This window comes from Anguilla anguilla, chromosome 8 (assembly GCF_013347855.1).
Source record: "Anguilla anguilla isolate fAngAng1 chromosome 8, fAngAng1.pri, whole genome shotgun sequence".
In the NCBI taxonomy this organism is placed as follows: Eukaryota; Metazoa; Chordata; class Actinopteri; order Anguilliformes; family Anguillidae; genus Anguilla; species Anguilla anguilla.
The window spans coordinates 3730689-3856487 of NC_049208.1; the positions used below are offsets into that span (position 1 = coordinate 3730689).

At 47.5% G+C, this 125799-nt stretch overlaps 11 protein-coding genes across 17 annotated transcripts in view; 1 reads left to right on the forward strand and 10 right to left on the reverse strand.

Moving 5' to 3' along the window:
• LOC118233982 (zona pellucida sperm-binding protein 3-like) overlaps nucleotides 1–1872 on the reverse strand; it is a 4134-nt gene extending 2262 nt beyond the window's left edge. Inside the window, exons 1-4 of the mRNA XM_035430202.1 lie at nucleotides 1769–1872; nucleotides 1374–1439; nucleotides 1052–1242; nucleotides 530–621 (exon numbers count right to left, since the gene is read on the reverse strand). Coding sequence (XP_035286093.1) covers nucleotides 530–621; nucleotides 1052–1242; nucleotides 1374–1437 — 347 coding nt within the window. The 5' untranslated portion in view covers nucleotides 1438–1439; nucleotides 1769–1872. The remainder of the gene's footprint in view (nucleotides 1–529; nucleotides 622–1051; nucleotides 1243–1373; nucleotides 1440–1768) is intronic.
• Nucleotides 1873–3576: 1704 nt separating this feature from the next.
• Nucleotides 3577–9541, reverse strand: zp3f.2 (zona pellucida glycoprotein 3f, tandem duplicate 2). 3 transcript variants are annotated; one of them, XM_035430201.1, is made up of 11 exons: nucleotides 9376–9541; nucleotides 8743–8921; nucleotides 8555–8658; nucleotides 8303–8394; nucleotides 7885–8065; nucleotides 7422–7527; nucleotides 6832–6920; nucleotides 6047–6144; nucleotides 5339–5446; nucleotides 4591–4627; nucleotides 3577–3748 (listed from the first exon to the last, which is right to left on the reverse strand). In XM_035430201.1, the coding sequence occupies exons 2-10, from the start codon at nucleotides 8791–8793 to the stop codon at nucleotides 4611–4613; spliced, it is 846 nt and encodes a 281-aa protein (XP_035286092.1). In that variant the 5' UTR covers nucleotides 8794–8921; nucleotides 9376–9541; the 3' UTR covers nucleotides 3577–3748; nucleotides 4591–4610. The 3 variants fall into 3 exon arrangements, with proteins under 3 accessions (XP_035286092.1, XP_035286090.1, XP_035286091.1); XM_035430199.1 differs by lacking the exon at nucleotides 9376–9541 and adding an exon at nucleotides 9195–9320; XM_035430200.1 differs by lacking the exons at nucleotides 3577–3748; nucleotides 4591–4627; nucleotides 5339–5446; nucleotides 9376–9541 and adding exons at nucleotides 5450–5487; nucleotides 9195–9320.
• Nucleotides 9483–12283, forward strand: nedd8l (NEDD8 ubiquitin like modifier, like). Of its 2 annotated transcripts, none has more exons than XM_035430221.1 (4): nucleotides 9483–9530; nucleotides 10400–10447; nucleotides 10683–10765; nucleotides 11095–12283. In XM_035430221.1, exons 1-4 carry the CDS (start codon nucleotides 9498–9500, stop codon nucleotides 11180–11182), a joined length of 252 nt encoding a protein of 83 aa, XP_035286112.1. In that variant the 5' UTR covers nucleotides 9483–9497; the 3' UTR covers nucleotides 11183–12283. The 2 variants fall into 2 exon arrangements, with proteins under 2 accessions (XP_035286112.1, XP_035286113.1); XM_035430222.1 differs by lacking the exon at nucleotides 9483–9530 and adding an exon at nucleotides 9615–9837 and having other exon boundaries at nucleotides 11095–11586.
• Nucleotides 12281–30083, reverse strand: ap1g2 (adaptor related protein complex 1 subunit gamma 2). The gene is made up of 22 exons (XM_035430154.1): nucleotides 29853–30083; nucleotides 28222–28424; nucleotides 26255–26379; nucleotides 24802–24943; nucleotides 24325–24421; nucleotides 23763–23839; nucleotides 22470–22565; nucleotides 21428–21508; nucleotides 21034–21132; nucleotides 20278–20333; nucleotides 19910–20023; nucleotides 18858–18998; nucleotides 18254–18308; nucleotides 17695–17817; nucleotides 17468–17557; nucleotides 16633–16760; nucleotides 16313–16417; nucleotides 15732–15882; nucleotides 14861–15008; nucleotides 14334–14500; nucleotides 13774–13872; nucleotides 12281–13671 (listed from the first exon to the last, which is right to left on the reverse strand). The coding sequence occupies exons 2-22, from the start codon at nucleotides 28420–28422 to the stop codon at nucleotides 13570–13572; spliced, it is 2397 nt and encodes a 798-aa protein (XP_035286045.1). The 5' UTR covers nucleotides 28423–28424; nucleotides 29853–30083; the 3' UTR covers nucleotides 12281–13569.
• A 960-nt stretch (nucleotides 30084–31043) lies between these two features.
• slc7a8b (solute carrier family 7 member 8b) lies at nucleotides 31044–46252 on the reverse strand. The gene is made up of 12 exons (XM_035430192.1): nucleotides 45584–46252; nucleotides 44705–44980; nucleotides 41422–41626; nucleotides 39366–39517; nucleotides 38591–38716; nucleotides 38120–38273; nucleotides 37415–37538; nucleotides 37070–37173; nucleotides 36477–36573; nucleotides 36040–36189; nucleotides 35329–35506; nucleotides 31044–34163 (listed from the first exon to the last, which is right to left on the reverse strand). The coding sequence occupies exons 2-12, from the start codon at nucleotides 44844–44846 to the stop codon at nucleotides 34012–34014; spliced, it is 1584 nt and encodes a 527-aa protein (XP_035286083.1). The 5' UTR covers nucleotides 44847–44980; nucleotides 45584–46252; the 3' UTR covers nucleotides 31044–34011.
• A 2341-nt stretch (nucleotides 46253–48593) lies between these two features.
• On the reverse strand, nucleotides 48594–58155 carry prmt5 (protein arginine methyltransferase 5). The gene is made up of 16 exons (XM_035430158.1): nucleotides 57953–58155; nucleotides 56583–56701; nucleotides 55697–55782; nucleotides 55271–55405; nucleotides 54777–54889; nucleotides 53838–53887; nucleotides 53542–53705; nucleotides 53124–53285; nucleotides 52716–52793; nucleotides 52477–52535; nucleotides 51998–52120; nucleotides 50962–51137; nucleotides 50566–50769; nucleotides 49536–49646; nucleotides 49067–49131; nucleotides 48594–48810 (listed from the first exon to the last, which is right to left on the reverse strand). The coding sequence occupies exons 1-16, from the start codon at nucleotides 58090–58092 to the stop codon at nucleotides 48658–48660; spliced, it is 1938 nt and encodes a 645-aa protein (XP_035286049.1). The 5' UTR covers nucleotides 58093–58155; the 3' UTR covers nucleotides 48594–48657.
• Nucleotides 58156–58749: 594 nt separating this feature from the next.
• Nucleotides 58750–62511, reverse strand: LOC118233977 (zinc finger protein with KRAB and SCAN domains 1-like). The gene is made up of 2 exons (XM_035430196.1): nucleotides 62062–62511; nucleotides 58750–60483 (listed from the first exon to the last, which is right to left on the reverse strand). The coding sequence occupies exons 1-2, from the start codon at nucleotides 62327–62329 to the stop codon at nucleotides 59432–59434; spliced, it is 1320 nt and encodes a 439-aa protein (XP_035286087.1). The 5' UTR covers nucleotides 62330–62511; the 3' UTR covers nucleotides 58750–59431.
• Nucleotides 62512–64934: 2423 nt separating this feature from the next.
• Nucleotides 64935–69247, reverse strand: LOC118233991 (apoptosis-associated speck-like protein containing a CARD). 2 transcript variants are annotated; one of them, XR_004766592.1, is made up of 4 exons: nucleotides 68959–69247; nucleotides 68332–68514; nucleotides 66549–66794; nucleotides 64935–66136 (listed from the first exon to the last, which is right to left on the reverse strand). XR_004766592.1 is itself a non-coding variant. In XM_035430219.1 (3 exons), exons 1-3 carry the CDS (start codon nucleotides 68489–68491, stop codon nucleotides 66087–66089), a joined length of 456 nt encoding a protein of 151 aa, XP_035286110.1. In that variant the 5' UTR covers nucleotides 68492–68560; the 3' UTR covers nucleotides 64935–66086. The 2 variants fall into 2 exon arrangements, 1 of the variants encoding a protein (XP_035286110.1); XM_035430219.1 differs by lacking the exon at nucleotides 68959–69247 and having other exon boundaries at nucleotides 68332–68560.
• A 15649-nt stretch (nucleotides 69248–84896) lies between these two features.
• rem2 (RAS (RAD and GEM)-like GTP binding 2) lies at nucleotides 84897–101313 on the reverse strand. Of its 3 annotated transcripts, none has more exons than XM_035428374.1 (5): nucleotides 100965–101313; nucleotides 97636–97951; nucleotides 96499–96572; nucleotides 88219–88396; nucleotides 84897–85431 (listed from the first exon to the last, which is right to left on the reverse strand). In XM_035428374.1, the coding sequence occupies exons 2-5, from the start codon at nucleotides 97940–97942 to the stop codon at nucleotides 85130–85132; spliced, it is 861 nt and encodes a 286-aa protein (XP_035284265.1). In that variant the 5' UTR covers nucleotides 97943–97951; nucleotides 100965–101313; the 3' UTR covers nucleotides 84897–85129. The 3 variants fall into 3 exon arrangements, with proteins under 3 accessions (XP_035284265.1, XP_035284268.1, XP_035284266.1); XM_035428377.1 differs by lacking the exon at nucleotides 100965–101313 and adding an exon at nucleotides 100742–100958; XM_035428375.1 differs by lacking the exon at nucleotides 100965–101313 and adding an exon at nucleotides 100609–100958.
• Nucleotides 101314–103901: 2588 nt separating this feature from the next.
• Nucleotides 103902–108497, reverse strand: LOC118233473 (transcription factor MafB-like). Its single transcript, XM_035429267.1, has 4 exons — nucleotides 107744–108497; nucleotides 107207–107544; nucleotides 106239–106578; nucleotides 103902–104970 (listed from the first exon to the last, which is right to left on the reverse strand). Exons 1-4 carry the CDS (start codon nucleotides 108395–108397, stop codon nucleotides 104803–104805), a joined length of 1500 nt encoding a protein of 499 aa, XP_035285158.1. The 5' UTR covers nucleotides 108398–108497; the 3' UTR covers nucleotides 103902–104802.
• Nucleotides 108498–113088: 4591 nt separating this feature from the next.
• Nucleotides 113089–121548, reverse strand: si:ch211-119o8.4 (somatostatin receptor type 3). The gene is made up of 4 exons (XM_035429268.1): nucleotides 121337–121548; nucleotides 119907–120323; nucleotides 118787–119464; nucleotides 113089–113143 (listed from the first exon to the last, which is right to left on the reverse strand). The coding sequence occupies exons 2-4, from the start codon at nucleotides 120311–120313 to the stop codon at nucleotides 113089–113091; spliced, it is 1140 nt and encodes a 379-aa protein (XP_035285159.1). The 5' UTR covers nucleotides 120314–120323; nucleotides 121337–121548.
• Between the last annotated feature and the right edge of the window lie 4251 nt (nucleotides 121549–125799).

Sequence of the window (125799 nt, forward strand, 5' to 3'; positions counted from 1 at the left end):
TGTGGCAGCAAATTTAAATCAGAAATATTCCCCCCCCCCCCCCCCCCAGTCCTCATCCCTAGGAGCAGCTTGTGTCAACTACCACCCAACCACAGTGGTATACTGGACAGAGCTTTACTGAATGCCCATGTGCAGAACAGTTACTGAAACTGACAAGACTATTGTACAGCAACAAATTCTTTCCAATGCTTCTGGTTACATCAGTGGTTAAACCAGGGCTGCCCAACCCTGTTCCTGGAGATCTGCACTGTAGGTTCTCTCCAACCCTAACAAAGCACACCTCACTCACCAACTAGAGATCTCATTGAACTGCCAATTAGCAGAATCATGCATGCCAATTTAGGGTTGAAATGAACCTACAGGACAGTGGACCTCCAGGAACAGGGTGGGGCAGTCCAGGGTTAAACCACAGAACCACAAGCTATTGAAGACATGTTACTGGCTGCTATGAAGTGTGTATAGCAAGCAGATAACAGCAATCGTGAAGTATTGGAAGTCAGACCACACACAGCCGACCCCTCATGCTCACCTTGGATAAACACATGTGACCGGATAAGAAGTCTGAATGGCTCCAGCCCAGTAGCTCAGCTCATTGGAGTAGATTACCTGGTCTTCGGTTATCTGGGGAGAGGAGTTCGTGAACAAGTCAGGCATGCTGTGACATCACCGATAAATCCCAAACTACTCAAATTAGCTCTGCTTAAAATTGGAACGATTCAAGTCAGTGGTTAGGAGCACCTGGCTGAAAATTCCAGCGTAAACCATCTTCGGCTGGTTTGAGCCATGTTTCTGAAACTTCTAGCTGGCCGACCAACTGTTCACCACCTGACCAGCCTATAGTCAGCTATTCCACCAGCTTGGCCTCCAGCTAACCAGCTTTTACCAGCCACAGGCCAGCTATAACCCACTTAAGTCTTTGCTGGAATTTTCAGGCGGAGGCCGTGCTAGCACACGGTGGGTTCGTTTCAATCTGGATTTAAACTAACAAAAAGCCAGACAACCCAAAAAAAAAAAAAAAAAAAAAAAAAACACGCTAGACGAAGAACAGTACCATTCGCCTGAAACGGCAATCGTCCAGCTGGGTGCTGAAGACTGTCTCCATCTCTCCCCCCGTCCCGTCAGCAGTCGTTGTGGGCAAGCAGTTACCCAGGAGGATGTAGGGGTCTGGACTCCCAGTCTTCCGCTGCCGTTCCGTCCATTTCACAATTACGGTGTCATTCCAGCTACATTCCACCGAAACTTCTAGTAGTCAGGAGGAAGGAAAAAAAAAAACAAACAAACAAAAAAAAAAAAAAACATACACAGGGTAGAAGAAAGAACGGAAGAGTGGTGGGTGGGGGAAGACTCGCAATAATTGTTGATACAAACGTTACCTGCATGGACAAGAGCATAGCTCGCTACGACCAAAAGGACCACGCCAATCTGCACCGGCGTCATCTCTAGAGTAACAAAGAAGAAAAAAAGCCGTTTTTTTAACGCGATCTGATTGCGGGTAATTGATTTCAGCTGTAACATACAAGTGGGCCAAGAACGGTCCAGTATCGAGTGTTTATCTACACGTAACGTAGACCATCGTTAATTCATTTTTTTATTGAATGTAACGACTTGTAGATTTAACGTAGCCTATAAATCTTCTTTAATGTGCTTGCAAAGACTTACGGTAGTGCAAACACCGCCGGTACGCCTCAAAAGACCGCACACTGTTTTGAATCTAAATGTCCCGTTAAGAGGTGTTCGTGTGCGGTAATTAAAAGTTTCTGTGTCTCACTTGAGTTGATAAACCCGCTCCCAGAAATCCGTCCCAATTTCGCCACCACGTGAAAATGCTCCTGAAGTAGTCGGGAAAACACTGAAGGGATGCCAGCATTATGCCCCGCTAAAGAAATACCAGCCTTTGTAAGCAGTAGGAATGTATAGCGTCAGACGCCTGCGTCATTTTTCAATTACGAATTCGCCTTCGATCTGATAGCTGCCCAACCACGTTCTCAATTGAAGCAGTTACGGGTTTTAAATGGGCTGCCCTGTAGATTTCCATTTCAACCCTAATTCGACTAATTAGCTGCTCAGAGATCTCTAGCTGTTAAATGGGTTGTGCTGTTTTTCAGGGCTTGAGTGAAAACCTAGCCTACACGACAGTGCATCACCAGGAACATGATTTGGGCAGCCCTGCTTAATGAACACAAGGGTGTGGCTGTTGTGTTGTTGGTCTCCGTTTTTTGCTCTTCTTTCTGGGAGTCACTTTGGTTAAAACACAACATTGGCTGATCCATTACATTACATTACATTATAGGCATTTAGCAGACGCTCTTATCCAGAGCGACGTACAACAAGTGCATAGGTTTCATGATGTAGAGGCGCAAAAGAAACACTAGAGTGAAAGGATCCGTTTCAGGATTTTGTGCCAACTTCTGTTCTTAGCTCAGTCATATCTTGAGCTGACATTTGTGTAAACACCAGCTATGCTGCAAGTGTATCTCATCTAGTTGATTCTCATTTTAAGGAACTTAAATGGTTTATAGTAGACAAAAGGGTCATGGAGATTACTATGAGGCTTACATACAAAATTGTAAATGACTCTTTACCAAGTTATTTGGTAAAATATTTTACTTGCACCAGAGACATCCATAAATATACAACTGAAGGCAGTCTCACTGATTTTGTTCCCTGTACATTTAAGAGCCTAATGGGTAAAATACCTTTTAGTACAGAGCTGTGGTTCAGTGGAATAGACTTTCCTCTGCATCCAAATCTTGTGCATCAGAGAATTATTTTAAGTTATCCTTTAAAAGATGGGTTTAAAAACTGTAACCATCATTGTTTTTATAATATAATCTTCCAATCTGATGTCTTTCCTGTGGTGAATGTATTGCCCTCTCATATCCGTTTGTAATGCATTAACTGTGTTGTACTGGATGTTTTGTCATGTTTATGTTTGAATATTAGAGGACCACAATGGAAATAAGCCTGCCGGCTTTCTCGTGTTTATATCCTCGAAAAGTTTTAAAGAATTACAGTCAGTACAGTCTTAAGAAATCTCGTTTTTAAATGGTCAAATTCATTAATTCATCCTAAAGACTTTACTGTGTTTGAGTACAGGAGAGAACCAGTTTAGTTTATAGAGCTGTCAGAAACTAAGGTAATTGGTTGGAACAAAAGCCAGCCCTACACAACCAGCGTTGTACAGCCAAAATGCCCACATTGTTCCAAATTTCACTGTTTTGACCTAGAAGCCAGTTTCACCCCTTGTGCCTGGATCGAAGGTGCTGTGATCTGACTGGTTTGTCGCTCTGGTGTGCGACTGGTGGAAGTACGTGGGAACAGAAACATTATATTGCCGACCGTTTACATATTCAGGTTGTGGGTATAATGTATACACGAGAATTTATAATTTTTTCTCCCCTTCAGAATGTGTAAGTTAACTTTGAAATTCTTAACTGTGTGAAGCACGAACCCCACAATGAGATGTCTGGCACACATTTAATACATTCATACTGTGAAATCTCACATTAAAATCTTTAAACACAAAAAAAGTGAAGGCAACCAAAGGACTCCAGAACAAATTCTTTCCAACACAAAGCCAAAGCATTCGGGTGTTTATTTCGATAAAAAATAGGAAGGCAAAGAATAAATCAACACCAGAGAATTTTGTTTGGCGCCCTCTGCTGGATCAGTGCCACAGGTCAGCCTCGGAGCCACCTGTCCCCATCCAGCCTTGCCCAGAGACACCTGCAGCAGGCACACGCATCACCTGGAACAGGAGACACCGGATGAGCAATGCTGCTGGGATAATGGACTGCATTTTTTATACAGCGCTTTTATCCAAAGCGCTTTACATTTGATGCCTCTCATTCGCCAGAGCAGTTAGGGGTTAGGTGTCTTGCTCAAGGACACTTCGACATGCCCAGGGCGGGGTTTGAACCGGCAACCCTCCGACTGCCAGACAATCGGTCTTACCTCCTGAGCTATATCGCCCAACAGAGCAGTGCTTCTCAGCCTCGATCCTGGGGTACCCCTGTGTACGCTGCTTTCCGCTCCAAACACAATTGCAATCCCAGAATTTTAACAAGTCATTCATTTTTCTTAATTAGGAGCTTTTCGTGATTGTTTACCCTCTTAAACCACATTGTCAGAAATTGCAATGTGTGCCATGGAGAATAAAATCCCCATGTTCATGCTGCACTACATAGAAAACAATTGAATCAACAGGCTTCTAATTGGACAAAGTTTGGACACCAGACCCATGACACTAACAATGTAGAAGATAAAGAATTCAAAGACAAAGCAAATGATAAAGCCAAACTGTATTTTGTCAATACATTTTAGGAAATGAAACACGTGTTCAGCTACATGTTCAGGAGTCTGTTGATTAACCTCAGTCTTTCAATTGGTCCAAAAAGTTTGTTACCCCTTACATAAAAGTGGGTAAATAATCGCTCTAAATATGAAAAAGTACCTAATGAAGAAAAACTAACAGCTTGTTAAAATCTGGGGATTGCCATTGTGGTTGGAGCAAAAACCAGCATACAGAGGGGAGCACCAGAACCAATGATGGGAACCACTCGGGTAATGGCAGAACCCCAGAAAGCTTACCGAACTCTGGCTACATGAAATCATGGCCTCCAGTCCTCTGTAGTCAGAGAGAGAGAGAGAGAGAGAGAGAGAGAGAGAGAGAGAATATTAAAATTCAGTAGCAGTGAGAGAACAAGGTATAAACCCCACAAGAGGTGGAGCCTGTCCTCAACTTGCTTAAGCTAACCAAAGAACTCTCTCCACACAACAAACCAACTTAATTTAATGTTCCACTGGGACTGACAAGTTGTCAACCAATTCTGCACTTCTTGCATTTTCCATCTCTCTTGGACTATACAACACCCCCCCCCCCCCAAGGGGCAACTACAACCAACATAAGAGTTTAAATCTCCAGACCAGTGGTTCCCAAACCTCCCCTCGGGTACCCCCCCATCTGGACCCAGGCATCCGAGGAGTTCCATCGCAAGCACACCCGATACAACCATCGACTGCCTTCATCAGTCACATCAGGTATGGTTGTGATGGAACACAAACACCTGTGTGCATACCTGTGGTCCAGAAGTGGCCACCCGAGGAGAGATTTGGGAAGCGCTGCTCTGGACCACGGAAGCGCAGGAGAGTTGGGAAAGGCTACTCTCAGGTAGAGGCGACAACTGTTCCCGTTGCAGAGCAGTGTTCCGCGCTCAAGGCTTAAACTACTGCCGAGCTGGTTGCAGTTGCTCCAAAAAGTTCAGGGTCTGTTGAGCCGAAAGTGTAAACGGAAGCCAGGATCAGATCCTCAAGGGCTTTTGCCGGAAAGTTGGTTGACCTTGTTCTGGCACGGGACACTTCCCCGATTCGGAGTGCTGGCATCCCCGAGACCCGTCGATGATGGTGAGGGGTCCAAGCGTGGCCGTGTGGGTCACACCCTGCACCCCTGGGAACGAGATGGTCGCTAAAAACGGAATCTCCCCGCCCCTTTTACAAACAAATAACATTAAGGCTAAAAACAATTATCAGCTCATTACAATTATGCTTGGACCAAAAAAAAAAAAAAAAAAAATTCAGGGATTTAATAGAACGTTTGGTAAAGTAATCTGTGTTGAACAGCAAGTTCACCCTGAAGGGTTTGGTGCATTCTGTAGTTCTCCTAAGGAGGTTTAAACTTTGGGCAAGAACTTCGGTTATATGTGACATACGGCAGATTTAAAGGGGTAGTCCAGCTTTTAGGGAAATCTTACCCATAGTTAGACGATCAATACCAATTTCATCCTCGTGCTAAAATATTAGACAAAATCTACGGTCTGCATGCCAACTGTGCTTGTGCTGCCTCTATGAATGGCTGCAGACAGAAGCAACGTGCTCTTGAATAAACCTTAGAATTACACCATAACAGCCCCCCCCCCCCCCCTCACCCCATGACCGAGTTTGAAAACATCCGGTTCACATGAAGCCAATTTCTCACACGGCTACTCTTCTGGCCACGAGATGAACATCGCCACACAGGTGCGTAAGGTACAGAAGTAACAGGAAATACCTGAGTCCGAGCTCCGGCTCCGCCTCTCTTTGGACAGGCAATGAGAATCACAGCAGGAACAGAGGGAACTCTGGGAAGGATCGTCCAAGAGCTCCCACCTTTATAAAAAAAAAAAAAAAAAAAAAGATGACATCAACTATCTCCAACTAGTCCCAAGCAGGCTCACATGCACAAAACATATTTAAATGCTACAGACAGAAAAATCTCACACTCATACAAATCCCAGACAATTTAACACTTTAATAAACTCTACAATCACACAATTATGAAAATAACCATCTTGTTATAAATTTTCTGTAACCTGTAATAACGTTAGTGTCAAAATGGTTGAAGCACTGAAAAAATGAATAACAGTTTTAAACCATTGACTGTTTTTAATTGGCCCTTGAGTCACTCAAGGTTTTTGAATGTCCTGCCAGTTAAGTCGGTGAAGTGCTCAATATCCTCCTTTCAAAGAGGCCCTGTTGGTTCCTCTTCAATTAGCCGGTTAGACAAGGGAGCCGACACATTGGAAACCATAATGCCATTTCACTGAAGATGGCACTAAGCTTACACCTAAGAATTACCCTCTTAAAAAAAATCACTGAGTGCAGGTCTTTTATATAACGCTCTACGTACATACATACAGTATTGGACCCTGGTCTGTTGAGAGACCGTAGTCAGATGCTAATGAAAGTTGGTCGGGATGTTAGCGCCTCGCTAAACGCGACGAGGTAGCATAGAAACACAAAGTAAACAAGTTGCCAGTGCACATCGGCGGCAGCAGCGTGCGTTGCCATAGCTACCCTTCCAGCTCTTTGTTGTACTGGCAAGCCTTCCTCCTCTTGTCCAGTCCCTGTGGGTCCCAGGCAACGATCCTGCAGTGGAGGTACACCTGGGCGTTTGGGGCAGAGTGAGGTAATATGGGGGGGGGGGGGGATGTCACCAATCTTCAAACCCTACATTTCAGCCAGATCTCAAATGTTCCGCAAGCTCCAAGACTGGCCGTCCCCCTCCCTACATGGTAACTTCACCCAGGTACCATGAGCCTCATTCACAAAACTTCTTAAATCATTCTTGCTTTCGTTCCTAAAAATGTTCCTACGAAAAAAACCAATATGGGATTCATGACACATTCACGTGCAGACCTTTGTTTTTTGTGCATATCCCAGGTGTACAGGAGGTATGAATGCTGGCAGTTTGTAAATTTTATGCGCAGTCCCGTTCATGTCATTTGCATAGGAACGGGAATGCTACCGCTCACATCAACTCAGGTGAATGCGCTAGCTAGCTTCTACTGCACCGCGACTCCCGGTTTAGGAGGTCTCTTAAAGGAATGCCATGCGAAGGAAGCAGCCACAAAACAGGAAGTTAGGCACGTCTGTGGCGCACTCACTTCCTGTCCCGCGGCAAAACGGAAGGCCTGCAGAGAAAGATGCAGCTCCGAGCTTCGCTGTCTGGGCAGGAACCTGGAGCTCCCAAACTTGCTGTCCAGCAGACATCTTTAAAAGGGAAGGAGGTGGGAGGAAAGACTGCAGCATTATACATTTCCAGCCCTGGAGGGTTACAGTGTTGTTTCAATAAAGACACAGTGTCATTGATGTGAAGCACCATGATTTCCAAGAGCTCCCCCTTGTGGAGGTTCTTCAGCCTGCTAAACGTGAGCGAGTGAGCGTTACAAGTCCTTCACCTGATCTAGAGAGCACAGGTGGGTCAGTCAGTCGCCTCAGATCAGCGAAATGACAGAGCGAGGATGATACTTCCGACCAATGATCCGATTTTGGCAGAACCTCACTGCCCGCAGAGAGCACCCTTAAACAAGCAAGGGCGTCCCAGCCCAACCCCTAACCCCCCCTCACCCCCCGTTGGCGATGACGGGGTAGACGGGCCCGGAGGGGTCCGGTTCTGGAGTGGTCGCTGCCACACACTCGTCCAGCAGCAGCAGGAGGGGAAGGTGGGCCTGCTGGTCCACTGCAGCCCAGATGGGGATGAGGGAGCCCAGGTAGAAGGTGGAGGACTGGGCCGGCCCACTGAAGTCACCTGCAGGAAAAAAAAAAAACAGGTGCACGCGCGCTCAGGACGCTGACCACCTCTCTCTCTCTCTCGTTAGCATCCCTGCTCACTGCAAACCAGTTTGGGACTCCGCAACAACTGGACATGCGTTTGCTCCCGTTTGGAGAATGATAGCGGTGTGTTGCAACCCGACCGTTTCAACCATGACTTCGGACAAGTCAGGCCCTGGGGCTTTCACCGGTGCTCGTCAGAGACGCTGCTCACCGTTAGCAATCCCCATGTAGAACCGCAGGCTTCCGTGCCCAAACGCAGTCCCAAAGGATGGGTCCATGAATCCTGGGAACATGCCCATAGGTCTGTACACGGCAAAGACACAATATTTCAGGAAGCTAAGGTATTTTGGGACATCAAAAAAAAAAAAAAAAAGAAGCACTTCACAGGTTTGACGGGGATCACCATGGGGACCAACATTCCCAGCACTGAGTAAAAATAATTAACGGACAATCTTGCCCTTACCTTCTGTACTCGCACTCAACAGGAACTGAGAATACAGGCGGTTGCGGCTTGGGTAACGGCTTGTAGGTTAGCCTGGTATTGTAAGTCACCCACTTCGCTGTTATCTTGAGGGAGGGAAAGCGTCCAGTTTATATTGCAGATCCGGTGGTCCTACTCAAGTGCCCTACTAGATTAAAAGAGGCGTCTACCTGCCGCTTTAGACGACATTCGTCGAGTCGGATTCTGAACGCGATCTTCATGCTTCCATCGGGAAGCTCCGTGACGTTGGTTGCAAAGCAGCTTCCGAGGAAGACGCGTGAGAATTCCACATGCTGACCCACCGTCCATGTCACTCCAACGGTGTAGTTACTGCACTCAATATGGACATCTGTTAGGGAGGAAATATAGCATCAGACGAGATTCAAACGAAGGTGAACCTGTTAGATCAGTCTAATCTAATCAAATGTGATTGGAAAAAATAAAATAAAAAATTATCTGACAGCCGTTTATTTTAAACCGTAGAGTAGGAAACGCACAGAGACCAAATACCAGAGTTTCACTTGGTGGCTCTTTAGATCAAAACACGATAGAGTAAACAAAAGTAATAATGTAGTCCTATAATCAAAGCCACGCAATCACGGAAATATTAAATAGTTTATACCGCCATCGTAAGTCGTAGCGATGGCTGTGGCCACAACAGTCAAGGCCAAAACACCTCGCCATAAGCAATTCATTTACACGAAACGAATCTCCTTTGTAGCCTACTGCCCTTTAGACTTAGGTGAAAACTAATTACAGGTCATTAACAGGATGCCACCTGCTGCCCCGTGACGTCCACGCACCTGTACACGCTTCGAAAAATCCCGCGATTCTTCTGTTCAAATGTTATACACGCCATTAGTTTCCAGAGAAAGTTTTAGGACGTTCATTTCGCGGAACAGTTCGATGAATAAATATTCCATCGATGCTTTTTAAGCTAGGTACTGTGCCCAAACAAGTAAGCCCGCATTGGACATTTGATATGGTAACTGTTTAAAAACCAAGCCGTTTCTTTCTCCGGAACCATAGCTCTAACATTGAGAACGCTGGGATTTTTTACACGTTACGCAGGAAGTGAAGTAAAATTGTTGTCATTTTCCCTTTAGAAATAAGCTTGAAAAGGCACACGATTTGTTTTAGTAGGAGGCAAATAAGAACATATCTGTTTTAAGAGAACCTTGTAAGCACTCTTTAATTGTATTAAAAAAAATCTATATTCGGATTTCGAAACCAAACAGACCGTGGAAATGTTGATTAAGGTTAAGGTAAGTATCCAGCGTTATCTTTGCTAGCTGGCTAGCTAACTGTGTTACCTCGGTGAGTGAAGTAACGGTAGCTAACATAATGACGCCAATGAAGAGGTGTATATGTATAGATGCATTACACCTTTGTGACACCGTATGTAGATTACTGAGTGTTCGTTAGCTGAGTAACTAAGTAGTGCTAGTTAGCTGACTTGATATAGGGGAATGGGCATATCCAATAGTCATTCTTTCAGCACGTGAAACTATCTGCATGAAATCTAAGAATGACATAGCTAGCCAAATTGGTCGGTTCAGTGGAACGCATGCCTAAGGTCCAGAGGTGTGCCGATGTGGAGCGGTTTCAGAGGTCCACCGAATCAAACCTTGGTCTCACAGTTAGCCTCAGGTAAACTGGTCCCATCGTTCGAGCTCTGTTGCGACTGGAGACACGGCGGATGAAAGCAGCGGGGCTATATTTGAATCAACCTGACGGCTATGTTCTCATCTGTGAAAGGGAACAGAAGACACCTGGTACCTTTACTCGTTTTGTTCGCTTTAATTGTGTCTCTGTTCTTATTCCCAGACGCTCACCGGCAAAGAAATCGAGATTGATATTGAGCCCACAGACAAGGTATGAAGAGACGTTTGTGTGGATAAACTCGTTCGTCGTTTCTCTGCTAGACTGCGTCTAAATTACACTCATCCCTCTGTATAGTATGAATGTACCGTAGTATCCAATCTCTCAGTGTGTAGCCTATATAACTGCTCTCGTGTTCAGTGTTTGTGTTATGTACTGTACTGTCCATTAGGAGCATAAAAGGTAGTAACCCTCTTTTGATGACTGTTTATGTATCTCTCTCTCTCAGGTGGAAAGGATTAAAGAAAGAGTAGAGGAGAAAGAAGGGATTCCACCTCAGCAACAGAGACTCATCTACAGTGGGAAACAAATGTAATAATTTACTCCATGTTTGCGTGCTTGTTGATACCCGATTAATTGCAAGGTCTAAGACATCCCTGACAAAAATGGGATCCCTTTTGGCTAGATTTGGCTATAGGCTCAAAAAAAACTAAAATGGGAATGCTGTGCACATATGCACGTGCACTCTGCTCGCGCACGTGCACTCTGCTCGCGCACGTGCACTCTGCTCGCGGGCGTACATGCACGTGCACTCAGCTCACGGACGTACATGCACGTGCACTCTGCTCGTGCGTGTACATGCACGTGAACGCTGCTCGTGCGCGTGCTGTACTGAGCTCTTCTCTCTCTCTCTTTCTCAGGAATGATGAGAAGACCGCTGCGGACTACAAGATCCAGGGGGGCTCTGTGCTCCACTTGGTTCTGGCACTAAGGGGCGGGGCCTCATAAACCCGTGGCACCTAGCTCCGCCCCTTCCCTGCTGGTCAGAGTTTCCACCGTACTTTGGGCCCTGGTGTCTGTCTGTGGTGCCAAAATCTTCCATGTGACACCGGTTTCTGATCGCCAAGCTCACGCGTGTAGAGACGTGCGTAGAGTATGTTGAAATTTCCAGAATGTTTTTTTAAATTTTATTTTATGCTTTAGCCCTTTTGTTCCCTGCTGCCCCCAGCAGGGACAGAATCATGGTTCCACAGATCTTTATGTCCCTGGGATAGACAGGGAGAGCACGGCCCCGTGCGTGGGCTATAAAGATCGGTGGACGTTGGTCACGCGTTTCTGAGCACCCGCGAACGCACCGCCATTTGGAGACCGCCGATTGATTGCTTCATCAATAAAATGTGAGGTGTGCTGTTGCTCTGTGTCTGTGTTTTCAGTGTAAGTCATCAGGGTGTGTGTGTGTGTCCAGCATGCCTAAGGAGACTGCTTTTCCTGAAAATCTCAGGAGTGTATAGTTCTCTAAGTTTGCCTTGTATCATTTTAGTGGTAGTTTCCTGTGGACAGTGGTTGCTTCCTGTTGGCAGTGGTTGCTTCCTGTGATCGGTGGTAGTTGCCTGTGGACAGTGGTTGCTTCCTGTGAACGTTGTGTCTCCTCCACTTTGTTAGTCTTCCTTAAAGCAGTCTGCTCTTTTCAATCAACTTTTATTTAAAAAATAAAACAACCCAAACCAACCAAAACAAATCAACACAGCAAGGATTAATTCTCAATACAACATATTTGTTCCCCCCCCCCCCCGCCCCCAAACATTTTGTGCCACAGTATAAGTAGTGTCCCCTCTCGTCACCCTTTCAGTGGTGTATGAGCAGCAGACGCCCCCGTACAGAATGAGAAGTGTACAATATGAGTTTCAGCCAACTGTACAGCTGTGGATTGTGCGTCCTGAGCAGGGAAGGGCTCTACAGTGCTCCCATTTTAGGAGCGATCGCTCCTGAAGTTTGAAGTGTGCTAACTGTGCTAAAAATCATTTAGGGGCACATCTGCTAATCGGGATGCATTGGTGGACTCCCACATTTTTCAACACAAGAGCACACATGCTCCTTTTTTTGGGGGGGGGGGGGGGGGGAAGTTAGCGGAGAGTAGGGTTTGGTGTCGAGAGCCGGTTCTGATTTTCCAAGAACCTGGAATTCGTTTATCGAATCCGTTTAACGAAACCTGAAAATGTATTTTCGCGATGAGTGAAATGCAAAGAATTTTAATCAAGTGCCGAGATCACTCTATTTTACTTTTTTACCGAAATGACAATTGACTTTTTATGGCAGCCTAAATCTGCAGAAAATAAAGATGGTTTTGCGTACAGACACATTCGGATTTCTTTTTCGCACTGGAACAATATCACAAGAATCGGAAGCCAGGATTCGATAATAACAGGATTCGATAAGCAGAATGGGAATGGTAACCGGAATTGAAAAAATCTAAACGTTACCCAACCCTAGCGTAAGAGTCCTTGCTGTGTTCTCTCGGAGGTACATTCAGGTAAAATAATGTGGGTAAGGTTGAACATTGCGCCCCTCCCAATTTAAAAACATTCTCCAGGGAAGCACGTCTTCCTGGCATACTGGCGCAAACACCATTAGCTTTGTGCCTACGCTGTGCATGACATTTTCTGTATTGATTCTCCTGGGTCTGAACCCATGTAGATGCTAACAGAACAACTTTTATACCTCTGAGGGAAGGGACAGATACCTGCTTTGTAGTTCAATGGGGGGGAAAAAGGAGATAAGAACACTGTTGGGGGGGGTTGGGGGGGGGGGGGGGGGGGGGGGGGAGTGTGAGAACAGGAGAAAGTGTTGGTGTTAATCCTGTGGCTCGCTGACCAAAAGGGACCCACCGGTCCCGTCTCAGGTGACAAAGCCGATTCGCACGGACGTGACGCGTGGGGGAGCCCGAAGTTCTGAGAAGACCCGCCCTCTCCTGAACAGTTCTCACACAAAAAACGACACTGTCCCCCAATCGGGTCAGTTTTTTCAGAGCAGTTCAACTGTTCAACGATGACTGACGGCTGAGCTGGCCAATGATAAGAGAAGAGGAAGGGGGGAGGGGAGGGGACTGGAATACTGGGTGCCTGGATTGGCCGGGTGCTGTGAAAAGCTCACTTCCTGTTGGATGTGATTGATGGGGCCGGGTGGTTCAGTGGCATGCGTCCGTGTCGCTGATAGACAGCTGTCGCACATTATTGACGAGCGTCCATTTTGGAGCAGGGGCCCGGCCTGGCGTGTCTGAAGAGTTCGGGGTCACGGGGGGCTAGTCAGTCCAGGTCCGGACGGCGGAATGATTTCATTGGTCGACGGGCAGAATCCACCTCCTCACCAGCGAGGGCGGGTGGGTTGACTGGCAGCTGTCACTCACAGGCCGCAGCGGGGAAGGAGTCGATCTGCACGGTGTCCTGAATGGTGGAGCCCTGGGCAGAGAATGAGACTCGAACCCGCATTCGCAGACTCACCTGGGGAAGAGAGTCACATGGAGCAGGTGTCTTTCTCATGCACACATATATGCAGCGTACAGAAAGGATCGACGGAGAAAGCAAACAAGCACACACACACACCTTGTTGGGGTTGTTGAGAAGGACAGTCTGGGTCACCTGACCCAGTCCATCAGCGAGTATGACATCACCGCTTGGAGCTTTCATTTGCAGCTGCACGCTCTGAGAGGGAGGTCAAAGGTCAGGGGTTACATTATTACATTACAGGCATTTAGCAGACGCTCTTATCCAGAGCGACTTACATTGCATCCGTTCATACAGCTGGATATATACTGAAGCAATGCGAGTACCTTGCTCAGGGGAACAACGGTAGTGGGTTAAGGGCAAGGGGCACAGAACAAACGGAAAGGTAGACAGGCCATAAGAAGGACAAGGAGACAGAAAGGGGAAGAGAAATAATAGTAGAAATATTTATGTTTATATTATATATATGAGAGTTTCTCAGCCTTGGTCCAGGGGGACCCACTGTGTATGCTGGCGCTTTCCCCAAACCATAGTAACAAGCTCTGTATTGTAACGACTTAATTAAGACACTAATTGTTCTTAATTAGAATTTTCACATTGAAAGGACAGCTGAGAGTCTCAGTCAGGCAGGGAGAGACACGCCTGGGAGCCACACCCACCTTGGGCACCGCCGCCTGCAGCGTGAAGTGTGTGATGTCACAGTGGGAGGAGTTAGAGGCGACGAGGGTGACGGTGACGCTGGTGTCCGTCTGTCTGTCACACTGCAGAGTCAGAGTCACTCCGTTCTTCTCGTACACCTTCACACCGGGCGCTGCAGATGCACACACTGACGCATACACACGCACGCAAACGTAGACACGCACACACACACACGCACGCAAACGTAGACACGCACACACACACACACACACACACACACACATGCACACACACACGCACACACGCACACACACATGCACACACACACATGCACACACACACAAACACACACACACACACACATGCACACACATATGCACACACACACACACACACACACACATGCACACACACACAAACACACAGACACACACATACACACACACACACACACAAACACACGGTTATATTGCACAGTGGTCTCGGGGGGGGGGGGGGTGTACACAGGTAGCACTGCTCCAGCAGAGTGGCTCCTCCCCTCTCTTACCTGGGGCCGGATCCAGGCCCCCCAGCAGGTCCAGCAGGTCCCCCCCAACACTGCTGCTCACAGCGCCGAGGCCTGGAGGGGCGGGGGCAGCCAGGCGGGGCTGCAGAGGCTCATCAGACCCCCCCAACAGGTCCAACAGGTCACACACCTGAGAGAGAGAACACCTGTACTTATACACACACACCTGAGAATACACCAGTACTTATATACACACACACACACACCTGAGAGAGAAAACACCTGTACTTATACACACACACCTGAGAATACACCAGTACTTATATACACACACACACACACACCTGAGAGAGAAAACACCTGTATTCATACACACACACACACACTTGAGAATACACCTGTGTTTATACACACAAACACCTGAGAATACACCGGTGTTTATACACACACACACACCTGAGAGAGAACATACGTGTATTTTTTCTTTATTTTTTTTTTCTTTTACTGTGTGCAAATAAACTAAACTAAACTAAACAAAAACTAAACTAAACTGTATTCATATACACACACCTAAGAGAGAGAACACACCTGTGTTTATATACACAAACATACACACCTATGAGGGAATACGCAAATACATACATATGCTCACTCACTCACACAGGTTCAGAATTTTGGCCACCCTTGAAAACGATACACAAAATGACTATCGAAAACAAATAACATGAGCCTTTTTCTGTAATATTTTATAAGGCTGGAGAACACTCAATCAATCAATCAAATCATCAATCAATCAATAAATCAATCACTCAATCTCCATAATGCTAAAATATTAAAGCATTGAACACATGAGCCTGGACAATATGGTGGCCGTCAAGATTAACAGTAACTGCATACTAGGGTCAGAGCTGACCTGGGCTGCAGGTTGTGGAGCCTCTGTCCCCTCCTCCTGCTTGTTTTTGGTTTGCTCCAGCCCTTTCAGGGTTCCTCCCGCCACCATCTCCCCGTTGGTGTGTCCCGGGGAGTTCTTGTCAATCACGGGCATCCTCTCCAGCACGGCAGCCCTGTGGGCACAGCATGCACAGGCTACCACACCGTGACTTAGAGCCAAGATGGCCATCACTTCACCACACCAGGCGTGCCCCTTGACTTAGAGCCAAGATGGCCACCACTTCGCTACACCAGGTGTGCCATTTCGGATCTACACAGCGTACAGTCTACCACACCTTGACTTAGAGCCAACATGACCACCACTTCACCGCACGAGATGTTCCAATTTGGATCTACACAGCGTATAGTCTACCACACCTTGACTTAAAGACATCTCAGCGGACATACATAGTGTTCACGTGATAAACTTACCAGTTGCCGATGATTACCCAAACTCAAACACCAATATATATGTCCTGGTCGCGTGATACTTTACGAGCTGACGAGACTGACCACATGCAGCATAATTCCAACTGTCCCACACCTGCCTCCCTATGACAGTACCTCATGTGGTCGTACTTCCTGAAGAGCGCGTTGTACTCTACTGCCCTCTGCTGGAGCTCCACGTCAATGCAGCTGCCATAGATGCTGACAATGCTCCTGATACGACTGGGGGGGAGAGAAAAAAATCAATAAAGCTTTAAAAAATTGTTGTATTCTGATACCACTTTTAAAGTTATGGAAAGGTGTTGGCTGTATATGTATAAATGAATACTGATTTCAGATCAGTAAGTGCTTTGTGTGAAGCGCTTGGTGTCGGCTGTATCCATGTAAGAACATACTGATCTGAGACCAGTAAGTGCTTTGCTGGATTCAGGTCTTACTCCACGTTCTGCGTGATTCGGGTGCTCAGCTTCATGGTTGCCGTGAGAGCGAAACCTCTGGTCGCCGGGGCGGACATGTGAGACTGTAGCACCGTCTCCAAGGCGTCCAGAACATCATCCTCTGTAACCTAGCAACATCGCATCAGCAAACATCATCACCGTCACCAGACGGTCACCAAGCAACAGCCAAAATTCAGACTAAAAATGAGATGTCATCAAAAATCAATCCTCTCTCTCCATCTCTCGCCCTCCCTCTCTCTCTCTCTCTTTCTCACTCTCTCAATTTCAGCTCATAATGGCATGACAAAACCAATGGTCAGGTTTTTGGTAAAGCACATACATCCAACATATGAAAAGTGATGATGGGAGGGGTGGAGGGAGGACCAAAGAGGGCAGCTCCTCCTGATTGGCTGCTGTCAGCAGCGCCTGTTCCCTCCCACAGCCAGGCAGGCCTACAGGACCCTGGACAGCAGCGGCCTCACACAGGATTGCTCAGCTGAGGCTGACTGCCAATAAACCCCAGTGTTAACCAGTTGCCTGCGCTAAGCCGTTTATAAAAGTGCGACCTCCCGCGTCTTTAGAGAGAGAGAGCGTTTCACCACCCGCCCGCCCACTGGGCCCTTTCAGCCTCCAGAGTGAGAGTGCTGTTTTTTAGTTTTTTTAAAGTTTTGTTTCCCACTGGACGTTTTCTTTGGGTCTTGGAGCACAAGGTCAGTATGTTTTGCCTGTTCCCCTCATACCTCGGAGAGCCCCCCCGTGCCAAGTCACACAAAGAAAAACTAATAAAACCCACCAACATACATGCATATATGCTTCCTCTCTCTCTCTCTCTTACCTGTACAGGTTCTGTCTCCTCACACTCTCCTTCCAGCAGGAGGTCTCCATACTCCCCAATACACCAGCAGGCCACCTGCACCAGAGATTGCTGCAGAAGAACACACACACAACACACTATTATATACTATACACACACCACACACACACTATTACACACTATACACACACCATCATACACTATTACACACCACACAGGCACCGTCATACAGTATACACACACACTACCTGTGAGATGTCAGTCACCAGTGCCCTGTACAGTTTGTGTACAGTGTAGCAGTGCAGCTCTGTTGCCGTGGTAATGAGCTGGATCAAATTGGGCACCGTCTCATCTCTCACATCGCCCCCTGCCTGAGAAAGAAGGTATTACAGCAGTGATGTTACATTCATGTGGAATAATTTAAGACAATCCACATCAAGCACCTCCAGCAAGAGATCTACTGCAAAAATCACACAGAGGCTGGTGCTGTTAAAGAGGGTATTTACCCTGGTACACACAGAGGCTGGTGCTGTTAAAGAGGGTATTTACCCTGGTACACACAGAGGCTGACGGTGTTAAAGGGGGTATTTACCCTGGTACACACAGAGGCTGACGGTGTTAAAGGGGGTATTTACCCTGGTACACACAGAGGCTGACGGTGTTAAAGGGGGTATTTACCCTGGTACACACAGAGGCTGGTGCTGTGAAAGGGAGTATTTACCCTGGTACACACAGAGGCTGGTGCTGCTAAAGAGGGTATTTATCCTAGTACACACAGAGGCTGGTGCTGTGAAAGGGGGTATTTACCGTGGTAAGAACATGCAGGATGGTATCGATGTGCCAGCGCTGAGATGGGGCATACCTAACAGAGGCACAGAGACACAGGTGTTCAGTGATTCAGGTAAATGCAGTGAACATTCCACCGTGAAACACACAGACAGTGAGACATAGAGAGACAGACTGAGACACAGACAGTGAGACACACAGACTCATAGTGTAACAGTCACACGTGTGAACCAAGAGCAACAAGGGGAACTCAAAATGTATATAGAGAAAAAGTGAGCCACAGAGAGACACAGTGAGACACTGGGAGACAGTGAGGAACTGAGTCACAGTGCAGAAAACTCTCGCCCTGACAGACGAACTGACAGACAGACAGACAGGCAGACAGGCAGACAGGCAGACAGGCAGACAGGCAGACAGACAGACAGGCAGACAGGCAGACAGACAGGCAGATAGACAGGCTAGACAGACAGGCAGACAGACAGGCAGACAGGCAGACAGACAGACAGACAGACAGACAGACAGACAGTCAGACAGACAGGCAGACAGGCAGGCAGACAGGCAGACAGACAGGCAGACAGGCAGACAGGCAGACAGGCAGACAGACAGACAGACAGGCAGACAGCACCTCTCTGCGGCGTTGAAGATTCCAGAGGCGGTGTGGGATCGGAGCTCAGGCGGGCAGCAGGAGAGGAAGAGGAGCAGCTCCTTCATCAGGGAGCGGATGTTCACGGCAGAGACCAGAGCCAGAGACAGCTCCAATGCTCGCCTAGGGAGGAAACATAGATAACGTCCTTACAACATCACCACAACGCTCTCACAACATTACCACAACATTCTCTCAACATAAACACAACTTCACAACTTAAACACGACCTAACCACAATGATCTCACAACATCACCACAACACACCTACCTCACAACCTAACCACAACCTGAACCACACGGTCCCCACACCATTCCTCACAAAATTCTCAAAACATAACCACAACATTCTCTCAACATAACCACAACATTCTCTCAACATAAACACAACCTCACAACTTAACCACAACTACGGCGACCACAGGACAAGGTTGGTACGAAATAAGACCAGACACAGCGATCGCAGAGCAAAAGGCTGGCACTAAATAAGACCAGACACAGCGATAGCAGAGCAAAAGGCTGGTACTAAATAAGACCAGACACAGCGATAGCAGAGCAAAAGGCTGGTACTAAATAAGACCAGACACAGCGATCACAGAGCAAAAGGTTGGTACTAAATAAGACCAGACACAGCGATCGCAGAGCAAAAGGCTGGTACTAAATAAGACCAGACACAGCGATCGCAGAGCAAAAGGCTGGTACTAAATAAGACCAGACACAGCGATAGCAGAGCAAAAGGCTGGTACTAAATAAGACCAGACACAGCGATAGCAGAGCAAAAGGCTGGTACTAAATAAGACCAGACACAGCGATCGCAGAGCAAAAGGCTGGCACTAAATAAGACCAGACACAGCGATCGCAGAGCAAAAGGCTGGCACTAAATAAGACCAGACACAGCGATCGCAGAGCAAAAGGCTGGCACTAAATAAGACCAGACACAGCGATCGCAGAGCAAAAGGCTGGCATTAAATAAGACCAGACACAGCGATCGCAGAGCAAAAGGCTGGCACTAAATAAGGTCGATCAGAGCTCACCGTTTGACTGAGGCATCCTGATCTTTCATGCAGTCCACGATAGTCCCACGATGACGCTGCACTGCATTGTGGTCCGTCTGCACAATCTTCTGCAGCGATGTCATGGAGATATAACTGAGGAACACACACAAACACGTTTACACGCATGCACACATTCACATACACATATATACATACATACATAGACACACAGACATACACCAGTACTTCTCATTAATTATCCAAATTTCTGCATCTTCTGCACATGTAATATAAATACCTAATTACACACTGTGTGCTAGACTGGCGTGAGAAGGTGACCGTACAGACAAAACTACCTTTATGACGTGAAAAGTTTGGGATTGAGAGAGAGATACAGACAGACTAACCGAATGTTCCTGTCATTGTTCAACAGGAATCTCCCCAGAATATTCACAGCCAAGACCTGTAAAGAGAGCCACACATACACACACACACACACACACACACACGCAGGCAGGCACACACACACACACACACACACACACGCACGCACACACACATAGACACACACACACACACACACACATACACATGCAGGCAGGCGCACACACACACACACACACACACGCAGGCAGGCACACACACACATGCAGTTACTCCAACTGAAACAACGCTGTCATTATCTGTGTAATATCAGAGTACTGTATATGTGTGCATGACAGTACTAGTGTGTGGGGTTTAGACTGTAAAGACTGCATGAGTGTGAGCGTGTGTGTGTGCGTGTGCGTGTGCGTGTGCGTGCCTGCGTGTGTGTGCGTGTGTGTGTATGTGTGTGTGTGTGTCTGTGTGTGTGTGTGTGTATGTGCGTGTGCGTTAGCGTGAGTAACTGACCCTCAGGCCGCTCTCAGACTTGATGTCCATGATGGTGAGTACAGTCTCATACAGCACGGCACTGCATGCGTATGTGTGTCTGTGTGTCTGTGTGTGTGTGTGTGTGTGTGCGTGTGCGTTAGCGTGTGTAACTGACCCTCAGGCCGCTCTCAGACTTGATGTCCATGATGGTGAGCACAGTCTCATACAGCACGGCACTGCATGCGTATGTGTGTCTGTGTGTCTGTGTGTGTGTGTGTGTGTGTGTGTGTGCGTTAGCGTGAGTAACTGACCCTCAGGCCGCTCTCAGACTTGATGTCCATGATGGTGAGCACAGTCTCGTACAGCACGGCACTGCCCGCAGTCTTACTGCTGTCTGTGTTCGTCGCCACCTACGGTAACAGCCAATCAGCACGCCCGAACAGTACCGGCTACAAGCACCAATAACAACCTGACAACCAACGAAGCAGCAGTACCCACAAACCCGTAACCAATAACGAATATGTGCACACGGCTAAAAATATGACGTAGCGCTGTGATATTCTACGGCTCACAAGGCAGAACACTTAAATTATAAGAGAACATTTAAAATATAACTGCCAGACGTGTGTTTGTTAAAAGAGAAGCCTGGGGGCGGGGCTCAGCGTCGCAGGGCGGAGCTAAACGCAGAAACTCCGGCGCTCGCACCTGTGCCAGAAGGTCGTTCATCGCGTCACTCGCCACGTCGTCGTTTCTTCCCAGAATCCTCAGCAACCTCAGGATGCGCACCTGAGAGAGAGATGAGAAAAGAGAGGGGGGAGAGAGAGAGAGGGAGGGAGAGAGGAACAGAGAGAGAGGGAGGGAGTTAGGGAGGGAGAGAGAGAGAGAGATTGGAAGGGAAAGGGGGGGGAGAGTGACGAGGAAGAGGGAGGGAGAGAGGGACAGAGAGAGAGGGAGGGAGGTAGGGAGGGAGAGAGAGAGAGAGAGAGAGAGAGAGGGGGGAGAGAGAGAGGGAGTGGGGGAAGGAGAGAGAGAGAAGGGAAGGGAGAAAGAGAGAGGGAGAGAGAGAGAGAGAGAGAGAGAGGAAGGGAGAGTGGGAAAAATAGCAGAAGTAAGAGGGAGAGGGAGAAATAAAATGAGAGAGGGAGACAAATGAGTAGATGAGTGACAGTGTAATCAGTACAGTGACCATAAAACCAATAACTCCACTGTACAGTTCACCCCCAGTGAGTGAAATAGATATTTGACTAAGCAGCACCAAACACTAGCAGCGTGATTAATATTAATTAGGGCAGTAACAGAATGTAACAGAAAAAACATGAACAGAGCAGATATTTCATGACAAGATGCTTTTGACCTTTAAATCCTGTCATTTTCTGTTAAAAGCATAAGCTCTAAGGTAGGGCTACCCAACCCTGTTCCTGGAAATCTACTGTCCTGTAGGTTTTCACTCCAACCCTAACAAAGCACACCTCATTCAACAGCTAGGGCAGGGCTGCCCAACCCTGTTCCTGGAGATCTACCATGCAGTAGGTTTTCACTTCAACCCTAACAAAGCACACCTCATTCAACAGCTAGAAATCTCACTGAGCTGCAAATTAGTAGAATCAGCTATGCCAAATTAAAGCTGAAATGAAACCTTAAAGAATGTTAAATCTCCAGACACAGGGCTGAGCCCGCCTCCCTAAGAGCTCATGCTTTTTAATGACAAAAGGCAGGGTTCAAAGGTCAAAGGTGGAGCTCGACTGACCTGCAGGAACGGGTCACTGATCCCGGCAACGTTGTGTTCTGGGGAGTAACCAGACATCACCAGACCCTTCATAACCTGGACCAGCTCTGGAACTGCCTGAGAGAGAAACAGACAAAGAACGAGAGCACAAATTAAAACGTCATTTTGATAGTTGCGTTGCTCATGGTCTAACCATGAACTAAATTAAGTTACTTGCTTGTCCGTGGTTTTTAGCCCTTTTTGCAATTTGCAAACTTGCAAATAATTTAAATGTTCAATAAGCTTTGGGCTGCTGGGTCACTCATCCTGTTATATGGCACGGTCCTAGTGCATGGACAGACTCTATGGTCCTGTATGGAATCCATGCCAGGGCATTGTCGACCGTGACTGGCAGCCCCACAGGGTTGCATGGGCACCAGCGTCACACACAGGATGGGAGGATTACGGTCGGCTGGGTGCCACCGCGTTACAGCGACCCCTGCTGGTTGACCGGGTGCCTGCAAGTCAGGCCGTCGAGCCGAACGCGAAAGGTCTTCCTCTGACTCCCGTCCGTGCGAGCCCGACTGGCAAACCGCGGTGCGGTTAAAAGGTTCAGTTAAGAACATTCCGATCACACGCTCGCGACCTCACGCCTTAAAGGGTCAAAAGCGCGCCAAGTCACCCAATTCAATGGGTGGGGCGACATAGCTCAGGAGGTAAGACCGATTGTCTGGCAGTCGGAGGGTTGCCGTTTCAAACCCCGCCCTGGGCGTGTCGAAGTGTCCTTGAGCAAGACACCTAACCCCTAACTGCTCTGGCGAATGAGAGGCATCAGTTGTAAAGCGCTTTGGATAAAAGCGCTATATAAATGCAGTCCATTTACCATTTACCATCAATTTACCATTTAGAACTGAACCTGAAACCACTTTTGTAACCGACGCGTTAATCTCTTTTTTAAAAATGTTAAACCCGCCATGAAAACCCACCTTAGACTCCCGTTTCTGAACCCCGGGGAGATTAAAGGTATTAAGACTCTGTTCATAACTTTCACATTTTGATACCGGTTAGTGAGCTGAACTGGAGGGACAGAAAATGAGAGGCAGACAGCGAAAGAAGGAAAGAGAAAAGAGAGGGATAGAGGGATAGAGACAGTGAAAGAGGAATTGCGAAAAGAGAGGATTGGACTTTCCTACTTTTGAAAATAGAGAAGTATTACATGCACAGGAGAGACAGACAGACTTTTAAATAGAGAGTGATTGTGCTCTTATTGCAGGTGTGTGTGTGTGTGTGTTGTGTTGTGTGCTGTGTTAGCACAGGAGAGCGTGTATATAGCACCTTGCGAAACTGGACCAGTGTCTCTGGGCTGCGTTCACACAGCTCAGTGATGAGAACCACGGCTCCATGCAGAACTCCTACAGAGGGGGAGAGAGAGAGAGAGAGAGAGAGGGGGGGGGGAGAGAGAGAGAGAGAGAGAGAGAGAGAGGGAGGGGGAGAAAGAGTGGGAAGGGGAATTAATTTAGAGATGATGGCCACAGCACTGACAGAGAGAGTGACAGACTATAAGAAACAGCACTGACAGAGGGACAGACTGTAAGAAACAGTACTGACAGAGGGACAGACTTTTATCAAGAGCACTGACAGAGGAACAGACTGTAAGAAACAGCACTGACAGACAGAGCAACAGACTGTTAGAAACAGCACTGACAGAGCGACAGACTATAAGAAACAGCACTGTCAGAGCGACACACTGTAAGAAACAACACTGACAGAGGGACAGACTGTTATCAACAGTACTGACAGACTGTAATATACAGCACTGACAGACAGTGACAGACTGTAATAAACAGCACTGACAGAGTGACAGACCACAAGAAACAGCACTGACAGACAGACTGACCGTGGTTTTTCTCAGACAGCAGAGAGCGAGCAGATGGGGTGAAGAGCTCGCCCAGTTCTGGAACCTTCCTCACGATATGGACCGCACACAACGCTGCCTGTAACAGTGCAACCACCACCATCATCATCATCACCATCATTATCATCGTCACCATCATCATCACCACCATCATTATCATCATCATCATCACCATCATTATCATCATCATCACCATCATCACCACCATCAATATCATCATCATCAATACCACCACCATCAATATCATCATCATCATTACCATCATCATCATCATCATCATCATCACCATCATCACCATCATTATCATCATCATGAGGTAACAGTAATGACCCTGTAGTGAGTAAGGGTAAGAGTGATAGATAGAGGTCACAGTAGACAATATTGAAAACGTGAACAAAGCAGTTAATGATACTCAGTTGTACAGACAGCATGCGTGAGAGAAAGGGCTCCAGTACTGACCTTCTTCTTGATGTAGGAGTTGGAGGCTCGCAGGAGCCGTTCGATCTCAGGAGCCAGGTCTCTGCACATCTCAGCCGAGCCCATGCAGGCCAGAGTGCACAGAGCCAGAGACTGCACATACTGACTGCTATGAGACAGGTCACTACCAGAGAGAGAGAGAGAGACAGCACGTACTGACTACTGTGAGACAGGTCACTACCAGGGAGAGAGAGAGAGAGACTGCACATACTGACTGCTATGAGACAGGTCACTACCAGGGAGAGAGAGAGAGAGACTGCACGTACTGACTACTGTGAGACAGGTCACTGCCAGGGAGAGAGAGAGAGACAGCACGTACTGACTACTGTGAGACAGGTCACTACCAGGGAGAGAGAGAGAGAGACTGCACATACTGACTGCTATGAGACAGGTCACTACCAGGGAGAGAGAGAGAGAGACAGCACGTACTGACTACTGTGAGACAGGTCACTGCCAGGGAGAGAGAGAGAGACAGCATGTACTGACTGCTGTGAGACAGGTCACTACCAGAGAGAGAGAGAGAGACAGCACGTACTGACTACTGTGAGACAGGTCACTGCCAGGGAGAGAGAGAGAGACAGCACGTACTGACTGCTGTGAGACAGGTCACTGCCAGAGAGAGAGAGAGAGAGACTGCACGTACTGACTACTGTGAGACAGGTCACTGCCAGGGAGAGAGAGAGAGAGAGAGACTGCACGTACTGACTACTGTGAGACAGGTCACTACCAGAGAGAGAGAGAGAGACAGCACATACTGACTACTGTGAGACAGGTCACTACCAGAGAGAGAGAGAGAGACAGCACGTACTGACTACTGTGAGACAGGTCACTACCAGAGAGAGAGAGAGAGACTGCACATACTGACTACTGTGAGACAGGTCACTACCAGGGAGAGAGAGAGAGACTGCACATACTGACTGCTATGAGACAGGTCACTACCAGAGAGAGAGAGAGAGAGAGAGACAGCACGTACTGACTACTGTGAGACAGGTCACTGCCAGGGAGAGAGAGAGAGAGAGAGAGAGAGACTGCACGTACTGACTGCTGTGAGACAGGTCACTGCCAGAAAGAGAAACAGTGATAAAGACAGACAGATTTGACTTCTAACAAGTCTGTAGTTGTTGAACTGTGGACTGTATACATATTTTAAGAATCAAGAAATTCTCATCTGGGCAGCATATTGCTTCCTGTATGCACTAGGTTTCACTGAAAATGTGAGAGATAAAGAGATAAAGTGTGATGTAAAAACTGCCTGTATCATAATAAAGTGAGCATAACATTTCACTTCTCTATAAACTCGGGGGAAGAGTGTAATCTCTCACTTCTCTATAAACTCGGGGGAAGAGTGTAATCTCTCAGTTCTCTACAGACACAGAGGAGAAGTGTAATCCCTCACTTCCCTACAGAGGCCTGCAGAAGGGGGGCAATCACTCACTTTTTAATGGAGTTGGTGATCAGCAGGCTGGCGTCCTGTTTCTCGTCCAGCAGCAACATGGCCCCCAGGTAGCCCACCCGCTTCTCGCTGTACCGCGGACTGGCAATCAGACGCACACACTCCATCTGAGGGAGAGTGAGGGAGAGGGGGGAGAGAGAAAGAGAGGGAGGGAGGGAGAAGAGAGGGAGGGAGGGAGGAGAGAGGGAGAGTGCAAGAGAGGGATGAACAGGGAGCAATGGAAAGACAGTGAGGGGGGAGGGAGGGAGAAAATAAATTAACATTAAAAAAATTTCACTGGTGCTAAATAATGTGATACAGGCACCACAACAGTAGTACAGCTGCTGAAACTACTAAAAGGTCACCAGAACAACGTCACAGTCACCAGAACTATGACACAGTCACCAGAACAACAACACAGTCACCAGAACAACGACACAGTCACCAGAACAACGTCACAGTCACCAGAACTATGACACAGTCACCAGAACAACGACACAGTCACCAGAACAACGACACAGTCACCAGAACAACGTCACAGTCACCAGAATAATGATACAGTCACCACAACAAGGACACAGTCACCACAACAAGGACACAGTTACCACAACGACACAGTCACCAAAAAAACGACACAGTCACCAGAACAATGATACAGTCACCAGAACAATGATAGAGTCACCACAACAATGACACAGTCACCAAAACAACAACACAGTCACCAGAACAATGATACGGTCACCAGAACAACGCCACAGTCAACAGAACTATGACACAGTCACCAGAACAACAACACAGTCACCAGAACAATGATACAGTCACCACAACAAGGACACAGTCACCACAACAACGAAACAGTCACCAAAACAACGGCACAGCCACCAGAACAATGATACAGTCACCAGAACGTCACAGTCACCAGAACTACGACACAGTCACCAGAATAATGATACAGTCACCACAACAACGACACAGTCAATACAACAACGACACAGTCACCAAAACAACAACACAGTCACCAGAACAATGTCACAGTCACCAGAACTATGACACAGTCACCAAAACAACGACACAGTCACCAGAACAACGGCACAGTCACAAGAACAATGATACAGTCACCAGAACAATGACACAGTCACCAAAACAATGACACAGTCACCAGAACAATGATACAGTCACCACAACAATGACACAGTCAGCAGAACAATGATAGAGTCACCACAACAATGACACAGTCACCAAAACAACAACACAGTCACCAGAACAATGTCACAGTCACCAGAACTATGACACAGTCACCAAAACAACGACACAGTCACCAGAACAATGATACAGTCACCAGAACAACGTTGCAGTCACCAGAACAATGACACAGTCACCAGAACAACGACAAAGTCACCAGAACAACGACACAGTCACCAGAACAATGATACAGTCACCAGAACTATGACACAGTCACCAAAACAACGACACAGTCACCAGAACAATGATACAGTCACCAGAACAACGTCGCAGTCACCAGAACAACGACACAGTCACCAGAACAACTTCACAGTCACCAGAACAATGGCACAGTCACCAAAACAACGACACAGTCAGCAGAACAATGATAGAGTCAGAACAACAATGACACAGTCACCAGAACAATGATACAGTCACCACAACAATGACACAGTCACCAGAACAATGACACAGTCACCACAAAAACGACAGTCACCAGAAGAATGTCAGTCACCAGAACAACGACACAGTCACCAGAACAATGATAGTCACGACAAAAACGACAGTCACCAAAACAACAACACAGTCACCAGAACAACGTCACAGTCACCACAACAACGTCACAGTCACCACAACAATGACACAGTCATGATAGCAACAACATGAGCGATGCCAAACCAAGACTTTTGTGCCAGAAAGCCAAAGCACAGGTGAACACAAGTGAGCGACCCGCGGCAGTCTCCACCCACCTGTCCAAAGTGGGCGGGGTAGCCCAGCATGTGCACGTAGAGCAGCTTCGCCAGGTTGTGAGAGCGCCCCCCGTTGTCCGCCTGGCGGAACTGCGCCCGTATGGCGGCGCACTCCCGCTGGATCACCCCCCGCTCCTCACCCTGAGTCCGAGCACTGCGGATCACACGGATCATCTCCTGCAGCCGCACCGACGGAGACATGTCTGAGAGAGAGAGAGAGAGAGTGAGAGAGGGGTGGGGGGGGGGGTGGGGCGACAGGGGGAGAGGGAAAGAGAGAGAAGAGAGACAAGAGAGAGAGGGGGCGACAGGGGGAGAGGGAAAGAGAGAGAAGAGAGACAGAGGGTGAGGGGAGAGAGAGGAGGGACGGGGGAGATGGGGAGACAGGGGGGAGAGGGAAAGAGAGAGGGGGGTGAGGTGAGAAAGACACGAGAGAGAAATGGGGGGGCTTCAAATTCAAATGTGCTTTATTTGCATGACAAGATACAAGACAAATGACGAGACATTATATCCTGCATACATTGCATTGGCAAAATAACTTCTTTTTTTTTGTCACAACAATAAATAAAAAAAAGAGGAACCAAGCAGTTCAAAATTTTTTCTTTTTCTTTTTTATTTGTGCGATATTGTATTTACACTTTTTATATACATCAACGCTATGGCAAAACGAAAGTAGCTATCGTTGTCATATCAATAAATAAAAATTTTCATGAAAATGAACAGAATTTGGAGGAGAGACACAATATGAAAAAATATGATTCTGGGGACGGTGTCTAAAAAACGATGGCAGTGACGTGCTTCGTTTCGTTTTCTCACTGAACAACATTTAACATTAACACAACATAACTTACAGCTAGCATACGCCCGGGAAACACCCTTTGAAATGAATCACATCTAACGTACTTCCAACGGATAAGCATGATTACAGTTCAAGTGAAAAACCGGTTAAGTGAAATGATAATATATTTATCGGACATAAATAAAAAAACGTCGCTATTTCCGGAAAGGCGGTGAGCTCGTGTTACACAGGCTCAACTTCCATATGACAGGTGTAGCGAACAGCACACCTGAGATGTCGCCACTTCCTTACAAATAACTGTGCGCGTTCGTTGCATAAAAAGCACAAACAGAGCCGTGGAATGTCTCCTCCGATCGTTTACTTTAGCTTGACAAACTAACTGGCTAGATTCCTTCGAGCTGTGTACACTGCCCGCGAGTAAAAAGGCTAGTATGGCTAACTTACCTGCGAGAGCCATTCAAGGCAATTTTGCATACACACGCTACGCTGGCTAGCTAACTCACGAGAGGAACTAACTTGTAAAATTAGCGTTGCATAGCCAGTTGTAGATCAGTAATGTTGCCAGCTAGGTACCTAACGTTAGCTACCGCCGTTTCGCTTGAATTATTATACAGCTAATGCACTGGTGCGGATAATGCAGAAAACCGGACCCCGACATTAGCGAGCTTGCTACAGCTGTCTATTGCTAGCATTAACATGGCTAGCTACACCGCCGTTGTCACTAGTGCTACGACAGGGAAAACACGTTCAACAACACCCTGTCAAACGAGGTTCGCGAACACCAAATGCACAACAAGTCCGAAATTTCATCAATATTGCATCGGCTAAGGCTTACCTCGGAATAAAACGTTACGTGAACCAGCGACGTCTCTGTACACAATCGAAGGCACCGTTCTGTGCTTGCGGTCGACACTGTGAGGTGTCACCTAAATCACTGAGATGTTGTAGCTAACGTTAGCGTAGCCACCTAACGTTAGAGGTGAACTACTGACAGTACCACAAGGTGTAGATTCACCCGTTCCGATTGAACACAAACCACGGGACACTACTTCCGGTATCTGACACCTGACGACAGTGAGGCTCCGCCCCTCGTAAGGGAAAGACCTTTTACCTTTATTTCGCTGTCTGGGTCAACAAGTGGTCCTCTACTGTTTTATATATTTTCTTAGGTGTAATGTAATTTTAGATATTGTGTTATATTTTGACAGATTTAGGTACACAGTATCTAAGGATCATTTTCATTTTAGATGTTTCAGCCTCAAATCGCTGTGATGATGAATTGTAAATGAAAAGCTAACTGTCATTCTCCTGATTAGTTTGTGATTGCGGAGTCCCGTTGGCCTGTTTTGCCTATTCAGTGTGGCTGCTGGGTGCGTATCCATCTGTTGCGTGATGGTGTCAGTTGTATAACTGCATTACTTGTGTCTTTCATGTACTTTCTTGTCCATCATAGATCTCACGTTGTGTTACAGAGCAAAAAAATGTCAAACGTGTTTTGGCTGTCCAAGGGGTTCTCTCTGTTTTAGTATTGTGTGCATGTGCAGCCAAATTAATAATAGCCCCTTGGCTGGATGTGTAGCTTGGTGTGCACGCCTTGCGTGTGATCGGGCGCATGTGAAAAGCTTGCTTCGGTGTGACAAGATGCGGGTCTGGGAGACATGTGACATCACAAAGGCTGTTGCCATGGGAGCAGAGTCCAAGGAGGAAATGCCCTTGAATTTGGAAATGATGGGTTGAAACAAGAGACTGCATGCAGTCACATGCAGGCGAATGGAGACAGACAGTAGGACAGAGAGGGATAGAGATGGGGGGGGGGGGAGGATGGGGTTGAGAGAGAGATGTTTAAATAGAAACCCAAAGAGAGAAAACAGACGTACTGATGCTTACGCACTGATGCTCGCACACTGTAATGCTCACATTCATTCACACACACCCAGTCTTTGTTCTCCCCTCTCCCTCAATCTCTTCTTTTTAACTCCATCATTCTCTCCATCTCCCTCAAGGAAACACAAACACAACCAAGGAATTAATTCAGTTCTACAGTCTTTATTTCTTCAAATATACATTTATATTTTCGGTGGAAACTATATTTTTTAAAAATGTGCGTGACATAAAATAATTCCAGTGAAGAATGCTTCAGTGCAAAGTGTGTGTGCGCGTATATACATGGTCATGTGTGCAATGGTGTGTGTGTGTGTGAAACAAAAAAAAACAAAAAAAAAAAAAGTGTGAATGAGCTGGGCTGATTGGTAATACAGTCAGCTTTTACAAGCCAATAAAAAAACATAATAGAAAAATTAAGTAGTATACACATTGACTCCATAAAAACATCCATCTCTGTGAAAGCGATTCTGCGTCAAGTGTTCTGTGAAGAAAATACTTTAAAAGACATTCTCGGTATTGCAGCATTTCATGTTTCACGGAAGTATATACGTGCCAAAATTACCCAGTATATCATACAATGTCCAGAATCACTATCCAGCCACTACTCAAGGGAACAGGGTTTAAAAAAATAAATAAATAAAAATACGGCAAACAGCATTTGGATTTTACTCAAGGCAAGTGTCTGATTGGGTAGGATGACTGCTGCGCAGTTCAGCTCAGAGAAGCATAGCTGAGCGGGACAAGCACGCAGGCCATCCTGTTTCATCTTCACAGTGCAGCGAAAGGTATAGAGCCCTGATCCTCAAATCACGGTCCTCAAGGGGCCAGGAGTTGCCGGGTTTTCCATCCTCCCTTTACCCGGGAGCCAGGTGTGAATACAGTCTGGCCAATCGGTGCTGCTAACTGCTCAGCTCATTACCTGGGAGGAAAGAAAACCAGGGCCGGACTTCGGATTCAAGGGCTAGGTTTCAGCATCCCTGGTATAGAGAGGTAAGAAAGTGCACGGATCGGGTTAGTGAGGTTCAGATGCACTGGCGTACAGAGGAACAGGGTAGTGAGACTCCGGGATGGGAGATGCGCTGTAGATATGGCTTCCACATTATTACCCGACTAGAAGTTTATTTAAAAACATGGAATGGAACACTGGATGCAATTGAACGGAATTAGCTCAGAGGATCTGGAGCAGAGGTGTAAAACTGAATCTCAAGGGGGCCGTCCTGTCTGCGGGTTTTGTGGTTTCCTTGCAATCAGCTGCCAATTTAAGGCCTTGAGAACAAGGCGTTTAGATTCCTTAGCCGATCAATGACTTAAATGAAACGCTAGCGCAGAGAACACCCCAAAAAGCAGCAGACACTGCAGCCCTCCAGGATTGGCGTTTGACACCTGTGATCTGGAGTCTCTACACCAGAAGTGGACAACCCAGGTCCTGGTCCTCCTGGTTTTTGGGGTGTTCTCAGCACAAGTGTTAAATTTAAGTCATTGATTGGCTAAGGAATCCACACACGAGCCTGATTCTACTCATCAAGGTATTGATTGAAGACCATGATTGGTTAATTAGCTGAATCAGGTGTCATATTGCTGGACTAAAATCAGTCTTCACAGTCTTCAATCAATACCTTGATAAGTTGAATCGGGTATCGTAGTGCCGGACTAAAACAATAACCTGCACCCACACCGGATCAGTATGGATACCCCTGTTCTATACAATCTGTGCCAATACACACAGACTTGCATGGATTGCATGTTTCCCAATGCTCCGTTTCTATTGGCTGGCTAAAGTGCCTATATCAAGCGTACAGCATATCACAGTCACATGTTACAGTTTCTGCCCCCAAAGCACATCATCACTGATAAAACAGAAATACGAAACAAAACCACACGCCCCCGCGATTTGCATATTTAAACCGATTGTCAGTTCAAAAATGCACAAAGTCATCAGTGCCCTGACAATCCGACAATACCGAGGGTCAAAGGTCAGGGGTTTGGCCTGAGCTGAGCTTTATGGACAGCTGTAAGTGTGCTGGAAGAATCGGAGTGTGTGAGGAAATGAGTGCTGTATCTTTCTCTCTTTCTCTCCCTCGTTCAGATATCTGGGATGAAGTTACTGCTGCACACACACTCCTCAATTTTCCCAGTGCAGACATCAGTCTCCCTGCAAGACTGTCTGTACGGCTGTCTGTCTGTCAGCTGATCGACTGGTTGGTGTTTTTTGGGTGTTGGGTGGCATCAGATTTTGGTTTTGCATCTTTCGATTCCCTGTCAAAAGTAGGTGCCTGACCTGCGACTCAATACCACTGATCTCCTCAAAAAAAAAAAAAAAAAGAATAAATATTCTGATACAGTCATTACAACAGTGCCACTGACATTATCATTAAGGCAATTTAAAAAAACAAAACAAGCCAGACCTACATTAGATAACATCCAGAAAGATTTCAGCTAAACATCCATACCGTCTCATACCTCTGCCTCCTATAATCTGAACATAAAGTTAGACCCTTGTGTTCACAATGGTTTACAATAAAACAATTACTTTAAAATAACATTTAAAAAAAAGAAAAATAATTATAATAAAAACAGCTGTGAGGGCATTGTACATCTTCCCCTTGGGTGGGGTGGGGTGGGTTGTTTGGAATTTCACATGGTAAAAAAAGAAAAAACAGAGGATCTGAAGCTAAAACACATAATAAATTATATCTAATTTGAGGAGGTAAAAACTATGCTGGCAGTCTGTGACTGGGTTAGATTCTCTTCAGGGTGGGTTGGGACAGGGGTGGGGGTGTGTGGGGCGGGGGAAGGGGGATTAATACCCTGAAGTGGGGCAGGAGACGCAGCGGACATAGGCTCTGCTTCCAGCACACAGCTGGGATATGCTACCTCGGTGATCAGAATAATTTGAGAGTCTTGACCTGTGAGCGTGTGTCCATCGATGCGCCTGCCTGCATTAAGAGAAATTCAGTGCAGTCTCCTCTACCCTGCAGAGGTCTCCTATCATTAAAAGCGCTTTTCCCACATCAGCCAGTAGATGGCAGCAATAAATCAATTATAAGAGTGCATGTGTATATGCATGCGTGTGCGCGTGTGTGTACGTGTGTGTGACATTCTCTCTCAGTTCAGCATCCTGCTGCTCCACCATCCTCCTCTGCAAGAAGGGATCGCTCCTCCTTCTTTCCATCCTTCTCTCCTTCCCTCTCTCCCTCCCTGGCCTTAGACCCCTCCGGATACACCACCACACAGAACTTCTGCCCCACATACGTCATCTTATCTGCAGAGAGAGAGAGAGAGAGAGAGAGAGAGAGAGAGAAGAGGGAGGGAGGAGTGAGGGAGGAAGGGAGAGAGTGTGGGAGAGAAGGAAGGGGGGTGAGGGGGAAAGAGGGAGTGAGATGAATAAGGGAAGAGGAGAGAAAGGAGAGAGAGAGAGAACAGACAGCGTTGTGGTGCAGGCAGAGAGAGAGAGAACAGACAGCGTTGTGGTGCAGACGGACAGAGAGAACAGACAGAGTTGTGGTGCAGACGGACAGAGAGAACAGACAGCGTTGTGGTGCAGACAGAGAAAGAGAGAACAGACAGCGTTGTGGTGCAGACAGAGAGAGCGAACAGACAGCGTTGTGGTGCAGACAGAGAGAGAACAGACAGCGTTGTGGTGCAGACAGACGGAGAGAACAGACAGCGTTGTGGTGCAGACAGACAGAGAGAACAGACAGCGTTGTGGTGCAGACAGACAGAGAGAACAGACAGCGTTGTGGTGCAGACAGACGGAGAGAACAGACAGCGTTGTGGTGCAGACAGAGAGAGAACAGACAGCATTGTGGTGCAGACAGACGGAGAGAACAGACAGCGTTGTGGTGCAGACAGACGGAGAGAACAGACAGCATTGTGGTGCAGACAGACGGAGAGAACAGACAGCGTTGTGGTGCAGACAGAGAGAGAACAGACAGCATTGTGGTGCAGACAGACAGAGAAAACAGACAGCGTTGTGGTGCAGACAGAGAGAGAACAGACAGCGTTGTGGTGCAGACAGACAGAGAGAGAACAGACAGCGTTGTGGTGCAGACAGACAGAGAGAGAACAGACAGCGTTGTGGTGCAGACAGAGAGAGAGAACAGACAGCGTTGTGGTGCAGACAGACAGAGAGAACAGACAGCGTTGTGGTGCAGACAGACAGAGAGAACAGACAGCGTTGTGGTGCAGACAGACAGAGAGAACAGACAGCGTTGTGGTGCAGACAGACAGAGAGAACAGACAGCGTTGTGGTGCAGACAGACGGAGAGAACAGACAGCGTTGTGGTGCAGACAGACGGAGAGAACAGACAGCGTTGTGGTGCAGACAGAGAGAGAACAGACAGCGTTGTGGTGCAGACAGACGGAGAGAACAGACAGCGTTGTGGTGCAGGTGAGAGCGCGTGCCGATGCCGTGGCGGGCCTCGTACCGATGAAGGCGTTGAAGCATTGCGGCTTGTTGTCCCAGCGCACGCCCAGGAAGTAGACGGGCACGCCGGTCAGCATGATGGCCAGGCCGATGCCGCACACCACCGGGTCAGAGTACAGAGAGAAGACCAGCAGGAAGGCCCAGAACAGCAGGTACACCACCGGCCAGAGCAGGCTCACCTGAGAGAGAGAGAGAGGGAGAGAGGGAGGGGTACACCTGAGCACTGCTGCATACCTCAACACTGCTACACACCTGAGCACATCTTGATATGGCTGTACCCCTGAACACAGCCATACACCAGAGCACCTTGACCACACCCGATTACCCCCACGAACCTGCACTGCCACACACCTGAATGAACGCATAAAACTTTACCGCACAGCCCTGAGGAACACCACAAGCTCTACACTTCAGGCGTGTTGCCGTGGAAACGGTGCCTCTGTTCTAATTTCGGCACGCGGCTGCAGAACAATGACGAGGTCACAGAGAGATGACCCCAGAGTGCAGTAATGGACTCCAGCCAGAGAGCCCTTGAGCGTTCTCCTCATAGAAGCACCAATTGCAGACAGGCATTCAAAAGCCCCGCCCCAAGATTGGTTACATTTTTGACGGAATTCGGTGAAAATTCCATCAGCAGCTTCGGACCAATGACATTACAGCGCGTGCACCCGCCCCAGAGACGGTGCGGAGTTACCCCCTGCCTGAGGCTGACCTTGATTGGCCGATGCATTTCGGGCTGTCTGATGCGCAGCACGATCTGCCCGGCGACAGTGACTCCATAGAAGAGGTAGTTGATGAAGCCCACGTAGTTGATGAGGGTGTAAATATCACTGGTGCACAGCATGAGGAGGGTGGACAAGCACTGCACAACAGAAACATCACAGAATTTAAAAGCAGAACCACTACAGGTGCCAGAACATTCACAGAGTTTACAAGCAGGAGCCAGAACTTGCAGTTTACAAGCAGGTGCCAGAACTTTCAGCTCCAGAGCTACAGAGTCCTTGGAAACGGTGTGATACAGAACACACACACGCACACACGCACACACGCACACACGCACACATGCACACATGCACACATGCACACATGCACACATGCGCACGTGCACATGCAAGGGATGGAAAAAGAGGGGGGGGGGGTGAGACTCACTGTGAAGAGCAGGGCTGGGATTGGGGTGCAGCGTTTGACATGGATCATCGCCAAGAGGCTGGGGAGGTGACCCTCTCTGGCACCTGCAAAAAACAACCTGAGAGAGAGAGGGAGCGAGAGGGAGAGAGCGAGGGGGGGGGGGGGTGGGGGGGGGGGGGAGTGAGCATGGGAGAGAATGAGAGGGGAGAGAGAGAGAGAAAGAGAGTGTGAACGAGAGAGAGAGCATGAGAGAGAAGGAGAGGGGAGAGAGATCAATACACCAGTTACATTTATGTTTCTTTGCTCTTCATTCACTCCGTGACAACGTAACTGCACTGTACACATGCCTGTGTGCATTTGCTAAATGGAAGTGAAAACTGAGATTAAATCGACTGAGACGGTGTCGGTGTACATGCTCTTGTGCTCCTAGAGCAGGCAACGTGGCCCAGCAGTTTGTGTATCGCACGTCTTCTGTGACTCTTCTGGTTTAATCTGCCGATAAAGCACCACGACTTTAAGTTAGTGCTGGAAAAGGCAGTGGGACAGAGAGGTTGTCCTGGTCACCTTAGTTTTCGGAAACAGAAAGAGAGGGACAGGCGGAGGAGTGTACTGACCGGGACGAGGTGAACAGGGAGCCGTTGACCCCTCCGAAAGTTGAGAGAGCGACAGAGATGGGCATGATCCACGCCATCACCCCCAGCAACTTCTCCCCAAACGTCTGAGGGGTGGGGAGAGAGAGAGATAGAGAGTTAGAGATTACACACACACACACAAAACACACGACACACTATCCTACTTCACTCCCAGCAACTTCTCCCCAAACGTCGGAGAGGGAGAGATTAAACACACATGACTCAGTCACCTCATGGCCAACACACACTACAGGATTTTCAGTCAAGATTTTCACCTCCTATGGTCTCCCTTGTGGTCCCCCCCCCCCTCCCCTCCCCTCCCCTCACCACAGCGACGGCGTTGGAGGCCAGCAGCTCCTGGGGGCTCATTGCAGTGACGTAGGCGATGTTGGCGAAGACGTACACAAAGGTCACCAGCGGGATGGAGATGAAGATGGCCCGAGGAAGATTACTGAGACACAGCGAGGGATGTTATGCATGCCTTACACACACACACACACACACACACATTATGAATGCATTATAAATGCATTATACGCACATTATAAATGCATTATAAACATATTAGACATGCCTTATACACACACATTATAAATGCAAGATACGCACATTATAAATGCCTCCAGGACTGGAGTTAAACCTGCAGACGCTGCGGCCCTCCAGGACTGGAGTTAAACCTGCAGGCACTGCGGCCCTCCAGGACTGGAGCTAAACCTGCAGACACTGCGGCCCTCCAGGACTGGAGTTAAACCCGCAGACGCTGTGGCCCTCCAGGACTGGAGTTAAACCCGCAGACGCTGTGGCCCTCCAGGACTGGAGTTAAACCTGCAGACGCTGCGGCCCTCCAGGACTGGAGTTAAACCCGCAGACGCTGTGGCCCTCCAGGGACTGGAGTTAAACCTGCAGACACTGCGGCCCTCCAGGGACTGGAGTTAAACCCGCAGACACTGCGGCCCTCCCGGGCAGGACTGGAGCTGGACACCCCTGGTTTAGATCATGTGACGCTAGCGGCTGCGGGCGATTGGTGCTCACACGTGAGGGTCGACCAGCTCCTCGGTGACGTAGTTCAGGAAGTTCCAGCCGCCGTAGGCGAAGGATCCCTGGAGGAAGGCCAGGGCGACCATCCCCACGTCGTACTCCTGGAAACTCTCAAACGCGTGGGCCGGCTCCAGCCAGTAATACTGCCCTGAGAGAGAGAGAGAGGGAGAGAGGGAGAGAGACAGAGAGACAGAGAGAGAGAGAGAGCAGAGAGGGAGGGAGAGAGCAGAGAGGGAGAGTGAGAGAGAGACAGTTTGACATTGTACTGACAGAAACAGAACTTTATTGTTCTTATTATGATTATTAACAATAATAATCAGCATCCTCTTTTTCATCCCCCTTTGTTCGACACTGCTCTTGTTGTCATGTGTTGTCAGGTGTACAGGTGGGGTTAAGGCAGGTGCGAGGGCGGGGACAGGGCAGGTGCGTGGGCGGGGCCAGGGCAGGTGCGTGGGCGGGGCCTACCTTTGCAGACCTGCACAATGCCCATGACGATGATGAGCGCCAGAGCCAGCAGCTTTCCGGCCGTGAAGACGTCCTGCACCCTTGTGGCCCACCGCACACTGGAGCAGTTCACCCAGGTCAACAGCACTGCGAGGGCAAGAGACATTCACACTGTGCTGAGCGAGAGGGGGCGAGAGACATTCACACTGCACTGAGAGAGAGAGGGCGAGAGACATTTACACTGTGCTGAGCGAGAGACATTCACACTGTGCTGAGCGAGAGGGCGAGAGACATTTACACTGTGCTGAGCGAGAGGGCGAGAGACATTTACACTGTACTGGGTGAGAGACATTCACACTGTGCTGAGCGAGAGGCATTTACACTGTACTGAGTGAGAGAGGGCGAGAGACATTTGCACTGTGCTGAGCGAGAGGGCGAGAGACATTTACACTGTACTGGGTGAGAGACATTCACACTGTGCTGAGCGAGAGGCATTTACACTGTACTGAGTGAGAGAGGGCGAGAGACATTTGCACTGTGCTGAGCGAGAGGGCGAGAGACATTTACACTGTACTGGGTGAGAGACATTAACACAGTGCTGAGCGAGAGACATTTACTGTGTGAAATTTGGGTGCTCAGGTGGGCGCTTTCAAACCTGCCCCGTCTCCTCTCTGTCACACCCCCTCTCTCACAGGCTCCGTTCATGGCCCCCCCCCCCCCCCCCCCCCCCCCCCCCCCCCCCCCCCCCCCCCCCGGCCCCCCGCCCCCGCTGCCCGCCCCGCCCTGCCACACTCACGCAGGCAGACAGCAGCCAGCAGGCGGAGCCCGCCGTCGGGAGGGAGGCAGGTGGGGAACAGCGGCTGCAGGACATAGTTGGAGAAGGTCAGCGCGATCACTGCCTGATTGGTCGGGTAGATCACGAGCACGGCGATCCAGAGACGCAAAAACCTGCCAATCACAGAAAAGGGGGGGGGGGGGGGGGGGCAGTCAGTTAGCACAGAACGTGGGGGGGGGGGGGGGTGTGCTGAACACAGACCGAGAAACGGAGAGATGTCAGTGACCATGAAAACAGACGGGGTGGGGCTAGTGACCATAGAAAGACAGGGGGTGGGGCTAGTTATCATAGAAACACAGGGGGATGGGTGAATGACCATAGAAACACAGGGGGTGGGGCTAGTGACCATAGGAACACAGGGGGATGGCGGAGTGACCATTAAAAAACTAGGTGAGGCGCTGGTGAGCACTAGACTGGTTTGCGGTTCTCCTTGGCAAGCGCTGCATTGGAACGGTTACACTAGGATATGTGCGAAAGGAACCATCCTCTCGTATTCTGCTCATGAAGACATGAGACTTTGGGGCTGAACTGTACACTGTTGTAAACCAAAAGGTAAACGTGGAAATAAGCACAGGCCACTGATAAAGATAACAACATAATACTATAATACCTCTTATTATATAGCACCTTTCGAGCATAGAGCCCAAAGTGCTTTCCAGAACAGGTCAAAGAATAAGGTATAAAATTACAACACAGGGGATACGATAAATGCTCATGAAAGAGAAGAACGAATAGCAAACAAAAACAGCAGTATACAAAATGGCACCGATAAAACAGAAAGAATAAAAGAGGGAGGAGGGAGAGGAACAGGCACAGCACGCACTCCGCAGACTGTAAGATAACACAGTTCCCACACACGCAGGCATTCCTGCTCTGTGACATCATTCAGTATCACAGACCGGGGGGGGGGGGGGGGGGGGGTTGTAGTGATGCAGTATGGGGGGGAGCCGTGTTACAGACAGGAGAGGGGCCTTTGTGTGTGCGCGTGTGTGTGCGTGTGTGTGTGTCTGTGTGAATCTGTGGAGCTTGTTTTGTGTTTCTGAGCAGACACACTCTTAAACCCTCATCGCTGACTATGTAACAGTGTATCTGTGTAACAGCCCAATGAGATGTGTAACAGCCCAACGCAATGTGTAACAGCCCAATGAGATGTGTAACAGCGTATCTGTGTAACAGCCCAATGCGATGTGTAACAGTGTATCTGTGTAACAGCCCAATGAGATGTGTAACAGTGTATCTGTGTAACAGCCCAATGAGATGTGTAACAGTGTATCTGTGTAACAGCCCAATGAGATGTGTAACAGTGTCTGTGTAACAGCCCAATGAGATGTGTAACAGTGTATCTGTGTAACAGCCCAATGAGATGTGTAACAGCGTATCTGTGTAACAGCCCAATGCGATGTGTAACAGCGTATCTGTGTAACAGCCCAATGCGATGTGTAACAGTGTATCTGTGTAACAGCCCAATGCGATGTGTAACAGTGTATCTGTGTAACAGCCCAATGCGATGTGTAACAGTGTATCTGTGTAACAGCCCAATGCGATGTGTAACAGTGTATCTGTGTAACAGCCCAATGCGATGTGTAACAGTGTATCTGTGTAACAGCCCAATGCGATGTGTAACAGTGTATCTGTGTAACAGCCCAATGCGATGTGTAACAGTGTATCTGTGTAACAGCCCAATGCGATGTGTAACAGTGTATCTGTGTAACAGCCCAATGAGATGTGTAACAGCGTATCTGTGTAACAGCCCAATGCGATGTGTAACAGCGTATCTGTGTAACAGCCCAATGCGATGTGTAACAGTGTATCTGTGTAACAGCCCAATGCGATGTGTAACAGCGTATCTGTGTAACAGCCCAATGCGATGTGTAACAGTGTATCTGTGTAACAGCCCAATGAGATGTGTAACAGTGTATCTGTGTAACAGCCCAATGCGATGTGTAACAGTGTATCTGTGTAACAGCCCAATGCGATGTGTAACAGTGTATCTGTCGGGGTCCCCGCTCCCTCTCACCCCGCCAGTCCACCGAAGATGTCCTTGACGTAGGAGTAGTCCCCTCCAGATTTGGGGATGGTGACCCCGAGCTCGGCGTAGCACAGCGCCCCGATGGCGGTGATGACCCCCGTGACGATCCACACGATCAGCGCCAGGCCCACCGAGCTGGCGTACTCCAGAACCCCCTTCGGGCTCACGAAGATCCCCGACCCAATGATGTTACCTGTGGGGGGAGAGAGGGGGGGGGTGGAGAGAGGGGGGGGAGAGACAGAGGGAGAGAGAGGGAGGAAGGGCGAGAGGATGAGAGAGAGAGGGAGGGAGTGACACATCAAAGAGAATGGGTCACCTCCCATCCCAGAGTCCAATCAAAATCCCCAGCCTGGCTCTCTCAGCCAATCACTTAGAGGTAGGAGAGAGGGAGACAGAGCAGTAAAGGTCCCATGCATCTAAGAGTCCCGCTCAGATCAGAACTGTGTAAGCAGGCAAGATAAGACCCTCAAATATGTTTCTGTAGTTAACATAAACACAAACAAACACAAACAAACACACAGATGCACACACAAACAAACACAAACAAACACACAGACGCACATATAAACAGGAACAGGCACGTGCACATGTGCAGGTTTTTGCCGTTTGATCGCACTTTGCTTCAGCCCTGTGTGGCGCCGACGGGGGGCGGGAGGGACGAGTCTGCAGTACGCACGCACTTCCTGCCTCCGTGCTTTTCACTTCCTGTTGAGTGAACCACGCTCTGGCAGAGCCTCGCTCATGAAAGTGTTGACACTGCTACCGCAGAAACAGAACAGCAAAGGTTCCACCCGTCTAAGAGTTCAGCTCAGATCACATCTGCGTGAGCAGGCTAGAGAAGACGCATTAAAATGTGTTTCTGTAGACTACAGCCCGCATAAAACCATGGGCAACAAATTAAGTGAATTTTCCACAACAACGAGTTATGAGTTGGTTGACCGGATCCGTCCCCCCTTAAAACTCTGGACTTGAAAATTAGATGTGTTGAGTGTCCGAGAGCACAGCGGCCATTGTCAGACATAACCGCTGTACAAAACTGCTGTTCTCGTCGGTGTTAAATGAGCTTGCCTTGTCAAAGGTGCAGCTCCCTGACGGCCATTGGAATACAGCTCTATATTTTCAAAGAATCACCTCTCCATCCTGGCGATTGCTGTTCCACAACAGTAGCTCACACTGAAAAATAAACTATTCCAGAAACACTCAAAAACCATCTTATCCCCTGATGATTTTTTGCTATGTACTGGCCTTAAGAGTAACGCTGGACTGCACTCAGTAGGAAATCAGCATGAGACCACCTCACAACCTTTCCTCCCATTCAGAAGAGCCTCTCCGCATCCGACTCCACAACCTCAGGCCTCCATTTTGGTTCAAGCTGTGTCCCATAGAAATACCTTGCAGCACAGATGCAAGAGCTAGACCCCACAGCAACTCCTCCGCAAACCCAACCAGAAAATAAAGCTGTCCTCCACTGAACACCTGCACAGCTACTTCCAGTCTTTAGATAGGGCTGGTCTTCACGGCACAAGCACAGGCGCACACTAACTGGACTAAACCTAGCGGTTCTAGCTAAAATAAATTTGAAACGGCAGTTGGGGCTGATGCAGTATGTGCTTCTGCCCAGTGCAGCTGTCGCTGAGCGACCGCATTTGACGCTATGGTAAACATTCCGCGGCGGTTGGCCCGAAGCGGTCGATCTACCCCACGCAGCAGTCGCAGGGCGTGGCCTTCCCGCTGGCTCAGCAGGAACCGGACCGGAGTTTCATCGACCTGGTTCGGAACGCCGGGCCTCGCGCCAGCAGAAGCCTGGAGCCTCGCCAGGACGCAGCGCCGCACCACCGCGGTCGGAGCCAATCACGCGCCAGCCAGGCCCCCGTGGACAAAGCAGCACGCCGGCTAACGCTGACAGACAGTGCCACACACTCCCATGTCACACTGGGCTCCGGGTACATTAAAGTAAACATTCCAAACTACATTTCCCAGCATGCCCGAAATGGAAACGTACACATTTTAGTGTGGCAGCCAGTACCTCAGCATTATTCTACATTTTATTGCTGTAATATCCATGTTTAATAAACAGTGTGCTTTCCCGGTTTGCATTGGGCTTGCGTGCTCCTAGCCTGGTGATGAGGATGTGGGCCACAAATGTAGGTCCCGGGCAAGATTAGGCCGACCAAACCCAAAAGATGGGCAGAGCCACCATTATGCCACCAGTGTCTCACTTATCTGAACCCATCAATGTAGAGGTGTGGAGAGCAAACCCTTGCGATTGGTTCAGAAGAAGTAACTGACAGCTCATTAGAGGTCTAGCCATCATGGCGATTCAAGAAAACTCACTGTTTTTCCTACCACTGCTCTTTTCAAATGCTAACATTAAACCGAGGTCCCAACTCACTGTGGTCATTAAAGACCTTGTGACACATCAAAGAGAATGGGTCACCTCCCTTCCCAGTGTCCAATCAAAATCCCCAGCCTGGCTCTCTCAGCCAATCACTTAGAGGCAGGAGAGAGGGAGGCAGAGCAGTAGACAGTAAATCCGATTATGGTGAGAGAAGCCTGTGGGAGATCATGTGTAGTCTGTGTGGAAGAGCAGCCAACAGGCATCCGGAGATTACATTACGGGCATTTAGCAGACACTCTCATCCACAGCGACTCACACAACTGCGCAGCAGAAGACTTTGCCAGTCTCAGGGGCAGAGTCAGGTGGTACGGTCCAGGGGCATAAAACCCGCAGTTCCCACGTGTGAGAGAGGGAACCACCATGGCTGAGATGGGATTGAACCCTGGTTGGGGAGTAGTTGAGGCATGGAAATTAAGGGGGGAGGGGGGGGTGACTCAGGGGGGAGCAGTCTGTGCTTGCCCTGCCCCCCACCACATCCATGCTCCAGCAGCATACTATGCAATGCCCTGGCCCCTGAAGGGCATTCTGGGCAACTCACGATTCCAAAGCCAAACAAATGATACCACTGATGGACAACCTAGTCTCACGTAACCAAATTCTCACAACCATAATAGCTAGTCTCGGGACCAATTCATGTGATTATATTGGGGGTGACATGTCTCCCTGGCTCCACCCCCAAACCTACATGGCTGGGACCCATCCCTGATCCAGAACTGTAGGGCAGTGGTTAGAGCAGCAGTGTGTGGATTCAGGTGCAAATGTTTTTTTCTTGCAGAAGACACACTTCTGCCAGGGTAGTGTAATTAGACCGGGCACCGTTTCACCTGGATGCGGGTCATGTTACCGTTGCTAGGGAAGAATACGGAAACTTACCAACTATAATGCCACAGGCGCTCACGAGACCGATCTCTTTCTTCAGAGCCACCCCGGAGCTTTCCGTGCCCTTGTTGCAGTCGGACTCGCCATCCCCGTCCACCGCAGTTGCCTTCCCCCTCTGTCTTGGACCGTCCGACATCTGGCTAGTTCAGTCGCGCCAGGTCTTGAGAATGATGACGTCAAGCGCAGTGCCGAGCTAGACGCTGCAAAGTCCCGAGCTGGACCAGCTCTGTGGCCGCTTTGGAGCGGTGGACGGCACGAAGCTGTGACGGTCTGTACAAATTGTGTCAAAAGCAAGCAACGTCGCCCCTAAGCGCATTCTCCGTGTAGTTTCGATTACATCGGTCCATTCATGACCAACTGCAAAATGGACTTCAATGATGTTGGATGTGTTATTCACCAATGAGCACAAAGTTGGCTTGCAGAACGCCTTTGAGTAAAACGAAGTTAGGCAGTTTAATTGGGTTGTTGGCGGTAAAAAAATGTAAACACGTGACCCTTTCCCCAGTCAGGGGTATACCACAGCTGGCCAAGGTGAGATCTCGAAGTGGTTTATCAAGCGGGGTTTCGGAAGGCAGCTATTGGCTGATTGCAGCATAGGCGTTTCACGGATGTTTCCGAAGAAACAAAGGCACCACTAAGGTCAAAACGATGCCTGCACGTTTTAGGAGTAACCTGTATTTAGATTATGGTTATATTATTAGAAACGAATGCAACAGTGCAGTATTAATATTTTAACACAGTGGGCTTGCTGAACCGCGTTCCGCACCGACCGTACCTGAGGTAACAGTGAACAGTTGGTAGCTAAAATATGAGTAACACGAAAAAGCTAAACACTAAAACAGCAATATGTTATCATAGTATGATAAATCTTACCTTGATAAAAAGAACGATGCGCGAGTACACTCATCGCGTGCTCGACGAAACAATAGTTCGACAAAAAATTACAGCAAAAGCAGAAGGCGCTGTTTCCGTTGTTTTAGAAAACGAAAACTAACCGATTTTATCTAGTTTTGTTCCATAGTTATTGCTGAATGAATATAATCGCCCGCAAGGCACTGACAAAGCAAATTTGCTGATGTAGCGCAAGCTAGTCGTGGATTTTTTTAAAATGTGAAAATAACCTACTCAGTGTACTGTCTGTTTTTCTTCGTAATACTCGTTACCACGGTAATGTTGATTTCCCTCAAAAGCGGAAATGAATCAACCGTCGCTGCACTGTTTGCATATCAACAGAATGAGAGCTTTCCATTTACTCTGGACTTCTGTGTGACAGCTTGTTTTGCGGTGTCAAATGTACAACCGGTCAGTCACACACAGACGTGCAGGAATAAACCAGCATCCTTCCCGCGATTATTTCAAATGATCCAGACCAGCTAACGCTGGTATCTACCGTTTATCCACAAACCGTTTAGAACAAAAAAACTACAGTAGTCGGCCTAATAACAAATGTATCCACTCGACGTCTCACCAGTGACGCTGGCGAGATAAATTTAACTGAAGCACCTTGTCTCCCTCTCTTTATTCCTACAGCTACGTATACAAGCGCCTCCCCCTGTCTCGCGCCCCATCCCCCTCTCATTACCCCCCCCCCCAACTCACAGACCGCACTGATGTCAACATGATGTAACAAACGGAAACTAGTCACACTCCCCATACAATGCTCTCTCACACACACTCTCTGTCGTTTCCCTCACACGCAAACTCTCTCACACACTTTCACACTCTCAGACACACACACACACAACAAAGGCTGTGTTCTATTATGTATACTTGCATTCTGTATACTTCTGTGTACTGTAATACAGTGGTTCTCAAACTCTGTCCCGCGGGCCCCTGTGTATGCTTGTTTTCGTTCCAACCACATCCCCAATTTTATCCAGAAAGGGCCAGTGTGGGTGTCCGCTCTTGTTTCAACCAAGAGTAGTATCACACCTGATTCTACTAATCAACCTCTAGAGTCTTTGCTGACCACTTTGATTAGTATAATCAGGCATGTTACTGCTTGATTGAAACATGAAAGCACCTAATCAAGAAAAATTAACAGCTTGTTAAAATTCTGGGATTGCAATTGTGGTTGGAAAAAAAAACCAGCATACACAGGGGCCCCCAGGATCGAGTTTGAGAACCACTGCTGTAATACATTCTTACATGCATACTTGCTCAAAATTTACTTCAGGGTATGTGAGAATAAAACTATGTTAATTTATTATCTTATCAAAACAGCACTCTGTAACCGACTCATGCTGTCTAAACATTCAGTGATCGATGAACACTGTCTGCCGACAGAGTATCCAGTGATCTGTGATTGTCTAACACTAAGCACCTACACTGTCTGATCACCTACGATGCTCTGTGATCCACTAACACTGTCTGAGCACCTACGATGCTTTGTGATTGACTGACAGTGTCTGTCGACTGAGGGTCCACATAGCTTTCTTTGTCAAATGTTTAAGACTGGCTTCCTTTTCAAATGAAAAATCGGAGTGTAGTTTCATTTTAAATTTACCGTTACAAGAGTGACAAAAAAGACTATTATTGATTTTATTTAGCATCTTTTTGAGTGCTGGAGCCTATCCCAACGTGCAGTGGGCAAGAGGCAGGAATACCTTTGACAGGTCACCAGTCCATCGCCGGGCACACACACCATTCACTCACACACTTGTACCTAGAGGCAATTTAGACTTTAATGTAGTATTATAAAGAAGAAAATGGGAATATTCAAATTTAGCAATCTGGCCAAAGCACCATCACGCAGTAATGATGCAGTTTTATATTTAGGAATGACAAAATCAAAAATGTTCTAATCAGAATTATGTACAAGTGTGCAAATGAAGACATATAACTCTTGCGTTTTCATTCTTACACAGTTGCGAATCTGCAGAGTGTCACTTCTACACGTCTCCCTCAACCCACGCACCAATCAACTACAGAAACAAACAACACGCAGTTTGAACTTGACAAAGGCTTTATTCTTTTCAGGGGACAAAGTGAGGGGGAAAAAACAAAAGTTACCATGACAACGGAATGGGCAGATCTCTCCGCATCCCAAACTCCACCTGGGTTCAACTTCTGACCTACTCAGCTCACTCAATCAGGGACTGTCTGTGTGTGTGTGTGTATGTGTGTGTATGTGTCGTATGGAATGAGTGTGAGTTTGTGTGAGTGTGTGTGTGTGTATGTGTCGTATGGAATGAGTGTGAGTTTGTGTGTGTGTGTACAGTGAGTGTGAGTGTGTGTGTGTGTGTGTATGTGTCGTATGGAATGAGTGTGAGTTTGTGTGTGGAGTGCGAGTGTGCATGCGTGTACAGTGAGTGTGTGTGTGTTTGTGTACAGTGAGAGTGAGTGTGTGTGGAGTGAGTGAGTGTGTGTGTACAGTGTGTGTGTGGAGTGTGTGTGTGCACAGTGTGTGTGTACAGTGAGTGTGTGGAGTGAGTGTGTGTGTGTACAGTGTGTGTGTGTGTGTGTGCGCACAGTGTGTGTGTGGAGTGAGTGAGTGTGTGCGCAGTGTGTGTGTGGAGTGTGTGTGTGTGGAGTGTGGAGTGAGAGTGAGTGAGTGTGTGTGTGGAGTGAGTGAGTGTGTGTATGTGTGCGCACAGTGAGTGTGTGGAGTGAGAGTGAGTGTGTGTGTGTGTGTGTGTGTGTGGAGTGAGTGAGTGTGTGCGTGTGCACAGTGTGTGTGTGCAGTGAGTGAGTGTGTGTGTACAGTGTGTATGGAGTGAGTGAGTGTGTGTATGTGTGCGCACAGTGAGTGTGTGGAGTGAGAGTGAGTGTGTGTGTGTGTGTGGAGTGAGTGAGTGTGTGTATGTGTGCGCACAGTGAGTGTGTGGAGTGATAGTGAGTGTGTGTGTGGAGTGAGTGAGTGTGTGCGTGTGCACAGTGTGTGTGTGCAGTGAGTGAGTGTGTGTGTACAGTGTGTGTATGGAGTGAGTGAGTGTGCGCGTGTTGCTCTACAGGCCGATGGTGTAGGACCGGCCGGCTGGGTTGTGGATGGCGGAGCAGACCGGCTCGGTCACGGCCCACTCGTACCACACCTTCTTCCCATTATTACACCTCCAGAACCGCACGCTGACATCATCACCCCGCGACAGGGGGATGGGCTGCTGCAGGCACACAGAGAGAGGGCGAGAGACATTAACAGGGCACTGTGAGAGAGAGGGCGAGAGACATTAACATGGCACTGTGAGAGAGAGGGCGAGAGACATTAACAGGGCACTGTGAGAGAGAGGGCGAGAGACATTAACATGGCACTGTGAGAGAGAGGGCGAGAGACATTAACATGGCACTGAGAGAGAGAGGGTGAGAGACATTAACACAGCAGATATTAAATATAAAAAACTAGGAAGATCACAAACTTACTTTGAGAGGAAACAGAATAGGGAACCAGGAGAACATTCCAGGAGAGTGAGTCTCTGGCTTGATACCTGCAGACATAAGAAAGCACACACACACACACGCACACGCACGCACGCACGCACGCACGCACACGCACACACACACACACACGGACACGCACGCACGCACGCACGCACACGCACACACACACGGACACACACACGCACGCACGCACACACACACACACACACACACGAGTACACACACACACACACACGCACGCATGCGCACACACACACACACACGAGTACACACGCACGGACGAGCACACACGCACGAGTACACACACACACACACACACACACAAAAACTGCATTAACAACACTTTCACTAATAACAGTGGAGCGGCCGCACCCCCGTTAGCAGGCTAATGACCATCATCATCATCATCATCACCACGACGGCACTGACAGAAGCAGGAAAGCAGACTTACTGAGCGTGACGTCTGCGTACAGCGTGGTCTCGAAGTACCCGGCGAACCCGTGGAGCACCGAGTTGCACTGCACTGAGAACCGCAGGCACTGATACCTGTTATTATTCATATCTGACAGAGGAAGACAGAGAGCAGAGTCAGATGATTGCATCCTGTCCCTCAGCCACACACAGCATTACCTGCACTCATTACCTGAGGTGTGTGACGATGAGTGCTACCTGTAGTCATGTGTGTAAAGGTGAGTGTTACCTGTAGTCATGTGTGTAAAGGTGAGTGTTACCTGTAGTCGAATGTGTGTAAAGGTGAGTGTTACCTGTAGTCATGTGTGTAAAGGTGAGTGTTACCTGTAGCCATGTGTGTGAAGGTGAGTGTTACCTGTAGTCGGGTGTGTGTGAAGGTGAGAGTTACCTGTAGTAGGATGTGTGACGGTGAGAGTTACCTGTAGTCATGTGTGTGAAGGTGAGTGCTACCTGTAGTCGAATGTGTGTAAAGGTGAGTGTTACCTGTAGTCATGTGTGTAAAGGTGAGTGTTACCTGTAGCCATGTGTGTGAAGGTGAGAGTTACCTGTAGTCGGGTGTGTGTGAAGGTGAGAGTTACCTGTAGTAGGATGTGTGACGGTGAGTTACCTGTAGTCATGTGTGTGAAGGTGAGTGCTACCTGTAGTCATGTGTGTAAAGGTGAGTGTTACCTGTAGTCATGTGTGTAAAGGTGAGTGTTACCTGTAGCCATGTGTGTGAAGGTGAGAGTTACCTGTAGTCGGGTGTGTGTGAAGGTGAGTTACCTGTAGTAGGATGTGTGAAGGTGAGAGTTACCTGTAGTCATGTGTGTGAAGGTGAGTGCTACCTGTAGTCATGTGTGTAAAGGTGAGTGTTACCTGTAGCCATGTGTGTGAAGGTGAGAGTTACCTGTAGTCAAGTGTGTAAAGGTGAGAGTTACCTGTAGTCAAGTGTGTAAAGGTGAGTGTTACCTGTAGTTGGATGTGTGAAGGTGAGTGTTACCTGTAGCAGGATGTGTAAAGGTGGGAGTTACCTGTAGTGGGATGTGTGAAGGTGAAGCAGGGTTTGGGGTCAGCCAGCTGGTGGAAGTTGTGCAGCCGCACCACATAGGGAGTCTCAAAGTGACACTCCGGGTCCTTGTCCCGTTCCCTGCACCCCCGCACCTCATTATACAACTTAGAGGAAGACAGGGGGGCCAGGAAAGAGGTGTAGGAACAGGGGATGCTCACCCCATCCTCTGAGAGAGAGAGAGAGAGAAAGAGAAAGAGAGAGAGAGACAGAGAGATATATTCTTTGGTCTTCATTTACTCTGTTCATTTACAACCCTTCAGGAAGTACTAAGTAAGCTCCACCCCCTACCCATCAGGAAGTTCTGAATAAGCTCCGCCCCCAACCCTTCAGGAAGTTCTAAATAAGCTCCGCCCCCTACCCTTCATGAAGTGCTGTGCTCCGTCCAGGCACTCTGGGGACAGCTCGTTGTCCCCGAAGGACCCCAGCAGCTCACTGACGATGATGTCGGCCTTCTCCGGCGCCGCCCACTCCCTCATGTCACATGACACCACGGTCACCTGATCGCCCCACTCCTCGAACCGCCAGTTTTCCAAACTGAGAGCAAAGCAGAGGGAGAGTGAGAAAGAGAGCGGAGGAGAATGAGAAACGAGAGAAAGATGGAAAAAGAGGGGCTTGCGTAATGACGGCGTTAGGGGCGGGGCTTACGTAATGACGGCGCTAGGGGCGGGGCTTACGTAATGACGGCGTTGGGGGCGGGGCTTACGTAATGACGGCGTTAGGGGCGGGGCTTACGTAATGACGGTGCTAGGGGCGGGGCTTATGTAATGACGTATTGGGGCGGGGCTTACATAATGACGGCGTTAGGGGCGGGGGCTTACGTAATGATGGCATTAGGGGCGGGGCTTACGTAATGACGGCGTTAGGGGCGGGGCTTACGTAATGACGGCGTTAGGGGCGGGGCTTACGTAATGACGGCGTTAGGGGCGGGGCTTGCGTAATGACGGCGTTAGGGGCGGGGCTTACGTAATGACGGCGCTAGGGGCGGGGCTTACGTAATGAAGGCGTTGGGGGCGGGGCTTACGTAATGACGGCGTTAGGGGCGGGGCTTACGTAATGACGGTGCTAGGGGCGGGGCTTATGTAATGACGTATTGGGGCGGGGCTTACATAATGACGGCGTTAGGGGCGGGGCTTACGTAATGACGGCATTAGGGGCGGGGCTTACGTAATGACGGCGTTAGGGGCGGGGCTTACGTAATGACGGCGTTAGGGGCGGGGCTTACGTAATGACAGCGCTAGGGGCGGGGCTTACGTAATGACGGCGCTAGGGGCGGGGCTTATGTAATGACGTATTAGGGGCGGGGCTTACATAATGACGCGTTAGGGGCGGGGCTTACGTAATGACGGCATTAGGGGCGGGGCTTACGTAATGACGGCGTTAGGGGCGGGGCTTACGTAATGACGGCGTTAGGGTTCTTCTCCACGGCGTACACCCGGAGCTTCCGATCGGCCTGCTTCGCGGCACGCAGGGATGCGTTCACCAGGGGACCCCGCCCGGCCCCCAAAACCATCAGCACCCTGACAGAGGGGGGGGGGGGTGGGGGGGGGGGGGGGGGGGGGGGGGGGGGGGGGGGGGGAGGGGGAGGGGGGGAGAGGGAGGGAGAGAGAGAGAGAGAGAGAGAGAGAGAGAGAGAGAGAGAGAGAGAAAGAGTGTAAAATGTAAATGTAAATGCTATGTAAAAGTAAATCTGGATAAGAGCATCTGCTCAATGCCTGTAGTGTAATGGGGAGGCAGGGAGAGAAAGGAAGGCCTGATACACTTATGTCCCTTTCTAACCATTGAATGCAGGCAAACGTAAAGTGGCAATACAAAATAAAGACATGCGAGTTGCGCGTACGTGTGTGTGGGTAGGCGGACGTAGGAATGTACTCACTGCACGTTGGTGTCCTTCTCCTCCTCTGGCACTCTGTCCAGCAGACACTTGTACACAGCCTGGAAAATGAGCACAGAGCAGTTAATGCACTAATTCTATATCGCTTGCTCGCACGCACACACTGATCACCTTGCACGTCCACGCACATGCGCCCCCCCACCGCCCCCCGCCCCCCCCCCCCCCCCCCCCCCCCCCCCCCGCCGCCTCCTGAAGGTTCTGTGTGTGCTGTCCGCTCTTACCTGCTGGTACTGGGAGTATTTAATGGGGTCTTTCTCAAACACCTCATAGGTCTGAGACTCCAGGTTATCCATGAGAGGCTGAAACAGACACAGGATGAGAACAGAGAAGTACATGCAGTTACACACACTCACATACACTTACACGCACTTACACATGCACCTACACACACTCACAGTTGCACACACTTACACACGCACTTACACACACACACACACACACACTCACATACAGTTACACGCACTTACACATGCACCTAGACACACTCACATACACTTACACGCACTTACACATGCACCTACACACACTCACAGTTACACACACTTACACACGCACTTACACACACACACACAAACACTCACATGCAGTTACAGTTACACACGCGCACACGCACACACACGCACACGTACCTGCAGGGGGGACTGCAGGTAGTCCTCGTAGCCCCTGGCGAAGAGCTCGTAGGAGTTGGGGGCGGGGCGGTTCTGGTTCAGGTACTCCAGGTACTGCAGGTAGGAGCGGAAATCCTTCTCACTGTGCCGGCTCGCACCCGTGAATATGAACTGAGCCTCGAGCTGGGGATGGGGGGAGCGGGAGAAAGAAAGAGTGAAAAGGGAGAGAAACAGTGACTCCCCACAGGGACAGACATGCACTGTAGCTCATTCTCACAGGAGACTCGTTTCCATATCAGGGGGTTGCAGGATTGGGTCCCAGATGAGACCCTGCTGTTGCTGTAACTGTCTAATTTGTGTCACAGTTAAAGCTATCGTTTTTAAACATTTCTAAAAACAGTTCTCTTATTAAAAAGCCGTCGAAAAGTGCGGTCAGTACCTTAAAAAGACGGAATATGATTCGCTGGTGTGCCTTTGACAAGACAGGAAACCCTTTCTTATTGGTCAGGAAAATGCTGGTGGGAAGAATGGCTGCTTTGATTGGTTCCCCGAGCCACTTGTCAATCACAGAGTCAGAGGGCATGTCTGCTCCAACTTCAATGGCTAGGAGAAAAAGGACAAAACTAGTGTGAAATATTCATGTATTAATATGAAACGTTACTAATTATCTGGGTTCTACAGTATACACCCGCACAGATTAATCTTTCCTCCATGCCACACCCCTCACTCTCTTACCCAAGCAGATTCTCTTGTTGTAGTCACACAGTGTTCTGAAGGAATGCCACCTGTGAAGCCAAAAAAGGGGAAAGACTGAAAAAAAACACCACAGATAGAACAGACCCTGGCCAATTATGTGACACACAGTCCACACTTGCACGGTCCAGATATGGTCCCAGACCAGGGGGCCCATCCATGCACTGGAACAGTGCCGTAACAGATACCAGTCCATGGGGCCCATCCACACACTGGAACAGAGCCTTAACAGATACCAGACCATGGGGCCATCTACACATTGGAACAGATTTAATAGGTTTAATAGGATGAGCTACCCAGAAACCCCATTCAGAAAATGAGATCAGAAACTGGAGACCAAACCCAACAGTTATTTTCGCTCTCATTCAGGAAGCTGAGAAGGGACACTCTTCCAATCATCTCCTTATTGGTGTTGTGATGTCATAAGTGTGCGACTGGGTACACTGGCACACTCACATCTCTCAACATGTTCAAACAAAATCTGCAACAGGTCATAGTTGACTGCTGCACCTGCTGACCAGCCCTCTCTTCACTCTCTCTCCCGTTACAACTGTACAAAGAATATCCAGTAAATCACCTTCTCTTGCACATAGTGTTTATTTATTGGTTTATTGATTTTATTTATTGACTTTTGATTTATTTTATTTACCTATGCCGTCTTTTGCCGTTTCTTATGTACTGTCGTGTCATACTGTATGTTGTACTGCACTGTATCTGTACTGTATGCGTCGTTTTGTGCTGACTGTTTTTTTTAAATTTTTTTTTTTTTTTTTACACGTATTTACTGTTGCTGACGCCTCTTGGCCAGGTCATCATTGTAAATGAGAATTGGTTCTCAACTGATTTTACCTGGTTAAATAAAGGTCAAATAAAATAAAAATAAATAAAGACAGGAAGCGGCTGTGATGATGTCACCCTCACCAAGCCCAGGTCTTCTCGTCCGTGCTGCCGTCATCGCTGTGTTTAACCGGCTCATTGTCGATGATGTCATCGCGAGTGTCCTCAGGGGCCAGCAGAGGCACGCGGATCCAGAACTGAACGACAACCAATAATCAATCAATTAATCCGATCGGAAAAGCTAGCTGACCATCAGTGAGAGTGTCAGGATTAAGGAGAGCAGTGTGGATGTGATTATTGATTACCATGCAGGAATGGTGTCCGGTGTGGATGTGATTATTGATTATTGATTACCATGCAGGAGTGGTGTCCAGTGCGGATGTGATTATTGATTACCATGCAGGAGTGGTGTCCAGTATGGATGTGATTATTGATTACCATGCAGGAGTGGTTTCTGGTGTGGATGTGATTATTGATTATTGATTACCATGCAGGAGTGGTGTCTGGTGTGGATGTGATTATTGATTACCATGCAGGAGTGGTGTCCGGTGTGGATGTGATTATTGATTATTGATTACCATGCAGGAGTGGTGTCCGGTGTGGATGTGATTGAGCAGGATTCGGGCCAGGTTGGCGCAGTGGGGGGTCCTGAGGGGGATCATGAAGGCTGGCAGTCCCAGGTACGCGGAGAAATTCAGCTCCTGCACCAGCGCCTGGACAGGGGGAGAGAGGGAGAGGATAAAAAAAGGAGGATGAATGGAACAGACAGGAGAAATAAAAGCGAGATGATGGAGAAGAGAACAGCGTTCAGGTCTTTAACGTTACTCCTGTCCACTCTACACAGAGCCATAAGTTGACACATCACATCAGTATTATTTTCAGTTATTTTTTAAAGATTCTGTATGTAAAGGGCGTACGGACTTTCTCTCTACTCTATCTGTGGGGTATATAAGCGCTGCCCGGTTCTACTCCTGTTCTAAGATGGAGAACCGACCAAGTCTTACCAACTCAGAGTTCTTGCGCTCCGTCTCCACCTCCGAGTCGGTCTCAATCCAGGGAGACAGCTTCCCCACAATCAGGGTGTTCCAGTCTGTGGTGGGGGGAGGACACAAACAGTCATCTCGGCTCTCCCCAAAATACGCAGTGAGCTCAACCACACTATCTATTCATCACCACATGCAACCAGGACGGACACAGAGGGGCAGGCTGCACAGCTGAACGTATGACACAGGCTGCGCATGTCAATGTATGACACAGGCTGCACAGCTGAACGTATGACACAGGCTGCGCAGGTGAATGTATGACACAGGCGGCACAGCTGAACGTATGACACAGGCTGCACAGCTGAACATATGACACACAGCTGAATGTATGACACAGGCTGCATAGCTGGACTTATGACACAGGCGGCACAGGTGAATGTATGACAGGCTGCATAGCTGGACGTATGACACAGCTTGCGTAGCTGAACGTATGACACAGGCTGCGCAGCTGAAAGTATGACACAGGTTGCGCAGCTGAACGTATGACGCAGGCTGCACAGGTGAATGTATGACAGGCTGCATAGCTGGACGTATGACACAGCCTGCGTGGCTGAACGTATGACACAGGCTGCGCGGCTGAACGTATGGCACAGGCTGCGCGGCTGAACGTATGACGCAGGCTGCGCAGCTGAATGTGTTACGCAGGCTGCACAGCTGAACGTATGACACAGGCTGCGCAGCTGAACGTATGACGCAGGCTGCGCAGCTGAATGTGTTACGCAGGCTGCACAGCTGAACGTATGACATGTATATACAGAGCCCTGTAGCTCTGCCCCCTCTGTAGCCCCGCCCCCTTCTCTCCTACAGCCATCAGTAGCCTATAGCCCACCCCCAACCCCCACATCACCTCTCCCGCATAGCAGCAGGTCAGAGCGGGTGTGGGCGCCATGACGACCCCGCGCTGGGTCCAACTCAAACTCTCTCTGGAACCGTGGGTGGAACAGTGGCATACACAGGAAGTCAAACCTGAGAGAGAGAGAGAGAGAGAGAGGGAGAGAGAGAGAGAGAGAGAGGGAGAGAGGGAGAGAGAGAGAGAGAGAGAGAGAGAGCAAGAGAGAGGGGCGCTTTGTAAATAAAATCTAATCATTAGAGAGAGTGAGAGACATTAACTCTGCACTGAGAGAGTGAGAGATTCTTAAAGTGTGTTATTTTATTAGATAGAAAATAAGAAAAACGGATGTTATTTACTTAAATTGTAATAGGGGTTCCCCTATGAGGACAAGCCAAAGAACCCTTTCACAGAACCCCTTTCTTCCCCCCCCAAGAGTCTAATGTTAGGGAAAACTGAAACCAAAGAAGTCTAAACCATTTTTCTCTCTCTCAAAATGAGTACGATACAAGTTTGACCCTGATCAGCCAAGACTCAGAGACCTAGGCCTAAATCTGGAAGGGGCTTGGCATCCCCCAAACAGCGCGAGACCCCCCCGAAAAACACAGGCAGGACGGGTCTGCTTTCTGTTACATTAGGTGAAAAGAAAAATCTTAACTAGAAAAAAAGTTAGCCTTTTGTTTGCGCGATTCAATGAGATATACCAGTTATTAGCCATATACCCTTCTCTAAAGTATGCGGCTATATCGTTCCGACTCGTATTGTACAAAAATGACCACGCGCTCTGGCAGTGCGCAGACTAGCCAGCTAGCTCAGCTGTTGATTTTTACTAACGTTAGCTAGTAGATAGTAGCTAAATTAGAGCGCCAACGTTGGCCGACTGCGCATCTGGCTGTCAGGCTCTGTCTCTAGCCAGACAGTTAGTTCAACAGCCTTGAGTTTGCTCAAATAAATTTGGCACAAAAAAATCAAACGTTTCCCACTTCAATATTGTCAAATGTTTTCGTTAAGTAACCAGACAGCTACCTAGCTGGCGTACCGTTGTGGCTGTTGCCTAAATGAATGCACCAGTCTGCTCACATCGAAAAAACGTCTACAATAATTTTACACTGGCTGGTAGCTATGATCTGATCAGCAGAGATTTTGAATACTGTGCGTCTTTTTGCAAAATGTCTACTGTGCTTAGCTACATAGTTAGTTAGCATGACATTTCGCCAAACAATGCTACTGAACTGCCACCAAACACGTGAGAAATTAAAGTTAGATAGCGACTACCCCCTGAGCCTCACGTGCTGCCAAGCGACTTTGACAATCCATCGCATCAACCTCGCATTCACCAGTCACGAAACCCTTCACAGAAATTAAAGACACTGTTTGGGCTAACTTACCCGAGCCTGGCGACAGCCGCCAGCGTATCCGCCACCTCGGGTACACAATTCAAATCTCTCCCGCAGGAGACCCGGCTCCCTGTACTCGCCGACGCCATCGTGGAGTTGCGCGAAGGAGACGAAATGCCGTTAGAAGACATTGCGGCTCTAAACGGGCCGATCTTCCACAGACAGAATGAATCGGTAAGAACCAAAATGGTAGTTCTGTGGCGATCAGTTTCATGGTTGATGACTCTCGCGAGACTTCTAACTACGGAATCTCATAGGAGGCAACAAAGAAATCGGGCAAATTAGTTGCAGTTTAGATTTCTAAAGATTGATTGAATGAACATTCATTTCTGCCAACCTGCAAATGCGATATTCTCATAGGGCTGCCTGAAGATTTACTTCGGCGCTTTTATAACAGGACCTAATATATCATAGAACTGTAAGAACTTATCGGCTACGATATACCTCTATGCACATAACTGTGTAGCATTTTCTAATAGTTTTGTGATTCTATATTACGTGGTCTATGGTTATGACAGAATGTGACCTACCGAAATATTGATACAACCCAGAAAAAAAGAATGGTACCACCCACAGAACCATAATTTACATTTAATGTTTGACTGTTTTATTCACTTAGAGACTTAATGGTCTGGGAATGCTAAAAATAGGTCCTGCACTGCTGCTCAAATAAGTTGTGGATGCACTTGTTTTCTTTCACTGTCACAGATAAAGTGTCTGCTAAACAAATGTAATGTAATGAAGCGTGAATCCAAGTGTTGTCCCAAAACAATGGTTTGCTGTAACCAACTTTGCCAACCTTCCAACTGGTCCCAGTGTTTGAGTTTGCAGCGATCACTTTACAGAAGCGGATTAGGTTATGGTATTAAACATAAGCATGATGACTCGGGGCAGCTTGGGCAGTTTCAATCAAACCTCTTTCACATCCAGAAGTTGTTCTTTCTATATCCGACTTTAGTAAATAGTGTCGGCGATATCAAAAGGCAAACCCAAACTGGTTTTGTTTTTAATAGAGTTAAAGTATTTAAAATACTTATTTGACCCAGGTTTGATAAATAATGCGTGAAGACAAAAATAGTAATGAGAACCAACAAACCTGTTGAATGTATGGAATCTGTAAATGAATTGGCAGTCATGGATACCCATAGCTTTATTGTTAGCTGGAAACATGCCAGCATGTTTTCCCTCATAAAACCTTACAGTTAGACCAGAGCTTCACTGGCTCAATGAAATTTCCCACAATCCTCTCAATCTACTCTCAACATCACACAGGTGTCATTTATTCACCATAGAACACCCTTTTCCCCAAATTATATTTATGCATCTCCCTCTATTTTTTTTTAATAAACAAATTTCTATGAAGACCAATAAGACCATAGTAACTTTGTCCTTCTACACACAGCAGATTAGTTTCTGATATTTTAGTTAATATGGTGACTATAAAATGTAATGTTTTTGAACTTATTATAGTCACGTACAGCTCATCCCAAACTGTAGTAATTCATTTCTACTATGGACTTTCTGGTGAGCTTTAAGACTACCCAGCTGAGTGAAATTCTTCCCACACTGAGTGCAGTGATATGGTCTCTCGCCTGTGTGAATTCTGTAGTGTGCTCTAAGGTTAGTTCCCGGAGCAAACCTCTTCCCACAATGAGTACAACCGAATGGTTTACTCCCACTGTGAACCCTCTCGTGTCTGAGAAGGTTACACCTCAGACTGAAACCCTTTCCACACTGTGCACAGCTGAATGGTTTCTCTCCTGTGTGGCTCCGCTGATGTCTCTCTAGGTCGATGAACCGACTGAAACTCTTCTCGCACTGTGTGCAGCTGTAAGGTTTCTTCCCTATACCACTTCTCCAGTGGATGCTGGTCTTTTTGCGGCCGTTTGAGCTTGGATCTGCGATTCTGTCAGTAATTCCTATTTGCCAGTCTAAGGGCTGCTGCAGCGGTTGAAAGAGCTGTGAGGTTTGATTATCACTAATTGAGAGTGAAGGCTGTCTGTACTCTGTCTGCTCTGTGCCACCCATCTCAGATCTATTCTCTTCAGTGTATGAACACTGCCCACCTGCTTCCTCTTTCACAAGAACACCATGAACAACATGAACATCTTTCCCCAAGGAGGATAGCATGCTTCCAGAGACTTCCACAATGGCAGGAGCATGCTGTAGTGGTGAGTGAACTGACAGACTCTGTGAGCACTTTTCCATAGTGTCAGAACACACCACATCATTAGTTGCAATGTCATTGTCCCCTTGTGTAAAGGAAGTCCACAGCTGACTGTCTCTCTTGTACATTACATACTCAGAGCCCAGATCGTTGAGTCTTCCTGCGCTGTGTTCACATCCTGTCTGATTAAGTGTCTGGGCTACATGCTCTTCCTCTTGCTCTGCCTTCACCGTAAATCCAAACGCAGGCTGCGTGTCGCTTGTCTGTGGATCAAATTCCTCCTCAAAGTGCTTCTGTTCAAAGGGACGTCTCTCTCCAGCATCATCACCACCAACTACAACTCCTGTGGGAAACACTGGAGCAAATGTTAGTTTTGCTGAAGGTAAAGTTACGAGAAACATGCTACCCAATCCACATCTCCGTACCTTCCAATAGTAACACAAACGCCTTCAACCCGTGAAGCAATACACAGATACAGTACAAATACTGACTCATGCAGTAACAAAAGGTGAAACAAATTTGTCTGAGAAGCACAGTCTTGGATTGAAAAGTGTGTTTTAATCAGTTAAAAGAAGTTTTGGATTCATGCATGCTATTTTTAGATATCAGTTTATCCTACAGAAATGCGCACCATCCAGATCGTCCTGATTGTCACAAGAGTTTTTAATTTGCCATTAACCGCTGATATAAGAAATTCTACACATATGAAAACCTGGTTTATCCCAATTTTCAAATACATTGTAATGGTTAGACATTTTGATCACATTTATTCATTCATTTATTTACATATCTATTTATTTATTACTTTTTTCTCGTAATTTGAAATGTCCGAAAGTGTTTGTAAACCAGGACTGTAACACAAATTCCATGCTCTAAATGTGTACTGTATGTACATTCACTGTAGCATGATTAATATGGAAGGTTAAACGTGCCAAAACGAAATTCAATGTGCAAACGTTATATGGACATGGTTCAAACAGACAAAATTATGAAACAGCACGTGCAGATCGAAAGCAAAAACAGTAGATATAACTCGGTGAGCCATTAACAAAAACAAGACTGACATAGCTATAGCGATCTGGCATCTGGTTACGGCGCGAACGTGATTTTTTTTTGTTTTTTGTTTTTTAAGGCAAACTGATCGTAAGTCAGCCACGCACTCAGCACAGTGACTGGACAGCTGATGAAATTTTATTTTGGCAAGATTCTGAAATTGGTTGAAGAAAATAAAATAGATTATTGTTATTCGCGTTCCCTTCGGTCGCGTTTATAGCACCACCGGTGTTCACTGAGTGAAATACAGTGTGCAGGCAGATAACGTTCCGAGGTGGACTGTATTTAAATGCACGAAAATTGCATTTCACAATTGAAAACAATATATCCACATATTGTATTTCTGTGTGTGTGTATTATTATTATGATTACAGAATACACAATGTAATGCAATGCAATGTGTGCTTTGCTTTTCGCTGTAGCACGATAAATGAGCATCACTATGGAAAACCAACCATTACATTACAGGCATTTAGCAGACGCTCTTATCCAGAGCGACGTACAACAAGTGCATTAGTTCAAGCCCCACCACCACCACATACTGCCTTTCGTTATGTTTGGTCATCGGGATTTTGCTTTAGCAAATTTCAATAGATTACAGGTCACAGCGAAAAAGTATTAAATCGGTTCACAATCACTGTGCTGAACTGAATACGCCATGTACTTTGTTTTTCAGAATCAGGGTAGGCACGGTGGCACCTAGCTTAAATCTAGCACAAATATTATTATAAAATTTTGTATCACTGTTAATTAACCTTTATTTCGTTACGCATCAAAACAATTTCCCTTTGATAAATAGCCCTACGTGTAAAATCAATTAATAACGTTATAAATAAAAAAAATATAAACGTCTCACTGGCAAAATATGATACAAGCATACCTCTTTCTGCTCTTCCAAACTGGTCCTCAACCTGGACTCCAATAGAGCGGCTCTCTCGCGCTGCTGCATCTCGCGCCGTCCTCAGCTCGCTCTCCACCTGCTGCAGTTTCCTCCTCAGACTGTCAATTTCTTTATGGCTTCGGGATACTTCCAGATACAACACAACGGACCCATCTTCAACAAGTTTGCTTATTTCGGCAACAGCTGCTTTGGCTAGCACTTCCATAATGGAAGCTAACTGTGACTGAAAGGCTACAAAATTCTTCATCTTGCCCACGCATTAAACGCCAGCTGTTATTTATGTACTTACAAGCTCTGTATCGTTGTCTTTTTCCCCAAGAAAACGCCCAAACACAATGTGAATTGTGAAAAACTTCTGTGGAAGCCAGCAATGAACTGGAACTAGAAGGGAAACGTGATCACGTGGTGCCATTAAATCCTGTTCATTTCGCTACTTCCGCATGTGGCACCGCCAAGGCACCACCGCAAGATGGCTACCACGGCCCAGAAATAGAATTACTGATGCGTCTGCAATGCATTTCCTATGATCGTTGTAGAAATTCATCTAGCCTGCTCCAGCGCGAATTAGGTGGCAAACGCTCATATTGTGGTGATCATTAGAAGCACGCACTAATATTTTCACATTTTTCCTGGATCGTAAAACTTTATACGCCGAACAGAATAGAGAAAAATATGATAAAATATCACAATTCCGTTTTTCTTGACTAGGCGCACTGATCTCTGATTGGTTAAAAACAAAATAGATTAGATTTGTAACAGGGTCATGAGACAACCGTGGTAGCTTCACAGCTTGGTCACGTGATGGGGCCTATCTGCACTGTTGCTTCTTTTTCGTCTCAGAACCACTTAAGTAGGCAGTATACTTCGTACGAAGTAGAAGTTTTTGAGCAAAACGAAGCAATCAGAACAACTGACGTGGGCAGGGGCGTAGCTGACGTAGGGGACACAGCCACAGCCCCCCCCAACAACTTTAATTGAAATGTAATTCTGTTCCCCATACTCTTTCAAAACTAAATATTAGGAAAGCATTGTGGACATTTTATCACATTCACATACAAAGCAATATTATAATGACCATTTTGTCTGTTAGAACTGTGATACATACTGCATATTTACACACCTGCATATTTAAGTAGGCAGGACATTACATATACGTTACATTACAGGCATTTGGCAGACGCTCTTATCCAGAGCGACGTACAACAACGTGTATAACCATAACCAGGAACAAGTATGTCGCAAACCCTAGAGAGAAGTACCGTTCCAAGTGCAGGGAACAACCACATAGTTCAACTTGGACCCTGTAGGTTAAACTGATTAACACTAACACAAACGAGAACAGCAACAACGCAGTCTATGCAAAAATACAAGCAGTAGTTAAGACGAGTGCATTAACTAAGTCACCTACGAAACAGCTACCTAGTTACAAACCTAAGCTTACAGTCAATTTAGAGATTACAGGGAGGTAGGGAGGGATGGGGAGAGGTGTAGCCTGAAGAGGCGAGTCTTCAGTTGTCACTTGAAGTGGGTCAGTGTCTCAGCTGTTCTTACCTCCACGGGGGAGGTCATTCCACCATCGTGGGGCCAGAACAGACAGGAGACATGTTCGGGAAGTGCAGGTGCGAAGAGGGGGAGGTGCCAGGCCTCCTGAGGTAGCGGAACGGAGGGGTCTGGCTGGCATGTAGGGTTTGAAGATGTTGTGGAGGTATGCTGGGGCTGATCCAATGTTTTAAATTTGATGCGAGCCATAACAGGTAGCCAGTGGAAGGTAGTGAGTAGGGGAGTGACGTGGGAGTGTCTGGGGAGGTTGAAGACCAGATGAGCTGCAGCAGTCTGAAGGACAGCACGCCTTCAGCTAACCTAAGCTTGTGGAGCTGCGGAAGTAAGCCTGCACTGTGCATCTTGAGGGCAAAACACTGGCGCTCCCATTAAAGTCAATGGGGAATATCAGACTTTGGAAGGCAATAAAACTTCCCCAATGGTATTTTGAAACGAGATTAAGGATTGTTACGTTTTATAAGAAAAGATTGTAATAAATATTTTCCAAAAACTTCTGGACCACAACAGCTATTGTTTCACAAACTGCTACACAGAATGAAGTTTATGATCACAAAATATTATACATACATATTATGGTTGTAATAAGAATATTGGCCATGGGCCTGGGTTATTCGGGGCTTATGCCCTAAATGTTTTATTTTTTTCAGATGAGACGTTAAACCAAGGTCCTGACTCACTGTGGTCATTAAAGATCCCATGACACTTGTCGCAAAGAGTAAGGGGTTCCCCGGTGTCCTGGCGCAAAAATGGTAGCTGTGCATCACCTAGGTGGGTGCTACACATTGGTGGCAACCGGTGAGGTGAGTTCCCACTCATCACTGTAAAGCACTTTGAGCGTTCGGAAAAGTGCTATATAAATGCAATGATTCATTCATTCATTCATTCATTCATTCATTCATTCTGGCCAGCTCTGAATATTTTGCCCAGCCTCCACAAAATGTGCTTGTTTTCCACTCAAAGTCAGATTTCGTATTGCACTGGTCATGCAGATACAGTACCGTGACCAGTGCAGTGCCCCTGATGACGGCAAAACTTAATTTTGGGGGAAGGGGGGGGGGGGGCACATAGAAGGAGGATTCTTACTTGGCCTGTAGCCAATGCAAAAAAGAACAACATGTTGTTTTTACATTGCGCCTGTTCTTCTGCCTGCACGATCACAGTCAGATTGACTAATCAGGCTCTCTCTGCACGTGCAGCAGATGCTCACCAATCAGAATCTTCTTAGGCAGTACAGTTATGAGTGGGTATGACAAAAAAAACAAAAAAAAAAAACCCTGTGTGTCTCTGGGTAGTAAAACTGAAACCTGTTTTATTACAAATATGTTTCATCTCATATTCGCATAAAAGGACACACAGCTGAAAACTTCAAACTCAACTTTTGATCTCAAGACACATACACACATACTCCCATCTGGCTGGAAAGAGACTCCTGAGGAATACAGACTTTAGAAAATAAAAAATGAAGACATTTGCTTTCCTTTAAAATGTAATTTCAGACAGGCATACAAGCAGTACACACACTTGCCAGCTACATAGAGACTCCCCCAGTCATCTTAACTCTCTCCCCTCTCCTAAAATACTGAGCATTCTGTAATTCACAGAGAAGGGGTGCAAGAGTTGGCCATTTTGGTCATTATCTACCATAGTCTCCATCTTAAACCAGACCTGGGTTTAACAGATATTTGAAATACTTTACTTTTTAGATACTGGTAAAATGTGTCTTGATAAATTTCAATGAAACATGACGTTAACCAAATTGTTCAATCATATTAAGAATTTTTTTTTTTGGAAAATACTTGTGAAAACATGATTCCATCAGAAAATCTACTATAATTTTACCTCACTAGTAAGCTGGTGAGGGATTTTCATTGCTTTTGACAAAGCCACAGGTCCAGTGCTTTCTCAATACCTCCAGAGTGAAAGGGTCCACAGAATATAATATTTATACATAAAAAGAACATATGTCCAAGTTTTATTTTAATATTTACACATTTACACATTGAACATATATATGACCTTCCAAAAATATGTACAGATGAACCACACAAAGTCAAGAATTATTAAAATAAACCTTGATTACGATCATAGAGTAGAAATGTATTCCTGCATATAGTATTGCAACGGCGGCAGCATCTACATTCATTCTGCGTGCCATTCATCAATAGCAAAGGCCACTGTCCCACATTTTTCGAAACAGTGTTTTTGTGCAATTTTAGCTAGCGTCAAATTAGTCTACAGTTCGCCCATTAAAGGCTTAGCTTAACTGTATCATACTATCAACATTAGGCATCAAGTAATGGTCCCATACTCTCACACACTGCATCTTTGTTGAATTTTATGTTTCATGTTTCAGTCTGCATATTCTTCAAATGGTACCATTCACCCTTCGAGTTTTAAGGTAAGTATGGTCAAACAATGACTTTTCCAAGCAGCAGTGTTACTCCTCAAGGCACATCCACATCACAAGCCTCAAGCTGTCGTAGTTTCTTCTTTGCTAAGGTATTAAGAATGAAAGATGAATGTTAAAACATCATCCTATCAGGTCTAAAAAAAAGACATGAAAACACTTGAACAGGGAATTTAAGGAACCATGCAAGTTAATACGTAACAAAGAAAAGTACAATAAACACAATTAATCAGCACCTTAAGATTTCTTTGACTAAATATTTTAAATAAGTACCTACTTATCATAAATCAAAGTTACTGGAATTTACTAACAAAAATCATTTTCAAAATTAAGTCCCTGATGAAGGAATTTTATTTAACCAACATAAACACATGTTGGTTAAATAAACACAGCAAGGAGAAATCTGAGTGTGTGACTTTCCTATTTTTCATTTTCACAACTAAGTCCCTAAAAATTTAGAGGAAGAGGAAGGATAGCGTTTGAATGTGAGGTCTCATACCCAAATCTTGGACGAGAGGAAATTGCTCCTGTGCCAGCAACTTGAAGAAGGCAGCTTTCACAGCTTCAGCTGAATCGAGAGCTTTGTAGAGCAGCCTCATTTTATCCTGGCTGGTTGTTTCAGCCTGGATCTGACTGTTCAGCTCATTATCGACCATCTTCTTACTATAGAGAGCATCTGCTATGGAGCGTACTGTAGTAACCTTTTGAATGAGCTCTGCCCGGTGTTCATTTACAAACGTCACAGCTGGAAGAGAGAGAGGGGTTGTAAAATGCTCCATTCGATTATTGTTTCTAGTAAAAAACCAGGTACAATAATAGCCTGTGGTGCAGTAAGACTCATTTATGTTGTCAGCTGGTGTGTGTGATGCTGTTACCTCTGCACATAGCATTGCACCTGAACTGGAAAATGCTGCCATTTTCCATGATTAAAAATTTCCAGTCTTGGAGTCAACCTGCTTTACGTCTTAACAGTGCAAATACCTATTTTTAGGTATGGCAGGGTTTTCCCTACCATAGAAAGGCTTAGGCGCAGCGCCTAAGTGATTTTGCGGAACGCCGTAAGCCGAATGAACGTAAAAAGGCATTTAGGCGACATATCAGAATGAATGTAAAAATAACGGTGATGCGCTGACAAAAAAATAAATAAATAAATAAAACGGAGAGGTGGCTTCATGGTAGGCCTATTAAACACTCCGCGCTATGATGGCATTACAAATAGAAGTGGGTGATTGACTAGCATTTTTATGTTTTTATGCATGGTAGGTTAAATGCATTTACAGAATATAGCGTTCCCCCCCCCCCCCCCCCCCCCCCCCAAAAGATGGTATTTCTCGATATAATTGTGCCGCCGTGTTAACACATTACTACGGCTGCGGGTCAGGCACTCTTCACGGTAAAACATTTTTTTTAGGATAGCGCTTCTGAATTGCTCGAAAAGTGCTGCGACGGAAACAGCGATAGATTTACCGACTAGCCACATCTGTCAAAAATGTAAACAAGTAATCCAGTTTTCACGGTCGGGAAAAAATTTATGACCACGTTAGCCAGCGAAGCTAGTTAGTTGACGTTACATAAAGATACCTCGATTGAACTAACGTTAGTAGCCTATCTAACGTGGCTGGGTAACTAAACAAAGTTAGGCTGTGTTCACACGTAACGTCTTTTTCTGATGAAAACCGCTGGTCAAAGCGTTTTTTCATATATTTAAAAAAAAAAAAAAAAAAAAAACGCTGTTCCAAAATATAACTGAGAGCGCCTAAGCCCTCTGAAAACCTTGGGAAAACCCTGCGGTATGCATTTTGTTTCAACATAACATTTCTGCACATTGTAATCTTCTCTCATTTATACATACTTGCATACCATTTATGTCAACCCCCCGCATATATTATAGAAAATTTAAGTGGAGACATTCATAAAGGACATATTAGATGGACAGGTAGAAGATACAGCAGACAGTTAATGAATGAAGAATGAATGATAGAGGATATAGCAGGTAGGTTGATAGAGGATAGAGCAGGTAGATTTATAAAGGATAGAGCAGGTAGGTTGATAGATAGAGCCGGTAGGTAGGTTGATAGAGGATAGAGCAGGTAGGTTGATAGAAGATAGAGCAGGTAGGCTGATAGATAGAGCCGGTAGGTTGATAGAGGATAGAGCATGTCGGCTGATAGAGGATAGAGCAGGTAGGTTTCTAGAGGACAGAGCAGGTAGGTCGATAGAGCTGGGAGATTGAGGTATCATAGAGTAGATAGAATAAGTATGTCCAAGTCAACCTATCTTACCCAGGCGCTGGTAGAGTTTATGGTTTTTTTGTTTTAGCTGCTGAACAAATGTAGATCCTGGCTCATCTGAAGTGAGATATCTGCAAAACTGTGCCAGATCCTTCTTCTGTGAAGTCACAGTAGCCATGGACTTATTGTACACCTTTTCAAGTGTTGCCATGTTTCCGTTAACAACACTTTGGCCTGGGGGAGGGGTTGGGTTCTGATTAGCCAGCCAAAGGTACAGGGCAGCATATCATCCAATCAACAGGAAAAAAAAAGTCATGGGATGCCTACTCTCCACAACCTCTGAGTCTCCAGGGCCAGGGATTGAGCATAAAAGATCATAGCTGACTCCTCGCACCCTGACCAGTACTATTTCTAGGCTTTCCCTTCCAGAAGGTCCATTGGCACAAAACAACCGGGCAGGCACAGTTTGCCCACATGCAATAGAATCGATCAACAGAGTGGGGGGGGGGGGGGTTAGGGGAAGCATGGAAGAGAGATGGAAAGGGAGTGAGAGGGGGATATATTTGGGTAACAGAATTAATTACAATTTCAAATAAGCACATCACATAATAGTTTGTACAGTAGACCAAAAATAATATTCCAAAAGGCTTCACTAAATAAGTAAATTAATAAACTTACCTTTCTCTTTTTGTAATGTACAATAATCTGTTTGGAGAGAATGAAATAAAACAAAATGAACATTTCTTATTGGAGTCTCAGGGATCACCTGCCTGTATGTTAGTTCTGTCCAAAAAAATTTAACCAGTTGCTTTAACTTCAAAGTGTGGTGGTGGGTGCAGGTGCTCTTTTTTGGGAATAGAATTACAGATGGATCTGTGATCTATTACCTGCGCTTTGTTTGAGAACCTAATTTTGCTGTAGACCCTGGAAATACTGAAAACCTGGACTGGATTTTGGACTATGGAAATGGCACTTTCTTTTTTTTAGTTTAATAAAAGTATCTGTAAATTTACTGAATCTTGAACCAACTCCAGCAATTGTTATATTATTGCACATCTCCCTGATGTGTGGTTGCCTTTCCCCAATTTCTACTACAAAAGCTAGGCTAAAATGCTTGTGAACCAAAAGACAAGTGTAGAGACACTTAGCCTAAAACTCCTACAGGTTTAGAGAAGGAAACATGAACACTTCCACAGCATCTTCACAAGATACCGTAAAAACAAAATGAACATGTTGAGCTGAACTCAACATCAATTCAACAAAATTCCATAGAATAACATACCATTAACCAACCTTTAATCAGTTAGTGAACTTCATGAGCCGATCAGAAGCCAGTACCCACTGTTAGGGAGAATTTTAAAATGTAGGTTTCTAGCCTTGCAGCAACCTATTATATCAAGTGATTTCTGCCAAACAATAATTTTAGCGAATATTTTATCAGAATATTGAAAACCACTAACTTAAATTTAGTAATTGGAATGATTTCCCACAAAACACAGAAGAATAATGGCCACTATATTGTTTAAAGACAAAATCCAGGCTTATGGTGCATGCCTGCTAAGTGATAGCTGTTCTGTTCACAAACACCCAAGCAGTCTTCTAGTCTCTTTAATTATCACCAACAAAGTCATTTTAGTCAACTGGAAAAGTAGGAAAGAAATCTATATAAATAACAGCAACAATAAAAAATGAAAGCCAACATTTGTCTGAAACCTGGTCCATTATCCTCAAATCACTATCAATCTCCCTCTGAATTAATGCCTCACAATACACTAAATCAACACAATATGCATTGATCATATATGCACACACACTGACCCATTAAACCACACACATTACTACCACACATTACATTACAGATCCACCACATTCCTCTTCACATTCACATTCCACAATCACTTTTGTTTACTGTTTGTCTCATTTTGTTTTGTTTTGTTTACTTTGTATTACTGTCTTATTACTTTCAATTATTTTTCTCCTGTTTTGGTATGTTTTTTGATGTTTGCTGTTGTTGATGTCCCTACTATGTGTTTGTCTAATGGTTTATCAGAGCCATTCCAACTTCCCTTTCTATCTGTTTATCGATCCTATTGTTATCTGTGTGCGTGTGAATTGCTTGTTTTGGTATCAGTATCACAAAGTGTTTGGATGTTCGATGTGGGGCCACAGGAGTGGCTTACATATACTTTTTATGTATTTAAATCACTGTAATTATATAAATAAACCTGTCAATTAAAAAAGGTACACATATTTTACTTAATCCTCATTATTGTTTTCTCAAGAGTTCTTTGTACTTTTCTGTAAAAAAAAAAAAAAATGCATGTGTGCTTATTTAGTGAACAACACAGAATATTAAAAGACAGAGATGAAAATGGAACGGTTCCAACCTGATTTGCAGTGTTTCGATCCAGAGCAACCCATCTTTCTGTTCTGTTTGATAAGCTCACATCTGTTATAAAAAATGTGCTCACAACAGCTGCGGTCTAAAATCAGGCAGGAAGCAGGGTAAGCCCGCTTGCAACTTCTGAGTCAAATTAAAAAAAAATACATCATCATTTTTTGCTGTGTGATGTTTTTTTGAATGAAGCTGCTTGTTACGTAAATTACACTTTTTACTGTAAATTTATCCCTGCGGGCGAGGGTCCATGGCCCTGCTGGGCATGGAGCTGAGCTGGTTGGGACATTGGGGCTAGCTCTCGGCTGGATTCAAGCGTCACGTGCCTGTGCCTGCGGCAAAACCAGGACACGGGACGGCTGAGTCCATCTCTCCTCCAGCCGTAGTGGAGGCAGCAGGATCCGCAGCGACCAGGGAGTCCAGGAGCTGCTCATCTTTTTTGAACCTGGTGGAGGACAGATATTGTCCTCTCCAGCTCCGTGATTCCCCGCAGGGGCGTCGTAGTGGGGGGAAAAGTGGGACTGACTACCCAGGGCCCGAATGGGGGGAGGGCCCTCGAAAAGCCTGGAATGATGCGTGAGAGACATGGATCAAGAGAGGAAGGGGGCCCACAGAGACTGCTTATGTATAGGGCCCAGAATTTTGTGCTACACCCCTGATTCTTCGTTCCAGGCAGAGGCAGCCCTCTTGGCCGGACGAGGAGGTGAGTGGTGGGTGGCATGGTAGGGTGAGCACAAGATGGCCATGCGTGTCTGGAACTGCGTCTCCCGTAGCGAGCCGGATAGCAGAAAGCAGCATAAAATGGTCGTCTGCAGCACAGTCTTATAATAAAAAGGCTATAATACCAGGATGATTGGTCCAAAACAACAAATAGATGAAATAATTAAATGCTAAAATCATGCAGATTGTTTTAGCAGCCAACTCTGACTGCAGCCATCTTTATTTCCCATCATGCATGGGAGGCAAAAAATGACAACGGCCTTTTTTAGACGATGACGACCGCTTTATAACATTTGCAGCTCATTTGTAACAAGTACAGGATATGCACTTACCCTGTTGATGGTGTAGAGGGCCTTTGATCTGCACTGAAAACGTGAGGGAGGGGTACGATCACGTCACTGCCAGAAACTGCTGGTTACCTTGCCGTTTCACTGCAGTAACCACTTCCTCGCTCACTCATTCATGCATAAGGGGTCAACCAGGGACCTCATTGAGACATTTCTGTCTTTCTGAAAACCGCAACACTTCCACAACTGTGCGCACTGAGCTCAGAGCTCAATGTCTAGGCTATATCTGAATATGTCACAGACATGAAAAAAAATATAAATATTATTTTTTTAAAATATTTTAGCAATTGCATGTTATTAAAGGAGAAAGTGGAGGCTACATGTGTACTATATAGTCATAGCAGAAACCCAATATAGGCTATAATTATAATGAAATGAAATCAAACATTCTATTATTGATGGCCATTATCTAAGGCAAACTCAATGTAGAAAGATAGGGCTGGCAGTAGCAGCGCCGCAGCAGCAACGCTGGCGTAGTGGGGGGGGGAAAGTGGGACTGACTACCCAGGGCCCGAATGGGGGGAGGGCCCTCGAAAAGCCTGGAATGATGCGTGAGAGACATGGATCAAGAGAGGAAGGGGGCCCACAGAGACTGCTTATGTATAGGGCCCAGAATTTTGTGCTACACCCCTGATTCTTCGTTCCAGGCAGAGGCAGCCCTCTTGGCCGGACGAGGAGGTGAGTGGTGGGTGGCATGGTAGGGTGAGCACAAGATGGCCATGCGTGTCTGGAACTGCGTCTCCCGTAGCGAGCCGGATAGCAGAAAGCAGCATAAAATGGTCGTCTGCAGCACAGTCTTATAATAAAAAGGCTATAATACCAGGATGATCCGTCTAAAACAACAAATAGATTAAATAATAAAATGCTAAAATCATGCAGATTGTTTTAGCAGCCAACTCTGACTGCAGCCATCTTTATTTCCCATCATGCATGGGAGGCAAAAAATGACAACGGCCTTTTTTAGACGATGACGACCGCTTTATAACATTTGCAGCTCATTTGTAACAAGTGCAGGATATGCACTTACCCTGTTGATGCTGTAGAGGGCCTTTGATCTGCACTGAAAACGTGAGGGAGGGGTACGATCACGTCACTGCCAGAAACTGCTGGTTACCTTGCCGTTTCACTGCAGTAACCACTTCCTCGCTCACTCTTGCATGCATAAGGGGTCAACCAGGGGCCTCATTGAGACGATTCTGTCTTTCTGAAAACTGCAACACTTCCACAACCGTGTGCATTGAGCTCAGAGCTCAATGTCTAGGCTATATCTGAATCGCATAAAAACACGTTTTCAACGTACAAAAACGTCATTTCTTTTTGCAAAGCGTTTTATTATGAGAGTGAGAAATGCGAAGTGACCCTGTAAGAAACGGTTGTGGATTATGGCTATCCTTATGTGAATTTGTACAGTCTGATGAGCGTGTACTGTTCAGCAGTTTCGGTTTGCTATGTCTGTAAAACAGTGGCTGTGACAAAGGATGTGGTGGCGAAAGCCACAACAGTGTGAGAGAAATTAGGATGGAATGATGAAATTGCGTAGTTGAAACAGTATGTTTTTAGCAGAATGGGCATGTAGGTGAAGTTTGACATGATCACAAACTATAGTGCGGAGTAAATAAAGTGACCATGAGCGAGCTTAGTTTCCTTATTGAACGGTATATATAACAGTCGCTATAAAGCATTAGCTGTTGAAGTGGAGGGTTAAGTAACATGTGAAATCTATTGCACTAATGTGCTTTTCTCATGTTCAGTACTAGTGGTTATACTTATGAGTGAGTCATGATTTTAAATGTAATGTTTTAATGGGGAGTTGCAGAACGTACATATGTAGTAATTGTCTGTATGTGGCTAGATAGAGAACAGGGCGAGGTAACATTAATGTAGAAACGTGGCGTTTGCGGATAAGAAGGTTTTGTACGGTAGCCAAGTGAAGAAATATAGTTAGTAGAAATGGCACAGTGGTGAACTGGTGTAACTTTTTAATAAAAGGAATGCATTTGCCGTCATGAAATGCATATGGGTGGCCGTGAGTGAGTTTTGGTAAAGAAAATATAAAAGCGTAAGAAAACGTTAGTGTAAAAGAGGAAATTATCTGCCTGAGGGCGAGGCGAGATTCAATCCTTCAACCGGAGGTTTATCTGTCTGTGACTTTGTTAATGCAGCACCATGACATAGCTATGCAATGCGTGAAATGTCATTAGCAAACCTGTCCGTGGTTTTAAAGAAGAACACAGGCCTTGTAATATTGTAGCCGGTTAATAACTGAACGTGCAGTGTATACGTTCGGTGAATGGCGGGTAGATATGGTGCAAAAGCAATAATTGAGAAGTAGTAGACAATTATTAGTGAGGGTTAAAGAAATGTGTCCCTAGCTGGGCTTGAACCTAGGACCTCATGTTCCCAAGACTGTAACCTTACCACTAGGCCACAGGCAGATTAACTGTTTAAACAGGAAATGTGTCAGAGTAAAAAGGTATGGGTATTTTGCGTGTGTATGCGAGTTTTTAATTGGGTCGTGAGGGTGAGGATTTGGCTGATGTTGGTAAAATGTCAGGAGACATGTTGTTAGTGGAAAAATAAGAATGAGAAGAAGAAGAAGAAAGAGAAGAAGAAGGAGAAAACGCAAAATCCCCTTAGTTTGGGGCTTTATTGTGTGGACATGTGAAGTTGTTTATGAAATCTGTCTGTTGAAATGGGGTCAGAATGTACAGAATCTAATGTTTTTAAGGGCTGAGTGTCTGAGTGGTTATTTCTGTGGGAAACCCTGATAAGTGCCAAACTCTCTGTGCTGTATAGGTATGGGGGCATGCCCCCGCCAAGGCGTAACTTGGCGGGATGGCATACCTGCCATCCCAATATGTCACAGACATGAAAAAAATATAAATATTATTTTTTAAAACTATTTTAGCAATTGCATGTTATTAAAGGAGAAAGTGGAGGCTACATGTGTACTATATAGTCATAGCAGAAACCCAATGTGGGCTATAATTATAATGAAATGAAATCAAACATTCTATTATTGATGGCCATTATCGAAGGCAAACTCAATGTAGAAAGATAGGGCTGGCAGTAGCAGCGCCGCAGCAGCAATGCTGGTTGTGTGGACACGCACATGCGAGCGAGCCGCAGCAGTTCGGCGAGGTAGCCGTCACGCGCAGGCGAGGTAAGCGGTGTGCACGGGCTTTACACTCCGGATTCTGTAGTGACAACCGTTATCCTCTAGATGGCAATAGCAGCCTTATCCTACATCGAGATTACATTTGTGTTCAGGCATTCTGCAAGAACAGATTTGATTTTAATTTTTAATTACTTTTTAACTTTGTTTTTTCCATTTAGAGAAAATCTACACACAATACATACTTTTATGTGGATGACTGTTTACCAACCAGTCTAGTTGAAATAGTTTGTATGTCCGATCTCTGTGCTATTGTGTTATGATTTCTTTTTAGCTTTTCATTAGATCCAATAATATTTCCTTTTGCTCTTGTATCTGTCTTCGTATGCAATGTGTTTTTTCAGCTAGTATCTAGGTAAAATGTGATTTGTTGATTTGAAGACACGACTACACAGACTGAGTGTCGCCCACTGTGATGTCACTGATACTGACTCATCGATGTGGGCCAATCGGAGGCCATATGAAATGTCCTCCGGTTTGTTTTATTCTCCTATGTACCTTTCTTCCCTTCGGTGCCTGGATGTGAAATCGATGCAAATGCTGTGATCCACAGGAGCCTGACCCTTCTTTGACACTGAGAAATAAAGCCCGATTTAAGCGAAGCCCCACTCACGACCGACCCCTTTAAAGCCTGTTAAGCTCATCGTTCTCCATTGAGTACTTCGGCAGTGACATTTATTGTCGATTCAATTGGGCTGCGAAGGTTTTTCGTTCGAATCTCTGACGGTTAAATCACGGCCCGTCTCCCGTACATCCCATAATCATCCTGAATTTCCCTAAGGGAACTTCCCTACGGGATCAATAAAGTTTCTATCTATCTATCTATAATCTCTGGGGGAGGTGCTATATCTGCAGATACACTTTAATGACCGGTAGCTATGCCGTTTCTCTACCTTCACTTGTGTTAAAAAAAAAAAAAAAAAAATTTTTTAAATCACAGGTAATGGTTCTGTCAGGTGTCCGAGTGTTTTTGTACTCTAGTCCACTCTGTGCCTACAGGTGTGTGACTCAGTTCTCACTGCCCTGTCTCTTTTGTAGTTGTTGTGTGCGGTTTTTAAAATCTCATGAATTATTTTTGTCTTATAATAGCTGTAAACTGTTTTTAATGTCACATCCACTCGGTGATTATGTATATCGTGTGCTGTATCTTCAGGAAATAGTTTGTTGCTTCACTTGCTTGTAACGTAGGTGTTAATGTATGCTACTTTTGCTCACCTGCCCAGGGACTGGGGATGGAAATTAGCCGTTATGCTACATCGCTGTGTAGGGCATCGGATTTCAACCTCGAAGTCGAGGTTTATTATGCGCGGACGGTCCCTGTTACATGAACTTAAAATAAATAAATAAAATAAATACATTTGTTGTGAGTGCAGCAGAATCCAGCTGTGCGGTGAGCTCCAGGGCACAGTAAATATCCAGAACAACGATGCAGGGCAGGTCTCCTCGGTCGTGACTCGTGACACACTTCGGGCTGCATGGTCTAACGGATAGACCCCGAGCGCTCGCTTCGATGACGGAGTCAGTTGGACGAACCTGGTTGTTGGAGCTGAAACGCCGTTACCCCGTAATTATAATCACTGTGCCGCAAGTGTGATGGATATCTGTGCGGGTGGGCGTGTGTGTGTGTGTGTGTGCTTGTGTATCATCGCATTGATGGGACGTGGGCCTAAAAATACAGCACATTTCTTTTTTGGTTTTGGCAGTTTTTTACCGGAGGTATATTTCCTAGACCTGTCATCTCCCTGTAGCCTACGTTCATATCTCCTGTTTAAATCGGGGAGGGGAGACAATACTTGCTATCTAGCCAGCAGGAGAACTCCGAGCCCAGTGATGAGCTGGGAAATCTGTAAATTAATAACATAGGCCTATACATAGCCTAGTGTACTGAAAGTGAGCTGCTGTGGCCAATTATGCTTCCTTTTCGTTCTTTTCGGTCCGATGTGTTGCGTTATCGGCCCGGCTGGCTGTGACGTTCGTTTTGACGACCGTTTGCTAATGATTCCCCCCCCCCGGTCTGCAGCTTAGCGCCGTCTGGGCTGGGCGCCGCTCGTGGTGCTGATGCCTGCCTTGACCTACTTTCCCCGTCGCCTAACTCGTGCGGTCCAGCACACTGTCGGCTGGGAAATATCTGGGCCTAATGGAGCAGTGTGTGCAGACAGTTTTTCCCTGCTTCTGAGCGCGAGAGGGGGCGTAAAAAATAAAAATAAATAAATAAATAAATAAATAAACGATCCTGAACAGGGGCTCCATCATTACTAGCTTCCTCCACTGCCTGGAGGAACTAGACATTTCTGGGTTATAAAACGGACTCGCAGTCAAATCACCTGCCCTGCCGCGTGCATCATGCACGTGACGTATGCAACGCAACAAACGCCGGGCCTGTGGAATTACGCGGGTGAGGCCCGCACACGCGTGCGGTGTTTGGAAGCTGGACGGCGGAGGTTGTGAGGCAGGAGAACGTGCATGAATGAGCAGGTGTGCGGAGTTCATCACGGGGCCTAATTTTCAATCAGGCGTCAGGGCGCCAGTACAGCCTGTGGCGCCAATGCTGGTGGTAGTAAATGCGTATAGCCGTCATCAACCCCCCCAACACACACACACACACCCCTCACACACACACACACCCCACACACACACACACCCCACACGCACACACACACACACCCTACACACACACACACACCCCTCACACCCTACACCCACACACACACCCCACACACCCCCCACACACACCCCACACCCATACACACACACACACCCCACACCCATACACACCCTACACACACCCCACACCCATACACACCCATACACACCCCACACACACCCTACACACACCCCACACCCATACACACCCACACACACACACACCCCCCACACACACACACACCCCCCACACACACCCTACACCCATACACACCCACACACACACACACCCCCCACACACACCCTACACCCACACACACACACACCCCACACCCATACACACCCCACACACACCCTACACACACCCCACACCCATACACACCCACACACACACACACCCCCCACACACACCCTACACCCATACACACCCATACACACCCACACACACCCTACACACACCCCACACCCATACACACCCACACACACCCTACACCCATACACACCCACACACACACACACACCCTACACCCATACACACCCACACCCCCCACACACACCCTACACCCATACACACACACACCCCCCACACACACCCCACACCCATACACACCCACACACCCCACACCCATACACCCTACACCCACACACACACCCCTCACACACACACACCCCACACCCATACACACCCACACACCCCACACCCACACACACACCCCTCACACACACACACCCCACACCCATACACACACACACACACACACCCCACACCCATACACACACACACACACACACACCCATACACACCCACACACCCCACTCGCACACATACACACACAATCCACACACCGTACACCCACACACACACCCATACACACACCCCACACCCATACACAACCACACACCCCACACGCCCACACACACTCCACACACACACCCCACACCCCACTCGCACTCATACACACACACCCACAACCTACACCAACACACACACCCTACACACTCACACAGACAGAGCAGGGCGGTTAACCTGCAGTACATTTAGTGACTATTCCTGATTATATGTGTAAAACGGCAGCTGCGGTGTTCGAGACCCCCGCCCCCACCCCCTCCACCACCGCGATGATTAACTGCGGTACAATAATTTCCCCCCAACACCCTGGTGCCCCCGGAGCGGACACGCACCGAACACACGCAGACGCGGGGAACACTCTCCAGGTACACTTACCTGCAAATCATCATCACTGTCTCTTCATTCTCCTCCATGACAATCATTTTAATTATTGTTATTTTCATCTAGACATGTCTATTTTTAAGCCTGGTCAAAGTTACCGTGCGTGTGTCAGATACATACTGATGGGGGAAAAAAAAGAAACCGCACACTCTCATTGTGGCTGATAGTCGACCATTCATTTAACCATTCAGTTCTCGTTGTTAATGTTAATCAGTTTAACCTTCAGGGTCCAAGTTGAACTATGCGGTTGTTCCCTGCACTTGGACCGGTACTTCTCTCTAGGGGTTTCGTCATACTTGTTCCTGGTTATGGTTATGCACTTTGTTGTACGTCGCTCTGGATAAGAGCATCTGCCAAATGCCTGTAATGTAATGTAATGTAACAATGAACAAAGATTAAGGAAGGTCAACGACATCGTTAACATGTAAACAATGTACATGAGCAACAAGTAAGCAAAAGTGGACTGTGAAACACCAGAAAACCAGTAACATTCATTAAGTGGCTGTGTCTGTTGTGGTGAGATGTGTTTCTGGGCATTAAGTGGAGGACCGTGTCTTCTGACGCTGCGAATCAGCACATCCCACACACGTTCTATCGGGTTCGGATCAGGGGAGTAGGGAGGCCAAGGCAGCGCCCGTACGCCTGCATCCCAAAGTGCATCTGTGACCACTCCAGCTGTGTGTGGCCTGGCATTGTCCCGTCGTAAGGTCTGTGTTTATTTGTTTTATGTTTATTACACATTGTTGCGTTCCTTTTTTTCTCCCCCTCAGTGTATATATGTCAAAGTATCTAAGTCTACATGCCTTCTTTATATGACAGAAAACGTGCGAGAGCCTTGCAAAATAAAACATCCTGTTTCATTGTTTTTTTTAAATGATTTTGTTGTACAGTATAGCATTTCTATGGTATGAACTATTGAACAGGGAACCCAGGAAAACACACACACACACACAGCTCTCTCTCTCTCTACATCTTCTTGCTCTTCCTCTCTCTCTCTCCCCTCTTGTCCAGTATGCCCCCTCTCTTGCTCTCCCTCCCCCTTTATCCTTCTCTCTCTCTCTCTCCCTTTTTCTTAGATTACACTAAATCATCCAACTCTTGTTTTGAGAGTGATTTGTGTAGGGAAGCTTTCAAGCAGGATTAAAAAGAGCATGGTTGACAGGCTCAGACAGTGACTGTGCTTTTAGTGTGAAATCACATCCTTTTATTCTTCAGATGTTTTTTTCTTTTTTTAAAATCAGGGACGGGATGCTGTCCTGTCAAACATTTTCTTGATGTGTATTAATCTATCAGCTTTAGCAGCATGTCTTAAAATAGACTGGGGTGAACTTTGTGTTAAGAGCAATTTACAGCGGCTATTTCAGATACCATAAAGCACCATATGGACAGCACTGTGGTGTTTGTGGCTACACTTCCAGGTCAGTTTGAGACTTCAAATCGAATTTATTTACTTGCCGATTGATAATATGCACCATTTGAAACTAGGTGAGTGTATTCAGAAATGCCTCTGTTGAACAGATAAAGAAAAAATGGTTATTAACTGGTTATGAAAAGTTCTTTTTAAATTTTTTTTTAGTGTCTTCTGTTTTTATGTTATTTTGTTTTTCTTTTGGGGTTTTCTCAGTGATGCTTTAAATGATTAATTTTTGGAGTTTTGGGTGTGGGTAAAGCCACAGAAGTCATCTCAAGGAATTATGGGACAACGGGAATATGCCTCGAACCGATTGTGAAATTAAACCGGGTTTTCCCAAGCAGAAAGTCTCTGCAGTAGTATTTTGGGAAAAATCACATAATGTTCAGATGGAGAGATGATCAGATAAAAGGCACAGAGGCCTCTTTCTCTCTCCATCTGTGGGGTCTGTTGTTTCTCTGTTCCACCGCATAACCCCCCACCTCTCCATATCCCTGTCTTCTGGACACCCCCCCCCCCCTCCAAAAAAAAAAAAAAAACTCCACTCATTATTGTTTGAAATGTGAGACAACATAGATGCCTCAAGACTCTAGAACTCTGTCTCCTTGACAACTGTCACTAAGCAACTATCACTTGGCAAAGCATACCTGCTGCACTCAAACCCCCAAGCCCCCCCTGCCCCCCATCCGCCCCCCCCCCCTTGGCTCTGAGGAGTTTATCCCACTTACGAAACTCCTCATCCGTGCGCTCTCGCCACATCCCCGCTTCTGTGAGGCTGCAGCTGCTCGGGCTCCATTTCACATCTCAGCCGCAGCATTCTCAGCTGCATTCAAAAAAACCGTCGCCGGGTCACGCCAGGAAACGCGAGACAGGAAAAGGGACAGGAAGTACAGAGAGAGCGCGCGCGCACGCCCCGACCGTGCGCACAGTCCCCCGAGCCATTCAGTGTCACAGCTGCGACTCAGAGCTTCCTGTTCAGAGACACAGGAAATAGGGCAGAGGGACGTGTCAAATTACTGCCGCTCAGACCCCAAATCTGTGTGCGTATGAAATCATACTTCACAACAAATGATGCTTCAAGAGTGTGCGTGTCTGTGTGTGTGTGTGTGTGTGTGTGCGTGTGTGTGTGCACGTGCATGTGTGTGAGTTTGCGTATGTGTCACCTGTCATCCCTCATAGTTCCATTCGTCTTGGACAAGTTGAGAGCCATTCTCAGTACTATGCTTTGTTAAGCTAAAATGAACAACAACAACAAAAAGAAATTAATAAAATATTACCCTACTGTGTTAAATGACTTAAAAGTATATCAAAATACTCAGATGTTGGATTCTTAGCTCATTAATGCAGACTGATGCTCTGTGACTGAGCTGCATGTCCCTGGAGCTCAGTTTCATCCCAGAGAGGCCCCGCCCACTCCACCCACCCACCCAATCACAGCCAACTGCACTTACCTGTCACACCCACCAATTCTGCCCATCCAATCACATCCACCAACTCTGCTCATCCAATCACACCCACCAACTCTGCCGATACTGCCCATCCAAGCACACCCAACCGACCAGCCACCAACTCTGCCCACCCTAGACAACCCCCTCCACCCACCCACCCACCCAACCTCAGCTAACTCCGCCCACCAACCACGCCCACCCAGCCAGCCATACCCAACTCTGCCCACCCAATTCAAACAACAATCAAAAAAACTAAAACACACGACAAAGCATTTCAAACAAACTGGATTTTAATATTCCAACATTGAAAGAGCATGTGGCCCAAATGGCGACTGGTACCAAGACTCAGCTGCCAGATGCCCTGCACGCAACGCTCCCACAACGCTCACACAACGCTCGTGCAATGCTCCCACAACTCTCCCAGAACGCTCACACAACGCTCCCACAACTCTCCCAGAACGCTCACACAACGCTCCCACAACTCTCCCAGAACGCTCACACAACGCTCCTGCAATGCTCCTACAACGCTCACGCAACGCTCCCGAGACGTTTGCGGCCGAGCCGCCAGGGCTAAACGCTGTGGGGAGCGTCCATCGCGCTCCACGCTGCTTTCACGCACTGTCTTGCTCGGGTATAAAAATTGATGTGCTGAGATTGGTGGAGGAGGAGGAGGGGTGGAGGAGGAAGGACGGGTGTGAATACGGGCAGCAGTGCAGTGTAATGGGTAAGGGACTGAAACTGTAACCCAAAGGTCACGGGTTCGATTCCCGGGTAGGACTCTGCCATTGCCCCTCAAGCAAGGCGCTGCTGTATAAATGGACGCTATGTAAAAAGGTGCAGGCATTTAGCAGACACTCTTATCCAGAGATTTACAGAGCATTGCATCCATTTATATGGCTGGATATATACTGGAGCAATGCAGGTTAAGCGCCTTGCTCAAGGGTACAACGGCATTGTCCTACCGGGGAATCGAACCTATGACCACGCTAAATACCTGTAATGTAATATAGACCTATAGACTTCTATTATCAGCTCTTTTCCTTTTTTTTTTTTTTCTCCTTTCTCGCCATCTTCTGGCAGGGCGCTAGTGGAGGGGGGGTTTGCTGTCACGGTCAGTACCAGCGTTCTACATTAACGTAGCACACAAGCAGCAGGACCGATCAGTTCTGTTCCTGGAGGAGGTGGTGGTGGCGTGGTGCGCAAATATTTGCTTTCGCTAATGTCCCCCGGGGCTCATTGCGTGATGAGTCGCAGGCATCGATGCCGGCTCGCTCGCCGAAGAGGCCAGTGCTTCTCAGCACTCGGTCCTGGGGGACCCCCCTGTGCATTGCTGGCTTTCGCTCCAGTCAATCTCTTGCTCAATCAAGGTCGCTGGACACGTTTCATTTTAAAGTTAATATTTCCCTTAAACTTGTTTAACGAAACGCAGGTTTGGCTTGTTATTATCATTTCTCCTTTGTGTTTTAAATTCTTTGTTATCTGTGGTTAGTTTTAATGCATGCGTGTCCACACTTTCACCAACTAGGGGCCTGTTTATTCACCTCGGTCTTTAATGTCATCGGTTTATTTTATTTTTAACATCTCTCTGCGTAATCACTGGAAACGTAGCACGATGCGAACACGGGACTTTTAGTCTTCATGGCACGCACAGCTAATTTCTGACACGATGTGGCTTCAGAGGGTAAACGGTCCCTCAAACGTGAAAAACGATGCGCGCGTGAACGCTCGTTAAAATTCAGGAATCGCAGTTGTGGCTGGAACAGGACAAAAGGACCAGCGTACACAACGGGGACCAAACCCGAGAACCACTGGATTAGACCTCTGAATAAGAAACAGCCCGATTAATAATTAAGGGCAAAAGTTGTCACGAAATCCAGGAATGGATACGGCCGGCCTTGCCCACGTCTGCTATAGAGTCGGTAGACAGCACAGGTGTAGCACAGGTAAAGGTGGTACCGGTCCTAAAGTCATTAACTCGTCTTCATGGTGTTCAGAACAGAGCCAAGGCTGTAGAATTTGTCTACAGGGATAGTGCGGGTAAATATCGGGCAGCAGCGTAGTATAGTGGTCTTGTAACCTAAAGGTCGCCAGTTCGATTCCCCCGGTAGGACACTGCCATTGTACCCTTGAGCAAGGTACTTAACCTGCATTGCTTCAGTATATATCCAGCTGTATAACTGGATACAATGTAAGTCGCTCTGGATAAGAGCGTCTGCTAAATGCCTGTAATGTAATGTAAATGTGTTTCAGAACATCGTTACGAATGGGTGTAGTATGGAGGTATAGGTATATTACAGGTAAAGTGTAGTACAGGTCCGCTAGCTTTTGTTTTCACCTTAGCAGCGGTGCATTGTGGGAGCGGCGGTATCGGACGGCTGCTCCCGAGGACGGTGGGAGGGGCTTGGCGGCGGGGGGGGGGGGGGGAGAACCGTCGCGCACACAGCGGCCTTGCTCGGTGTCAGGGGTCAGGGGTCAGGGGTCAGGGGCGCGAGGACCCCAGCCTCGGAGGAGACGTGGCGACCTCCTCCCTACCGCTGGGACTTGCGCATGGCGGCAAATTCTCGGCTACGCACGGGGGGGGGGGGGGGGGACTGAATTAGCACTAGGTAAATGGACTGCATTTATATAGCGCTCTTATCCAAAGCGCTTTACAGTTGATGCCTCTCATTCGCCAGAGCAGTTAGGAGTTAGGTGTCTTGCTCAGGGACACTTCGACATGCCCAGGGCGGGGTTTGAACTGGCAACCCTCCGACTGCCAGACAATCGGTCTTACCTCCGGAGCCATGTCGCCCACTAGGCTACAACTGGCCTCCAAACCGGGAGAAACAAACAAAACAAAGCAAAAACAAAAACAAACAAAAAATAAAAAACCGGCAACTGGTTCAGCCCCAGGCGACCCAGGACAGGTGAATTAACTGCGTGTAATCAGTTGCTTTAATCGATGCTGTAAGTGCTGAGTAGCAACAACAGAAGAAAAAAAGAAAAAGAAAAAAAAACCCCCACACAGCACAGCACAGCGTAGCGTAGCTCGCGGCCCTCTGGGGTCGGGATGGAGGAGCAGTGATATATCGCAGGCCGCGCTGCGTGCGCAGGGCCCTGCTTGTGCTGACCGCGCAGTTCTCTGAGTTTAACTGGGGACTCTGGTGCCCATACCTGCGGCTCTGTTCATCCATCCGGGTAAAACTTTATTGCTAGGCTAAGGTGTTCATTTGGGTCGGCCGATTCCTGTCCTCTTTTTCTATATCACTTCTTTCTCGCCCAGACCCCCCCCCCCCAGGTCCTTCGGTTCTCACACTCCTCCTCAAAAAAAGATGCGTTTAACATCCGACACACTTTTTTGGGTTGCGAATTTTTTGTGCGAATTTCAACACATTTTGTTTGTCTTCTGTTCCCTTCTGTCCATCTCACCCTCTCTCTCCCCCTCTTATCCTTCCCCTCCCCCCCTCCCCCCCTCCCCTCTCTCTCTCTCTCTCTCTCCATTAGAAGGCCGTGAGGTCGTGACAGGAGCGTGACTTTTGCCGGAAGACCCTGCCCGCCCTCCCCCCCCTCTCCCTCTCCCTCTCTTTGGGGTAGCGGGGGACCAGGCTGGAGAGGAAGCGCTTGGCCCTGGTGGTGAGGCTCTCCCTGCGGGGCCCCCCGGCCCCCTCGGCCCCCCCGGGCCCCCAGGCCTGGCCCCGAGCGGCCCTCACCGCCCCCTCCAGCAGCTCCGAGGTGCGGTGGTCCAGCGAGGCGGAGAGCTCCAGGTACTGGCAGTCAAACAGCCCCGCGCTGGAGTGGGCTTCTGAGAGGGGGGGGGGAGAGAGGGGGCAGAGAGGCGGGGAGGGGGAGAGGGGAGGGAGAGGGGGAGAGAGGGAAGAAAGAAGGGGAAATGGAGAAAGAGAGTGGATGAAGATGGTGAGATGGAGAGAGAGGGGAGGAAGGAGTGGAAGAAATAGAGAGAGAGAGGGGTGAGAGAGGAAGGAGAGGGAGAGAGAGGGGAGGAAGAGGGGCAGATGGAGAGACAGAGTGGATGGAGAGAGAGAGAGAGAGAGAGAGAGGGGAGGGGGAAATGGAAAGAGAGAGGGGAGGGAGAGGATAAAGAGTGAGAATGGGGGGAAAGAGTGGATGGAGATGTGAAATGGACAGAGAGAGGGGAGGGAGAGGGGGAAATGGAGAGAGAGGGGGAGGAAGAGGGGTAGAGGCACAGGGAGGGATTGACAGAGAAAAAGAGAGTTTGAGTTTTAACAGACCTTCACTGTGCAATACATACAGCCATTCGACAACAGGAAAAGCAACAATAATAATAAAGAATCCACCAAATCAAAATGAACAACAAAAGCAAGTCTCAAATAACAGATGGAAAAAAGAAAAAAAAAGAGAAAAGTAAGTTGAACAAATCAGCAGAATGCAAACCTTCATAAAATGAACCTTCACTACATGACCAAAGGTGTCTGGACACCCCTTAGTCTGGGGCTGTTTATCATGATTTTGGGCTAGGCCTCTTTATTCCATCTGAAGGCAAATCTTAATGCTACAGCAAACAAACATCTTAGACGAATCTGTGCTTCCCCAACAGTTTGGGGAAGGCCCTTTCCTGTATCAGCATGACCATGCCTCCGGGCACACAGCAAGTTCTATGTATATAGAAATGTTTTTTTTCTAGAATGCTGTGGAATAACTTGACTGGCCTGCACAGAACCCTGACCTCAACCCCATCCAACACCTTTGAGATCAGTTGGAAAGCCAAACGCGAGCCAGGCCTAATCGCCCAATCAGTGCCCGACCTCACTAATGCTCTTCTGGCTGAATGAAAGCAAATCCCTGCAGCAATGCTCCAACATCTAGCATAACGCCTTCCCAGAAGAGTGGAGATTGCAGAAAAGGGGGGACCAATTCCATATGAATACCCATAATTTGGGATGAGATGTTGTACGTCAGGTGTCCACATACTTATGGCATGTAATGTATAACCACTCATCACACCATCATCTTAGTATGCTGTTAAATATTAATATTAAATATTAATTTGCTTCCTTCCGGACTACACACAGAGGCAGAAGAATGGATTGAGAGAGAGAGAGAGAGAGAGAGAGAGAGAGAGAGAGAAGGATAGTGAGCGAAAGGGGTTTGAGGTAAAAAAAAAAAAAGAATTAATACCTGAACAATTTGGACTACATACTTTCCTGAGCAAAAAAAAAGATTTTTCATAAAGAACAACAAAAAAAAAATTAATAATTAGATTGAAAAGGTATAACAGGAGCACATTTCAAAATATACAGTAAATATTTATTGTGCAGTGTAAAATACATACAATACTCATATCTTTAAGTGGCAGTGGTTGGTTTGTTGAATTTTAGGTGGAATATCGAATGATGCATCCTGCCTGGTTTTTCCTTGTCATTTAAACTCCCTTCTCCCCCTGATCAGTTTGAAATGATTATAATCAGACACCAGCCTCTATTTTGAAGGTCCGTTGGGGTTATCGGGACTGATGAATGATGATCTTTTTTAATCTGGACTGTGAGATGCCGGGGGAAGCACTGCTGTATAGGCACTCTGGCCCTGGCCCGAGCAGAGATACCCAATACAAACACACCCTTTAATTATAAATCACTGTGTACTGTGTGTGTGTGTGTGTGTGTGTGCGTGTGTGCGTGTGTGTGCGTATGTGTGTGTGTGCGTATGTGTGTGTGTGCGTGTGTGTGCGTGTGTGCGTGTGTGCGTGTGTGCGTGTGTGTGCGTGTGTGCGTGTGCGTGCGTGTGCGTGTGTGTGTGTGTGTGTGAGAGAGAGCGATAAAGAGAAATACAGAAAGAAAGAAGGGGGGAGCAGTTGGCCACACATGTACACAATGCAAACGGTCACAGTAGTAACACGTACTGGAGCCATGGCCACCCTGTGGGGGAGAGAGAGTGCACACAGGGAGGCAGAGTCACACAGAACGAGAAACAGATGGAGAGAGGGAGAGAGGGAGGGAGGGAGGGAGGGAAGGAAGGAAAGAGTGGAAGGGACCATATGACATGACATACACGAGATGGCAAACAGAGAGGGAGAGATTAAGGACGGGGATACAGAAAGACTAACAGGAAGACAGGAAGCCTAGGGGATGGTGAGCAGGTAACCATGGCAACGCCTCAGTCCCAAAAACGCATTTGTTTTACGCTGTCAGTCATCAGGGGGGGTTGGGAATCGCTGCCCTTTCAAAGTAATTAATTGAATTTAAATTCATCGCCTGAACTGAGTACGCTGAACTGGGATTGTTATGTTTTTTTCCTATCGGTAATCACGATTATGATTGTATGTCCTTTATAAATATAAAACTCACCATTCCCCTTCTCATATTCACAGTTCAGACATTACAAGATACCCTTACCCAGAGTGAAGTGCACAGCTTGAGTTCATTTTTTACATAAAGTCCATTTACACAGCTGGATATGTACTTAAGCAATTCAGGTTAAGTACCTTGATCAAGGGTCCAACAGCAACACCCAACCTGGGATTAAAACTGGCAGAACTGATTGGAGTTTCTTCCTGTGTGGAGTTAAATGCACTAAAAGCACACGCAGAGATCGACTTATGCCCCCTGCGTACCTTCTGCGCTGACCTCCCTTGTCCGGACCAGGTCGCTCTTGTTGCCCACGAGGATTATGGGAGTTTGAGGCTGGGTCTCCCGGAGGAGGAGGCGGAGCTGAGCGGTGCGGTGGAAGCTCCGCCTGTCCGTCAGAGAGAACACCAGGACGCACACCTCGCACTGCAGGGCCGACAGGTCCTGTCAATCAAAACACACACATATTATTCACTCCCCACTGAACACTATGAAGCGGCCATATTGCCGGTGGAACATCACCGTGCTACATACTGTTCCTGTCAGTTCTTTTCACATTTCAATGCTATGATAGATAGATAGATACTATCCAACTGATGTTAGCTGCAGTACAGACACACAGGATACCAGTGAGGTCAGATGCAGTACAGACACATAAAGTGTCAGTGTGGCCAGACACAGATACAGACACAAGAGCATCAGTGAAGTTAGATCCAATTACAAACACATAGGCATGAGCCTCACCGATGCACAGATAACAGCCGCTGCACTTCCACCAAATTACGGTGCCATTTTAGAAACAGACAGCTGTCGGAGCGGGGTCCTGAGATCCACCCCCTTAGTGAAAGCAGCCCGCTGACACCGTGGAGCGGTGCATTATGGGAGAGAGAGAGAGAGAGAGAGAGTATGTGGAGCGGTGCATTATGGGACAGAGAGAGCGCGTGGAGCGGTGCATTGTGGGACAGAGAGAGAGAGTGTGTGGAGCAGTGCATTATGGGAGAGAGAGAGAGAGAGTATGTGGAGCGGTGCATTATGGGACAGAGAGAGCACGTGGAGCGGTGCATTGTGGGACAGAGAGGGCGCGTGGAGCGGTGCATTGTGGGACAGAGAGAGAGAGTGTGTGGAGCAGTGCATTATGGGACAGAGAGAGAGAGAGAGAGTATGTGGAGCGGTGCATTATGGGACAGAGAGAGCACGTGGAGCGGTGCATTGTGGGACAGAGAGAGCATGTGGAGGGGAGGACCCAGACTGATCCCTGACTGACTGAAAGCAGCAGGACCGGTAACTTCATGTGGTGATGGAGAGCTCTCTCTGGTAATTGTGACAAATTAACGTCTTTCCTTCAAAGGGTGTGATTATATCACCCAGAGCAACAGAGCGAGAGCCGTGCCCCACGTCCCACCATCTGTCTTACTGAGCCCAACCCCTCCTCCAGCACACTCACACACATACTGTCCACACACACCCGTGCACACACGCACTCACACACGCACACACACACATGTGCACACACACAAGGACACACACAGTGTCTTTTGTACACACACACACACATATATAGTGGCAGAGCAGTATTGCTGCTCTCAGCAGCCAATGCTGAATATATAGCAGGCTAAATTCTGCTGAATGCTACACTTTTGCTGCTTTATGAATCAGCAAAATTACAAGACTGAAATAATGCAGTGAAGCCCCTACTCTGTATGCACTCTGAGTGAGAGTGAACAGTCTGTACACATATGAAAATGAATGTGCCAAGGCCTATCAATCTGTCAGTCACATTTCACTGTTCGGCCTACTCTGTCTGTCTGTCTGTCTGTCTGTCTGTCTGTCTGTCTGTCTGTCTGTCTGTCTGTCTTAGTTTTTATTGGGCTTGACTTGGTGGAAAAAAAAAAATCACGAGCTGCTTACAATTTACTAAGAAACCAGAAACCATAGTTTCCCCTCCCCTTTACCCCTTGACCACATACACACACAATACACTCCCCTCCCTCCCCCTCTACCTCTCTACCATTGTAAATCCCTGCACATACACACACACACACACACACACACACAGACAAATACACTCCCCTCCCCCTCTACCTCTGCAAATCCCAGCACACACACACACAAACTCCCCTCCTCCTCTACCTCCTTAAATACCTACACACACACACACACTCTAAAACTAAATGCAGGACTTTGACAGAGAGAGAGAGAGAGAGAGAGAGACAGAGGGGGGGAGAGAGAGAGAGAGAGAGAGACAGAGAGAGAGCGAGGGGCAGATGGAGAGAGAGACAGAGGCAGAGAGAGAGGGAGGGGCAGATGGAGGGGGAGATTATCAGACTTGGAGCAGAAAGGAGGGCAGATTTGCGCGAGGCGAGCAGAGAGCAGCAGAGACAGGCCGAGAGGTGAAAAGCTGATAACTGGATGTTTGGCTTAGCTGTGCCCTGACCCTCTGCTGAACGCCAGTCTGAACCAGGCCTGCACCCTGCCACGGAGAACCTGAACACTTACCAAACCATTACCACGCGTTTCCCAAAACCCTGATCCAACCGGCCTGAACTCGAACCAAACCCTGACAAACCAGAACCGAAGCCTGAATAAATCCCAAATGAGCCTGATCAAGCCTGACTGAACCCAGCCCAAACCCTGACTGAACCCAGCCCAAACCCTGACTGAACCCAGCCCAAACCCTGACTGAACCCAGCCCAAACCCTGATTGAACCAGCACGAGCCCTGACTGAACCCAAACCAAACCCTGACAAAACCCTGAACAAACCCTGGCCAAACCCTGATTAGAATTGATTAGATCACCAATCAGGAGCGTGGATCTACTCTACACTGCAGTTCAACAGCAGAGCAGGATAAAATATTAGCAACAAGCTGCTAGTCGGTGAAAATCCGCAAAGAAATAAAGGTTTAAAGTCTCAAAGCATTTTATAAACAGGTAAAAACCCAGCACGATCCCACATGCAGTGAACCAGCAGCATGGCCACGTCAGAGTGAGTTACGCTGTTGATCCATCACATATAATGTGGCACAACTGCGAAACACTGACCAGAAGCCGCACATTACAGCACAGCGGAGAGGGTGGAAACCCATTCACCAAACGCCAGCCCAACAAATTTGATCACAAAAACGTTGGGCGTGACACCCTCGGGAGGGAAACGTGGCAGTTCTGGGAAACACTGTTGGTTGCCTCACGGAGCGAGAGAGAGGGAGAGAGCACCCACACCAACACAAAATCAAATAACGGAACATCTACACCCTTCCACCTCACAGGTTCCGGGTGAAAACAATTTACTAAAACAAACTAAAATTAGAAAGACAAAAGAAAGTAAAATAAAACGACCACTTTTCAGCATGCCGCTCATAGCTGGCCAGCTTTTCAGTTGACCTGTTTCTGTCTTTGGCTTGTTGTGATCTGACAAACATGCAAACAAAAATTAAATAAAGGAGAAGTGCTTTCGGTGAAAGCTCCCGATCTTGGCCCTGAACTGTGGAGAGCAGCACACCTTTAAGCACCTGGGCTAATTAGCTAACGCAGCCCAGGCGCGTGTGCTCTCTCCACCAGCCGGCTCAGCTGAGACCAATCCGCTTCTCTGGCAGATTGAATGCTACACACGGCTGTAAAGCTTATTTCGCATGTTTGTGCCTTCACTGTTCCATTCATTAATCTTTTATTTCGATTTTAAAAGAGTAGCAGAATTATTTAAACAAAATTCAAGCTAATCGAATATTATATTTTAATTGTTCAAATTATTACATGAAAAATCACAACTGGAGTCAACATTAAAACAGGTCGATGCCTCATTTGCATAACCCTGCTTAATCTAATAAACGCTTAATTGTAATTGAATATAAACTACATAGAACACGTAAACGAAGTGTGCTATAAATAGGGCGCAGATGTCCCAGCGCAGGCTTCCATTGCTGTGGCTGACGTGGCTTTCTCAAAATATTTGGCGCATCGGTGAGTTTCGGGGACAGCGCATCTTCGAAGGCCGTGTTGATCTGTACGCTGAGGATGACGAAGGGCTCGCGAGTCAGTTAAGACAGCCCGGACGCCTCCTTCTGAGTCTGTGCAAGGAGGGGGGAAAAACATGTCACGCCGGCACCCTCCGGGGTAATTCACCCTCTGGGGTAATTCACCCTCCGGGGTAATTCACCCTCTGGGGTAATTCACCCTCCGGGGTAATTCACCCTCTGGGGTAATTCACCCTCTGGGGTAATTCACCCTCCGGGGTAATTCACCCTCCGGGGTAATTCATCCTCTGGGGTAATTCACCCTCTGGGGTAATTCACCCTCCGGGGTAATTCACCCTCCGGAGTAATTCATCCTCTGGGGTAATTCACCCTCTGGGGTAATTCACCCTCCGGGGTAAATCCAGACTGCGGAAACTCTCCTGTGATCTGTCCAGTGTGTTCGTCTGGCGTGGTCCACCGAGCCAAACGCTCAACTCACTTGACCTTGACCCCTGTGGCCGACGTGCTTCGTTTGTGGGCTAGGACTTTCTTGCATTACAGCCATTTTTAGCAGACGTTCTTATCCAGAGCGACTTACACAACTTGGATGTTTGGTTCGCATCCATTCATACAGCTGGATATGTACTGAAGCTCAAGGGTACAACGGCAGTGTCCTGCCCAGGAACGTGACCTTTAGGTTAAAAGACCAGTTCCTTACGCGTTATACTACAATGCCACCCCCAGTGTAGTTTCACCGCTGAACAAAATGTGTTTTGTTTTTGCTTATACTTCCATTAACAGCACTTCAATCACCGCTTCAGATTTTTCTCTTCTTATTCCAAGCTCCTTACAGCCCATTTTAGGGACATTCATTCCAGCCCATCACATGTTCTAAGAATGCGTTTTTTTCAAAATGCAAAGCATTCGGGATTTATCAACGTACGCACATGGATATGACAAAAAGCTGGGACTACTGCGTTTGTTAAATCCGGCGGTATTTGTTGCTTCGTTTGTGATTATGCGTACATTTATGTATGCAAAGTCTGAAAATATTGATAAATGAGGGCAAATGTGTTTGTGTGTGTGAGTTTGGACAGAGGGCTGTACGATGCATACGCGTGTGTGTGCGTGTGTTTGGACAGAGGGCTGTACGATGCATACGCATGTGTGTGTGTTTGGACAGAGGGCTGTACGATGCATACGCGTGTGTGTGCGTGTGTTTGGACAGCAGGCTGTACGATGCACACGTGTGTGTGTGTGTGTGTGTGTTTGGACAGCAGGCTGTACGATGCACACGTGTGTGTGTGTGTGTGTTTGGACAGCAGGCTGTACGTGTGTGTGTGTGTTTGGACAGCAGGCTGTACGATGCATACGCATGTGTGTGTGTGTTTGGACAGCAGGCTGTACGATGCACACGTGTGTGTGTGTGTGTGTTTGGACAGCAGGCTGTACGATGCATACGCATGTGTGTGTGTTTGGACAGCAGGCTGTACGATGCACACGTGTGTGTGTGTGTGTGTGTTTGGACAGCAGGCTGTACGATGCACACGTGTGTGTGTGTGTGTTTGGACAGCAGGCTGTACGATGCATACGCGTGTGTGTGAGTTTGGACAGAGCTGTACGATGCACACGTGCGTGTGTGTGTTTGGACAGCAGGCTGTACGATGCACACGTGTGTGTGTGTGTGTGTGTTTGGACAGCAGGCTGTACGATGCACACGTGTGTGTGTGAGTTTGGACAGAGCTGTACGATGCACACGTGCGTGTGTGTGTTTGGACAGCAGGCTGTACGATGCACACGTGTGTGTGTGTGTGTGTGTTTGGACAGCAGGCTGTACGATGCACACGTGTGTGTGTGTGTGTTTGGACAGCAGGCTGTACGATGCATACGCGTGTGTGTGTGTGTTTGGACAGCGGGCTGTACGATGCACACGTGTGTGTGTGAGTTTGGACAGAGCTGTACGATGCACACGTGTGTGTGTGTGTGTTTGGACAGCAGGCTGTACGATGCACACGTGTGTGTGTGTGTGTTTGGACAGCAGGCTGTACGATGCACACGTGTGTGTGTGTGTGTTTGGACAGCAGGCTGTACGATGCACACGTGTGTGTGTGTGTGTTTGGACAGAGCTGTACGATGCACACGTGTGTGTGTGTGTGTTTGGACAGCAGGCTGTACGATGCACACGTGTGTGTGTGTGTGTTTGGACAGCAGGCTGTACGATGCACACGTGTGTGTGTGTGTGTTTGGACAGCAGGCTGTACGATGCACACGTGTGTGTGTGTGTGTTTGGACAGAGCTGTACGATGCACACGTGTGTGTGTGTGTGTTTGGACAGCAGGCTGTACGATGCACACGTGTGTGTGTGTGTTTGGACAGCAGGCTGTACGATGCACACGTGTGTGTGTGTGTGTGTTTGGACAGCGGGCTGTACGATGCATACGTGTGTGTGTGTGTGTGTGTGTTTGGACAGCGGGCTGTACGATGCATACGTGTGTGTGTGTGTGTGTGTTTGGACAGCAGGCTGTACGATGCATACGTGTGTGTGTGTGTGTTTGGACAGCGGGCTGTACGATGCATACGTGTGTGTGTGTGTGTTTGGACAGCAGGCTGTACGATGCACACGTGCGTGTGTGTGTTTGGATAGTGACACTGTAACAGCCGGGCGAACGTGTGAAATCCGCAGCAGATGCTCCCGGCTATCGCCCCGGGTCTGGCCCAGATACACACTCCAGAGGCCCCGAGGAAACGGCTCTTCCTCCGCGTGCCGATTTGGCCTTTGCTCGAGGGCTCGCTCCATTTAGAGAGAGAGAGAGAGAGAAAGAGAGAGAGAGAGAGAGAGAGAGAGAGAGCAAGAGGGAGAGAGTGAGCATGAGAGAGAGTCAGAGAGGGAGCGAGAGAGAGAGAGAGAGAGAGCACGAGAGAGGGAATGAGCAAGATAGAGAGCAAGAGAGAGAGAGTACGAGAGAGAGGTAGATAGAGAGCAAGAGGGAGAGCGATAGAGACAGAGAGGGAGCAAGAGAGCAAGGAGAGATAGAACGAGCAAGAGAAAGAGAGAGAGAGAGAGAGAGACTCTTAGCTGTACCCCCCCCGGAGAGGCAGAAGGCTGAGTTTGAATTATTAAAACTCGTAGCTGCTACTTAAGCTGTTTCCCTGGCCTGGGTGACCCCAGGCTCTGCATCTCACGGGACAGACCTTTCCTCCCCCCCCCCCCCCCCCCCCCCCCCCCCACAGGCACACTGCAGCGTCCCGCACACCGCATACACACAGCCTGTGCTAATGAAGACCAAAATTAGCGATAGGAGACTGCTTTTTAGTATTTCTGCAGGAAACACACAGCAGGGGAGGGCCTGCCCCAAACATAACTGCACCTCAACTACAGCAGTAACCTGTCCTTGCATATCCTTTCTGGATGATCTGACCAGTGGAACGCAACCCCCCCTCTCCATACCCCTCATACCCCCCCCACCCCCCACCCCCCCACCGTCCTTAAAAAAAAGAGAAGAAGTATGTGGCGAAAGAACTGGACCCTCGGCAGGAGAGAAACCCACTCCTGAGTCCTGTACCGTTCATAGATGCAAAGCAGGAGTCCGATCCTGATCAAGTAAAGGCTCAGTGGCCACAGCCAAAACAACGGGAAAGTCATGACTACCAGGGGACAGTGGGTTTTTTTTTCCATGAGGGTGGAGAAATGGAGACAGAGAAGCTCCCTCTGCCATTTTGAAAAGAGTCGAAATGGGAATCATGGGAATCATCCTTAATTACAACACAGCTAAAATGCAACAACAGGATTTTCTACAGCTCATTATTTCACATTCTTTTAAGCCCTTGAAGAGAAGCCTTTCTGGAATGTCTTTTCAAAATTCCAAGTCAGTGTTCTAGAACTCCATTGCATTTAGTTACCAAGTAGTGACTGTTACATCAGCATTAGAATGTTCAGTTAAGAACATTATAATCACATATTTGTGGCCTTACACCTTAAAGAGATAATCCAACTTTTTGGGAAATATTATCTTACCCAGTGGCAGTTTACAGTCAGTGGCAGGCACACCTGGCAAGCCCCAACACATGCTTGTATCTCCATCACTTCACTTATTAGAGCTAATATTGCTTCCATCTGCAGCCATTCATAGTGGTAACACAGTTAGCATGCAGCCCTGTAGATATTGCCTAATATTTTAGCACTGGACGCACAGGGCTGAAATTGGTATCTTATCATCTAACTATGGGTAAGATAGCCAAAAAGCTAATCTCCCAAAAAGCTGGACGATCCCTTTAAAGGGTTAAATGCATGTGAAGAAGTTCTACAGATTTGTCCTGTCTGTAGTGGCTAAAAGGGACAGCTGTCCACAAACAGAGACCGTGTGCCGTTAGCATGAGGGGCTCTGATGCTCCCGCTGTAGCACTGTATACCTGGCAACCCCAACTCATCAACTTATCTAGTCTGTATTTTTTACCAATTTTTTTTGCCATCCCACCACATGTGAACATAATTTTAGAGAGAAGTGAGAGAGAGAGAGAGAGAGAGAGAGAGAGAAAGGGAGAAGGAGAGGGAGGGAGTGAGCGGGAGGGTGAGAGAGACAATATTGGTTGGTACTGACCTGTCTCCAGTTGTCGAAGATGATGATGGAGCTCTCTTCGTCATCAACTGTTACCGTGCGAAGGTATCCCTCAGCTATAAGACAAGAATATGCAGTCACACACACATGTACACACACACATTTACACACACACACACACACACATAAAAGTACTGTGCACATCAAGGGCGTAACTTTAGTTTGAAATTTTTTAAATAGCAGCTGTGAAATGATAATTTCTGGTGAATTCTAAGGGGGAAATACTGCAGATTACTGAACCGTGATGCTAGGTGTTTGTCACATTACATTACAGGAATTTAGCAGACGCTCTTATCCAGAGTGACTTACAGAACTTTTACATAGCATTTTTACATTGTATCCACTTATACATCTGGTTATGTACTGAAGCAATTCAGGTTAAGTACCTTGCTCAAGGGTACAACGGCAGTGTCCTACCCAGGAATCGAACCTATGACCTTTCGGTTACAAGCCCAGTTCCTTACCCACTGGGCTACACTGCCGCCCAGCCTGTCACAGAAAATAGTTCCGGAGCAGTCACGGCAAAGTTGTTGAAAATTACGGAAAACTGAAAAAAGCAGATGAGTTTTTTTAAAACGTTAATTTATTTAAATTAATACATCTAAATTAATCAATAGATTAATAGAAATGATTGAAATAGCATGCACCAATGTAGCAACAGTAGTTTACAAAACATTGATAGAACATGCTAGAGCACGCTAAATTGCATTGCTAAAATAAAACATGGATCCTGTGTGTTCGTTATATTTCTTTAAAGTTTGTTTTGGGATAATATGTTGTACATTGCCAGATTTGGCGACTCTTCCCTATATGAAATTATTTTTCTCATCATCATGCTATATTGTTGGGGGGGGGGAGGATTTTATTTGGCCTGTTTTGTAATATTGTGGGAACTGTAACCCCTCTGTTCCCCCCATAAGTTACGCCCTTGGTACAAATGCTCACCCACTGTCTGGGCCAATCAAATACATTCACTCAAACTGAAATAATATAAATAAGACACAAACACATACACCCACACGATGTATTGCACATACACTCACACACACACAAATGCTGCACACACACACACACACACACACACACACACACAAACACAAACACTCGCACTCTCTGTACCGCTGAGCTCAGAGTCCACTGATTGCGATTGGTCCATGTCCCCAGCCAATGCCATGGCGAGGCAGGACTTCCCCACTCCGTTCTGACCCATCAGCACGATCCGCAACGGCGCCCCCTGCCTGCCGTCCCGCCTCGGTGCGACCGGCTCTTCCTGCGGACAGCTGAAGCTGATCCGAGGGGAGGGCGGCTCCTCCAGACCTGGCACCCAATCAGAGTCATCTGTGACCGCTTCCTCTCTCCGGAGCTGGTGCTTGATTGGTAGAGGTGTGCTTCCTCTACGAAGGGGCGGGGCAGTGGAGAGAGTCATTCCGACACACTGAGGGAAAGAGAACGTAAATTTAGGGCCTGTCTGATTACATTAAAAGAAAACACAACAGAGCTCTCCAAAAAGCAGAAGAACAGCAGTAACAAACAGTGAAGTGTACCTAGTGCTCCTTTTACCTACAAACTAGATAGTATCTTGCAGGCTTGATGCAGAGCTAGATACTATCTAGTTTGTAGGTAAACCGAGCACTAGGTATACCTTAGTGGTAGGAAAATGGCAAATATTGTTGGACTGAATGGCCTGTTCTAGTCATTATGCTATGTTATGTTATGTTATGTTATGTTTTGTTATGTTATGTTATGTTATGTCATGTTATGTTATATGTTATGTTACATCATGTCATGTTATGTTACATGTTATGTTATGTTATGCTATGCTAGGTCATGTTATGTTATATGTCATGTTTGTTCTGGAAAACAGTGATCATTCCCTGCAGGGCAGAATCAGGCCAGTCCCCTGTGTTAACTGGCATACAAAAAAAAAAGGGCAGTAAAATTTGGGATTAATCTGACAAACAGGAGAAACATTCTTCTCATTAATTACACACGGTTTTGCCCCTAATTTTCGATGTTTCCTGAACAGGAAACGCAGCGGTTCCTTTAGGGACAGCGATGACGTGGGTGGCTCAGCCACCTCCACTGTCTCATAGGCATTTTGTGTAGAAAGGTTTGAGCCAAAATGGAGTTCATTTCGTTTCCCCTTTTCTGAAATGTTTGACTACAAATATTATGTAGCTACACTGTACAAATTAAGCATATATATGATGTTGTTCAGTTATGTAATTATCTTCATGAAAGATACTCTATTATAATATGGCACTCTATTATTAATTAGCATAAATAATTACAATGCTTTTGTTAATGAAGAAACAACAAGACAAAATACATTTGTTGTCATTGAATGGCTCTGGCCATATCTTTGAAGAACATCCAGGGCCTAAGCTCATAATTGTTTTGGATAAAAAGTAAAGCCTTGCAGCTTAGGATATTACAGTTCTACAAGAAACTTGAATAGATAATGTAATTTACTGTCCTCCAGGCAACTTAATTAATAATCATTCCATCCATTATAGAACCCACTATTAAAAGTGACAGATTTTGAAGAAATTAATAAAAAATCAGAGCTTACTAACTTTATACAGCTAATCAAGTTATATGAATCGCGAATTTGGCAAAAATAACGAAAATATATGCAATGAAAAAGACATATTGTTCACATGCTATATCCCCTTCGAGTGAATACCCTAACTATAATAAGGACATGTATCCCACCCTCCACATACACACACACAGACACACACACACAAACACGCACACACACATACACACGCACACACACATACACACACACACGCACACCCCCCCCCACACACACACACAAACACGCACACACACACATACACACGCACACACACATACACACCCCCCCCCCACACACACACACACACACATACACACGCACACACACATACACACCCCCCCCACACACACACACAAACACGCACACACATACACACACACACACACACACATATATATACACACCTGAGCGGACACACACACACACATACACACATACACACAACCCCCCCGCCAAACACATACACACAAGCACACACACACATACACGCACACACAAACACACACACACATATATATACACACCTGAGCGGACACACACACACACATGCACGCTTGCACGCATGGATGCACAAACACACGCACACACACACACACACACGCACACATGCACACTCACGCAACACACACACACACACATACGGGCTGAACAGCATGCATCAGTATAAATGCAGACGTTGTCCTGGGAGAGCAACGAGAAGAGAACCAGGTGTGCCTGAGACTGCATTACCCTGCCGCTATCGCCCTCTACGCTGGGACAAAGGCAACAACAATTAGACTAATTAAAAGGAGTTAATTAATTCATTATGACTGCATTGTCAAAGAGACCGGGAGTGGGACATGGAGGGAGAACCCAAGACAGAGCCAGCACAGGGTCATTATATCAAATTACACCCCCGAATCGTGGCAGTAAAGACACAGGAAACTTCTCTTTCGTCATTGTCATCAATTATGAAAAGAATTAGACTCTAGCGTAAGATGACTTATGTTGTATCGCAGTCATGATAATAGTTGTATTATTAGCATAAAAAGATACATAAATGTATGTGTTTTCTCCATGCATTTTCTCTCCAACATTTATACTTTTTAAAATAAAGAAATATATAGAAATGTATTAGAAATATATATTGTATATTCCATATACAATATTTCTGATGCAAGTATACATTATTAGTATCGTTGTAATAACAACAACAACAACAACAACAACAATAATAATAATAATAATAATAATAATGTTGTATAGATCGTCAGGATACAGGCTCACTGTCACCACAACGTGGCCTTTACACATCACTGTATATAACATACACACTAAACCAGACACCCGACCTGTCAGCCGCCTTCCTTACACACGGCTGAATACAACACAGGTTTACCGTAAATTATTCAGATAAAACGCCAGAAGAGTCAGAAATACAAAAACGGACCCGTCCGACACGAGCGATCGCAAAATGGCAAGTTCCTCACCAGAATCACCTGGGAAACTGGAAAGGCGAAAAAACTCACCGATGAGCCACTGGGGTTTCGTAGAAGGATAAACTTGCACACTGTCTTACGAACAGTATAGCCTACGATGCGGTCGTTCCATAAACAAACGAATAACTTTGAGAAACAACAATGCTAAGGAGGATTATTTTACCAAGCGCTACTGTCACCCCGCTGTCGCTGTCCAGTGCCCGGTTGATACCGCCTTGGCGTAAGTCGGTATGTGCGCGCGGGCAACTGTCCGCTGTTTTCTCTCTGTGTTAATTACTGAGCAACTCTGCACCCATCAGACACCACTGTGGACATCTCTTGCTCTCCTTCCTTTCTCACTCTCCTCCTCTCTTCTTCTCCTCTCCGCGGAATGTTTCTCCACTTACCTGAGCGCGCGCGCTCACTCCCGTGGACTGAGGGCGCACAAATTTCCTTCTGGCGCTCCTCTCTCTCTCTCTCTCTCTCTCTCTCTCTACGTAACGTATGTATGTAGGCTGCGCGTCCTCGAGCGTGTGTTGGAGCTCGCACCCCTGCCTTCGTTCCCCGTCTGCTTTGATGACTCACATGAAAGGTAACGGGTCCCAGAACACTTTCTCACAGAAAACCCGGTTTTGACATTTATCCAATTTATCTGTCAAATCAGACGGCAGCGGCTGCTCCCGTGGGACTTATCTACTGTCTACAGCACTTCGATTCATTTATTTTTTTCTCAGGAGAATGTTTCCACAACATTGTGCAGTTAATTAACTCAATTTGTGTCACACGAGCGGCGTGGCTTCACCAGACAGTGTTCACCGCAAGGGGGAGACAGAAAACGTACTTCTGCTCAGACTGTGTTGTTTGTATATTCTTAAAGTAATACACTCCAAGTTCAATAGATTTTGATATACTCACTTGAATCAAAAAATGAACGCTTTAGTCCTAGAAAACACCCAAATTATAATTATACTACAGAAGTGGAAATCATTATGCATTTAAGTGTGTGCATGTGTGCCCCTTCCGTACTTGTTGCATGTTGTATGTGTGGTTTTTACATGTTTCTGGGTATTATATGTGTTGCTTTGGCAATATGACTATAGTTGTCCAAATTGAAATTAAAAATTGAAACTGGGAGAGAGAGAGAGAGAGAGAGGAGAGAGAGAGAGAGAGAGAGAGAGAGGCTGAGGAAGAAAGAGACACCCAGAACAGTAGGCATCCAGCCCCCCCCCCCCACCCCCCCCCCCCCCCCCCCAGGACAGATAGACCTCTCAACTGCCTCAGACCCCCCCCCCCCCACTCACCAAAATATGGCCACTTGAAATAACTATGACTGAGTAACAGATTTTTTTCTTCTTAAAAACGGCAATGTACTGGTGAATTAATGTTGAAGCCTTTGTCTGGGTTTTAATGGCATGGGAGAGGAATCTCTGCAGCTTAACCACAATCATTACGCTCTGGAGCCATTTTAACTGACTGCTCTTAATGCCACTGAGGTGTGTGGACCCCCACCCCCACCCCCCCCCCCCCCCATCTCCAGTTATCTAAGATACAGCGGTCCTGGAGGTAATAGAAACGAGCTGATTGGCTGGCTGCATCGACACCGGCTCACGGGTCGATTAGATCACAGTAAAACGTTTCGCGTGGGGGACACAAGAGCAGTCTTTGGCTGTCATTCATGCCCTTATCAAGAGATGTAGCTGAAATGTCAGACAGACGGCGTAAAGGTTAGAGCTAATTGAGCAGTTAGAGGCCGGAAGCTGGCACGAAAACCCAAAACGGATTCCACTCCTATGTTACCCAACCTCGGATCCGGAGGTAGTCACAGCCCTTTGTAAGTACCTTAGGGGGTGTTCCAATCTTGATCCGAAAAGTTTTGTTTTTGTAAAATAGTTTTTATGGTTTAGCCCAGCGCTACGGCACCTGATTCTGCTTAACATCTTGACTGAACGCTTGTTATGATCAGTTAACTACTTCGGTTAGGTGTCGTAATGCTGGGCTATCACAAAAACCTGAACCCTCACTAGCCCTTTTTGGATTTAGTTTAGTTTAGTTTAGTTTAGTTTATTTGACAAAATTAACACACGTGTTTCAAAAAACTTGCATGTGAAGAAATTGTCAAGGATAACACGAAAAAGTCCTGGACCTATTTCCATCATGGTCCTCGATGTTCCATCAGCCATAGCAAGATAATAAGATTGGATAAGATAAGATTGGATGCCCGTGGTTCTGTTAGACCGAATCTCTACGAGATGCCTCGGTCACAGATCAGAAATTGAAAAAGAATTTGAAATCGAGAGCACATGAAACTGAAAACTTTACAAGCCTTGGGAAAAACAATTTTATTTGTAAGAAACCACTACAACAAAAACACTCTCATAATGAAGGTGGCAAAGATAGCCATAGAGTTCAAACTCACATCACAATGACATTCATAACGCTAATAAATAAATAAATAAATAAATAAATAAATAAACAAACAGGTTGACTGAGCTCTACATAAGCGCTCTTATGCCTGTGTAATCGCAATGTGTAGGCGGGCTTTGGGGAAGGTGAGTGACATCTCACCGTGACAACCGCCCCACTCTGTCAGTTAGTCTGGGGGTGTAGGCTGAGGCAGAGAGAGAGAGGCAGAAATGTAGACCCCTGCAAAATGGAGTCATATCCTTTGTGATGTCATCGTTCCCTCAGCTCAGAGCTCCATAGAGAGGCTGCTTGTGTAACAGCAGGAACGGAGGGCCAGCGATGTCACACATGAAGGAGTGACAGAGTGACCGGGCTCCTGGTACAGCACCTCTTCCTCTTCCTGTCTGACTGATTGTCCTCCTTCCACTAGGGGGCAGCACGGCATATTCTTCACACACACACCATCATAAGGCTGAGAATCCAGCCTCGGCAAACGTGTTATTCATATTCATACAAGCTCATTTGCAGACCTCACTCTTGGCTCCTCCCACAGTCAGGCCACTGGTTCGGAGGGGCGGGGCTTGTCTGCCTGTCCTGTACCAGAGAATAATAAATGTTTGTTCACCTTCGTAGCTTTTATTTTGTGAGGTAGGGAGGGTGGCTGCTGAGTACCTCTCACCTTTGGCCTCATAAGGTGGTCCAGAAGGTTATATTCTTTGAACATTATAACATCTTTACAGACTCTGGCCTCGTGGAAAAGCCCCTTGGCACTCCCTCTTCGTCTCTCTCAGAGAGCGTAACAGGTACCCACAGGTTCCCTGTGATTCGTGGCTGCGATTACAGATGAACACGTCCTTCAGAATAGTGTCTTTACTCTCCGTGCTGTGTAGATCCCCGTAAAAAAAAAAAAGCTAAACATTCATGTTAAAATCAGGGATGTCGCTACGCCTCTCCACTCGCCTGCCCTGCTCAGGGGCGACAGTGGGATTCTCGCGCCCGGAGAGCCGTGATTCAGCACGCCTGCGCCATCTGCGTCCCTGAACTTTTTTTCTCGAGTCCGTCCGGGCTTCGGCGATGACTGTGCTGTACTTTAACACCGTCGCCCTCTCCTCCCCCGCTAGGCTCTCAGAGGGACAAGAGAAAAACGGTTCTGAAGGGGTTCCCCGGCTTATGGGGGGAACCCCTTTTCAGTTCTTCACGGAACCCTGCATGGGAGGTGAGAAGTGTGGAAGCTGCCACGTCGAACCGTTTTGCTGGACTAAGAACCCTTGAACTAGATAGGGTTCCTCTGTGGAGACACAGAGGAGCCGTTTGAAACCCTTGCTTTTGAGAGCGTACCCCACACTTACCATCACTTTTAATGATGTCTCGATTTCCACTTCAGGCTAATGATTCCACCCCTGTTTAATTATCACCGCTATCATGCTTTCACCCTGGTTTCTCATTATCGTTAAGCCTGACTCAATCTGCCATTCCCGTTGCATCCTGTTTTCACAGTTTCCGACAACCACGGCCGGTGATGACGTCACAGGAGGGCCAGTGATGTCACACAGGAAGCAGTGACAGAGTGACAGGACTCTGACAGCTTTCAAGATTCAAACCTTCACTATTTGCAACAACAACAAAAAATTCACAGTGATTTCGAACTGACGTCTCTGAAATTTTAACCCTGATTGCGAGCCCTGATGCCACAGATGTAACACTCGTAATCATTAGTGATTTCAGAAAAATAAAAAAAATGTATTCTTTTCATTTCAGCTTTCCAGCCTTCCGCCTGGTCCAGTGGTCAACGGCGCTAACGACGATGTCGCCTCTCTCGGCCCCGCCCACCTCTGTTTGTTCTCATGCCACTTCCTGCCGTCGCAGGAAGCAGTCGGGGGCGGAGGAGGGAGGGGGGCGGAGCGAGCGGGCGGGCCGGGCCTCGGTGGCGCTCACGAGCTCCTCGTAGCGAGTTTTGTAGGCGTCCCGTTCCCTCAGGACCAGAGAGAGCTCCCGCTGCAGCTGCTCCAGCTGGGAGAGGATGGACAGAAGGAGAAAGTGAGAGAACGAAAGAGCGGAGTAGTGGAATTCAGCTTTTTTTCCCCCTGCCGTACAGGCACGATCATGCGTATGAATTTGCACGTGGACGTGTGTAAATGTCCCGCAAATACTGATCAGCTGCGCGTGAGTGTGTGTGTGGTCACATGCAGTTGCGTGTAGCTGCATGTGCTAGAGGTGTGTGCACTGAAGTTGTTAGTGATGAGCAGGTGTGTGTATCCGAGCAGTTGTGTGTATCGTGCATAGTTACGATCAGTTGCGAGCAGCTGCATATAGTTGTGTGTAGTTGTGTATAATTGTGCTTAGTTGTGCTAAGTTGTGTGTAGTTGTGTGTAGCTCTGTATAGTTGTGTGTAGCTGTGTGTAGTTGTGTGTGGTTGCGTATAGTTATGTATAGTTGCGTAGTTATGTATAGTTGCGTATAGTTATGTATAGTTGCGTAGTTATGTATAGTTGCGTATAGTTATGTATAGTTGCATATAATTGTGTATAGCTCCACGCAGGTGCGTATAACTAAGTATAGCTGTGCTTAGCTCCACGCAGGTGTGTATAGCTGTGTATACCTGTGCTTAGCTCCACGCAGGTGCGTATAGCTGAGTATAGCCGTGCTTAGCTCCACGCAGGTGTGTATACCTGTGCTTAGCTCCACGCAGGTGTGTATACCTGTGCTTAGCTCCACGCAGGTGTGTATACCTGTGCTTAGCTCCATGCAGGTGTGTATAGCTGTGCTTAGCTCCACGCAGGTGTGTATACCTGTGCTTAGCTCCACGCAGGTGTGTATACCTGTGCTTAGCTCCACGCAGGTGAGTATAGCTGTGTATACCTGTGCTTAGCTCCATGCAGGTGTGTATAGCTGTGTGTACCTGTACTTAGCTCCACGCAGGTGTGTATACCTGTGCTTAGCTCCATGCAGGTGTGTATAGCTGTGTGTACCTGTGCTTAGCTCCACGCAAGTGTGTATACCTGTGCTTAGCTCCACGCAGGTGAGTATAGCTGTGCTTAGCTCCACGCAGGTGTGTATAGCTGTGCATACCTGTGCTTAGCTCCACGCAGGTGAGTATAGCTGTGTATACCTGTGCTTAGCTCCACGCAGGTGTGTATAGCTGTGTATAGCTGTGCTTAGCTCCACGCAGGTGCGTATACTTGTGCTTAGCTCCACGCAGGTGCGTATACTTGTGCTTAGCTCCACGCAGGTGCGCGTGCGGCGGGCGTACCTGCCAGGTGCGCGCGCGGTGGGCGTACCTGCCAGGTGAGGGCGTGTCGGGCGGACTCCAGGGCGTGGCGGTGCTGCAGTCGCCTGCGGCGGCAGCGCTGGGCGTAGCCGCGGTTCTTCAGCGTGCGACGCTTCTGCTTGAGCCGCCGCGCCTCGTCCCGGGCCACGCCCCGCAGGCGCCGGTTCAGCTCCCGCGCCGACAGGCCCGCCAGCTGCTCGTCCGACAGGCCCACCAGATGCTCGTCCGACAGGCCCACCAGCTGCTCGTCCGACAGGCGCAGGCGCTCCTCGGGCCGGCGCTGCTGAAGGGGGTGGGGGGGGGGCAGGATGGGCGGGGGGGGAGGGCGCAGGGGCGGGGACGGGGAGAGGCTGTCAGCGCAATCATCCAATTAACTAATCACCTAATTGGCAAGCCGCTGCAATTAGGCTCATGGGTACTACAGGCCACTGAATAGGTGGAGGTGAGCAATAGAGCGGGGGGGATCGTGCTACACGTGTGACATCATCACTTCATTTCTCCCGTTCATGTCTGTAATCTGTAATATGACAGAAATTCCACTGCTAATCCCGGTTAATCCCTGTTAATCTCAGGTACCAGGGAGCAGAATTATGCTCCACAATCATAGCAAATATAATCCCGTCATGACCTCACATGACTCACCAAACTGCATTCACACGCATGCACGCACACACACATACACAGACTTCCTTAAGAAAGAACACGTTTAAGAAGAATCTAACCCGGACAGAGTGTAGCACAGTGGGTAAGGAACTGGGCTTGTAACCGAAAGGTCGCAGGTTCGATTCCTGGGTAGGACACTGCCGTTGTACCCTTGAGCAAGGTACTTAACCGAAATTGCTTCAGTATATATCCAGCTGTATAAATGGATACAATGTAAAATGCTATGTAAAAGTTGTGTAAGTCGCTCTGGATAAGAGCGTCTGCTAAATGCCTATAATGTAATAATGTAATGTAATGAAGCTCTAAAATTTCAACAGGTCATTTCTCCGCCCCCCCACCCTACACTCCTCCCCTCTCAGACCCCCTTGCTGCACCAGGCCCACCTGCAGATGAAGATGCTGGTGATGATCATGATGATGATGATTATGATGATGATGATGGTGATGGGGGTGCTGCAGATGATGATGGAGGTGGTGGAGCTGGCTCTGGGCGTTTGGGTGGTGTGGGCGGGGAGCAGAGCCTGGGGGGTTAGGTGAGGGGGCGGAGCTTGGGGGGAGGAGGAGCACGTGCTGGAGGTCATACAGGTCTGCAGCTTCTGAGCAGGAGTCACCTCCTCTGGCACTGTCACAGTCCTGCTGACTGGAGCTGGAGCTCTGAGAGAGAGAGGGAGAGAGAGAGAGGGGGGGAGGGAGAGAGAGGGATATATATATTGTTCTGACACAAAAAGAACAGGACCACACAACCAAAATAACCACACGCATACACATGCACAGGCACACGCATACACACACACACCCTCACACGCACACACACACACACACACACACATGCAGACACACACACGCACAGTACCTGGGAGCTGAACAGGCCCTCCACAGGGTCCTCGAACCCCAGAAACGCTGCCGCTGCCCCCCTCTCTCGGTCCGCCCGCTCCACGACCCCGCCCAGGGGTGCCCCGCCTTCCGCACCCCCAAACTGCTGCTGCACCGCCGCCAGCCAAATCAGCTCCTCCAGGGAGGCGGGGCTAGGGGCGGGGCCAGGGGCGGGGCTGCACACCCCAGGGAACGTGCTGGGGGTGGAGTGAGACAAGGTGAAAGAGGAAGACGAGGAGGAGGAGGAGGAGGAGGAGGAGGAGAGGCAGGAGTAGGAAGTGGGATGGGGCTGGGTCTCACTCAGTGTTGGGGAGGGAGGCAGGGAGGTGTTGGGGCTGGAGGTCTGGAGCTGGTGGGCGGAGTCCTGGTAGGGGTGGGCGGGGTCAGGGCAAGGGTAGGCGGAGTCTTGGTGGGGGTGGGCAGGGTCAGTGGAAGGGTGGGTGGAGTCCTGGAGCAGGTGGGTGGAGCAAGGACTGGAGGAGGGGTGAGGAGAGGGTTTAGGGAGGGGGCTGGGGGCTGGGTTAGTGGCGATGTCTGGTTTGACCTCGAATTTGAGCAGGTCGAAATCTTTCAGGTACTCCATGGCCAAGGGGCAGGGGGTCAGGAAGGGGAGGAGCAGGGAGGGAGAGGACATGGTGAAGGGTGTGTGTGTGTGTGTGTGTGTGTGTGTATGTGTCAGCACCAGAGGGGGCTGTGTGTCTGGTAAGATCTTCAAGGTCTCCTTCTACCCTTAAATCTGCATGACAGAGAGAGAGAGAGAGAGGAAGAATGAATTTAAACAACTTTTTGTCCATTCCTATAGAGAAACACTAGCACAAAAATATGGTCTCTTCTCTTTGACACTACCTAGCTTGCTGTCACTAGCTGGCTGGCCAGATAAATACAAAAAGTTGCTGCAGGTTTTATACACACAAACAAATATCGCCTGTGTCCGCCAGAAGAGTTATCCCATAGTTGACTGCACAAAAGCAGAAACTGATTAAATGGCATCGTGTCACTCCCTCCTCACCCCACAGAACAGCCCAGCACCCCACAGAACAGCCCCTCACCCCACAGAACAGCCGAGCACCCAGCGTAACAGCCCAGCACCCGCTGGAACAGCCCCTCGCCCCACAGAACAGCCCAGCACCCCACAGAACAGCCCCTCGCCCCACAGAACAGCCCAGCACCCCACAGAGCAGCCCCTCACCCCACAGAACAGCCCAGCACCCGCTGGAACAGCCCCTCGCCCCACAGAACAGCCCAGCACCCCACGGAATAGCCCAGCACCCCACTGAACAGCCCCTCACCCCACAGAACTGCCCAGCGCCCAGCGGAACAGCCCAGCACCTTGCAGAACAACCCAGCACCCAACGGAACAGCCCCTGTGTGAGTCTGAGCAGGCTTGACAGGCTGTGCTAAATCACAGGAACAGCAGTCGCTGCCACACCGCCGGACCCCACAAACCAAAAACAACTTCACTATTACTTTCCTATCAGCATACTGTAGCAGTGACCATGTCGCCATTATTAGTGAACAACACATTCTGTAATATATTAAATCATGATGTAATTAATGCTATTCATGATAGCAATGTACACGTAAACTGTAATTAAAATACAAGAAAACAACAGTAAAAATCATAAGCGTGATAATTAACATTAACGACAGCCGACAAGGTCCCGTCTCTCCTTAAAAGAAAGTATTTCCCCCCCCAGTGAAGCTTGTAACAGGCTCCGCATCGCTAACCAATCTAGCGACGGCACGGTTCTGTCCCTAACCCCCCCCACCCCACCCCACCCCGCCGTAGCCGTGGCGACCCTGACCCCCCAGCGAGCCCTGCCCCGGAGAACAGAAGCAAGAACAGAACTTTTCTCTTACCGTGAGCCGGAGGGAGGGAGGGAGAGAGAGAGAGAGAGAGAGAGGCGGGATTGGAGAAGAGAGGCCTCGGCGCAGACCGCTTCAGTGTTCCGATGAAAGAGAACGAGGAGGGAGGGAGGAGGGTGGGACAGCCGCTCCGGAGCGAGAGAGGGACAGACAGAGAGAGAGAGAGAGAGTGTGTGAGTGTGTGTCTGTGCGCCAGTCACTGGCCATGTAAATATCTCTCTCTCTCTCTCTTCGCTCCCTCTGTTCACTCTGTGTGTGCCACATGCTGCCCCCTACATCCCCCCCCCCCACACCCCCGCATTTCCCCCTCCTCTCTGTGTTACAGAACTGCTCTGTGAAACCACCCCCCCCCCCCCAAACCCCGGCTCTGCTCACCGGCACCAAACCAGCAACCTAACCCTAACTCGCACGCAGTCCTGAAGTTGCACACACACATTTATACGTACACACACACAACCCAAGCCACTCACCAGTCACCTACCAGCACCTCACCTGTCACCTACAAGCCCCTCACCTGTCACCTATGAGCTGCTCACCTGTCACTAATTAGACCCTCACCTGTCACTCACTGCTTATCCAATCAGGCAGGTTCATGCGATTGAGAAATGGCACATTATTGCAGGTGATTTTGTTCGGTGGAAGGGTCACAAAAACAGCTTGCTGTGGCTGTGTCTAAGCACAAGCAAAGTGAGCAGCATATCTCTTTAATGGAAGCATTACTGTTGTCTACAATGTCACAACCTGGCTCAAGGGCCGTGACAAAGAGGGAGACGCACACTGACGCATTTTAAAAGCAAATTCACATTTATCTGAAATAAACTAATTATACCAAAAACAAGACAAACATGAGGTGTGAAAGTTAGCATTATCACTAGTGCAGGTGAGTGGATGTACGAAAGGCATGCTGAAGCAATGTTGTATGGTGTAAAACCCAAAAGCACAGCCAAAACACACCAAAACAGTGACCAAACAGTGGGGAAAGAGCTCTCCCTGAAACTGGAGACAGGCACCTTAATCTCTCTGGGAGCCCTGGATACAGGTGCTCCCAACTGTACCAACGACCCTCTGCTCTGCCCTGCAGGCACCTGTGAACAATACCACAACGAGCCGCACGGGCAGCGTAGAGTAGAGGGTCGTCACAGCAATTCATTTTACCAGCCAATCAAGGCAGAGGTTTTTTTTTTTTTTTTTTAATATCGAAGTTTCATGACAATGACGCACGTGCTGCAACAGGCTCCGTAATTGGCCAACTGGAATCTCTCATTGTGACATCATAATTACCTGGCGGCAGCGGCTCAGGTTCAGAGGTCACGCTCTGTGGTGTGACAGCGTTCCTCGCGGCGAGCGCAGAGCGGCGGCGGCCGGACGTGCCGCGGGGGGCGCGATTCAGCACCGCCGGCGAAAAGGACGAGCGTCGTGCGAGGGGCTTCTCATATATGTATATATATATATTACATTACATTACATTACAGGCATTTAGCAGACGCTCTTATCCAGAGCGACTTACACAACTTTTACACAGCATTTTACATTGTGTCCATTTATACAGCTGGATATATACTGAAGCAATTTCGGTTAAGTACCTTTGCTCAAGGGTACAACGGCAGGGTCCTTACCCGGGAATCGAACCTGCGACCTATTGGTTACAAGCCCAGTTCCTTACCCACTGTGCTACACTCCGTCCACTCCGTATATATATATGTGACATTTCACAAGTGCCACGTAGGGACGAGACCAGCATCAAAAACGCACCATCGTCGCGGAGACTGGGAACAGGCCAGCGATTCGGCGTCTCTGGGAGCGGCTCGAGAGCGGTCCTCTCGCGCGCGGAGGAGATCCTCAGAAGCCCCTCGAGCGCCAAGATCGGTCGGGGACAAAGAACGAGAGCCCCCGTTACCTCAGGCGCCGGAGGCCGCCTGTGACAGAGCGTCCTGTTCCTGGCAGCCGTCCGCCACCAGCAGGCCCCCCGGACAAGGACAACAGCACGGACGGATTTAGCTCCTCTCCATTTGTGACTCCTCACAATAGCGGCGCGGAGTGCCTGCATGGTTCGGCTCGCCGGTTCTCCCGCTCGATGCGCCCCTTGCCTTTTTGCGTGCTTTTATTTCGGCTATTGCTCCGGTCATTTTGTTCACATTGTTCACCCAGCTCTCTCTGGCAGTTATTTTATTTTTTTTTGGGGGGGGGGGGGGGGGGGGAGACTTATCCACAGCGGTCCCTGCTACCGTCCCCACACCGTCCCCCCTCTGCCAAAGGGAGTAAGGCCCCCGCCCCCAGTTGTGTAATTAGGGGACTTTTCTTACCCATTTTTTTCGTGTCGTTAAGCAGAAAAATGCAAAACGAGCACTTTTTTTTTTTTTTTTTAATGAGCCTTCGGAGCCTAAACTCGTTAAGCCGCGAACCGCATGCCTTAATTAACGTCTCGTCGAGGATTCGGCGCGTTAATATCGTCTGCGCAAATCTGCCTGAGACGGACGGCGCAGACGGGGGGAAAAAAACCGACGCCGCTCGCGTCCAGCGTTTTTGGCGGCACCTGCTAGCGGCCGAGACTCAGCGGGGGGGAAAGAAAAAACAAAACAGCCGGCCTGCGCCAGGGTGCGGCGGCTATCACGGTTAGCCGTAGGACTCGCAGGAAATCACTGGCGTGAATAAACACAGCGATCCTGTGTTTACTCTGTGAGTCAAGCGGTGTCTTACGTAGCGAACAGAAATAAATCTGCGCTACATTTTTATCAGCCCATTTTATCAGCCGGGATGCGAAGGGTGGTCTCTCCGGATCGTCACTGGAGTTATTATTCGGTACAGAAGATTCCTTTTACGGATTCTTTCACGTCATTTAGAAAATATGTATAAATGTGTTTGATGTTATATTAATTATGGGACACTTAAGCCCCGCACCCCCATCCCCCCGGCCCCTCGGCTGAACTCTCAGACAGAACTACAGAGAGGCACAGACACACACACACACACACACACACACACACGCACGTGCACACACACTATTTTTGGAACAGGCTGTCCTCCAAGCTGACCTATTAAATACGGAATAAGATGGAATTGTAGGGCACATACAGTAATGGAGGCCCTGGGAAGGACATATAATTGACCCGAGCATTGACACGTACTGTTACATGATTTTGCACTTTAAACTCATGGCCATTACTCACTCAAAAACAACGGGGGAGAGATGAAAAGGAATCCGTGGTAAAGTGCGTAAGAGTGCTGAATCTGATCAAAACTGCTGACTCAATAAGTACTGCTACACAACAAGGTGGATGGCACATAAATTACTTTTTTCTATTCAACCATTTTTTTTTGTTGTTGTTTGTTGTGTGCGACTGTAGTGAGCACTGAAGACCGTGAGAGGCGTCTGCTCAGACAGAGGTCACGACCTTCAGTGACCTTCAGCGACCTTGCCCCGGCCCGGCCCAGGTGACAGTGGAGTGTGAAAGCGTCACCTCAGAAGACTTCCTTCTTCACCGCGGCCAGGCCAGGCCATGACCCCACGGACCATCTGGAGAGGTGGAAGTGTGGGATAAGGGGGGGGGGAGAGAGGGGGATAGGGACAGAGAGAGAGAGAGGGAGAGAGAGAGGGAGGGAGGGAGAGAGAGGCTTATGGTGAGATGAGCACTGACAGACAGGGATGTTTTTGAAGACCATGCCAGCCCACAGGGACAGACAGTATTATTGTAAAGTCTGGCTCCCCCCCTCCCCGATCCCACAGATACATGTCTTAATCTAGCCAAACATCCTCACAAATAACAGGATTACAGTCTCAATTCATTAGGACTACCCTCTGCCAGAACAACCCCCCCATCCCCCCTCGCTCTCTACATCCACCCCTTCAACCGACACCATCCCATCTATCACACACTTTCCATCCATCCATCCATTCATCTTTCTCCATCACTCCCTGTTTATTTTTTTCCTATTCTCCTCTTCCTCTGTCTTTTTCCTAATTTCTCCTCCATCTCTCATCTCTTTATCTTTCATCTCTCTTTTTGGGTCTTCTCTCAACCCTTATTTTCACCGCCCTGTCTCTTTTTTTACTCTTTATTCTTCTGTTGTGCTCTCTTCCTTAGCATTTCCTCTTTTTCTCTTTTTTCTCCCCGGGTCTCCAGTTCCCACCACCCCCCATATATTTTTTGTCTTTGTCTTCTTCTTCCCTTCATCTGTCCCACTTCTGGTTTCTGTTTCTCCCTTTTTTCCCCTCTCTGCATCCCTCTGGGTCCTCCAGCTCTGTTCTTCTATGCCTGCCTGAGGAGATGGAAATTGATTTTTATTGTCTTACCTCACAAGCCATTAACTAATTCACGGGTAATTATATAAGGATTTAGAGCCCTTTTTATTTCTATTATCTCAGTATTCATGTACTCCTTTCTGTATTTAATATCCAGCATTGTCTCTATCTCTGCCAGGGCCCTGTTCTGACAGTACGGCTCAAGTACAAGCTTCTGTGTGTTTGTGTGTGTGTGTGTTTGGGATTATTAGGCTAGTCATGGCATTATGAGGCTGGTTTTACTGATGTAATCCAGTGGTAGATTAACAGCCAGAACTGATTAAATTAACTGTCTGTAATCTAGACTGATGAGGAGACAAACACAGATCCGCACCAGGAGAGGGGGTGTTCAAATTAGCCCTCATTACTCAAACTCTGTCTGTGCTTTGTCACACATTTGTCATTACCACATTAATTACAGTCATACCGTTGGAGCACAAACACTATTGGGAGCAGCAGTTTCTAATGGCCCATGATTTACTGTTACTGAAGCATGAAACAATAGAATCATACACCCTCAGCACCATGTAAATATTGCCCGCAGTGTTTCCGTACGTGTTCCTGGACGGTGCACTGCAGAATAGTCTGTCTTAACATGTGTAAGTCCTATAATGTCTTGTAATGAGACTTTTAAATCATTTTTTTTCTCTCTCCAGTAGAAAACATTAGCTTCTTTCGAGTTACTTTTTGCTTGACAAGTAAAATCGTCCTACACCCGTTGGCAAATATTTAAATGAGTCGAACTGTCTCCCCTCATTGGCTCATCTTTTTGTCTCATTTAGCAAAAAAGAAAGATTTTAAGTCTACATATGCGATTGACATACTTATTTTGTGGTTTTTTTGGTGTATGCATAACTTTTCTGACAGTGATGGCTGGTTGTTTCTTTCCACCCTACATTTTCAATATAGCAGTTTTCTTTTAGGAGTTATAAAGGCATTAGAAATCACTGCACTGTATTTAATCATTGTTTCCATTGTTGAAAAAACATTATCTGTAGTTATTTCTGGGAACAGACCTGTAGGTCATGCATATTGACAGAACTGGAAATAAAATTAAGTGATGAGAGAGAGAGAGGGATGCTGTACAGTGGGAGAGATGAGGGAAAAAAACGAGATGGAAGGATGAGACAGACAGGAAAGAAAGAGGCAGAAATGGCAGAATGTACGTAAAAGAGACAGAGATAGAGGGATAAAAAAGAGGAAGAGATGGAGGGATGAAGACAGATGGGAAAAGAAGACAGGAAAGAGGGGATGAAAGAGATGAAGGGGATGGAGAGATTAAGGTGGTCAATAATTTGGCCTGCCTCCCAGACTGAAAGATGACACTAAATCTGTTAATTCTCTCTCCCCCCCCCCCCACCCCTCCCATTCCAGGGATTATTCTGAATTATAACCACACTCCTCTCCCTCATAACCCCCCACCACCAGTATATGTACACTGTACTGAGAGAGAGGGTTAATACAGTATATACACACTGACTGCACACTACATTACATTAACACAACGCTGAGAGAGGGTTAATATAGTATATACACACTGACTGACTGCACACTACATTACATTAACACAACGCTGAGAGAGGGTTAATACAGTATATACAAGTTGACTGACTGCACACTACGGTACCTGAAACCACAGAGATCAGGGTATAAACTGTACGAAACCCCAAGGAAACGTGGGGGAAAAAAATAAACGGCCAAATAAATACAAAGTTCTAAATATTCTCTTGAAGAGACGGACAGGGAAGATGCAGCTGAAATGATCTGCCGTATAAATAGACTCCCAGAAGTGAATTATGAAAATTAAAAGTGAGGCGCACCGACGCTTGCTGCTCATAAACTACCTGCTGGATATTAATCATCCTCTGGAGCTGCGAAGTTTACTGCAGAAGCCAGGAGGAAGCTGCTGACACAGGGAAGCTGAGCTGTGACTGTCTATACCCACAAATCCCTGCCGGGGGTGTCTTTACCCACAAACCCCTGCTTGTTTGGGCCGTAAGTGTCTTTACCCAGAAACCCCTGCTCACTCGGGCTGAGGATGGGCTGCTGGTGTCTTTACCCACAAACCCCTGCTCGCTTGGGCCGGGGGTGTCTTTACCCACAAACCCCTGCTTGTTTGGGCCGTAAGTGTCTTTACCCACAAACCCCTGCTCGCTTGGGCCGGGTGTGTCTTTACCCACAAACCCCTGCTTGTTTGGGCCGTAAGTGTCTTTACCCACAAACCCCTGCTTGTTTGGGCCGTAAGTGTCTTTACCCACAAACCCCTGCTTGTTTGGGCCGTAAGTGTCTTTACCCACAAACCCCTGCTTGTTTGGGCTGCAAGTGTCTTTACCCACAAACCCCTGCTCGTTTGGGCCGGGAGTGTATTTACCCACAAACCCCTGCTTGTTTGGGCTGTAAGTGTCTTTACCCACAAACCCCTGCTCGCTTGGGCCGGGGGTGTCTTTACCCACAAACCCCTGCTTGTTTGGGCTGTAAGTGTCTTTACCCACAAACCCCTGCTTGTTTGGGCTGTAAGTGTCTTTACCCACAAGCCCCTGCTTGCTTGGGTCGTACTCACATTGGCCCTTTTTGGATAGTACTGGACGTCACACAGCAGCCTGCAGTTCCCGGAGCTGACAGCAGGTGGGGGGGGGGGGGCACATGTGAGAGTTGCTGGTCATAAACTTGGAAATATTCCAGAACGGTTCTCTGTTCTCCTGCTCCCAGTGACGTCATGGAACTTGTTATTACAGACCATAACGAGCTGAGTGGCTGGGCTCTCACATCCTGACCTTTTCAGCCTTCATTCAACTTGGTAACCGGGAGTTTGTGTTGCTTAGTAACGCAGAGCAGAATGATTAGAAACATAAACGTTGCGTGTGAAGGTTTCCGTGGCGGAGATTCGCACTGAGGATGCAGCAGTACATCAGCTGCACGCACTCACACACACTCCCCAGTCACACACACGCACACATATACACACTCTCACACAGACACAGGCGTGGGTACACACACTCACACTCTGACTCACACACACTCCGCAGTCACACTCACACACACTCCGCAGTCACACACACGCACACACACACACACACACACACACTCTCACACAGACACAGGCGTGGGTACCATGCCAGTCACACGTACACACACACACTGTCACACACACTCTGCAGTCACACACACACACACACCCACACCCACACACATGCACACACCCACACTCTCACACAGACACAGGCAAGGGTACACACACTCATATGCATGCATTCATAACCAGTCACACGTACACACACTCTAACTCACACACACTCACACTATCTCAGTAATATCCAGTATTATCCAATATTTACTGGACTCCTTACATGTTGGTCTCACATTCAACCTCTGGACCGCAATCGTCATCTGTCTTATCTCAAGAGCGAGGGACCAAATCAGTTTTGAATCATATTTACTCATGGATAATATACTTAAAATAAACACAATGGGCCTCATTCAGGAAACGTGTGTACGATCAAATTTGATCGTAAACTGCATATAAGAACGTTTCCAAGAACGTTTTGGCATTCCTATTTTTTTCTTTATCTGTATTTGTTCATGTCTGTTTCCTTATGCTAATCACATGAACATTAAATTTAGAAACAGCCAGCATTCATCATCTCATACACCTGGGACATACACAAAAACAAAGGACTGCACATGTGTCATGAATCTCATATTGTTTTTTTGTTTGAACATTTTTAAGAACAAAACTAAGAATAATTTAAGAAAAGTTTTGTGAATGAGGCCCAGTGTATAATACCTGTTTCCTAAATAATATGACTGTGCATTCATTTCATGGATTTCATACAATAAAACTTTATTTAAACATTTATGAAACAAGACAAAACTTTTTTTATGTTACAAAAATGTATGTTCCTGTGTGTATGTGTGTGTGTGTTTATCCCTGTGCAAGTTTGAGTGTGTGTGTGTTTATCCCTGCGTGAATGTGAGTGTGTGTGTCTATCCCTGTGTGAGCATGTGTGTGTGTATTTATCCCTATGTGTGTGTGTGTATGTGCGTGTATGTGCATTTATCCCTGTATAAGTGTGTGAGTGTGTGTGTGTGTGTGTGGGTTTATCCCTGTGTGTGTGTTCATCTCTGCATGAGTGTGTGAGTGTGTGTGTTTATCCCTGCATGAGTGTGTGTGTGTATGTGTGTGAGTGTGTGTGTTTATCCCTGCGTGTGTGTGTGTGTTTATCCCTGCGTGAGTGTGTGTATGTGTGTGTTTGAGTGTGTGTTTATCCCTGCGTGTGTGTGTGTGTTTATCCCTGCGTGTGTGTGTGTGTGTGTGTGTTTGAGTGTGTGTTTATCCGCGCGTGTGTGTGTGTGTGTGTGTTTATCCCTGCATGTGTGTGTGTGTGTGTGTTTATCCCTGTGTGAGTGTGTGCGGGAAGGCGTGTGTGTATGTGTGTGTGTGTATGAGTGTGTGTTTATCCCTGCGTGTGTGTGTGTGTGTGTTTATCCCTGCGTGAGTGTGTGCGGGAAGGCGTGTGTGTGTGTGTATATCCCTGCGTGAGTGTGTGCGGGAAGGCGTGTGTGTGTGTGTATATCCCTGCGTGAGTGTGTGCGGGAAGGCGTGTGTGTGTGTGTATATCCCTGCGTGAGTGTGTGCGGGAAGGCGTGTGTGTGTGTGTATATCCCTGCGTGAGTGTGTGCGGGAAGGCGTGTGTGTGTGTGTTTATCCCTGCGTGAGTGTGTGCGGGAAGGCGTGTGTGTGTGTGTTTATCCCTGCGTGAGTGTGTGCAGGAAGGCGTGTGTATGTGTGTTTATCCCTGCGTGTGTGTGTGTGTGTGTGTGTGTGTATGAGTGTGTGTTTATCCCTGCGTGAGTGTGTGCGGGGCGGCGTGTGTGTGCGAGAGGGAGGGCAGCGGCAGCGCGGGGGCGTGGCGCGGAGCGGTTGCCGGGGCGATGCGGGCGGGGCCCCAGCGTTTCCGGGGGGACGGCAGCAGGGCGCGGAGCTGGCGCAGGGCGGGGCGGGACAGCAGGAAGTAGAGGGGCGGGTTCCAGCAGGGGGCGAGGCACACCAGCAGGATGGCGATGAGGGACGCCAGCTCCCACAGCAGGGACACGCCCACCGCCGCGGGGGGCGGGGCATGCGGAGTTGGGGGCGGGGCCAGCGAGCGGTTGGCCCAGGCCGCGTAGGGGTGTCCCGGGGGAGGGGCGAGGAGGGAGGAGGAGGAGGCGGAGCCGACGGAGGGGGACAGCACGTTGACGAACTCCAGCGCGTAGTAGGGCAGCCAGCTGAGCGCGAAGGCCAGCGTGGAGCCAATCAGGAGCGCCGTGGCCTTCTGGTTGCGGCGCGTGGCGGCCAGGCCCAGCCGGCACGCGTGCAGGTGCGTGACGATCAGGCCGCAGTTGATGCCGATGCACAGGAGCGGCGCCACGTAGTACACCAGGAACGCCGGCACCAGGAAGCCCAGCCACTGGCCCCGGTCCACCGACCACTTGCACCCGCCGTCGAACCGGATGTACGTCACCTTCGGCAGGGCCATCGTCACGGAGACCAGCCAGATCACCGCCACCGTGCCGGCGCTGGGGGGGGGGGGGGTGGGGGGGGGAGGGAGAGAGAGAGGGGGTGGGGAGGGAGAGATGGAGAGAGGGAGGGTGAGAGAGAGGGAGAGAGATGTGTTAAACGATATAGGCACTTGTGTTGGGGAGAGATTCTCACACTTGTATGGGGAGAAGGATACACCTGTATGTGTGAGAGATACACCTGTATGGGGTAGATACTCACACCTGTATGAGAGAGAGACACTCACACCTGTATAGGAGAGAGATACACTCACACCTGTATGGGAGAGAGAGACACTCAAACCTGTATGAGAGAGACACTCACACCTGTATGGGAGAGAAACAGTCACACCTGTATGTGTGAGAGATACACCTGTATGTGTGAGATACACACAACTGTATGGGGGAGATACCCACACCTGCGTGGGGGAGATACTCACACCTGCGTGGGGGAGATACTCACACCTGCGTGGGGCGCACGGGCCGGTGTGTGGGCGGGGCCACGATGCGATAGCGCAGCACGGACAGGGCGGCCAGGCTGAAGATGTCCACGCCGGCGGTGAGCGAGGTGACGAAGCCCAGCAGCACGCAGATGGCGCCCCCTAGCTGCCAGCCCTGGGAGCTGGCGCTGAGCAGCACGCAGGGCAGCGTGAGCAGCGCGCACAGGTCCGCCAGGCTCAGGTTGAGCAGCAGCACCGAGCTGGGCCTGGACCGGCGCCGCGGGCTCCTCATCAGCACCAGCCACACCAGCAGGTGGCCCCCGACCCCCACCAGCAGCGACAGCACGCTCACCAGCGGCAGCACCAGCGAGAAGGCGATGGTGGTGTTCGTGGAGACCGTGTTGAACAGCAGGTTCACTATGGCCGGCATGACCGCGGCGCTGAGAGACAGACAGACAGACAGACAGACAGACAGACAGTCAGACAGACAGACAGACAGACAGAGAGAGAGCCCGCAAAGCGAAGCAAGACCAGGTTATAAACCTTGTATATGGCCAGACCTAACACACGTGATCCGGCCGACCAATGGCGTAGCTTCATAACTCGGCCGGCCAATGGTGTAACCTCATCACTCAGTCAGTCAGTCAGTCACTGACATTCGCGTTTGTAGGGCTGGCCAAAAAAGAAATGCTTCTTCATCTTCATCATCAAAATGCTTTCTAGTTCGACCTCCTCAGATCCGACAATTCATTTTCTGTGTTTGGTACGTGAGTCTTAATCCCAAGAACCATACATTCTACGATGCTGAAACCCACATGACAATCGACATTCAATAAAATAAAATAAGTAATTTTTTTAAAAGTTTTTTTTTGTTGTCATCCCAGATACTTAATTTACAACAAAAATGTATTTAGTTTCAGGATTTCAAGGAGGATAAAGCCCCTAAAGGTCGTTCACAAAAAGTATTGCTATTCTGTTCAAATACATGATGCAATAATTACCCATTTTAATAAATCCAATTAATTGAATGAAGTTTTATCTAACTTAAATGAGATGTGAGAGAGAGATTTAAATTTGTATTAATATTTAAATGTATTCTATATATACACGCATGTATTCCCAATGGAACGTCTTGATACATAATAATTGCGAAATCCACCTGTTTAAATAGACACTAATTAAGCAAATAATCTTCACACATCCTGCCACAACACAACACGCTTAATGTTGTAACGCACAGCGCAACACGCTCGGACAAACACAAACAGAATTCTGCACGGAACATTCTATTCTCACGTGAAAATCACACACACACAAACATACGGCGTATAATACGCAAAAGATGACGAGTGAGCGAGAGAAAGAGAGGGAGGGAAAGACAGGGAGAAAGAAAGGGGGATGACAGAAAAAGCATACAGATAAACAGATAGCAGAAGGAAAGTATGGTCTGAACCTGAAGTAAAGACAGGAGCTCCCAGTGTTCAGCGACGGTTTGGAGTCAGTCCCATCCTGCCCAATATCCAGGGGTACAACGAACCGTATGAAACACTGCTTCAAATTGTTTTTTTCTTCTTTCTCTCTACCCTCCTGAATCTCTCCCTCTTTCTCTCTACCTCTCTGAAACTCTACCTCTTTCTCTCTATCCCTCTGAATCTCTCCCTCTTTCTCTCTATCCCTCTGAATCTCTCCCTCTATCTCTCTATCCCTCTGAATCTCTCTCTTTTTCTCTCTATCCCTCTGAATCTCTCTCTCTTTCTCTCTATTCTCCTGAATCTATCCCTCTTTCTGAATCTCTCCCTCTTTCTCTCTATCCTTCTGAATCTCTCTCTATCTCTCTCACCTCTCTGACTCTCCTTTACTTTCTCTCTCACACACACACACACTCACACTCATCCCTCCCCCTCTGGATGTTAATGTACTGTTCAGTGTGTCTATACTGTTATAATTAAATTGCTTCCTTCAGAAAAAAAAAAACAGGCTGAGAGTATTAGCAGGACTGATTAATTCATACTGCATGCGTTAGGCATGAAAATGTGTTCTACATCAATGCATAAATAATGTAAATGTAATTTTCAATGTTATTAGGCACATTCAGCAAGCACAACTGGACATGTTGCCCCACTCTAATGGGTAGCTAATCTCTCTCTCTCTTTTGCCTTCTGGGTCCATGTTGTGTTTCTCATAAAATGACTAGGAAAACTGGTAAAAAGGCTAAGGAGCTTTATTTATTTATTTTTTGCTCGCTACCAGAGATGAGCCCGTTTGAATTGCGTAACCCTGACAATCGTGTCATGTGCTTCAGGTGGGTGGCGGGGCAATAAGATTCACTGGTCACCCGGTACACTGCTCCAGAGTGGGAAGGAAAACAGGTGCAAGAAGTCACAGGGGGGGAGGGGGGGGGGGTAAGGGAGGGGGGGCAGGGAGGCAGGGACGTCCAAACATAAAGAGAAGAAGGAGGAAGTGTTGTCAGATTTGAGTGGTGTTTTTTTTGGAATGAAAACATAAAAAAATTGGACTGGAAAAGCAAACGACAGCATTCTGATAATAAAGCACACACACACTCACACACTCACACACACACACTCAAACACACACACACACACACACACACACACTCACACACACACACTCAAACACACACACACACACACTCACACACACACACACACACACACACACACACAAGCACACGCGCACACACACACACACACACACACACTCACACACACACACACTCACACACATACATGCTCGCTCACATACACACCTGGCTGATAAGCTGCTAATCTGCTCTAGTCACAGTGGAGTCCAGCTCTTCAGGGAAACTAATTTCCTCAAAATCAGTTCCATAATCCCACATTTCCAAAATATAAACCCTGACAATCTGCCTGTTGTTTTTGTATGTATGCATGAATGTATATTGACATGTATGTATGTATGCATGTATGTATCTAATTATGTGTGCTATATTCTGTTGGGTACTATCTCTCTCTCTCTCTCTCTCTCACATACACACACACACGCACACACACACTATTGCTGTGGAAATACACGCAGTAAAAAACTAATTACCTCTCTTCAGCTTTCTACGATGTCAAGGACCAGGTCATTAAATTACATCTGTCAGTGTCCTCTCTCTGTGCCCTGGCTTCCATCTCTCTCTCTCTCTCTCTCTACCTTCTATCTTTCTCTCTATCTTCTCTCACTCCTCTCTCCAGGCCAGAGGTGTCAGGTTCTCTCACTAAGGACAGTAATGAATCTCATTGTGTCCTCTAGTCAGTCGAACACACAGCCCAGCAGGGGTGAGTCACACTCTTTTCATATCAATAAAGATGGTAAAAACCCACAAACACTCTTCTCAGTGCTCAACATTTAAACCACAAACACTGGTCACAGATGTCAACATTTATATCACAAACACTGGTCCCCATGGTCAACAATTAAACCACAAACACTCTGCTAAATGGTCAACATTTAAACAGCAAAACACTGGTCCCCATGGTCAACATTTAAACCACAAACACTCTGCTAAATGGTCAACATTTAAACCACAAACACTGGTCCCCATGGTCAACATTTAAACCACAAACACTGGTCCCCATGGTCAACATTTAAACCACAAACACTCTGCTAAATGGTCAACATTTAAACCGCAAACACTGGTCCCCATGGTCAACATTTAAACCACAAACACTGGTCCCCATGGTCAACATTTAAACCACAAACACTCTGCTAAATGGTCAACATTTAAACCACAAACACTGGTCCCCATGGTCAACATTTAAACCACAAACACTGGTCCCCATGGTCAACATTTAAACCACAAACACTCTGCTAAATGGTCAACATTTAAACCACAAACACGCATCCCTGCTGTGTCCTTACGGTCACGGTGGGTTTAAATTCAGGAACTGGTGTCTGACACTTTCATGCTCTTGAATTCTGCTTTTATTGACAACGACGTATCTTTTGCCTCAGCCCCAGGAACCACGTGAAGCAAAGGCTTCTTCAGGTACGCGATGCCGATTTTTATACCAACGTGTGACATCATTGCATTACATTGCATTACAGGCATTTGGCAGACGCTCTTATCCAGAGCGACGTACAACAAAGTGTATAACCATAACCAGGAACAAGTATGACGAAACCCCTAGAGAGAAGTACTGGTCCAAGTGCAGGGAACAACCGCATAGTTCAACTTGGACCCTGAAGGTTAAACTGATTAACACTAACACAACGAGAACGGCAACAACGCAGTCTATGGAAAAAATACAAGCAGTAGTTAAGACAGTTAATGCACCTAAGTCACCTACGAAACAGCTGCCTAGTTACAACCCTAAGCTTACAGTCATTTACAGGGGGGTAGGGAGGGATGGGGAGAGGTGCAGCCTGAAGATGTGAGTCTTCAGTCGTCGTTTGAATTGGGTCAGTGTCTCAGCTGTTCTGTTACGTTACTGATAACCAATTAGCTCTTTACCACATGAATCCCCACTTTGGACAAAATACCACAGTGTGGATTTTCTTTAATACTTTAATACGCCCTCTCCAGGTTTTCGGTATATCAATTTTCAAATATAGAGATTTAGCATGGCAGAAGTGTTTATGTGCACTTGGGGACGGTGGGGGTTTGAGGTGGGGGGCAGGTAGGGGGTAGATAAGACAGCACAGTCTGTGTTCCCTCTCAGAAATAAAAGTATATGGCAGGTTTTTTTTTATTAATCTTTTTTTTTTTTTGAAGTACAAAGTAATGTATTGCTGGCTAGGGGTACGATGTATGCATCTATAGAGTACCCACTGCAGTCACAGGTATTTGTACCTTACAGGCATTTTTTCATACTTTTGTTTAGAGAGTGTAGGTGCCGGTGGAGGTTCCACCCATTTTATTAGCTCTTGCTGTAACAGGTGTTGTGACTGTGTGGTGTAACTGTGGGGGCCTGTGAGAGAGTGTAGACCACATCCTCTTCTCCTTCTTTTCATTTCCACAAGAACAGGCCCAGCGATGCCACCTGGGTTACATTTGGATGCAGTGCTGCCCCCTGGGGATGAAGAGTGGAACTATGGAAGTCAACTACTAAACACAGGTTCAATAAGATACAATACTTATTTTGTACAGCTATTTCCAGCCAAGAAGACAGTTTAGTTCACACAGTGAACACTATTTTGACCTAAGGTCAAAGGTCAGAGGTCACAGATCGAAAGGATAAAAGTCACACTATCACTAAGCAGATGAAAAATGCTAATTATAACTAATAATCATTATTCATGTGCTTAGCAAACACCCTTATTCAGAGTGAGTGTCTTGTATACAACTTGTATACTCAATAGTTGGCCAGAAAGCTGTTTCAGACACAGCTCTGCTCTCATTGGGTCCTCTAACAGCGGGCTATGGGCTGAACCAATGAAAATGGTGCATTATTCCCATCATAGCATTCTTATTGGTTGAAATCCATTAGCCACATTTCAGGAAATCCCCTCCACTGGAGCAGCAAAGCTCTGGGCTTGTGACCCGCAGTGCTCTCTTTCGATTGAAGATCTCTGGCGCCCTCTGCTGTTTCACCAGGGTCCTCTCAGCTCTCATCTTCATGGCCCTCCGCTCTCACTTCACTGTGCATGTGCATGTGTGTACATGCATACATGTGCATGCATATGTGAGTTTATGTGTGAATGTGAGTGTATATATGAATGTATGTGCATGTGTGTGTGTGTGTGTGTGAGTGTGTGTTTGACTTAGCATTGGTTAGGTCACAGTAATGCTTACTGCGTGAACTGGACTTAATGTGTTCATGGCTATGAATAACTGTTGCACAATGAGTACTGTACCTTCTCAGACCTGTGTTATGCACTTGTTCCAATGACCTTCGGTATGCACTTATTGTACGTCGCTTTGGATAATGAGTCATGTGTACTGAAAAGGCT

Excerpts from the sequence above, each read along its gene's own strand:
- zp3f.2 (XM_035430199.1), bottom strand. The coding sequence starts at position 9,267 with ATGAATTGCTTATGGCGAGGTGTTTTGGCCTTGACTGTTGTGGCCACA. Across the intron at positions 8,922-9,194 it reads CGCTACGACTTACGATGGCG|ATGTCCATATTGAGTGCAGT; the intron begins GTATAAACTATT and ends CCTCCCTAACAG. Across the intron at positions 5,447-6,046 it reads GAGCCGGAGCTCGGACTCAG|GGGTGCAGGGTGTGACCCAC; the intron begins GTATTTCCTGTT and ends TCTCGTTCCCAG.
- nedd8l (XM_035430221.1), top strand. The coding sequence starts at position 9,498 with ATGCTTTTTAAGCTAGGTACTGTGCCCAAACAA. Across the intron at positions 10,448-10,682 it reads ATATTGAGCCCACAGACAAG|GTGGAAAGGATTAAAGAAAG; the intron begins GTATGAAGAGAC and ends TCTCTCTCTCAG. Across the intron at positions 10,766-11,094 it reads ATCTACAGTGGGAAACAAAT|GAATGATGAGAAGACCGCTG; the intron begins GTAATAATTTAC and ends TCTCTTTCTCAG.
- ap1g2 (XM_035430154.1), bottom strand. The coding sequence starts at position 28,422 with ATGTCTCCGTCGGTGCGGCTGCAGGAGATGATCCGTGTGATCCGCAGT. Across the intron at positions 18,999-19,909 it reads CAGGATGCCTCAGTCAAACG|GCGAGCATTGGAGCTGTCTC; the intron begins GTGAGCTCTGAT and ends TTTCCTCCCTAG. Across the intron at positions 14,501-14,860 it reads GGGCCTGGATCCGGCCCCAG|TGTGTGCATCTGCAGCGCCC; the intron begins GTAAGAGAGGGG and ends TGTATGCGTCAG.
- slc7a8b (XM_035430192.1), bottom strand. The coding sequence starts at position 44,846 with ATGTCGGACGGTCCAAGACAGAGGGGGAAGGCAACTGCGGTGGACGGG. Across the intron at positions 41,627-44,704 it reads CGCCTGTGGCATTATAGTTG|GTAACATCATTGGGTCGGGG; the intron begins GTAAGTTTCCGT and ends CTCCCCCCACAG. Across the intron at positions 35,507-36,039 it reads AAATGCATCGGCCAATCAAG|GTGAGCCTGCTCTGGCCGGT; the intron begins GTCAGCCTCAGG and ends TCTCTCTCTCAG.
- prmt5 (XM_035430158.1), bottom strand. The coding sequence starts at position 58,092 with ATGTCTTCTAACGGCATTTCGTCTCCTTCGCGCAACTCCACGATGGCG. Across the intron at positions 53,706-53,837 it reads CAACAAGAGAATCTGCTTGG|CCATTGAAGTTGGAGCAGAC; the intron begins GTAAGAGAGTGA and ends TTTTTCTCCTAG. Across the intron at positions 48,811-49,066 it reads CTATTCTGTTTCCTCTCAAA|CAGCCCATCCCCCTGTCGCG; the intron begins GTAAGTTTGTGA and ends GTGTGCCTGCAG.
- LOC118233977 (XM_035430196.1), bottom strand. The coding sequence starts at position 62,329 with ATGAAGAATTTTGTAGCCTTTCAGTCACAGTTAGCTTCCATTATGGAA. Across the intron at positions 60,484-62,061 it reads GTTTGGAAGAGCAGAAAGAG|TGTTTCCCACAGGAGTTGTA; the intron begins GTATGCTTGTAT and ends CATTTGCTCCAG.
- LOC118233991 (XM_035430219.1), bottom strand. The coding sequence starts at position 68,491 with ATGGCAACACTTGAAAAGGTGTACAATAAGTCCATGGCTACTGTGACT. Across the intron at positions 66,795-68,331 it reads TAAACTCTACCAGCGCCTGG|CTGTGACGTTTGTAAATGAA; the intron begins GTAAGATAGGTT and ends TCTCTCTTCCAG. Across the intron at positions 66,137-66,548 it reads TCCTCTCGTCCAAGATTTGG|CAAAGAAGAAACTACGACAG; the intron begins GTATGAGACCTC and ends TTAATACCTTAG.
- rem2 (XM_035428374.1), bottom strand. The coding sequence starts at position 97,942 with ATGACTCTCTCCACTGCCCCGCCCCTTCGTAGAGGAAGCACACCTCTA. Across the intron at positions 96,573-97,635 it reads AGTGGACTCTGAGCTCAGCG|CTGAGGGATACCTTCGCACG; the intron begins GTACAGAGAGTG and ends CTTGTCTTATAG. Across the intron at positions 85,432-88,218 it reads AAGGGAGGTCAGCGCAGAAG|AAGCCCACTCCAGCGCGGGG; the intron begins GTACGCAGGGGG and ends CCCCCCTCTCAG.
- LOC118233473 (XM_035429267.1), bottom strand. The coding sequence starts at position 108,397 with ATGTCCTCTCCCTCCCTGCTCCTCCCCTTCCTGACCCCCTGCCCCTTG. Across the intron at positions 107,545-107,743 it reads AGGGCCTGTTCAGCTCCCAG|AGCTCCAGCTCCAGTCAGCA; the intron begins GTACTGTGCGTG and ends TCTCTCTCTCAG. Across the intron at positions 104,971-106,238 it reads GACACGCCCTCACCTGGCAG|CTGGAGCAGCTGCAGCGGGA; the intron begins GTACGCCCACCG and ends ATCCTCTCCCAG.
- si:ch211-119o8.4 (XM_035429268.1), bottom strand. The coding sequence starts at position 120,313 with ATGCCGGCCATAGTGAACCTGCTGTTCAACACGGTCTCCACGAACACC. Across the intron at positions 119,465-119,906 it reads CCCGTGCGCCCCACGCAGGT|CGCCGGCACGGTGGCGGTGA; the intron begins GTGAGTATCTCC and ends CCCCCCCCCCAG. Across the intron at positions 113,144-118,786 it reads CTGCCGCTGCCCTCCCTCTC|ATGGTCCGTGGGGTCATGGC; the intron begins GCACACACACGC and ends CCACCTCTCCAG.